Source organism: Pristiophorus japonicus, chromosome 6, assembly GCF_044704955.1.
Source record: "Pristiophorus japonicus isolate sPriJap1 chromosome 6, sPriJap1.hap1, whole genome shotgun sequence".
Lineage (NCBI taxonomy): Eukaryota > Metazoa > Chordata > Chondrichthyes > Pristiophoridae > Pristiophorus > Pristiophorus japonicus.
Window position 1 is genome coordinate 47,678,051 of NC_091982.1, and position 144,179 is coordinate 47,822,229.

At 46.2% G+C, this 144,179-nt stretch overlaps 2 protein-coding genes and 1 long non-coding RNA gene across 5 annotated transcripts in view; 1 reads left to right on the forward strand and 2 right to left on the reverse strand.

Moving 5' to 3' along the window:
- LOC139265137 (uncharacterized) overlaps positions 1–4,746 on the reverse strand; it is a 4,979-nt gene extending 233 nt beyond the window's left edge. Inside the window, exons 1-3 of the long non-coding RNA XR_011593474.1 lie at positions 4,567–4,746; positions 4,121–4,276; positions 1–451 (exon numbers count right to left, since the gene is read on the reverse strand). The exon at positions 1–451 is cut by the window's left edge and continues 233 nt beyond it. This is a non-coding gene — a long non-coding RNA (uncharacterized lncRNA). The remainder of the gene's footprint in view (positions 452–4,120; positions 4,277–4,566) is intronic.
- Positions 4,747–44,846: 40,100 nt separating this feature from the next.
- nkrf (NFKB repressing factor) lies at positions 44,847–72,325 on the forward strand. 3 transcript variants are annotated; one of them, XM_070882837.1, is made up of 5 exons: positions 44,847–45,299; positions 55,951–56,072; positions 59,289–61,156; positions 63,141–63,226; positions 71,052–72,325. In XM_070882837.1, the coding sequence occupies exons 1-4, from the start codon at positions 45,091–45,093 to the stop codon at positions 63,216–63,218; spliced, it is 2,277 nt and encodes a 758-aa protein (XP_070738938.1). In that variant the 5' UTR covers positions 44,847–45,090; the 3' UTR covers positions 63,219–63,226; positions 71,052–72,325. The 3 variants fall into 3 exon arrangements, with proteins under 3 accessions (XP_070738938.1, XP_070738936.1, XP_070738937.1); XM_070882835.1 differs by lacking the exons at positions 63,141–63,226; positions 71,052–72,325 and adding an exon at positions 62,826–63,007; XM_070882836.1 differs by lacking the exons at positions 63,141–63,226; positions 71,052–72,325 and having other exon boundaries at positions 59,289–62,915.
- Positions 72,326–90,622: 18,297 nt separating this feature from the next.
- On the reverse strand, positions 90,623–109,012 carry ube2a (ubiquitin-conjugating enzyme E2A (RAD6 homolog)). Its single transcript, XM_070882831.1, has 6 exons — positions 108,798–109,012; positions 108,487–108,567; positions 107,957–107,982; positions 104,972–105,061; positions 102,908–102,996; positions 90,623–91,754 (listed from the first exon to the last, which is right to left on the reverse strand). The coding sequence occupies exons 1-6, from the start codon at positions 108,839–108,841 to the stop codon at positions 91,626–91,628; spliced, it is 459 nt and encodes a 152-aa protein (XP_070738932.1). The 5' UTR covers positions 108,842–109,012; the 3' UTR covers positions 90,623–91,625.
- Positions 109,013–144,179: the final 35,167 nt, after the last annotated feature.

Below are 144,179 nucleotides of genomic sequence, written 5' to 3' on the forward strand. Positions count from 1 at the left end.
GCATTGATGGTCTGGGTATTCTCCCTCACCACCGCAATCAGCTCCGCCATGTCCTCCGATTGGCGGGCTGCTAAGGCCGCGATGTTTGCGGACAACCCAGCAATGGCCTGGAGGAGCCATGTCCAGGCTCGCATCTGCCTATCTCACAGTGTTCCCACCTTGCCGGAACAGCCGCCGTAGATTCAGCATGGTGGTCGGTGTGTGCCACTGCATGCCGCTTGGTCCCGCTTCCTCCGACCGGAATCCAAGAAAGACGAGGAACCGTTGGCCGCTGGTAGAAAGGACCCTTCAAGTCCCGCCACCCCTCCCTCCTCCTCCACCACAACCATCACAAAGTTTTGAGGAGTGTTTTCCTCTTGCTCCTCAACCATCTCTTCCACCACCGTCTCTTCATTCCTCATTCCCTCCAATGATTCCTCTCTGGGAGGGGCAGGCGGCTCCACCTGTGCAACTGTAAAAACATAACATTTGTCATGTATTCAACCAGCATTGTAACCCATGTATAATCTGACCTAAGTTGTACATTGTGAGAACAATGACCACTAGGTGGTGAACTTGTGGGAGACACTCCTAACCTGGACTTTCAGATATAAAAGGGCAAGCTCCACCCACTTCCATCACTTGGATGCTATGGAATAAAGGACAGGTCACAGACTGACCTTCTCTCAAGCATGGGCCTCGTGTGCATTTATACTGTATAGTAAGGACGTATCAATGGCGACGAGAAACTGGGATTTAAACCACGCGAGCATGGCCACGAGCAGAACAGACGAGAGGTACTGTGTTAAGGAATGGTTGGGATAGAGATTCAACATTGTTAAAGCAGCACACAGTTCTCCAGGCAGACAAGGGCAGTCGGGCATGCCCCAACATGTAGTCGAACCCAGAGGGGGAGTTCGACAGAGACACTGACAAGCTGAACGGCGATTCACACCATTGCAAGGTACAATGCGGCCAGTAATAGGGCCATCAACACCCGTTAATGGCGCACTCAAGGACAGGGGCAGTCAGGGATGATCGACTGGTAAGGGACCTTTTGTTTCAAACAGCAGCTCATTTTGGAGGCGTGGAGGCATACATTCAGCCGGAGTTTGCAGAGATGAGCAAAATACCTGCAGAAATTGCAGAAATGAATGCTAGGGGAAATCGCTGGAAGCTGAAGTTCAGCGAGTTCATGTGGAGCATGTATACAGTTCATACACCAGGACGCCACCGATAATGATGAAAGTGCTCCTCAATAGCATCCCAGTATCAATGGAGCTAGACACAGGGGCCAGCCAGTCCCTGATGGGTATCAAACAGTTCGAAAAGTTGTGGGTGTCCAAGGCCAGGAGGCCAAAATTGTCGCCGATTGCCGCACAGCTACGGACATACACAAAGGATATCATTCCGGTGCTAGGCAGCGCCACGGTAGTCGTGACCCACAAAGATTCGGAGAACAGGTTGCCACTCTGGGTTGTCCCGTGGCATGGTCCCGCACGACTGGGGAGGAGTTGGCTTGCTGTCATGAACTGGAAATGGGGCGATGTCAATGCAATTTCCTCAGTGGAGCGAGTATCATGCTCACAGATCCTTGACAAATTTGACTCATTATTTCAGCCCGGCATTGGCACTTTCATGGGGGCCAAGGTAGTGATTCACATAAACCCGGACGCCAGGCCAGTACACCACAAGGCCAGAGTGGTGCCGTACGTGATGCAGGAAAAGATAGAAGGTGAATTGGACCGCCTGCTGAGGGAAGGCATCATCTCGCCAGTCGTATTCAGTGACTGGGCGAGCCTGATTGTGCCGGTGCTCAAGGCAGATGGGTCGGTCAGGATATGTGGCAATTACAAGGCCACCATCAATCGGGTGTCACTCCAAGACCAGTACCCGCTACCGAGAGCGGAGGACCTCTTTGCGACGGCAAACTTTTTATCCGGTGGCAAACTTTTTTTCAAAATTGGACCTGACCTCAGCTTACATGACACAGGAACTGGCGAGTGAGTCAAAGAAGCTGACCACCATCACGACACACAAGGGGTTGTTTGAGTACAACAGATGTCCGTTCGGGATTCGCTCGGCTGCCGCGATCTTCCAACGGAATATGGAAAGTCTCCTCAAGTCGATTCCAGGGACGGTGGTTTTTCAGGACGACATCCTCATCACGGGTTACGATACTGAAGAACACTTCCACAACCTGGAGGAGGTGCTATGCAGACTGGACCGGGTAGGGCTGCGACTGAAAAAGGCGAAGTGCGTCTTCCTAGCTCCTGAGGTAGAATTCCTGGCGATGAGGGTAGCAGCAGACGGGATCAGCCCTACTGCGTCCAAGACGGAAGCGATCCAGAGAGCACCCAGACCCCGTAACACGACGGAGCTGCGGTCATTCCTGGGGCTCCTGAACTATTTTGGTAACTTTCTTCCCAAATTGAGCACCCTGCTAGAGCCGCTACACGTGCTCCTATGCAAAGGTCGCGAATGGGTCTGGGGGGACAGCCAGGAAAGGGCTTTTAATAGAGCACGCAATTTGTTATGTTCCAATAATCTGTTAACGCTATATGACCCATGTAAGAAACTTGTGTTAACGTGCGATGCGTCATTCTATGGTGTCGGGTGTGTGTTGCAGCATGTCAATGCCAAGGGTCAGTTACAGCTGGTAGCTTATGCCTCCAGAAGTCTGTCCCAGGCAGAAAGGGGCTACGGGATGGTAGAAAAGGAGGCGCTCGCATGTGTATATGCGATAAAGAAAATGCACCAGTACCTGTTTGGCAGGAAATTTGAGCTGGAGACAGATCACAAACCCCTAACGTCCCTTTTGGCCGACAACAAGGCCATAAATGCAAATGCATCGGCCCGCATACAGAGGTGGGCACTCACGCTAGCCGCCTATGGCAGAACGAGCAGTGCAGATAATCAAACAGGGGATGCTCAGAATCCAAGGGGGTTCCCTACAACGCCGCTTATCACGCCTCCTGTTGGCCTACAGATCCCGACCACACTCGCTCACAGGGGTTCCACCCGCAGAGCTGTTAATGAAAAGGACGCTCAAAACCCGGTTATCCCTTATACACCCCACCATGAAAGAAATTGTCGAGAGCAGACGGCAGTCACAATATGACTACCATGACAAGAATGCGAGGGCGCGATGTATTGATGTGAATGACCCTGTTTTTGTCCCCAACTACGCTGCAGGTCCCAAATGGCTCGCAGGCACTGTGGTTGCCAAAGAGGGAAATAGGATTCTGGTAGTTAAACTTACCAATGGACAAATCTGCCGCAAACATGTGGATCAAACAAAAAGGAGGTTCAGCAACCCCATAGAAGAAGCAGAGGAAGAACACGATATAGAGTTCGCTCCTCCACAGGTGACCGAACACCGGAACCAAAGGGAGGAGAGCCCAGTCACTGTGGGCAGTCTAGACAGGCCTGAGGCACCACAAACAGCAGACACTCAAGCCAGCGCCCAACAACCGGAGCCCCAACTCAGGCGCTCTATAAGAGAGTGTAAACCACCAGAGAGACTCAACCTGTGAACCCAATAAGACTTTGGGGGGGGGAGGTGATGTCATGTATTCAACCAGCATTGTAACCCATGTATAATCTGACCTAAGTTGTACACTGTGAGAACAATGACCACTAGGTGGGAGACACTCCTAACCTGGACCTTCAGATATAAAAGGGCAAGCTCCACCCACTTCTATCGCTTGAGTGCTATGGAATAAATGACAGGTCACAGACTGACCTTCTCTCAAGCATGGGCCTCGTGTGCATTTATACTGTATAGTAAGGACCTATCAACATTAATGGTTGATGACAGGGGAGGGGAGGGGAGGGGAGGGATCAGAGGTAACATTAGAGCAATTCACTCTGCGCAGGCTTATGTAGAGAACAAATGTATATTACCGAGAACAATTACATGAAACTATCATAAGCAATGTAGACAGAAACTACATGAAATAACAAAACTTGAGTCCCAAACAGTATGTTGCTTTCCAAGTGGCCAAAGCGTGATCAACCAAAAATTCATGTCAGAACTAACAACATTTTGTGCTCCCACCATTACATTACATTCTACATTATATTGACATAACATTGAATTACATGACCATATTACAATCCAGGGATTATGCAGAATTACCCTTTGCGATAACTGGATCGGCACCAACACACATGGCGGTGCGATCATATGCTCCCCTCAGGGCTGCAGCACGTTCTTCTAGGTCGTTAATTCAAGAGTCTTCAGCGGACTTCCACCCATTTTGTGGAGGTCCGCCCTATTGCCGGCTAATTTTTTCTGAAAAAAAAATGTGTGTAAACTAATTTCACAGCTACTATTACGGAACACACACATACATATATAGGTAGACATCCCCAATTAACCGTCCCCAGTCCTTTCTTCAATGAGTGCACCATTTAAGTTCTGTTAGCACGCAAGTGTTGCATGATGAACACATGAAAATAGAGAAGAGTAACACAATGAGATTGATGATGGGAAATAAAACATAACACCAAGCTTTACAACATAATAAAACATGGCACGACTTAAGAGTAATTTGTTCGTGCATGATAAAAGTTATTACTTACTCTCGCAGACCCAACGATGTCATTCCACCGTTTGCGGCACTGATTCGGCTCCCGCATCACGGGCCCGACAGACGACACCACCTCAGCGATCTCTCGCTATATCCTCTGGTACACGTTTGGTACAGGTTTTCCTCGCCCACCCCGTGTCAATTGCACCCAGCGAGCCTCCACTTTGTGCACCAACGCTTCCTGGGCTTCTTTGCAGAAACGAACAACCCTCCTCCTCCCACCTACCTCCCTCTCCAATTCCATAGCTTGTTTTTGCTTCTTATTTATATTGATTTAAATAATTATTTATTATAATTTTTTTTTTATGTTATACTATTATTATTGTATGTTATATTATTAATTATTAATGAAAATAATGTTCCAAATCATTTTACAAATAGATGTAAATAAGTCTTCTCTCTTTCTCTTCAATCGATCTCCACCTCAGCACTCTCCAAATCACCAACACTTTCTCACTGTTCTCTGCGCATGCGTAGGGTCACTTTTGACTCCGAAATCGCGGGAGAATGCTCGCGCATGTGCAGAGACCCAAAAAAAACCTGCGTTTCTAGGGGGTTGGTATTTTGCCTTTGGTAAGGCAAGCAGATTGCTGACTTTCAGGCACTTCGCCACTCTCCGCTCCAGCCCGCGACCGCTGCACACCGTCACCGCTGAGAATCGACCATCAAAAATCACGGGAGCGTGCAGCAGCAGTATTCCGGCAGTCCAAAAGACGCAACCACTGGAATACCTCTAAGAATCGGGCGGGAGCAATCCCAATGGAAATTCTAGCCCATTTTCTCTAAATAGTACACTTGAGGAGGGATAGGAATATATTGTACTTTCATTATTTAAAAAAAAATGAAATATTAGCGGGTGCTCGTTTAAAAATCAAACAATCTACTTTCACTTGGCAGCGTTTGCTTTTGCCATCGAGGCCGAACTCATTCCTTTAAACTGAGGTCACTTTGAACTTGCACACCCAGCTGAGAATCAGCGTGATTTCCCTTCCGTCTGTTGCAAATAACGTGACTCAAATCCGAGGCCTACCGCAGAGGGGTAATTTGGCTGGCCAGTCATTTGACACCAGCTGCACATAAAACATCATCAGTGAAAAAGAAAGAAAGTCTTGTATTTATATAGCGCCTTTCATGACCACCGGACATCCCAAAAACACTTTACAGCCAATTCAGTACTTTTGGAATGGAGTTAATGTTGTAATGTAGGAAACGCAGCAGCCAATTTGCACACAGCAAGCTCCCATGAACAGATAATCTGTTTTTGTTATGTTAATTGAGGGATAAATATTGGCCAGGACACCGGGGATAACTTCCCTGCTCGCCTTCAAAATAGTGCCATGGGATCTTTAACATCCACCTGAGACACCAGACGGGGCCTCCATTTAACGTCTCATCCGAAAAACAGTGCAACACTCCCTCGTCAGCCTAGATATTTGTGCTCAAGCCCCTGGCGTGGGACTTGAACCAACAACCTTCTGAGTCAGAGGCAAGGGTGCTACCAACTGAGCCACAGCTGACACTAAGAGTGTAGGAATGTGTGCAAACACAGGGATGATCCAAAAGTGATGTTACGTGTCAGCTGTGGCTCAGTGGGCAGTACTCTCACCTCTGAGTGAGAAGGTTGTGGGTTCAAGTCCCACCCAAGAGATTATTGCAGTGTCTCACATTCAAAGACCTGGCGCAGATCAGGAAGATATTTCTCAGCCTCAGATAAATAATCAAGGTAAGACTACCCTATATTTACCTATACAAAGTGGTGGGCAAAGTTTGCACATCAAAGTTTGGATTAGAAATTCGGCGCTACGGGTTTTTCGCCGCTACGACATTTGAAGATTAATTCACTGATCTGAACCGCTCGTGTGACATCATTAAACTTCTTGCGGCACTATATCCAGGTCCTCGGGGCTACACTGCTCACATTGACCGCGACGGCCATCTGATCCCAATGCCTTCTCACAGTTTGTCTGCCAGATCTCGTGGCCTCCTGTGGATAGAAGACCTCTCTTCTCCTCTCAACCTCCCACACAAAGACCTCCAGTGCTGCATCTGAAAATTTGAGAGTTCTCTCCCTGCCACGTTGCGCCAACATTCAGTTTTCTGGCTCCTCGGTCTGTTTTCCAGCCACTTCCACCAACTGCCGAAGCCAGAATGCACCTCCCCTTTAAGAGGTGCAGGCTGCTGTGGTGTATGTAGCACACAAATCACTAACTCCACACGGTCTGGTGTAAATCTAACTGCTGTGACCTTCGTCCTTTATTGTTCAGCTCCAGAGTGCCTCTCAAGTGTGTTGTCCAGCCTTATATAGCCTGTTGCAGGTACTACCAGGTTTCCCACCACAGCGCCCTCTGTGGTGTGGCATAGTGCTTACATTACATTTAAGGTACTGGGATGATACACACATCATTACATAACAGCTGCCTTTAAAAAGTGCTGGCTAGCTTTAACTGGCACCAGCCTTGCTCGAATTTGAGCCCCTGGCTGAGGTGCTAAGCCACTGGACAGCGCATTTAGCGCTTCCTTACTGCTGCAGTCATTTTAATCAGCAGGCAGCATGAAATATCCATGCTTCCTACATCGGACTCAACGGGTGCTTTGGGCCTTATCCAATTTCTAGCCCTTATTTCAACCTGTTATACAGGTTGAGCGTCCAAAATCCGGAGTTCCGAAATTCGGAATGTTCCAGAATCCGGACACTGGGCCGATCCATGGCGGGGTCGTCCGGAAACCGGAAAATGTTCCAAAATCCGGCTTCCCCACCTCGGCGGCCCATCCTCAGCAGCCTGACCTCGCCTCGGCTTGACCTCGTCCCTTTACCACAGCGGCCTGACCGCGCCCCGGCCTGACCTCGTCCCCTTACCATGGCGGCCCAACCTCGCCTCCCCGCCAACCCCACCTACGTCGGCCCAGGCAAAGACGTTCCAAAATCCGGAAATACATGGAATCCGGAACGGCCTTGGTCCCAAGATTTCTGGATTTCGGACGTCACATTGTCTGAGGCCAAATGCAATGCAGTCAGACACCTTTATCACTCTTTCCCAGCTTCAAATGCATGCCTATGTGGCAGCAGGAAAAACCTTCCAGCTGCAACTAACATGCCACTAATGCTTGTATGTGCAACCCCATAAAACAGGTTTCCCACAAATCCCAGCTGCGTGATGTGTGTTTTTTGACTTTCACACACTAGGATATCTTGGGCTTTATAAATAAAGGCACAGAGTACTAAAGGCAGGACGTTGTGCTAAGCTGATATAAAACATTAGTTCAGTCCCAGCTGGAGTATTGTGTCCAATTCTGGGCATCATACTTTAGATAGGACATGTTGGCTTTGGAGAGAGTACAGAAGCGATTTACTAGAATGGTTCCAGGGATGAGGGATTATAGTTACATGGATAGACTGGAGAAGCTGTGGTTGTTCTCCTTAGAGCAAAGAAGGCTAAGAGGAGATTTGAAAGAGGTATTTAAAAACATGAAGAGTTTAGATAGAGTAAATAAAATAAACTGTTTCCAATGGCTGAAGGGTCGATAACCAGAGGGTACAGATTTAAGGTGATTGGCAAAAGAACCAGGGGCAACATGAGGAAAACTTTTTTTATGCAACGAGTGGTTAGGATTTGGAATGCACAGCCTGATAGGGTGGTGGATACAGATGCAATAGCAGCCTTCAAAAGGTAATTAGATAAATACATGAAGGAGAAAAAATTGCGGGGATATGGAGAAAGAGCGGGGGAGTGGGACTAACTATATTGCTTTTCGAAAAGAGCCAGCAAAGATTTGATGGGCCGAATGGCCTCCTTCTGTGCTGTACTATTCTATGATTCTATGATACAGTATGGAACTTGAGTGTTACTATAAATGCTCTTCAAAATTCCAACATCTCAAACTACTTCTCTGCTTCTACACAAAGCAGCACACCACAGGAGAGAGCAAACTTGCACAGGGTAACTGAGGGCATTTCTGTTAAGGACAGAAAAATCTGGAGCTTAAAAACTATTTTGCAGTGCATATAGCGGGCAGCCGATCCAATACTGCCCATCTTGCGCCACCCCCAGACACGAATTTTTGGGTCGTAATCTCTGATATCTTCCGGTTCTGACGAAGGGTCATCGACCTGAAACGTTAACTCTGTTTCTCTCGCCACAGATTCTGTGTTTTCCAGCATTTTCTGTTTTTACTTCATGTTTAACATAGAAACATAGAAACATAGAAACATAGAAAATAGGTGCAGGAGCAGGCCATTCGGCCCTTCGAGCCTGCAACACCATTCAATAAGATCATGGCTGATCATTCACCTCAGTACCCCTTTCCTGCTTTCTCTCCATACCCTTTGATCCCTTTAGCCGTAAGGGCCATATCTAACTCCTTCTTGAATATATCCAATTAATACTAGGAAATACTAGGGGACCGAAGGTCTAGTGAAAAGGAGGAACTGAAGAAAATCCTTATTAGGCATGAACCTGTGTTGGGGAAATTGATGGGATTGAAGGCTGATAAATCCCCGTGGCCTGATAGTCTGCATCCCAGAGTACTTAAGGAAGTTGCCTTAGAAATAGTGGATGCATTGGTGATCATTTTCCAACATTCTATTGAATCTGGATCAGTTCCTATGGACTGGAGGGTAGCTAATGTAACACCACTTTTAAAAAAAGGAGAGAGAGAAAAAACAGGGAATTATAGACCGGTTAGCCTGACATTGGTCATGGGGAAAATGTTGGAATCAATTATTAAAGATGAAATAGCAGCGCATTTGGAAAGCAGTGACAGGATCGGTCCAAGTCAGCATGGATTTATGAAAAGGAAATCATGCTTGACAAATCTTCTAGAATTTTTTGAGGATGTAACTAATAGAGTGGATAATGGAAAACCAGTGGATGTGGTGTATTTGGACTTTCAAAAGGCTTTTGACAAGGTTCCACACAAGAGATTAGTGTGCAAAATTAAAGCACTTGGTATTGGGGGTAATGTATTGACGTGGATAGAGAACTGGTTGGCAGACAGGAAGCAGAGAGTTGGAATAAACGGGTCCTTTTCAGAATATCAGGCAGTGACCAGTGGGGTGCTGCAGGGTTCAGTGCTGGGACCCCAGCTATTTACAATATACATCAATGATTTAGATGAAGGAATTGAATGTAATATCTCCAAGTTTACAGATGACACTAAGCTGGGTGGCGGTGTGAGCTCTGAGGAGGATGCTAAGAGATTGCAGGGTGGCTTGGACAGGTTAGGTGAGTGGGCAAATGCATGGCAGATGCAGTATAATATGGATAAATATGAGGTTTGGTGGCAAAAACAGGAAGACAGTATATTATCTGAATGGTGACAGCTTAGGAAAAGGCGAGGTGCAATGAGACCTGGGTGTCATGGTTCATCAGTCATTGAAGTTTGGCATGCAGGTACAGCAGACGGTGAAGAAGGCAAATGGCATGTTGGTCTTCATAGCTAGGGGATTTGAGTATAGGAGCAGGGAGGTCTTACTGCAGTTGTACAGAGCCTTGGTGAGGCCACACCTGAAATATTGTGTTCAGTTTTGGTTCCCTAATCTGAGGAAGGACGTTCTTGCTATTGAGGGAGTACAGCAAAGGTTCACCAGATTGATCCCCGGGATGGCAGGACTGACATATGAGGAGAGACTGGATCAACTGGGCATGTATCCACTGGAGTTCAGAAGCATGAGAGGCGATCTCATAGAAACGTATAAAATTCTGACTGGATTGGATAGGTTTGAGGCAGGAAGAATGTTGCAGTTGCTGGGGAGTTCCAGACCAGAGGTCAGAGTCTAAGAATAAGGGGTAAGCCATTTAGGACCGAGATGAGGAGTAACTTCTTCACTCAGAGAGTGATTAACCTATGGAGTTCTCTACCACAGAAAGTTGTTGAGGCCAGTTCGTCCGATATATTCAAAAGGGAGTTAGATATGGCCCGTACGGCCAAAGGGGTCAAGGGGTATGGAGAGAAAGAAGGGAAGGGGTACTGAGGTAAATGATCTGCCATGATCTTATTGAATGATGGTGCAGGCTCGAAGGGCTGAATGGCCTGCTCCTGCACCTAATTTCTATGTTTCTATGTTTCTAAACTTCTCTATCGCTCTCTCCTCCTTTAAGACGCTCCTTAAAACCTACCTCTTTGACCACACTTTTGGTAACCTACCCTGATATCTCCTTATGTGGTTTGGTGTCAAATTTTGTTTGATAACGCTGTTATGAAGGGCTATGGAATGTTTTACTGCATTAAAGGGACTATATAAATACAAGTTGTTATTGTTGATGGTGTTGACTCAGAAGTCCCACTCCAGAGACTTGAGCACAAAAATTTAGACTGACACTCCAGTGCATTACTGAGGGAGTGCCACATTGTTGGAAGTGCCATCTTTTGGATGAGACGTTAAACCAAGATCCCGTCTGCCTTCTCTAGGGAGGGGCGAGGGCCTTGGAGGGATTTGAAAGCAAGGATGACAATTTTTAAATCGAGGCGTTGCTTAACTGGGAGCTAATGTAGGTCAGCGAACACACGGTGAATGGGACTTGGTGCGAGTTAGGACACGGGCAGCAGAGACTCAGAAGCGAGAGTGCTATCAACTGAGTCATGGCTGACATGGCTGTTCTTAGATGTCCTAATTTTCTAAAGCATTGGAAGTGCTCTGTCAAATGCTTATAGTATGTCTCAAATGCTTATAGTATGTCCAATGAAGCTTTCATGGGCCTCATTGTATTTGTGTTCACATGCATTTCCTACTGCGATGGATGTAATTTTATGCTATAGACTGGGGTTGTCAACTCTAGTTGGACATATTCCTGGAGCTTTCATCACATGACCTCCTGTCTATATCCATCCCGCCCAGTCAAACAGCCTTCCCCCAATATTCATAGAACTAATAAACAAAAGTGTTCAAAGCAAATGTAAAAAAAAATCCACACAATTGTTTAGAATGCCCTGATGATTTTCTTCCTGGGTTTGCTCACAGCAGTGTCCAAGGGATCAATCTTAAATTCCTGGAGGCTCCAGGACATTCCTGGAGGGTTGGCGACCTTACCATGGACTGAAGTCATATTTCTGGGATACTCTACAAAGACGATAGAGAAGCATGTAGGCTCAGTTGCTAAATGCCTCAGATAGTGTGGAGCTGAACTGTGCAGACCAGAGAGGTCCCCAGGTTCAACCCCCAGCCTGTGCTGTCAGCTAATCTCATCCAGTGGCATGGGTACAAGAACTCGCCTCAGTGCCCCTGCACCAAGGTTTTCCACTTCCAATCCTGTGACTCCCGATGGGAAGCGTGTAAGTGTGACAGTGGCAGCATGACGATAGCATCAAGCTCAGCTGTGACACCCGCCATAGTGGAATAGCCGGCTGACACATTGCCTACTATGCTCAGTAAGAATGGATGCCTGAGAGCGGTAACGGAGAGCAGCTCACGGCCATGGAACCGTACCCCTCTCTCTGAGAAGTCATCCCTTTCGGGAGAGCGAGGCACGTATGAAAATAAATACATAAAAGAGCAACATTAAAAATAAAATACAAGGACAACATTGGAGCACAGTGCAGCCTTGTAAAGATATGTTACCGGAGGAATGGCCAGTGACATAATTAACAACACATTGATTTCAGTGTTACATACTTGCTATGAGATTTCCCTTCTGTTAAGTACAATAATAAACCATTTCAAAAGTTTATTCAGGGGTCTGCTGCATTGCAAACGATATAAGTACATAAGAATTAGGAGCAGCAGTAAGCCATACGGCCCCTCGAGCCTGCTCCGCCATTCAATAAGATCATGGCTGATCTTTGGCCGCAATTCCACTTTCCCGCCTGATCCCCATATCCCTTGATTCCCCTAAAGTTCAAAAAATATATCTCAGTCTTGATTATACTCAACGACCCAGCAAGCACAGCCCATTCAGGTAGAGAATTCCAAAGATTCACAACCTTCTGAGTGAAGATATTCTTCCTCATCTCAGTCTTAAATGGCCAACCCCTTATCCTGAGACTATGTCCCGAGTTCTTGACTCTCCAGCCAGAAAATCAACCTCTCAGCATCTACCCTGTCAAGCCCCCTCACAATCTTATGTTATGTATTTATGCTTGGGGTCACCAGACACCAGGGAGCGCCACTGTTGGAGTTCATCGGGCTGTACACGCGCATGCGCGGTCACTGGTATAGAAGCGTGGGTACCATATCACGCAGGTTACTTTGGGCACGAATAAAGTTGGATCAGGTTTACACCTGAGGCAGTTTACAGTAACAAGTCTTTTGAGTCATTGCATTCATTACATTTGGCGACGAGGTAACTTAAGAACCTTCGCATGTACAATGGGCACTATTGGAATTCTGGAGAGATTTGCGGATGGCGAGGATTGGGCGGATTTTATCGATCACCTGGATCAGTATTTTGTGGCCAACAAAATAGAGGGCGAGATTGACGCAGTTCAGCGCAGGGCGGTTTCCCTCACCGTTTATGGTCCAAAAATTTATGGCCCCATGAAGAATCATCTCTCGCCTTTACGTCCAACGGACAAAGAATATGGGGATTTGTGTGCTTTGGTGCATGACCATCTTAAGCCAATAGAGGGGATCATCATCTCACTCTATCGTTTCTACACGTAGGTTCATGCTGAGGGCCAGGATATGTCTGAATTCGTCGCCGATCTGCGATGTCTTGCTGAGCTGTGTAAGTTTGGGAACGTGTTGGAAGACATGCTGCGAGATTTCTCATGATAGGCATCAACCATGTTGTGATTCTCCGGAAGTTATTGGCTGAAGAGAAGCTGGATTTGAGCAAGGCCATCGCGACTGCCCAGGCATGCATGATGACTGATGATAATTTGAGACAGATATCATCGAAGAGTCGAAGCTCCATGGCAAGTACTGTAAACAAGATTGTGTTGTCATCTGGCAGAGCTGCTTATGGCAGGGCCTACTCGACTGCTTATGTGAAACCTGTAGCTGCTCAAAGTCCGCCAACTGGTACGAATCCGATTTCACCATGTTGGCATTGTGGGGGCAATCATCGGCCTCATCAGTGTCGGTTTAAACAGTACTCCTGTAATGGTTGTTCGAAAGTAGGGCATCTTCAGAGAATGTGCCCACAACTGAGCAAGCGTGCTGCCGCTCATCACATTGCTGATGATGACCAGTCCAGTGCTGGCCCGGATACACAACCCGAGGAGGAATTGTATGGTCTGTATTCGTTCTTGGGAAGGAGCCAGCCAATAACTGTTAATGTGAAGCTGAATGGTGTGCCTGTATCAATGAAGCTTGACACGGGTGCGAGTCAGTCGATAATGAGCCATAGGACATTCAACAAACTATGGGACACCAAGGCTGTGAAGCCTAAGCTGAGTCCAGTCAATACCAAGTCGCGTACTTACACTAAGGAACTCATACCAGTGATTGGCAGTGCAGTAGTCAAGGTGTCATATGATGGTGTGGTTCATGATCTACCATTATGGATCATCCCAGTAATGGTCCAACGCTGTTCAGCAGGAATTGGCTCGAGAAAATCAAGTGGAATTGGAATGATATCAAAGCGTTGTCAACGGTGGATGACACTTCATGTGCTCAAGTGTTGAAGAAGTTTCCTTCTTTGTTTGAACCGGGCATTGGTAATTTTACTGGAGCCAAGGTGCAGATTCACCTGGATTCTGATGCAAGGCCTGTCTATCATAAAGCTCGGTCTGTTCCCTACATGATGGGGGAGAAGGTTTAAATTGAGCTTGACAGACTCCAACAAGAAGGGGTCGAGTTTAACGAGTGGGCCAGTCCTATTGTTCCTGTGTTGAAGAGTGATGGCACTGTCAGGAGTTGTGGAGACTACAAGGTTACGATTAACCGATTTTCGAAACAGGATCAGTACCCGTTACCGAAGGCTGATGACCTGTTTGCCACGCTAGCTGGTGGAAAGTCATTCACTAAACTGGATCTGACGTCAGCCTATATAACGCAGGAGCTTGTCAACACTTTGAAGAAACTCACCTGCATCAACACCCATAAAGGACTGTTTGTCTTCAACAGGTGTCCTTTTGGAATTCATTTGGTTGCAGCCAAATTTCAGAGGAATATCGAGAGTCTACTGAAGTCCGTTTCTCGAACTGTCGTGTTTCAAGATGACATTCTGGTCACAGGTCGCGACACTACTGAATATCTGAACAATCTTGAAGAAGTCCTACCTACATCGGCTGGACAAAGTGGGACTCAGGCTGAAACGTTCGAAGTGTGTCTTCATGACACCTGAAGTTGAATTCCTGGGCGGAAGATTGCTGCTGATGGCATCAGGACTACTGATTTGAAAACCAAGGCCATCAAAAATGCACTCAGGCCTCAGAATGTGACGGAGCTGCATTCATTCCATGGGCTATTCAACTACTTTGGTAATTTCTTACCCAGATTGAGCACTTTGTTAGAGCCACTGCACGTGCTACTCAGAAAAGGCGACAACTGGGTCTGGGGTGTGTCTCAAGGTAGAGCCTTTGAGAATCTTCTCTGTTCAAACAAGTTGCTTTTCATTATGATCCGTGTAAGCGTAATGTATTGGCCTGTGATGCTTCATCATATGGAGTTGGCTGTATACTCCAACAAGCAAATAGGCTCTTTCCGTCTTTGACAAACTTCTCGAAGCATACGCAACAGGGTAAGCTACAACCTGTTGCGTATGCTTCGAGAAGTTTGTGAAAGGTGGAAAGAGCTTATAGCATGGTAGAAAAAGAAGCTTTGGCCAGTGTGTATTGGGTCAAAAAGATGCTTCAGTACTTGCTTGGTCTTCGTTTTGAATTTGAAACAGATCACAAGCCACTCATTTCATTGTTTTCAGAAAACAAAGATATTAATACCAATGCATTGTCCCATATCCAGAGGTGGGTGATGACATTGTCTGCCTATGATTATGTTATTCGTCATAGACCTGGCACTGAGAATTGTGCCGATGCACTGAGTCGTCTGCTGTTGCCCACACCTGAGATGGAGATGCCTCAACCTGCAGATCTACTGTTAGTAATGGAGGCTTTTGAGAGTGAAGGAACTCCTGTCACTGCTCAACAAATTAGGATCTGGACCGGCCATGACCCCATTTTATCGGTTGTGAAACGTTGTGTCCTCAGTGGTGGTTGGTCTGTAATACCTATGGAAATGTGTGATGAGACCAAACCTTACAACCGTCGCAAAGATGAACTGTCCATTCAGTCAGATTATTTACTGTGGGGTAATTGTGTTGTTATGCCTAAGAAATGTGGAGAAAAATTTGTACTTGAACTACATAACACTCATCCTGGTATTGTCATGATGAAAGCCATTGCTAGGGCTCTTGTATGGTGGCCTGGAATTGACTCTGATCTGGAATCATGTGTGCATCAGTGCAATACTTGCATGCAGCTAAGTAAAGTACCAGCGGAATCTCCGCTGAGTCTTTGGTCGTGGCCATCTAAACCATGGTCGAGGATCCACATCGATTTTGCGGGCCCTTTCCTGGGAAAGATATTTTTTGTTGTGGTGGATGCATATTCAAAGTGGATAGAGTGTACTATTATCCATATGTCTATAGCTACTATTGAGAGTCTTCGTGTCATGTTTGCTACTCATGGTTTGCCTGACATTGTTGTGAGCGACAACGGGTCTTGCTTCACAAATCTGGAGTTTCAAGAGTTCATGAAACTCAACGGTATTAAACACGTGAGGTCAGGCCCATTCAAATCTGCTTCTAATGGCCAAGCAGAGCGTGCTGTTCAAACAATCAAGCAGAGTACGAAACGTGTAACTCAGGGTTCACTGCAGATCCGCTTGTCCTGTATACTGCTCAGTTACAGGACCAGACTTCATACGCTTACTGGGGTCTCTCCTGCTGAACTACTGATGAAGAGAAATCTCAAAACCAAGCTCTCTCTTGTTCATCCCAATTTGAATGATCATGTTGAAAACAGACGTCAAAGTCAGCAAGGGTATCATAATAATCGTGCTGCTGTGTCATGTGACATCTCTGTCAACGATCCAGTTTATGTATTGAACTATGGTCAAGGTCCAAAGTGGATCGCCGGTAATGTTACAGCCAAGGAGGATAACAGAGTGTTTATTGTGCTCAGGAATGGGCAAACATGCAGGAAACATGTTGATCAGATAAAACTGCGGCACACGGATGAACTGGAGCCGCTTGAGGAAGATGCAGTCAGTGACCAACCAATCAATGTTCATTCATCAGAGGACTTTGCTGTCATTATTGAAACTGGACCTCCAGTCTCTGATGTGGTCATTACCACTCCCATCAGATCGGTTACTCAGCCTTCAGTCACAACTGACTCAGAACGCTCGCCTAGAACTGAAAATGAACTGAGACGATCAACTCGTGAGCGGAAAGTCGCAGACTTTGCCTTAATTTGTAAAAAGACTGATATTAAAATCTTGAAAGGGGATGTTGTTATGTATTTATGCTTGGTGTCACCAGACACCAGGGGTCACTGGTATATAAGCGCGGGTACCACTCACGCGGGTTACTTTGGGCGCGAATAAAGTTGGATCAGGTTTACACCTGAGGCAGTTTACAGTAACAATTCTTTTGGGTCTTTACATTCATTACATCTTATATGGTTTCAAGAGTGGGCTCCACTGCCAGACAATTCCCAGAAATTAGAATTCTCATCATGCGTGCATGATCCCAATATTTTTGTTATTGTTGCTTTGTAGTGGAGTATTTTTAAACTAATCAGTTGAATATGTTTTCTGACTATAATTGTTGGAGAGAGCAAAACAATGCAGCGGGTTATGATAACAGTCACGCAGTGAGCTGCTTGTACAGTCGTTGCGATCTGTGACATCTCCAATATTGGCTGGCAATCCATCGATTGAATAACCGAAAAATGAAATCATCTACAAATTCTGACATCTCAATAGGGGCTGGGGGATGAAATAAATAAAGTTGACATGAATTTGTACGTTTAATGGGCAGAGATAATCTTATGGAACATGAGATCAATCATATCAGGAAGTTGTGAAAGACAGACAAACTCAATCCGAGTAATCATTGGGCCAGTTATAAAGTTTATAATTTTCTTCCTCAAATTTGAGATTCATGTTTCTTCTTTATTGTAGAGAATGAAATATAAAACAAAACAAAACACAGCTATAATATATATTGGCCTGTGTAATGTGCCCACGTTACAATCAATCGGCCCTTCAAATTTTTTGGGGTGCACGGCCCATTCACAGCCCATTCACATGCACGTTTTCTTTTCCATTTAAAAGCCGGTGAGCTGGCTGCACAGGCGTTCTAGAGCATTGCGCGGTCACACAGCTTAAGGGGAACATTAGTTGCAATGCTTCCCTACTTTATTATCGACATTCATGCTGATGATTTGATGATTGATGCGTTCAGTCCACGCTGACAGCACCGATGAGTGGATTGCAGAGGCGTCGCCCCAGGGGAGGGCCAATGGTGCCTCCGTGGAGGAAGAACCTGCTGGCCTCTCTCAGGATGACAACATTCGTACTTCCACCACCGCCATTCCGTTCGTGCCCTTGCTGTCGCCTGTCAGCCAGCCAGCCCAGACTGCCGCCGCCCATGACGAGGTGGTGCAGTCTACAGCCAGGTCTTTTAGGCCCACAGCTGCTCGAGGTTGTCCTGCAAAGCCATCTGTAATCGACCCCCGCTGAAAGTCAGCAGCCTTCCAACAGCCGTGCTGTAGCCACTGGGGTAGCACCACGTAAGAGCACTAGGAGAGCCAAAGGCACATCAAGACAGGCGCTAAGGGAATGCACAAGGGGAATTAGTTGAAATTGTTATGTAGTGTTGCATTGAATCATTGATAAATGATGTTTGGAATGTTTGTCTTGAGGTGGCTTTCATTTCAGCATTGTGCCCAAGAGGACACTGTGATGTTCCGTGACAGAGGGACGGTAAGGTGGGAAAGTGTTGAGCAACGGGGATCTGAGGTTTCACGCAGCAGAAACCAAGGCTGATGATGTGCTCATGGACAGCCCATCTGGAACGTGGATCTGCAGACTGGCTCCTCCCCTCCTCCTCCTCTTCCTCCTCCTCCTCCTCTTCTTCCTCTTCCTCCTTCTCCTGAGGTGGTTGTGGAACCCATGGTGGCACGGGCCCTCATGATGGCCAAGTTGTGGAGGATGCAGCAGACCATCACGAATTGGGACACCCGCTCCGGTGAGTACTGGAGGCCTCCTCCTGAGCAACCAAAGCAGCGGAACTGTTGCTTGAGCACCCCGATGGCCTGCTTGATGGCATTACTAGTGGCAGCATGACTGTCATTATATGATTGCTGGCCATGAGTGGTGGGGTTGGGGAGGAATGTTAGCAACCAGGTGTGGAGCGGACAGCACTTATCGCCTAGCAGCCACCCTTGGGTTCGATGCAGTGGCTGGAAGATTGCTGGCACAGTGGACTGGCTCAGGATGAAGCCATCATGACTCCTGCCAGGATAGCGGGCATTCACCAGCATGATGCGCTGGGAATGATAGCACACCAACTACACATTGAGTGAGTGGTAGCCTTTGCGGTTATGGAACATCTCACCATTGCAATGTGGCACATAGAAACATAGAAACATAGAAACATAGAAAATAGGTGCAGGAGTAGGACATTCGGCCCTTCGTGCCTGCACCGCCATTTAATGAGTTCATGGCTGAACATGCAACTTCAGTACCCCATTCCTGCTTTCTCGCCATACCCCTTGATCCCCCTAGTAGTAAGGACTTCATCTAACTCCTTTTTGAATATATTTAGTGAATTGGCCTCAACAACTTTATGTGGTAGAGAATTCCACAGGTTCACCACTCTCTGGGTGAAGAAGTTTCTCCTCATCTCGGTCCTAAATGGTTTACCCCTTATCCTTAGACTGTGACCCCTGGTTCTGGACTTCCCCAACATTGGGAACATTCTTCCTGCATCTAACCTGTCTAACCCCGTCAGAATTTTAAACGTTTCTATGAGGTCCCCTCTCATTCTTCTGAACTCCAGTGAATACAAGCCCAGTTGATCCAGTCTTTCTTGATAGGTCAGTCCCACCATCCCGGGAATCAGTCTGGTGAATCTTCGCTGCACTCCCTCAATAGCAAGAATGTCCTTCCTCAAGTTAGGAGACCAAAACTGTACACAATACTCCAGGTGTGGCCTCACCAAGGCCCTGTACAACTGTAACAACACCTCCCTGCCCCTGTACTCAAATCCCCTCGCTATGAAGGCCAACATGCCATTTGCTTTCTTAACCGCCCGCTGTACCTGCATGCCAACCTTCAATGACTGATGTACCATGACACCCAGGTCTCGTTGCACCTTCCCTTTTCCTAATCTGTCACCATTCAGATAATAGTCTGTCTCTCTGTTTTTACCACCAAAGTGGATAACCTCACATTTATCCACATTATACTTCATCTGCCATGCATTTGCCCACTCACCTAACCTATCCAAGTCACTCTGCCACCCAACTTAGTGTCATCTGCAAATTTGGAGATACTACATTTAATCCCCTCGTCTAAATCATTAATGTACAATGTAAACAGCTGGGACCCCAGCACAGAACCTTGCGGTACCCCACTAATCACTGCCTGCCATCCTGAAAAGTACCCATTTACTCCTACTCTTTGCTTCCTGTCTGACAACCAGTTCTCAATCCACGTCAGCACACTACCCCCAATCCCATGTGCTTTAACTTTGCACATTAATCTCTTGTGTGGGACCTTGTCGAAAGCCTTCTGAAAGTCCAAATATACCACATCAACTGGTTCTCCCTTGTCCACTCTACTGGAAACATCCTCAAAAAACTCCAGAAGATTTGTCAAGCATGATTTCCCTGCAAAGCCACCTGCACCTGCACCTGCAAAGCCACGTGTGCTCAGTTGATGGCAGCCCACACGATGGGGAAGCCCGATATCCTGGCAAAGCCACGTGCGTTCTCGTCCTGCTTCTCTCTTTTTAGAGAGAAGACAGTGAAGATCCCTCTCCTAGAGTACAGAGCCTCTGTGACCTCCCAGATGCAGCGATGGAAGGCATATTGCGAGATGTTTGCTATGTTGCCTGTTCCAGCCTGGAAGGATCCGCTGGTGAAAAAAATCATGGCCACGGTCACCTTGAGGGCGACTTGATCTGACGCTGCAGGTCTGGTTCTAAGAGGTGGCAGAGTTCTGTGACCATCTCCTTGGTGAAGCTGAGCCGCTGAACACATTGCTCCTGGCTTAGGTGCAGGTAGCAGAAGTGCTCCCTGTTGGCCCCGGATGGGTACAGCCTTCTGCTGAGATCCCTCCTCCCCCTCCTCCTCCCTCTGCGAGCAGCTTGTCTTCTTTGCTGCCTCTGCTCCATCTCCCTGTTATGCTGCAGCACGAGGGGGGGCTGTAACTAGAGTCCACATGACTGGGAGCAGGTGGTGTAGTCAGAGGCCTTCCAGTAGCAGCCAACACCTTCCCAAAGCCCAGCAGCATTCCCTGCACACTTTAACAACTTTTAAAATCTCTTCCAGTGACCCAGTACTCCCAAAGCAAGTGCTCTACGCGGCGCTCCTTCACGGCAAACGAGCCAAAGGTGGGCAGTGGAAACGTTACAAGATCACCCTCAAAGCCTCTCTGATAAAGTGCGACATCCCCACTGACACCTGGGAGTCCCTGGCCAAAGACCGTCCTAAGTGGAGGAAGTGCATCCAGGAGGGCGCTGAGCACCTCGAGTCTCAACGTCGAGAGCATGCAGAAATCAAGCGCAAGCAGCGGAAAGAGCATGCGGCAAACCAGTCCCACCCACCCCTTCCCTCAACGACTATCTGTCGCACCTGTGGCTCTCATATTGGACTGTACAGCCACCTAAGAACTCACTTCAGGAGTGGAAGCAAGTCTTCCTCGATTCCGAGGGACTGCCTATGATGATGATGATGATGATGACTCACATAAACTCTGCAAGAGCCAGTACAAAAGAAATAATCAACCAACCTGCAAACTGAATTTATGCCTTGAAGTAACGCTGGTGGGTGGGGGGGACCCTTGTGCAGCATGTTCAGCTGTCCGTGTTTGGGAGAGGGTGTTAAATGGAGCAGCGTTAAATCCGCATTACGTGCTGACTGACATCATGATCTGCTTACTCTGCACACTGTCGGCCCACGTTCGTACCGCCCGCGCTGTCGCCCTCACCAAGGTGGCGAACACTGCGGGCCACACTGGAAGTGGGCGGAAGCGAGGCGGGCGCCATTTTCTTTTTTAAACAACCATAACTACCGGCGCTAAGGTGCCGAATTTTGCCGCCTGTAATTTTTAACTTAGATGTCCTGTCATAGTTTAGTCCCACTCCTAATGTCTCTCGACACCTGGAAGAATACCAGATAGGGGGTGGCAGCTTCATTTCTGGTGGATTGTGCCTAACATGTAGCAGACAGGAATCTCCCACTCCATACACCCTTACTGTGTGCATTTCCCGTCTTTCATAAACACCAGTGGCAGATGGCAACAGGAGGAAAGGTAGAGCTGAGGGTCATGATTCATGGAATTCTTCCTCTTGGAGTCTCGAGCATTATGCCATGGAGCTCCCGAGCAAACCAGCGAGAGTTTTGGTCCGTACTCGGAGATACTCCAAGCCAGTGTGCCCAGGGTTCCAGTCGCAGGGCAGGGCGCCATTATTGCTGCCCTGGCTCCACCATGTCACTTTCTCCACCCACTATACCACCAGGATAAACCATCACAGAAATAACTGATTGATCAGAAGATAGAGGTGCTTTTCACCAACCCAAAAGAACATCTGGTGGGGATGGGGTAATAAATCCTTCAAACCATTCTTCCGTTGCAGTAAGTGGTTAACTTCCATCTTTTGTTTTCCATTGTTGTATAAACATTGTTTACTCTTTGTCCAAGTGTCAGCCTTGGCTCAGTGGTAGCATTCTTGCCTCTGTGTCAGAAGGTCAAGGGAGTTGTCCTGGGCAACATTTATCCATCATCCAACGCGAATGTCCTAAGTAGAAGGATATGTCTGCGCACAGTCAAACACTGCAATATTTGTAGTAAGTTGTCAGTGGAAACAAAAAAAATTTAAATAATTTTTTGTCATGCACGGAAAAAATCAGTTACAGTCACTTAGGACACGGATCCGAACTCCAGGCAAATCTAATTCTATTGTCAGAATGGCTTTTCCAACCTGCTCACTATACATGATTGATCAACTTCCACTCAAAGACTTTATTCATCCATTGCTTGTATTTTTGATACATTGTTTTGCTGTGATTCCATCTTCACGATACATCATTACTCTTACTTGTTACTGTAAGTACTAATCTTATTGTTATTATTTTCAAAAATGTTTATTTTAAAATGATTTTTTTTAAATGCTGCTTAGAGTATAATAAGTCACTGTTGTGATTTTTAATACGTAATTATTATAAAAGCATGACTGATTGCCACTGAAGATCCCCCCAGGCAAAAACCATAGCAGCTTACAGTACAGGAACGTGCCTATATCAGCTCTGTGCTAGAGCAATCCAAATTGTATCCCGCTCCCCTGCCCTCTCCCCACAGTTCTGCTTTTTCAAAAGGCATTTGATTATTTAAAAAAATTCAGGCTTATGGGATTGGGGGTAATATACTAGCATGGAATGGATTGGTTAACGGACAGAAAACAGAGAGTAAGATAAACAGACCATTTTCAGGTTGGCAGATGGGGTACCGCAAGGATCGGTGCTTGGGCCCCAGCTATTCACAATCTATATCAATGATTTGGATGAGGGGACCAAATGTAATATATCCAAGTTTGCTGATGACACAAAGCTAGGTGGGAATATAAGTTGTGAGAAGGATGCAAAGAGGCTCCAAAGGGATATAGACAGGCTAAGTGAGTGGGCAAAAACATGGCAAATGGAACATAATGTGGAGAAATGTGAAGTTATCCACTTTGGTAGGAAAAATAAAAAAGCAGAGAATTTTTTAAATGGTGAGAGATTGGGAAATATTGGTGTTCAGACGGACCTGGATGTCCTTATACACAAATCACTGAACGTTAACATGCATGTACAGCAAGCAATTAGGAAAGCGAATGGTATGTTGGCCTTTATTACAAGAGGATTTGAATATAAGAGTAAAGATGTCTTACTGCAATTATATAGGGCCCTGGTGAAACCACACCTGGAGTATTGTGTACAGTTTTAGTCTTCTTAACTAAGGAAGGATATACTTGTCATAGAGGGAGTGCAACAAAGGTTGGGATGGGCGGATTGTCCAATGAGGAGAGATTGAGTAGACTCATTCTGACTGCAAAGGACCAACAAAGGTCCTTTGCAGTCAGAATCAGGTGAATTTCTAAATGGGAACAAAGAAATGGCAGACCAATTGAACAAATACTTTGGATCTGTCTTCACTAAGGAAGACACAAATAACCTTCCGGAAATATTAGGGGTTCGGGGGTCTAGCGAAAAGGAGGAACTGAAGGAAATCCTTATTAATCAGGAAATTGTGTTAGGGAAATTGATGGGATTGAAGGCTGATAAATCCCCAGGGCCTGATAGGCTGCATCCCAGAGTACTTAAGGAAGTGAGCCTAGAATTAGTGGATACATTGGTGATCATTTTCCAACATTTTATTGACTCTGGATCAGTTCCTATGGACTGGAGGGCAGCTAATGTAACACCACTTTTTAAAATAGGAGTGGGAGAGAAAACAGGGAATTATAGACCGGTTAGCCTGACATCGGTGGTGGGGAAAATGTTGGAATCAATTATTAAAGCTGAAATAGCAGCGCAGGATCGGGCCTAGTCAGCATGGATTTATGAAAGAGAAATCATGCTTGACAAATCTCCTAGAATATTTTGAGGATGTAACTAGTAGAGTGGACAAGGGAGAACCAATGGATCTGGTGTATTTGGACTTTCAAAAGGCTTTTGAAAAGGTCCCACATAAGAGATTAGTGTGCAAAATCAAAGTACATGGTATTGGGGGAAATGTACTGACATGGCAGACAGGAAGCAGAGAGTCAGAATAAACAGGTCCTTTTCAGAATGGCAGGCAGTGACCAGTGGGGTGCCGCAGGGTTCAGTGCTGGGACCCCAGCTAGTTACAATACACATCAATGATTTAGATGAAGGAATTGAATGTAATATCTCCAAGTTTGCAGATGACACTAAGCTGGGTGGCAGTGTGAGCTGTGAGGAGGATGCTAAGAGGCTGCAGGGTGACTTGGACAGGTTAGCTGAGTGGGCAAATGCATAGCAGATGCAGAATAATGTGGATAAATGTGAGCTTATTCACTTTGGTGGCAAAACCAGGAAGACAGAATATTATCTGAATGGTGACAGCTTAGGAAAAGGGGAGGTGCAGCGAGACCTGGGTGTCATGGTTCATCAGTCATTGAAGTTTGGCATGCAGGTACAGCAAGCGGTGAAGAAGGCAAATGGCATGTTGGCCTTCATAGCTAGAGGATTTGAGTATAGGAGCAGGGAGGTCTTACTGCCGTTGTACAGAGCCTTGGTGAGGCCACACCTGGAATATTGTGTTAGTTTTGGTCTCCTAATCTGAGGAAGGACGTTCTTGCTATTGAGGGAGTACAGCGAAGGTTCACCAGATTGATTCCTGGGATGGCAGGACTGACATATGAGGAGAGACTGGATCAACTGGGCTTGTATCCACTGGAGTTTAGAAGAATGAGAGGGGATCTCATAGAAACATATAAAATTCTGACGGGATTGGACAGGTTAGAGGCAGGAAGAATGTTCCCATTGCTGGGGAGTTCCAGAACCAGGGGTCACCGTCTAAGAATAAGAGGTAAGCCATTTAGGGCCGAGATGAGGAGAAACTTCTTCACTCAGAGAGTGGTTAACCTGTGGAATTCTCTACCGCAGAAAGTTGTTGAGGCCAGTTCGTTAGATATATTCAAAAGGAAGTTAGATATGGCCCTTACGGCCAAAGGGATCAAGGGGTATGGAGAGAAAGCAGGAAACGGTATTGAGGTTGAATGATCAGCCATGACCTTATTGAATGGCAGTGCAGGCTCAAAGGGCTGAATGGCCTGCTCCTGCACCAAGTTTCTATGTTTCTATGTTTCTATGTTTCATCATCATCATAGGCAGTCCCTCGGAATCGAAGAAGACTTGCTCCCACTCTAAAAATGAGTTCTTAGGTGACTGAACAGTCCAATACGAGAATTACAGTCTCTGTCACAGGTGGGACAGTGGGACAGACAGTTATTGAGGGAAAGGGAGTGTGGGACTGGTTTGCCGCATGCTCCTTCCGCTGCCTGCGCTTGGTTTCTGCATGCTCTCGGCGATGAGACTCGAGGTGCTCAGCACCCTCCCGGGTGCATTTCCTCCACTTAGGGCGATCTTTGGTCAGGTGTCAATGGGGATGTTGCATTTTTATCAAGGAGGCTTTGAGGGTGTCCTTGAGAAATATTTCGTCTGCCCATTTTGGGCTCATTTGCCATGAAGGAGCGCTTGCTTTGGGAGTCTTGTGTCAGGCATGTGAACAATGTGGCCCACCCAGCAGAGCTGGTCAAGTGTGGTCAGTGCTTCAATGCTGGGGATGTTGGTCTAGTCGAGGACGCTAACATTGCTGCGTCTGTCCTCCCAGGGGATTTGCAGGATCTTGCGGAGACATTGTTCGTGATATTTCTCCAGCGATTTGAGGTGTCTACTGTATATGGTCCATATCTCTGAGCCATACAGGAGGGCGGGTATCACTACAGCCCTGTAGACCATGAGCTTGGTGGCAAATTTGAGGGCCACTTTCAATCTTTGAACACTCTTTTCCTCAGGCAGCCGAAGGCTGCACTAGCGCACTGGAGACAGTGTTGAATCTCGTCGTCAATGTCTTCCCTTGTTGATAAGAGGTTTCAAGGTATGGAAAGTGGTCCACGTTGTCCAGGGCCATGCCGTGGATCTTGATGACTATGGGGTAGTGCTGTGTGGCGCAGACATGCTGGTGGAGGACCTTTGTCTTACGGATGTTTAGTGTAAGGCCCATGCTTTCGTATGCCTCAGTGAAGATGTTGCCTTTGACTTGGAGTTTAGCCTCTAAATGTGCGCAGACGCAAGCGCCCTCCGCGTACTGTAGCTCGATGATAGAGGGTGGGATGGTCTTGGATCTGGCCTGGAGATGACGAAGGTTGAACAGGTTCCCACTGGTTCTGTAGTTTAGTTCCACTCCAGCGGGGAGCTTGTTGAGCGTAAGGTGGAGCATGACAGCAAGGAAGATTGAGAAGATGGTTGGCGCGATGACGCAGCCCTGCTTGACCCTGGTCCGGACGTGGCTTGGGTCTGTGATGGATCCGTTGGTAAGGATCATGGTTTGCATGTTGTCGTGGAGCAGGCGGAGGATTGTTACAAACTTTTGGGGCAGCCGAGACGGAGGAGGATGCTCCATAGTCCCTCGCGGTTGACAGTGTCAAAGTACTTTGTAAGGTCGAAGAAGGCCATGTATAAGGGCTGGTGCTGCTCCCTGCATTTTTCTTGCAGCTGTCGCACTGCAAAAACATGTCCGTTGTGCCCTGTAGGGGACGAAATCCGCACAGTGACTCCGGGAGGAGCTCCTCAGCCACGGGGAAAAGATGGTTGAGGAGGATTCTAGTGATGACTTTCCCAATGGCTGTTAACAGGGAGATTCCTCTATGGTTGCCGGAGTCGGACTTGTCCCCTTTTTTAAAGATGGTCACAATTACTGCATCTCTGAGATCTCCCAGCATGATCTCTTCCTTCGAGATGAGCAAGATGAGGTCATGTATTCGTACCAATAGTGCCTCTCCGCCATACTTCAGTGCGTCAGTGGGGATTCCACCCGTTCCCGATGCCTTGTTGTTCTTAAGCTAGCGGATGGCTTTTTCTACCTCGTGCAGAGCTGGGGTGTCACTGAGGTGATGGCGGGTAGCATGCTGCGGGATGGAGTCGAGGACACTCGAGTCAAAGGCAGAGTCTCAGTTGAGGAGATCTTCGAAGTGCTCCTTCCAGCGGGTCCTGACTGCCTCGGTGTCCTTGATGAGTGTCTCCCCATTCTTGGCCAGCAGTGGGGTAGACTAAGCCTATATTCTCTAGAGTTTAGAAGAATGAGAGGTGATCTCATTGAAACATACAAAATTCCTGTAGGGCTTGACAGGGTAGATGCAGGGAGGATGTTTCCTCTGGCTGTGGATCAGAGAACCAGGGTTCACAGTCTCAGAATAAGGGATCGCCCATTTAGGACTGAGATGAGGAGACATTTCTTCACTCAGAGAGTGGGGAATCTTTGGAATTCTCTACCCCCCAGAGGGCTGTGGAGGCTCAGTCATTGAGTGTATTCAAGACAGAGATCGTTAGATTTTTGGATATTAAGGGAATCAAGGGATATGGGGACAGTGCACGAAAGTGAATTTGAGGTAGAAGATCAGCCATGATTTTATTGAATGGCAGAGCAGCCTCGAGGGGCTGCATGGTTTAATCCTGCTCCTATTTCTTTTGTTTCTTATGTTCTTATGTTCAAACATATATCCAATTTCTCCTTAAAATTCCATGATCCAACAATCATCTGTGTAACCAAATTACTCCTAACCTTTCACCTTACTCTCCTTCAACAACTTGTACTTATATGGCACCTTTAATATAATAAAACATCCCAAGGTGCTACACAGGAGCTTTATCAAATAAAATTTGATAAAGGAGATATTAAGACAGGTTTGAACATAAGAACATAAGAAATAGGAGCAGGAGTAAGTCAATTGGCCCCTTGAACCTGCTCCACCATTCAATAAGATCATGGCTGATCTGATCCTGGCTTCAACTCCACTTCCCTGCCTGCTCCCCATAACCCTTCACTCCCTTATCATTCAAAAATCTGTCTATCTCCACCTTAAGTATATTCAATGACCCAGCCTCCACAGCTCTCTGGGGCAGAAAATTCCAAAGATTCATGACCCTCTGAGAGAAGAAATTCCTCTTCATTTCCGTTTTAAATGGGCGACCCCCTTATTCTGAAACCATGCCCCCTAACTCTAGAAACATCCTCTCTGCATCTATCCTATCAAGCCCCCTTTGAATCTTATATCTTTCAATAAGATCAGCTCTCAGTCTTCTAAACTCCAATGAGTATAGGCCCAAGCTGCTCAACCTTTCTTCACATGACAACCCCTCATCTCAAGAATCAACCTTGTGAACCTCCTCTGAACTGCCTCCAATGCAAATATATCCTTTGTTAAATAAGGAGACCAAAACTGTACGCAGTACTCCAGGTGTGGTCTTATCAATATCCTGTACAGATGTAGCAGGACTTCCCTACTTTTATACTCTATCCCCCTTGCAATAAAGGCCAACATTCCATTTGCCTTCCTAATTACTTGCTGTACCTGTATACTAATTTTTTGTAGTTCATGTACAAGATTCCTTTGTACCACAGCATTTTGTAGTATCTCTCCATTTAAATAATAATTTGCTTTTTTATTTTTCCTATCAAAGTGGATAACCTCACATTTTCCCACATTATACTCCATCTGCCAAATTTTTGCCCACTCACTGAGCCTATCTATATCCCTTTGCAGATTATTTGCGTCCTCCTCACAAGTTACTTTCCCACCTATTTTTGTATCATCAGCAAATTTTGCTACATTACACTCGGTCCCTTCATCCAAGTCATTAATATAAATTGTAAATAGTTGACGACTCAGCACTGATCCCTGTGGTACCCCACTAGTTACAGTTTGCCAACCTGAAAATGATCCATTTATCCCGACTCTCTGCTTTCTGGTAGTTAGCCAATCCTCTATCCACGCTAATATATTATTCCCAACCCCGTGAGCTCTTACCTTGTGCAGTAAACTTTTATATGGCAACTTATCGAATGCTACTACTTCCTTAATGATGGACTCCAGCATTTTCCCAATGACAGAGGTTAGGCAAACTGGTCTATAGTTTCTTGCTTTCTGTCTCCCTCCTTTCTTAAATAGGGGCATTGCATTTGCAGTTTTCTAATCCGCTGGGACCTCTCCAGAATCTAGGGAATTTTGGTAGATTACAACCAATGTATCCACTATCTCTGCAGCCACCTCTTTTAAGACTCTAGGATGCAGGTCATCAGGTCCAGGGGACTTGTCCACCTTTAGTCCCATTAATTTGCCTCTTACTTTTTCTCTAGTGATAGTGATTGTTTTAAGTTCCCCCCCCACCCCACCCGCTCACCCACTTCCCCACCCCATAGCCCCTTGATTATCAATTAGTGGGATGCATTTAGTGTCTTCTACCGTGAAGACCAATAGGAAATATTTGTTCAAAGTCTCTGCCATTTCCCTGTTTCCCATTATTATTTCCCTAGTCTCATCCTCTAAAGGACCAACATTTACTTTAGCTACTTGCTTCCTTTTTATATACCTGTAGAAGCTCTTACATTGTTTTTATACTTCTTGCTAGTTTACTCTCATAAACTATCTTCTCTTTCTTTATCATTTTTTTAGTCGTCCTTTGCTGGTTTTTAAAAATTTCCCAAACCTTTGGCCTTCCACTGTTATTCACAACATTGTATGCCTTTGTTTTCAATTTGATACCATCCTCTACTTCCTTAGTTAGCCACAGGTGGTTCATCCTTCTCTTAGAGTCTTTCTTTCTCACTGCAATATATCTTTGCTGAAAGTTATGAACTATCTCCTTAAATGTTTCCCACTGCTTTTCTACAGTGCCACCCTTTAATCTATTTTTCCAGTCCACTTTAACCAACTCTGCCTTCATAATTACCTTTATTTAAGTTCAGGACACTAGCTTGAGACCTAGCTTTCTCACCCTCAAACTGAATTTGAAATTCTACCATGCTATGATCACTCTTCCCAAGAGGATCTTTCACTACGAAATCATTAATTAATCCAGATTTGTAACACATTACCAGATTAAAATCGCCCATGATTATTGCCGTACCTTTCTTACAAGCCTCTATTATTTCTTGATTTATACTCTGTCCTACAATCTGGCTACTGTTTGGGGGCTCACCAGTGACTTCTTACCCTTATTATTTCTTATTTCCACCCAAACTGATTCTACATCTTGATCTTCTGAGCCAATATAATTTCTCACCTCATTACCCTAGGCTCTCCTCATTACCCTAGTTTCTCATTCTTGGATTCTAAAAGTGCTCACAATTTAAGTCTGGCCTAACCAATGTTCTGTAAAAATTTTATTATTTCTTTACTCTTGTATTTTATGCCACTATTTATAAAACCGAAACATGCTGTAAACCTTTTTTATGGCTTTATCTACCACTCGCACTTTCAGAGAATTATGTATTTGAACCCTAGCTTCCTGTATTGATCCACACCCTTCAGCATCTTTCCCTTGCGTATATACTCCCATTTCTTGTTTATCCTCCTGAAATGTATAACGTCACATTGAATTGCATCTTCCACATGCTTCCCTATTCTGCTAGCCTGTATATGTCTTCCTGAAGGATTTTACAGTCTTTCTGGGGGTTGTATGTTAAATGTCAAAATTCCCATCCTTGTTTTCAAATCCCTCCATGGCCTCGACCCTCCCTATCTTTGTAATCTCCTCCAGTCCCACAACCCCCCGAGATATCTGCGTTCCTCTAATTCTGCCCTCTTGAGCATCGCTGATTATAATCGCTCAACTATTGTTGGTCGTGCCTTCTGTTGCCTAGGCCTAAGCTCTGGAATTCCCTCCCTAAACCTCTCCACCTCTCTACCTCTCTTTCCTCCTTTAAGATGCTCCTTAAAACTTACCTCTTTGACCGTTTATTTGTTATCCACCCTAATTTCTCCCGATATGGCTCGGTATTAAATATTTTATCTTACAATACTCCTGTAAAGTGTCTTGGGTCATTTTACTACATTAAAGGCGTTATATAAATACAAGTTGTTGTTGTTGACTTACTTTTGGGCTACCAGCAAATTTAGAGATTGAATTCCCTATGTCCAAGTCCAAATAGTCCATGTACACTAAGAACAGTGGACCCACTACTGACCCTTGGGGTATACTACTTCCAATCTAAGCAACACCCATTTACCATAACACTTTGATTCCTGTTCATCAACCATTTTTCTATCCATGCTACTACATTTTTCTAACAAGCCTCTTATGAGATACCACATCGAACGCCTTCTGAAAATCCATATACAATGACGGGACTTGCATTTATATAGCACTTTAGGATACAACAAAACATCCCAAGGCACTTCGCTGAGATGTAAAACAGAAAGACTTGAATTTATATAGCGCTTGTCATGATGTCTCAAAGCGCTTTACAGTCAATGAACTACTTTTGAAGTGTAGTCACTGTTGTAATGTAGGAACATGGCAGCCAATTTGCACACAGCAAGCTCCCAACAAACAGCAATGTGATGATGACCAGATAATCTGTTTTTTATTATGTTGATAGAATGTAGTCAGACAGAAATGGATGCCTAGCCAAAGAAGAAGACTTTAGGGGAGGTGACCAAAAGCTTGGTAACATAAATAGGTTTTAAGGAAGGATCTAAAAGAGAGAAATGTGGATGTGAAAGAGATTAGGGAGGGAATTCTAGAATGTCATCATCATCATAGGCAGTCCCTCGGAATCGAGAAGGACTTGCTTCCACTCCCAAAGTGAGTTCTTTGATGGCTGAACAGTCCGCTATGAGATCCACAGACCCTGTTACAGGTGGGACAGACATTCGTCGAGGGAAGGGGTTAGTGGGGCTGGTTTGCCGTGCGCTCCTTCCGCTGCCTGCGCTTGGTCTCTTCACGCTCTTTGCGTTGAGACTCAAAGAACTCAACGCCCTCCTGGATGTACTTTCTCCACCTCGGGCGGTCTGCGGCCAGCGTCTCCCAGGTGTCAGTGGTGATGTCACACTTTACCAGGGAGGCTTTGGGGGTGTCCTTATAACGTTTCCGCTGTCATCCTTTGGCTCGGTTACCATGAAGGAGTTCCGCATAAAGCATTTGCTTAGGGTGTCTCGTATCTGGCTTGCGAACTATGTGGCCTGCCCAGCGAAGCTGATCGAGTGCAGTCAGTGCTTCAATACTGGGGATGTTAGCCTCGTCGAGGACACTGATGTTGGTGTGCCTGTCCTCCCAGGGGATTTGCAGGATCTTGCGGAGACATCGTTGGTGATATATCTCCAGCGACTTGAGGTGCCTTCTATACATCGTCCATGCCTCAGATCCATACAGGAGGGCGGGTATTACTACAGCCCTGTAGACCATAATGGTAGGTTTGAGGGCCTGGTCTTCAAACACTCTTTTCCTCAGACGGCCGAAGGCTGCACTGGTGCACTGGAGGTGATGCTGAATCTCCGCATCAATGTCTGCCTTTGTTGATAAGAGGCTTCCGAGATATGGGAAATGGTCCACGTTGTCCAGGGCCGCGCTGTGGATCTTGATGATTGGAGGGCAGTGCTGTGCGGCGGTGACAGGCTGGTGGAGGACCTTTGTCTTATGGATGTTAAGCGTAAGGCCCTAGAATGTGGTGCCTAGATGACTGAAGGGGCAGCTGCCAATAGTGGGGAAGAGCGCAAAAGGCCAGAATCAGAAGAATGGAGAATTCAGGGTGGCTGGGATTTTGTAGGGTTGGAGGAGATTACAGAGTTAGGGACCTTGAAGCGATTTAAGCATAAGAATTTTTAATTGGCGGTGGGACTGAAGTAGGTCAGCAAGGACAGATGTGAAGCGTGAGTGGGTCTGGGTATGTGATAATGTGTGGGCAGCAGAGTTTTGCATCAGCTTAAATTTACAGAGGGTTTAACCCGAGCCATAGGCCCGGGAGGGAGATGAAATCAGTGGCGAGGATATAAAGTTTGTGGCAGAGACTGAAGATGATAGCTACAGCCTTCCCAATCATAGTGTGATGTATATAGCACTCAAATCACTGACTCCACACAGTATGATATTGTAGTAACTGCTGTGACCTTAGTCCTTTATTGTGTAACTCCAGAGTGCCTCTCAGGTGTGGTGGGCAGCCTTTTATACTCTGTCTTGCAGGTACTATCAGGTTTCCCACCAGTGCGCCCCCTGTGGCGCACTATACATTTAATGTACATGGACAATACATAACATCTCACTCCCCCCCCCAGTTCCAAAAGCATATTGGCGGTAACCTCGGCCTTGTTCGTCCTGGTTGATTTGTGAGTGTGAATCCATGACCATCCACTTCCCTCTTCCCCCCCATGTAGAGATTATGCTTGCGATCCGGTGCAAGCATGTGGTATTTGCAGTCCTTACATGGGTGATGAAGTACACAAACATAACCTCCAATAGAAAGCAGGTATACATAGACAGTACATTTGTATGGTCCATATATATGCATTGAAGAGTTATATCAAAAGGTTGCAGGTACACTGAACAATTATTTAATCGCAGCTCCACTGGGTGAGGTATGGTGGCAGCATCTGCCCCTTTTTGCCCAAGGTAATGGGCTGCGCTGAGACAGGGTATCGCAACTAGTGCGTTGCCTCTGTTCTCAGAAAATAGTTGCCTTTGCGGCTCATCTGCAGCCGCTGACCCATTGCATGAATCACAAAATCGGAAATCGCATTAATCCATTAGTCATGTTAGTCACAGATCCATTAACCCTTTTACTTGTGCATGGTGATATTAACTCTTTTGACCAATCATATAAATCATTTTAATCACAGTAATCATTTTAGCATCAAAATATTAACTCTTGTCATAAATCACATCATCATACAAATCACAGTAATCATTTTGACTCGCTCTTGCCCTTACAAAAGTCTCTTTGTGGGGACCGCCAACGGTGTAAGGCCCCTTTAAGACTCCCGGGTACATTTCCCTTTTAAGATGCCACCTTGTTTTTTCCACGAGGTTTCCACTGGGCGCTGCCATTTTAGGTGCTCTGCTGGTCCCTGCCTGCTTCTCTCTGCAGAACTCTGCTGCCACGAGGCTCGCCGTCATCTTGAGCTCGTTGTGCTGAAGCCAGACCCGCGGGACTCTTGGGTGTCCCTGTACTTGATCACGCGCACCTCGGAGATCTGCCCGTACTTGGAGAACGCTTCTTCCAGGCCTGCTCGTCTGTCTTGAAATTGAGACCGCCGATAAACAGCTTTCCTTCTTCGGACCCTTTTGCGTGGTTGGTTTGCTGGGTGTTTTCCCTGCTGGACTCTAGCCTGCTGCTGCCTGACAGTTCGATCTCGATTCTCTGTGGAGATCCAGCACACTCCGACCGCACCCGGGAGCTGCAACGCACCGGCCCCCGCACCACCGCATCCTCCGGAGCACCCCACGCAGCTGACATTTTTGCCCGGGAGCCGCTAAACACACACACATCCTCCGGAGCCGACCTCTGCCTGCAGGCCGACGGTGCCTGCTGGAGCAGCCCATCGAAGCCCTTCCCCTTCTCCAGCTCGGGTCAGCACTGCTGCTTGTGAACAGCGGTCTGTGGAGGAAGAAGTCTTCCCAGCTCCCACGGACCTTCCTCATCCATCTCCTGCCGAGTAGCGTTGGCCCATCGCCTGCAATGATCCACAAAGGTAAACCATGCGTCTCGCCCCCGTGAGATACCTGCACATCCCCTCTGCCAAGAACAAGTATCTGTTCCTTGGTGTAGGTGCGCAGCTTCACCGTGACCGGGACCAGCTTGGGTTATGCAGCTGGGTTGATCCACAGTTTGTCAACAGTTTCCTGACTCATCAGTGACTGACCCAACCCCGTGTCCACTTCCATAATCACTGGGGCGAATCGTCGGTACAAGTATACAGTCGAAACACATCATCTTCTTCTACCTGCTCCTCGCTGGATGGTAGATCATCTACCATCTCCGCAGCCACACGGTGAGTCGTGTTTCTTTTGCACATACGCTGAAGATGACCTTTCGTGTGGCAGGTATTGCACGTATCCTCCGCAAACCTGCACCGGTAAGCCCCATGGCTTCCTCTGCAGCGCCAGCATGGTGCTAATCGATTAGCCCCCCTCGACAGACTCTGAGTTCCAGGACACTGAGGTCCGTGCTCTCTGCCCTGGGCAGAGCCACGTTCTGCAGTTTTGTCCATGCCGGGCGCTATCCTGTGGATAGTACCTGCCGGGTTCGAGACCGTGTGGATCATCTGCTTGGTGCTGCAAGCCGAGGTCATAAATGCTCGGCTGATGTTGATGGCTTGCTGCAGACTGACTGTAGGTTCAGTGGCTAGCAGCTTGTGAAGGAGACCCTCATGGCCAATTCCCATAACAAAAACGTCTCGCAAAACCTCGTCAAGGTGTGTGCCAAAATCGCATGGATTCGTGAGTCTCCGGATGTCCGCAGCATATTTGGTGACATCCTGGCCCTCAGGTCTGCAGTGGTGGTAGAATTTGTGCCTGGCCGTGAGGATGCTCTCCTTCGGTTTCAGTTGGTCATGAATGAGTTCAATCAGCTGCTCATATGACTTGTCCTTGGCGCTCGCAGGTGCTAGCAAATCCCTGACGAGACAGTAAACCACATCGCCACAACTGGACAGCAATATCGCCATACGCTTCTCTCTCGGTGCGTTCGTGTCCCTCGTCAGGTTGTTTGCTATAAAGTAGTACTCGAACCTTTCCGTAAAGGCCTCCCAGTCATTACCCACTGTGAAATCCTTTAGCGAGCCCAGAGTAGCCATGGTTGCGTGAAGCTCGTCCGTGTCCTCGTCGCCAATTTGTGATGTATGTAGCACTCAAATCACTGACTCCACACAGTATGGTGTTATAGTAACTGCTGTGACCTTAGTTCTTTATTGTGTAACTCCAGAGTGCCTCTCAGGTGTGGTGGGCAGCCTTTTATCCTCTGTCTTGTAGGTACTATCGGGTCTCCCACCACAGCGCCCCCTGTGGCGCACTATACATTTAATTTACCTGGACAATACATAACACATAGAATCATAGAAATTTACACCACAGAAGGAGGCCAATTGGCCCATTGTGTCCGTGCCGGCCGACAAAGAGCTATCCAGCCTAATCCCACTTTCCAGCTCTTGGTCCGTAGCCTTGTAGATTACGGCACTTCAAGTGCACATCCAAGTACTTTTTAAATGTGGTGAGGGTTTCTGCCTCCACCACCCTTTCAGGCAGTGAGTTCCAGACGACCACTACCCTCTGGGTGAATATATTTCCCCTAAGTCCTCTCTAAACCTCCTACCAATTACTTTAAATCAATGCCCCCTGGTTATTGATCCGTCTACTGAGGGAAATAGGTCCTTCCTATCCACTCTATGTAGGCCCTCATAATTTTCTACACATCAATAAGGTCTCCCCTCAGCCTCCTCTGTTCCAAAGAAAACAACTCAAGCCTATCCAATCTGTCCTCATAGCTAAAATTCTCCAGTTGTGGCAACATCCTCGTAAATCTCCTTTAAACCCTCTCTAGTTCAATCACATCTTTCCTGTAATGTGGTGACCAGAACTGCATGCAGTACTCTAGCTGTAGCCGAACTAGTGTTTTATACAGTTCAAGCATAACCTCTCTACTCTTATATTCTGTGCCTCAGCTAATAAAGGCAAGTATCCCGTATGCCTTCTTAGTCACCTTATCTAAATGTCCTGCCAACTTCAGGGATCTATGGACCTGCACTCCTTTGCTCCTCTACACTTCTCAGTATCCTATCATTTATTGTGTATTCTCTTGCCTTGTTAGCCCTCCCCAAATGCATTACCTCACACTTCTCCAAATTGAATTCCATTTGCCACTGTTCTGCCAGGGGGCGGGGGGAGTGCTCAGGCATGGTATGTGGGAGGGGGATTTTGGAGCGCGGTGTGGGGGGGGTGGTGGAGTGCGGGGCTCGGTGTCGGAGGGGGAGTGCGGGGTGGGGTGTGGGGGGAGGTGAGTGGGCAGGGGCGGTCTGGGGGGGGGAGTGGGCAGGGGCGGTGTGGGGGAGGGGGGGCTGCAGGGCGTGGTTTGGGGGGGAGTGTGCAGGCGTGGAGTGGTGGGGAGGGGGAGTAGGCAGGCATAGTGTGGGGGGGGAGTGGGCAGGCACGGTGTGGGGGGGGAGTGGGCAGGTGCGATGTGGGGGGGTTAGTGGGGAGTGGGCAGTCACGGTGTGGAGGCGAGGGGGGAGTGGGAGTGGGCAGGCATGGTGTGGGGGGAGGGGGGAGTGGGCAGGCACGATGTGGGGGGGGGAGTGGGCAGGGGCGATGTGGGGGGGCTAGTGGGGAGTGGGCAGTCACGGTGTGGGGGGGAGGGGGGAGTGGGCAGTCACGGTGTGGGGGGGGAGTGGGCAGGGGCGGTGTAGGGGGTGGGTAAGGGGGAGTGGGCAGGCACGGGGTGGGGGAAGGGGAGGGGGAGTGTTTAACAGGAGGAAATTGCAGCTCGTCCACAACTTGATATCGGAAAAGCGGTCTGACAATACAGAGACAGCGGAGGGGTTGGGAGAGGTGGTGGAGAGCCGAGTTTCATCTGCATACATGTGGAAACACACCTCATTTCTACGGATGATGTCGCCAAAGGCTGCATGTAGATGGGAAAGAGAAGCGGCAAGGATAGGTTCTTGGGGGACTCCGGAGGCAACGGTGCGCGACAATAAGAGAGCCCATTTACAGAGATGCGCTGGCTACAACAGGATACGTAAGAATGGAACCAAGTGAGGCCAATTCCACAGCTGGAAAATGGAGGAAAGGCACTGGAAGAGGATGATTTGATCGACTATGTCAAAGGCTACAGAGAGGGCAAGGAAAACAAGTTTGAATAATGCACCACAGTCACAGTTGATGTAATTTGTCACTTTGGTTAGACCCAAGCTACATCACAGTCTATCCCATCTCCGCCAGAGATGGGAATCTGGTTGGAGAGAGCGGAACTGATTCAGGAAGTGACATATTATAAACTACATCCACTGCATTGAATTTATCGATCCAATCATTCATGAAATTTGTCAAACATGACTTGCCTTTAAACAATTCAGAGCTAGCTGTCCTTGATTAACCCATGCATTTCTCAATGTTCACTAATTGTGGATACTCGGGGGTCGAAATTCGGTATCACAGATTTTGAGGCGGTGTCACCGGCTGAGAGGATTTTTAACACCAGGCGTTAGGCACGGCCCAGAAACGCAAAATTCAGTTTTGCCGCCTGAAAAGCAGATGACAGTGTAAAATCATGGCGTTACACACTTACCTGGAGGCGGTAAGCGGCGTTGAGTGGGCCGTTAAGCGAGACCTCAACATCCGGGACTTCGGCAGCATTTGGAGCTGCGCCACAGATATAGTGGCGCCACTTGGATTCCATTGAGGCCTCAACACCTCGTGGTTATATTCGCTTCCTACTCACTCACTCAGATGGTGAGGATGGCAGACCTAGCAGCAGCAGCTTGAAAGCGTGCCCATCGGTTCGTGGACGCCGCCGTGGATGCACTCCTTGATGCCCTGGAGAGGCGGCGGGAGTTGCTCAGGGCAGAGGCTGGGATAAGACACAGCCACCAACTGACAGAGGGCTATGGAGAGAAATCGCAGAACACTCAATGCTGAAAAAAGTGGAACGAGATAATGTAGCTAGTGAGGGTGAGTATCTTAAATTTGAAACATCAACATGCTATGCTCTGAGCCCAGTGTGCACTCTCTGCTCAATGTACTATTTCGGAATCCATACTCTATATGGGTGAGGCAAGAAGCAAGGTTCCCATTTGAAGACTCACCCACTGCAAGGGTCTGCATGCGCTCTTAACCTTGCTATTCGGTTCTGCAGACCCACCCCTCATATTGTTAACTCCTCAGTCTTCATTTACGTCTCAAAGACGGTAGCCTCCCCATTACTGTTAGGTCCTGGCCCCCTAATTCAAGCATTGCCACAGCAAGTCCACACAGCGAATGGAAGTTACATCGAACTGTGAAGACTCTCATACAGTAACATCTACTAATCTATGTAAGGCACTTGGGATACACTGATAGAAGGGCTCTAACTCAGACATTCTTTTTAATCTTACAGGAGAAGCTCGCCCACAACCGCAAGGAACAGATGAGGACTGGAGGTGGGGACTCTGAACTGCAGGACCTGACTCTGTTGGAGGAATGTGTCTTGGCCCTGATGAGCGTTCAACTTGGTGGTTTGGCGGTGGATGAGGCCGACTCCCCTGGGGACAGTGATAGTATGTTGAGTTCCTTTGCAGCATCTGGAAGGCCACTTAGGCCTGACACCACAACCCTTCAGCTCTTTCCATGAGACTGCCATTCTCGAAAGCCTTTGCTGCTCCTGGCCCCCTCCTTTGCAGGTGACTGCTCTTCTCTGGCTTTGTGCTTTCAGATGATGACTCAGGGGCCTGCACATCAACCTTCCACTGCGGGTGACAGTGGAGAGGACAAGGAGACAGAGGACACCTCTCTGGATGAGACAGAGGATCCAGGCTCCTCAGAGAGGGGGGCCAGCAGTTTTTTGTCGGAAGGTGTGGTCGGGGAGATGCAGGTGGCTGATACTCCGGGACCCAGTGGCCTGCAGCAACGACAAGTGGGAAGGGGGGGATCAGGGGGCCAGCTCCCTGGAGGGTGAGTGTGCACCTGAGTGATGCTCAGCAGCACTCTGATGATGAGGCCGAATTAAAGGATCCAGCAAGACAGTCATTGCAGATGCACAGCGATCTACTGGGTGTTTTGTCAAAGCTGCCCGAGAGTGTCGATGTACTTGCTTTGAGTGTTGTGGAGGCTGAATCAACTATTGTATTTGTGTCTCAGCAGCCCATCGATCTCATCCTTGGTAGATACCAATGGATGCTGGATGCTTCGAGTGATCATGGTGTCCTAGACATAGTGGCACAGGCTATGGCTGACGTAGTAGTAGACATTGAGCACCAGGACGACGCTATGATAGGCCTGCAGACTGTCATGTCATCAGTACGTGATGGCATCAATCAGCTCTGTGGTGTGCTGCAGTCGCAGTCTGCCCTGATGCAGAACTAACTTGAATCCACGCAGACACAGACTGCTGCCATCGTGTCTGGGGCCCCATCAGTTGCATGGGGAGCTAACTTTGGTGAAGCACGGCAGCAATCTGTACTCAGCCGGATAGCTCCAGATACTGAGGTCCTGCCCCGAGTGAGTAGCAGTGTGTCGGGGCTGTTGGAACATGATATCCTCTCTCAGGATTATATCATTCCATCCTTGCCCCTGCCACTCTCTGCAACCCATTCACCATGGAGTGCTGCTGCCCAAGCTGAGGTGATGCAATCCGCAGCCGGGCCTTCCAGGGCCCGAGCTGGTGTGGAACGTCCTGCTAGGCCATCAGCTGTGGCAGCAGCGCCAACACAGCAACCTTCTACCAGCCTTACTGCAGTCACTGAGATCCCATTGAGGAGGAGCAGTAGGTCTGGAAGGGAGGAGAAGGGAAGGGGTGGGAAAGCACTGAGGCAGAGACGCTAATTATGTGTGTGCTAATGGCCAGAAATCTTGCTCGAATATGAACTCATGTCAATAGTTCCACTTACATGAGCCATTAAAGAATTGTGTGATGCTGGCCAGAGATGCTGCACTTCTTCCATTATGAAGTAATGTGAATAATTGCACATGGATGTGGGTGATAATGTTTCAAGAGGTCTGTTTTCAATTATTGTTTGCTGTGGATGCTGGCATCCTTTAGTGCTTCTTTACAGCACACTAAGTTTTTTTTTGTAAATAAACATTCTTTTAATTTGTCACAATCTTGTCTTGCCATTTATATGCACGGAGGCTTGGAGGATGGGGCGCGATGTCTTCAGCAGATGGCCAGGTGAAGAAGCTGGCCAGGTGAGGCGGGCCCGCAATGCTACATGGGTACAATCAATTGCCCCCTGAACCATGGGGAAGCCCACTATCCTGGCGAAGCCACTGGAGCACTCGTTCTGGCCCCAGTCATCAAGATCCACGGCACAGCCCTGGACACCGTGGACCACTTCCCATATCTCGGGACCCTCCTATCAACAAGAGCAGGCATCGACAACGAGATCCAACACCGCCTCCAGTGGGCCAGTGCAGTCTTCGGCCGCCTGAGGAAAAGGGTGTTTGAAGACCAGGCCCTCAAAACTACCACCAAGCTCATGGTCTACAGGGCTGTAGTAATCCCTGCCCTCCTGTATGGCTCAGAGACATGGACCATGTACAGTAGACAGCTCAAGTTGCTGGAGAAATATTACCAACGATGTCTCTGCAAGATCCTACAAATCCCCTGGGAGGACAGGCGCACCAACTTCAGTATCCTCATCCAGGCTAACAGCCCCAGCATTGAAGCACTGACCACACTTGATCAGCTCCACTGGGCAGGCCCTGTTGTTCACATGCCAGACACAAGATTCCCAAAGCAAGTGCTCTACTCGGAGCTCCTTCACGGCAAACAAGCCAAAGATGGGTAGTGGAAACACTACAAAGACACCCTCAAAGCCTCCCTGATAAAGTGCGACATCTCCACTGACACCTGGGAGTCCCTGGCCCAAGACCGCCCTAAGTGGAGGAAGTGCATTCGAGAGGGCACTGAGCACCTCGAGTCTCAACGCTGAGAGCATGCAGAAATCAAGAGCAGGCAGTGGAAAGAGCGTGCAGCAAACCAGTCCCACCCACCAGTTACCTGTCCCACCTGTGACAGAGTCTGTGGCTCTTGTATTGGACTGTTCAGCCACCAAAGAACTCACTTCAGGAGTGGAAGCAAGTCTTCCTCGATTCCGAGGGACTGCCTATGATGATGATGATGTTACTCGTCTCTGCAATTCTGAACTACTCTGTCTACCTGGACATGCTGAACTTGATCCATTCGTTGGCTGTAGAGAGCGTCGGTAACCTGGCGAATGCAGCAATGTGCTGCAAACTGCGAGATGTTGCATGTATTGCCTACAAGAGAATGGAAGGAGCCGGTCGGATAGAAGTTGAGGACTGCTGTCACTTGCACTGCCACTGACAGTGAGGTCCTGGTGCCGATGTCAGCTGCCAGGTATGCCTGCAGGAGGTGGCAGAGCTCCGTCACCAGCTCTTTGAGGAACCTCAGTCTTCTTAGACACTGGTCCTCGGACATCTCAAGGTAGCAATAATGTGCACGGTAAACCCTGCGAATGTCTGGCCTCCTGCCCCGCTGTCTGGGGTATCTTCTCTGGCGAGCATCCACATTTGTCTCTGAAGTCCTCGCCGCAGGACGACGTGATGTGCGACCACTGCCCCATAACTTTGCACTGGTAAAAGCGACATGCTAGTTCCAAATGTATCCGATGTTGAAGGCACCAATGTCTCCGAGATGCTAGTACTGAAGCTTAGAAGTCAGTAGCCGTAAGACGCCAGCACCTTCGAACTGTGCGAGCAGCACGGACCGCAAATTCTGTGGGCTAGCTGCAACTCCCTTTAAAAAATGCTCCGGATTCGTTTCCCTACCTTGTGTATGGCAACTTTTTCAGGGGCATTAGCCGGTAAATGAGACGGCCAAAGTGAATTTGGCGACACTGGTGCCAAGGAGACATTGCACGCGAGGTGACGTCATGATTTCCATGGCGTTAGCCGGTGGGACTTTAAATTTTAACACCCTTGAAAAAGGACCATCGAATTTCCCATCAGGTGGCACCCACGCCTAACGCCACCGCACAGCCGTTCACTTCCCGTTGCCTCCTCGCTCAGGCAGTATCAGTTGGCGGTAGCAATCGAATTTCGACCCCTAGGAGTTTGCTCACGTAATGTTTGACTAAGTTGACTAAGCAGCATTCAATTTTGGGGAGCTACTTTTCTAAGACCCTTGGCAACCATACATACCTGCCATATCTCGTGCAAATGTGGCTTGTTTTGGTTTTATAAAACCTGAAACCTATTTTAATGTATCACATAGGATTATATAGGATATACAGCACAGGAACAGGCCATTTGGCCCAACCAGTCCATGCCGGCATTTATGCTCCACTCAGGCCTCCTCCCGTCTTTCTCATCTAACTCTATCAGCATAACCCTCTATTCTCTTCTCCCTCATATGCTTGTCTAGCCTCCCCTTAAATGCATCTATACTATTCGCCTCAACCACTCCCTGTAGTAGCGAGTAAAGAAGTTTCTTCTGAATTTGGTATTTGATTTCTTGGTGAGTTGCATTTATATATCGCCTTTCACATACACTGGATGTCCCAAAGTGCTTTACAGCCAATGAAGTACATTTTAAAGTGTAGACACTATTGCAATGTAGTAAATGCGGCAGCCAATTTGCACACAGCAAGTTCCCACAAAAAGCAATGTGATAATGACCAGATATTCTGTTTTAGTGATGTCGATTGAGGGATAAATATTGGCTGGTACACTGGGGATAATTCCCCTGCTTTTCTTTGAAACAGTTTACATCCACCTGAAAGGGCAGATGGTTTACTGTTTCATCTGAAAGATGGCACCTCTGACAAGGCAGCGCTCCCTCAGCACCGTGCTGGGAGTCTTAGCCTGGATTTAAAACACATCAGTGTCAGTTATGGTTCAGTGGGTAGTATCCTTGCCTCTGAGTCAGAAGGTAGTTGGTTCAAGTCCCACTCCAGAGGCTTGAGCATGGAATGTCAGCTGACACTCCAGTGCAGTACTGACAGGGTGCTGCCCTTCTGATGAGATGTTAAACTGAGTCTGTTCTCTCAGGTGGATGTAAAAAAAATCTCTATTTTGAAGAAGAGCAGGGAATTATTGGCCTGGTGTCCTGGCCAATATTTATCGCTCAATCAACATTAGATAAACAGATTATGGTCATTATCACAGTGCTGTTTGTGGGAGCTTGCTGTGTGTGCAAATTGCCTGCAGCGTTTCCTCCATTACAACAGTGACTACACTCCAAAAAGCACTTCATCGGCTGTAAAGCGCTTTCGGGCGTCTGATGGTCGGGAAAGACGCTGTGTAAAATGCAAGCGGGTCAAATGCAAATTGAGTGATTTTTTTTTGTTGCAATCGGGTGCTCACTCTCACTGCTCAACTTCTGTGCTGCCGCCAGCCGTGATGTAATCGGGGCCCAAGAGAGGCGCGAGTTGGGGCCCAGAAGAGGCGTGGGCCCAGGGCAGCATGGGCCAGCCCACACTGCGATATGTGTGCGCACTAGGTCTGTGCAGCAGAGCAGGTCTCCAGTCGCCTTGGTTAATCTTTGCCACTGGACCAAAGACCGAGCTCTGTCAAGCCCGTGTGGTGGCTGGTGTGCAACGGCCACCACACGTTAAAGAAAATCCATGGGCACAGGCATTTTCCACCCTTCGGGATGTAGTTCGGGATCTGGAATATTAGGTCCTTCATTGAAATATCTGTGAACTCATCCCTTTTTTGGTGTGGAAGCAAGTCATCCTCGATAGGAGGGACCACCTATGATGATGATGATGTTGCAGTTGTCAGGGGTGGGGGGCTGGTGATGCGTTTGTGACAGCAGAGCGGATACATTGTGCGGGGAGTGGGAGGGGGCGGGGCCTCGGCCGAGAGGGCGGGGCCGGGAGCCGCTCACTGGCGCCTCCATACGCCCGACACTAGGGGCGCTGCCGGGTTTTTTTTGCGGGGGGTGCTCTGACGGTTAGAGCGGAGCCGGGGACAGGCGGAAGGCGTCTTTCAGCCGCTGCCCCGCTCAGCACCCGCGGCCTAGTTTGCTCGGCCTCGGCCGCCGCTAATTGTCGGTGCGGGAGGGGATTATTTTTGGTGTGTGTTCTTTTTAAATCGAGTTTGCGGGAGGCCGAGCTTTCCCCCTTACCCCAACCCTCCCTCTCCCCCCGCCCGGGCTGGGCGCACGCCGCCCTCCCCATCGGCTCCTAAGATGGCGGCCGGCGTGGAGTCGCAGGCCGGGCCCAAGCTGCAGCTGGCCGAGTCGGTGGAGCAGTACCGCGGCCTGTCCGAGAGCGACAAGCACTGGCGGATCCGCCGTCAGTTCATCGTCCGCCACCTCCGCAACTACCCGGGCAGCCGGACGGAGCAGCTGCTCGCCCTGTCCATGGTGTGGAGCAACCACGTCTTCCTGGGCTGCAGGTGAGTGAGTGAGTAGGCCCGCGGGCCCCGGCCTCGGCTTTTGTTACACAACCCGACCTCCTCGGGGCACCGTGCGGGCTCCTCGGCCACATGTGCTCGCTGTGTGTGTGTTGCAGCTGCGAGGAGGCCTCGGGCTTTATTTTTTTGTTGTTGCAAGGATTTTAACAGGAAACAGTGCCCCCCCAAACACACACAGACTGGGATGTTGTCTTCCCTCAATGATTGCTGGATTAGCTACACAGCATCTCCCAACTTCCAGCAGCAACTTTGCTCCTGTTCTCAGCACTCTGCATCCCCGCTGCTTACCTGCCCCATGTCTGTGCCACAGGGGCAGTTGTATCTAAAGCCTGTTTTTTGGATGAGACATTAAACCGTCTGCCCTCTCAGGTGGATGTTAAAAGATCTCATGACACTATTTCGAAGAAGAGCAGGGAAGTTATCCCCGGTAACCTGGCCAATATTTATCTTTCACTCAACATCACAAACAGATTATCTGGTCATTATCACATTGTTGTTTGTGGGAACTTGCTGTGTGCGTTTCCTACATTACAACAGTGACTACACTTTAAAAAGTGCTTCGTTGGCTGTAAAGTTCTTTGGGATGTCCGCTGGTCGTAAAAGGTGCTATATAAATGCCAAGATCTTCCACATTTTAATTTTTTTGTGGAGAGGGGGATTCAACAATAACAACTTGCATGTATATTATTGAGAACTCATGAGGATAGTCTCCCTTCTGATGTCGAATTTAGTTTGAAGAGTCAGCAGCCAATGCCTCTGATAAGTGGGGAGGAAGAGGTTTGCAGTTGCTTGTTTACTATTGTATAATATAATTTTGGTCTGAGGAACTAATAGCTTTGCCATGTATGAATGAAATGGAAGTGTTGCTGCATGGTTGAATGTCATTGGTGTTGTCACTAACTGAGAGTCAGGTGTTACTTGCTGAATAAGACTGATTTGTGTCTCCAAAGATCCTGTCTGCTTATTTGCTGCAATTATTGGTTTCCCAGTGCTGCAATTATTGAAATAGAAACCATAAAGTTAGAGGAATAAAGAACTCTGATTCGAGAAGAATATTTAAGATCACAAAGCAATTAAGGTGCTTCTCATGTGGAAGAAGAAGAACTATTGATGTTTTTTTGTTCGCTAGGTGTGTGACATACACATTCAACACCACATTTGAGCCTCCAAACCAAATGACTGAGAAATCCACAGGAGGTGGTGCTTCTGTTATCTGATACAATGTGCACTTACCCAGCCAGCGAGCTCAAGCCTATTTTAATAAGAACCACAGTTTAGGTATCCTCTGAATGTGCAGAGGTACTGCTGGAGTTTAGCCAACTAAAATCTCACAACCTACCAGAATGTGTTCAGCTAGTACTCACGACAGCATCACTGGCTTGCTGGATTATTTGGAGCCAAGTGGGAAGAATTCCAGCACCCAGGAACTGATCGACTATTCTGGTTGCCATTAATCCGTCAAACTCGCTGGTCAATCATTGGCAGGGTGATTCTTTTACTGAATCTTTATTACATGGAGTTTTAGTCTCCCAATGGTTTTGGGGCTGCTATTTTCACCTCTATTTGTAATTAGGCCCACTGTTTTATAGAAACATAGAAAATAGGTGCAGGAGTAGGACATTCGGCCCTTCGAGCCTGCACCACCATTCAATAAGATCATGGCTGATCATTCCTTCAGTACCCCTTTCCTGCTTTCTCTCCATACCCCTTAACCGTAAGGGCCATATCTAACTCCCTCTTGAATATATTCAGTGAACTGGCATCAACAACACTCTGCGGCAGGGAATTCCACAGGTTAACAACTCTCTGAGTAAAAAAGTTTCTCCTCATCTCAGTCCTAAATGGCCTACCCCTTATCCTAAGACTATGTCCCCTGGTTTTGGACTTCCCCAACATCGGGAACATTTTTCCCGCATCTATCCTGTCCAGTCCTGTCAGAATCTTGGACGTTTCTATGAGATCGCCTCTCATCCTTCTAAACTCCAGTGAATAAAGGTCCAGTTGATCCAATATCTCCTCATATGACAGCCCAGCCATCTCTGGAATCAGTCTGGTGAACCTTCGCTGCACTCCGTCAATAGCAAGAACGTCCTTCCTCAGATTAGGAGACCAAAACTGAACACAATATTCCAGGTGAGACCTCACTAAGGCCCTGTACAGCTGCATTAAGACCTCCCTGCTTCTATATTCAAACCCCCAAGCTATGAAGGCCAGCATACAATTTGCTGCCTTCGCCTGCTGTACCTGCATGCCAACTTTCACTGACTGATGAACCATGACACCCAGGTCTTGTTGCACCTCCCCTTTTCCTAATCTGCCGCCATTCAGATAATATTCTGCCTTTGTGTTTTTGCCACCAAAGCGGATAACCTCACATTTATCTACATTATACTGCATCTGCCATGCGTTTGCCCACTCACCTAACCTGTCCAAGACACCTGCAGCCTCTTAGCGTCCTCCTCACAGCTCACACCGCCACCCAGCTTAGTGTCATCTGAAAACTTGGAGATATTACATTCAATTCCTTCATCTAAATCATTAATGTATATTGTAAATAGCTGGGGTCCCAGCACTGAGCCCTGCGGCACCCCACTAGTCACTGCCTACCATTCTGAAAAGGACCCGTTTATCCCGACTGTCTGCTTCCTGTCTGCCAACCAGTTCTCTATCCACGTCAGTACATTACCCCCAATACCATGTGCTTTAATTTTGTACACCAATCTCTTGTGTGGGACCTTGTCAAAAGCCTTTTGAAAGTTTAAATACACCACATCCACTGGTTCTCCCTTGTCCACTCTACTAGTTACATCCTCAAAAAAATTCCAGAAGATTTGTCAAGCATGATATCCCTTTCATAAATCCATGTTGACTTGGACCGATCCTGTCACTGCTTTCCAAATGCGCAGTTATTTCATCTTTAATAATTTCAACATTTTCCCCACTACTGATGTCAGGCTAACCGGTATATAATTACCTGTTTTCTCTCTCCCTCCTTTCTTAAAAAGTGGTGTTACATTAGCTACCCTCCAATCCATAGGAACCGATCCAGAGTCGATAGACTGTTGGAAAATGATCACCAATGCATCCACTATTTCTAGGGCCACTTCCTTAAGTACTCTGGGATGCAGACTATCAGGCCCCGGGGACTTATCGGCCTTGAATCCCATCAATTTCCCCAACACAATTTCCTGCCTAATAAGGATTTCCTTCAGTTCCTCATTCTCACTAGACCCTCGGTCCCCTAATATTTCCGGAAGACAGAACCAAAGTATTTGTATAACTGATCCGCCATTTCTTTGTTCCCCATTATAAATTCACCTGAACCTGACTGCAAGTGACCTACGTTTGTCTTCACTAATCTTTTTCTCTTCACATATCTATAAAAGCTTTTGCAGTCAGTTTTTATGGTCCCAGCAAGCTTCCTCTCATACTCTATTTCCCCCCTCCTAATTAAACCCTATGTCCTCCTCTGCTGAATTATAAAATTCTCCCAGTCCTCGGGTTTGCTGCTTTTTCTGGCCAATTTATCTGCCTCTTCCTTGGATTTAACACTATCCTTAATTTCCCTTAGCCACGGTTGAGCTACCTTCCCCATTTTATTTTTACTCCAGACAGGGATGTACAATTGCTGAAGTTTATCCATGTGACCGTTAAATGTTTGCCATTGCCTATCCAAAGTCAACCCTCTAAGTATCAGTCGCCAGTCTATTCTAGCCAATTCACTTCTCATACCATCGAAGTTACCTTTCCTTAAGTTCAGGACCCTAGTATCTGAATTAACTGTGTCACTCTCCATCTTAATAAAGAATTCTACCATATTATGATCACTCTTCCCCAAGGGGCCTCGCACAACAAGATTGCTAATTCGTGCTTTCTCATTACACATCACCCAGTCTAGGATGGCCAGCCTCTGGTTGGTTCCTCGACATATTGGTCTAGAAAACCATCCCTAATACACTCCAGGAAATCCTCCTCCACTGCATTGCTACCAGTTTGGTTAGCCCAATCAATATGTAGATTAAAGTCGCCCATGATAACTGCTGTACCTTTATTGCACGCATCCCTAATTTCTTGTTTGATGCTGTCCCCAACCTCACTACTACTGTTTGGTGGTCTGTACACAACTCCCACTAGCCTTTTCTGCCCTTTGGTATTCCGTAGTTCCATCCATACAGATTCAACATCATCCAAGCTAATGTCCTTCCTTACTATTGCGTTAATTTCCTCTTTAACCAGCAACGCCACCCCACCTCCTTTTCCTTTCTGTCTATCCTTCCTGAATGTTGAATACACCTGGATGTTGAATTCCCAGCCTTGGTCACCCTGGAGCTATGTCTCCGTGATGCCAATTATATCATATCCGTTAACAGCTATCTGCGCAGTTAATTCGTCCACATTATTACGAATACTCCTCGCATTGAGGCACAGAGCCTTCAGGCTTGTCTTTTTAACACACTTTGCCCCTTTAGAATTTTGCTGCAATGTGGCCCTTTATGCTTTTTGCCTTGAGTTTCTCTGCCCACCATTTTTACTTTTCTTCTTTCTATCTTTTGCTTCTGCCCACATTCTACTTCTCTCTGTCTCCCTGCATAGGTTCCCACCCCCCTGCCATATTAGTTTAACCCCTCCCCAACAGCACTAGCCAACACTCCCCCTAGGACATTGGTTCCGGTCCTGCCCAGGTGCAGACTGTCCGGTTTGTACTGGCCCCACCTCCCACAGAACCAGTTCCAATGTCCCAGGAATTTGAATCCCTCCCTTCTGCACCATTCCTCAAGCCACGTATTCATCTGAGCTATCCTGCGATTCCTACTCTGACTAGCACATGGTACTGGTAGCAATCCTGAGATTACTACTTTTGAGGTCCTACTTTTTAATTTAGCTCCTAGCTCCCTAAATTCATCTTGTAGGACCTCATCCCTTTTTTTACCTATATTGTTGGTACCTATATGCACCATGACAACTGGTTGTTCACCCTCCCCCTTCAAAATGTCCTACAGCCGCTCTGAGACATCCTTAACCCTTGCACCAGGGAGGCAACATACCATCCTGGAGTCTCGATTGCGGCCGCAGAAACGTCTTATCTTTTCCCCTTGCAGGAAAATCCCCTACCACTATAGCTCCCACTCTTTTTACCTGCCCTCCTGTGCAGCAGAGCCACTCACGGTGCCATGAACTTGGCTGCTGCTGCTCTCCTGATGAGTCATCCCCCTCAACAGTACCCAAAGCGGTGTATCTGTTTTGCAGGGGGATGACCGCAGGGGACCCCTGCACTACCTTCAATGCACTGCTCTTTCTGTTGGTCACCCATCCCCTATCTGGCTGTGTACCCTTTACCTGCGGTGTGGCCAACTCACTAAACGTGCTATTTACGACATCCTCAGCATTGCGGATGCTCCAGAGTAAATCCACCCGCAGCTCCAATGCTACAATGCGGTCTGTCAGGTGCTGCAGCCGGATACACTTACCGCGTCCCTGACTTCCCACATAGCGCAGGAGGAGCATGACACGTGTCCGAGCTCTCTTGCGATGACTTAACCCTTAGATTAACTTAATTTGGCAACAACAATGTTAAAGGTTACCTACTGATAACGAAAAAGAAGTCTGAGGAGGCGGAGCGCCAGCATTGGGAGGCCTACATAAGGCCCAACAAGCGTCGGGAGCCAGCAGGAGGTGGAGTGGCAACGTGGAGAGGTCTACATAAGGTCCAACAACTGTCGGGAGGCTGAGCAGCAGCGTGGAGAGGCTTACATAAAGCCCAACATGTGTCTGGAGCCAGCGCGGAGTCGGAGGGGGCGGAGTGGCAGTGTGGGGAGGCCTACATAAGACACAAAAAGCGTCGGGAGTCGGAGGAGGCGGAGTGGCAGCGTGGGGACGCCTACATAAGGCCCAACAGACGTTGGGAGCCAGCGGAGAGTCGGAGGAGGAGGCTAGCCGGTGCAGCTGCAGGGAGAGAAAGCAAAAAAAGTAGAAAGAAATTGAAGGGTGACATCACAGCCAAGGAGGTAAGTGATTGGCTGGTAATTACATTAGTAGGTTTTTAAAGAAGTGTAGATTTGAGTCCTCAGTAGGCGGACATCAGGTAGCAGGAGCTTCTCGCAAGCGCTTTGGTGAGCAGAACAACTTAACTGTAAAATTTGTGTGTGCTTTGCCACTGTTATGACAGCAGCATAGATGCACACCGTATTCCATTGAACGGTGTTCTGCCCTTCACCGCCAACTGGTAGAACCATCATCTGTTTGGTACTTTGCAGGCCAATCAACCATGTCTAACTGAGTCTGTGCCACCAAGTAATTCCTTCCAACAGCTGATGTTTCAAGTGAGAGGTTACTTATAGAAGCATAGAAACAAGGTGCAGGAGTAGGCCATTCGGCCCTTCGAGCCTGCACCACCATTCAATATGAACATGGCTGATCATGCAAGTTCAGTACCCCATTCCTGCTTTCTCTCCATACCCCTTGATTCCTTTAGCCGTAAGGGCCACATCTAACTCCCTTTTGAATATATCTAACGAGCTGGCCTCAACAACTTTCTGTGGTAGAGAATTCCACAGGTTCACAATTCTCTGAGTGAAGAAGTTTCTCCTCATCTCAGTCCTAAATGGCTTACCCCTTATCCTTAGACTGTGACCCCTAGTTCTGGACTTCCCCAACATCAGGAACATTCTTCCTGCATCTAACCTGTCCAATCCCGTCAGAATTTTATATGTTTCTATGAGATCCCCTCTCATTCTTCTAATTTCCAGTGAATATTCATGTTCAGCCATGAACTCATTGAATGGCGGTGCAGGCTCGAAGGGCCGAATGGCCTACTCCTGCACCTATTTTCTATGTTTAATATAAGCCTAGTCGATCCAGTCTTCATATGTCAGTCATGCCATCCCAGGAATCAGTCTGGTGAACCTTCGCTGCACTCCCTCAATAGCAAGATTTGTCAAGCATGATTTCCTTTTCACAAATCCATGCTGACTTGGACCGATCCTGTCACTGCTTTCCAAATGCGCTGCTGTTACATCTTTAATAATTGATTTAGCAGTCTTTCTTGATAGGAACGTCCATCCACCACCATAAACATCCACCGTGGCTGCAGTGTGCACTATCTACAGAATGTGCTGCAGCAACTTGCCAAGACTTCTTTGGCAGCACTTCCTAAACATACAACCTCCATCACCTAAAAGGACAATGCCAGTCGGTGCATGGAAACACCGTCGACCTCCAATTCCCTTCCAGGTCAGATACCAACCTAATTTGGACATGTTTTGCCATTCCTTCGTCATCTCTGAATCAAAATCCTGGAACTCTGTACCAAACGGCATTGTTGGGCGTACCTTCACCACATGGACTGCAGTGGTTCAAGAAGAAGGCCCACCTTCTTGAGTGCTTTTCCTCCTGTGCCTTGCAATTCTCTGTGATCTCAGAGATTCCTCAAAATTGAAATCCAGACTTTTCCCTTTTAATTATTCAAAGGATCTTCAAAGCATCCAGTATGTTTGCTGGGACAACCTGATGAGCCATTAATATTGGCAAGATTCCTCAGTAATAGTTCAGCTCACCAAGAGTTCTCGTGGATAAGAAACCACAACTATAGCTTCTGAAACAACAGAGGTATTTGTGCTTCAAACAATCATGCACCAGCCTAAGATGGGCAACTCCAAGGTGAGTTGGCAGTTTCTGACATTCTCCAAAGCCAATTGTTTTCCTTTCCCGCTGGCGTATAGCAGTTTTTAGGAATAGGGAGCAAGTACCGTCTGCACCTGCAACCAAACCCTTAGCTAGATAATGCAATGTGACGTCCTCTACCTTCTACTAAACAGCTTCATTATGTTTTCTATCTGTGTTTTCCAACCTCCTACGTAGAAGTATTCTTGCCACAGATGCAGACTCCACAGATGCTCCCATGAGGTTTTTGAGCGCACTGGATTTGTATGCTATTGGTCCTAGCCCAGAACAACTCTTGAGCATGATTGACAACAGACTTTAGCCAGCAAGAAAACATGTTTTTGGGTCATTATAAGCCAAAAGTAACGCTCAATGCAAATTTATAAGTAACGTCTTTATGCTTGTCAACAAATGGAATAAGCTGTCAGAGTAATATACCTTGTTGGCTTTGTTGAGCCCATTTGGAAGGGAAAGGGACAGGTTTTAAGTTTAATTATTAAACACAGGGCTTGGTATGGAGTTACAAGTAAATAAACTGGAATGGTCAGTCAAGTGCTTTTGTTTTTCGTGCTTTCTTCCTATACTCTCTGAACATTGCACAGATTTGGTGGTGGAGGGGTGGGTGGAACAGCTTTGGTGCCCAGAATGGTAGGACCTGGTTTCTTGTTGTGGTTTTCCCCACGGTGAGTTCCTGGTTGCATGTGTTCTGTGGGGAGATGTAGAACAGAGACGAGGCACTTCCTTACAGTAATGGAGTGGAAGTCCCAGTCAGTTGCCTTGGCTTCCTCTCTCATTTTTTGGTATTAATTAAGTTAGTGCAGGTCTTGTACCAGGGAATGAGCGGTGGGGGGGGGGGGGGGGGGGGAATTAGGGGATCGCAAAAAGATTGGTTACAAGCAACGGGGAGTGAATTTTTTTGTGTTTTTTTAAAAATCACATCCACACGTTAAAATTAAATCTTGGTCTTCACAGTTGGAAATCATTATAAATTCATAAGACTTGTTGATACTGGGGCTACATATACCCCTTCTGTAAAGTAGAAACTGCTTAGCCCTGTAAATCAAATTTGAGTGAAAATAGAGTTCTGTAGTAAAAGATAAAAACTTATATGCAAGTCCGTTCATGTTTTTTTTAAAACTAAATTGGTCAGTTTGTTTTGATTTTTAATCATCAACTTAGTTACTATGTAAGAAGGTTTTGGGTTCAAGCCACTACAGTTTTGAGCGAACACTCGAGGCTGATAAGTGCAGTACTGCGGGCGTACAACATTGTCAGAGCCGTCTTGTGGACAAGGTGTTAAACCAAACCCCTGACTGCCAGCTCAAATGGACGTAAAAGATCTCATGGCAGTATTACAGATGAACAGCGAGTTCACATGCTATCCTGGATAACATTCCTCACACAACCTAAAAGAGATTATCTAGTCATTCGTTAATTTGCTGTTGTGGGTCTTCGCTGTGCAGAAATTGGTTGCCGTGCTTGCTTATGTAACAACAGTGACTATAATTCAAAAACAATCCATTGGTTGTAATGAGCTTTGGGTTGCCTTGCGGATATAAAAGGCATTGCGTAACTGCAAGATCGTTCTTAGTTGCTTTCATTTATAGTTCCTATTTTCTATGTTTCCATCAAGAGGGAGTTAGATATGGCCCTTACGGCTAAGGGATCAAGGGGTATGGAGAGAAAGCAGGAAAGGGGTACTGAGGTGAGTGATCAGCTATGATATTGAATGGTGGTGCAGGCTCGAAGGGCCGAATGGCCTACTCCTGCACCTATTTTCTATGTTTTCTATGTTTCTAAGCTATGGAGATAACTCTATTAAAACCTACATTTTTTTTCTCAAGATTCCCCAAATTATATCATTTTCAGTGGTAAATATTTAAAGAAAGACTTGCATTCATATAACGCCACCATTCCCCACCTTGAGATGTCCCAAGTGCTTGACAGCCAATTAAATACTGTTGTAATGTAGGAAGCGCAGCAGTCAATTTGCACACAGCAAGGTTCTACAACAGCATTGTGATGACCAAAATGATCAGTTTTAGCACTGTTGATTGTGGGATAAATATTGGCCAGAATGCTGGGGAGAACAGCCCTGCTCTTCTTTGAAATAGTGCCACGGGATCTTCTACATCCACCTGAATGCGCGGACGGGACCTCGGTTTAACGTTTCATCCGAGTGAGTTTAAAAGATGCCCTTCTCGTGTGTTACATAGTTGTAGGACCAAAAACATCTGCAAACAATGCAGCTCAGCATTTTAAGGTGAATGATATAGGAATCAAATAATCATGGGAACTGGATTTATTTTTGTTCCAGCTCTTTTTGCTTTTGTCCAGTAGTTACTTCTACATTTTTATTTAGGAATTCTGTTATCTTTCTTCATACCTTTCATGAGATTTCATTGGGAAGTATAAGTACTTTAGTTATGTGATGAGTTGTGTGATTGACTTTGTCTTGTACTTTGTTCAGATTGTTGATACTTCACTGAAGATTTGCCACCCCCCACCCCCCCCCCCCCCTCCGAATCCCCAACCCAACTCTTTATTGTTTTAATTCATTCTCGGGATATGGATGATGCTGACAAGGCTGATATTTAATGTGCACCCCTAATTGCCCTTGAGAAGGTGGTGATGAGCCGTCAACTTGAACTGCTGCAGTCCCTCAATACTGTTAGGTAGGGTGTTCCCAGATTTTGACCCAGCAGTGATGAAGGGCTGGCAATATATATCACAGTCAGAATCGTGTGTGTAACTTGACTCTCTCAACTTACTGAAACACAAACCATTGGACAACAGCAAAGACTTTGGTTTTAAGAAGGAATGCATCAGTATACCTTGGATGTAATAATTTTAAGTATATTGTAGTTAACTATATTGGTAGTTTAACATTATACTATAATTATCAGACGAGTAATGATAGTGATGATGGTGGGGAAGTGATGCATACAGATGATATATTTGTTTTTACTAATAGATACAGCCCAGATCTTTTAGAAAGGGTCTTTCGAATGGCAGAAGGTATTGATGTTGGTGACATAGGATCATGTGAGTTAGTTCCTGGGAGCGCAAATAACAAAAGATCCAATTCTGACAATGGTAAGTGAAGAATTCTGTCCTATGTTTACATAAAATTATGTTGTATTGCAACTTGGAAACAGGCAGTACATGCCCAACCAATCTGTGATTATCCTCCGCTCAAGCAGTGCAGCCCTAATCCCACGTGCCTGCCTTTTTCCAATATCCCTTTATTTTCCTTTTGTTCATTCACCCATCTAACTTATTCCTAAATGTTGACATGGTCTCTACTTCACTCACTAAGTCTGGTAGACAGATTCTCAATCCTGTTTTTTGAAGTTTCACCTGCTTTCTGTTCTAATCTTATATTTATTGGATGTGTGCCAGTGTTGGGAATTGAATATTCAGTAGCTGTGTGAAGCTTCTCGGGTTGGTTAAGAGCATAGAGCTGCAGAGTTAAAGCTTCATCTGCTCCGCACCAACAGCCTTAATCTCAGAAAAGCAATTAAACCAGTATGATATTTGTTTCCAATAACAGCGATTGTTGTAGTCTTGAGTGAATTTGTCAATTTGTGCCAAATTGTGGGCAGTTTGTTTCATGGGCACACACCCACTAACAACTGGCTGGAAGATGTAATAATTGTATCTGCTGGTCAGTTTACGCTATTTCTATCCAAGAACTGTGGAAAAACGTTATGTAACTTGCACCAGATCCCAGTTCCCATTCTCATTCCTTTTAATTTAATGTACTTATGACAATGGTTCTTGTTGCCATAATGCATTTGATTTTTTTTAATAACTAAAAATGCTGCATTTTTAAATTATTTTTAAACCAAAATTCTCATCCCAAAGTGTAATCTTTTGAATGTAATTGATCCCTCAAATATGTATTCAAGGGGAAGCTTGGTAAACACGAGGGAGAAAGGAATAGAAGAATATGTTAATGGGGTGTGATGAAGTAGGGTAGATGGAGGCTCATGTGGAGCATTAACACCGGCACAGAGCAGTTGGGGCAAATGGCCTCTTTCTGTGCTGTAAATACTGTGAATATGTTTAAAATGTTTTGATATTAACATTTATATTTCTTCCCCAAGTCTCTGATATGGGCTGAATCTTATTCTACAGAATTGTCCATTCTTATCGTAGTGCAAGCTCATTGGAACAATTTATATGTAAAGAATCAGCAACATATTTTGCCAGTAAAATATTAGATGTGTAGGATTTTCGCACAATTTTCAGTTTCCAGGACGTAGTACAGTTAACCTATGGCTAAATCTTGCTAATGATTAAAATAGGGACATCAATGTTTGAGCATCTATTGTGTAATAATGAGTCAACTTACGATATTCTGTGCGTGTATCGATTAGGCATTTGAGAAATGCGAATTCTGTAGATACTGAAGTGATTTTGGGTTTCTATTTACAGTATCTGGCATTCACGAATTTCAGCAAATGTAAATTTAAAAACATCGGAAAGGCCTCCAATGTGCTGTACGGGTTGAGATCTAAACCTGCGTATAATCTAGATAATTGCAATAGTAAGCTGAATGAAGGAAATGTATTTTATGCAGCAAGTAACTTTGCCAGTGTTTGTTTAAGTTTAACAACGAACACCTTAGTGAGGAAGATTATGCTGGAGTTCTTGAAGTTGTAACGAGCAGGATGGATAAGGGGGAACCAGTGGATGTGGTGTATTTGGATTTCTAGAAGGCATTCGATAAGATGCAACATAAAAGGTTACTGCACAAGATAAAAGTTCACGGTGTTGGGGTTAATATATTATCATGGATAGAGGATTGGCTAACTAACAAAACAGTCGGGATAAAAGGGCCATTTTCCGGTTGGCAAACAGTGACTAGTGGGGTGCCGCAGGGATTGGTGTTGGGTCTTCAACTATTTACCGAGTGTAATGTAGCCAAGTTTGCTGATGATACAAAGATGGGTGGGAAAGCAAATTGTGAGGAGGACACACAAAATCGGCAAAGGGATATAGACAGGCTAAGTGAGTGGGCAAAAAATTGTCAGCTGGAATAAAATGTGGGAAAATATGAGGTTACCCATTTTGGCAGAAAAAATAGAAAAGCATATTATAATTTAAATGGAGAAAAATTGTAAAGTGTTGCAGTACAGAGAGACCTGGGGGTCCTTGTGCATGAAACACAAAAAGTTAGTATGCAGGTACAGCAAGTAATCGGAAAGGCAAATGGAATGTTGGCCTTTATTGCAAGGGGGATGGAGTATAAAAGCAGAGAAGTCCAGCTACAGTTGTACAGGGCATTGGTGAGGTCACACCTAGAGTACTGCGTACAGTTTGATCTCCATATTTAAGGAAGGATATACTTGCATTAGAGGCTGTTCAGAGTAGGTTCACTAGGTTGATTCTGGAGATGTGGGGGTTGACTTATGAAGATAAGCTGAGTAGATTGGGCCTGTACTCAGTGGAGTTCAGAAGAATGAGTGATGATATCAAAGCATATAAGATAATGAGGGGGCTCGACAAGGTGGATGCAGAGAGGATATTTCCACTCATAGGAGCCATAGTCTCAGAATAAGGGGCCACCCATTTAAAACTGAGAAGTGGAGGAATTTCTTCTGAGGGTTGCAAATCTGTGGAAATCTCTGCCCCAGAGAGCTGTGGAGGCTGGGTCATTGAATATATTGAAGGCGGAAATGGACACATTTTTGAGCGATAAGGGAATAAAGGGTTAGGGGGAACGGGCAGGGAAGTGGAGCTGAGTCCATGATATGATCAGCCATGATCTTATTGAATGGCGGAGCAGGCTCGAGAGGCTAGGTGGCCGGCTCCTGCTCCTATTTCTTACGTTCTTATGTTCGAAGAGATTAACTTGAACTGTAGAGCTATCAACATAAGTGTTTGTTATGGTAGTCTGTAATTGAGATGTTGCTCCTTATGGACGTATCTCATTGCATTTCCATAGTTCATAAAAACAGCTAGGAGTTTTATCCTAAAGACGGTATTGAAATGGGCACATGCAATTTGACTGCAGAAAAAGGATCTTAGAAAGAGACCCCAACAGCACTGACCTAATAGATTGTTTCTTCACCCCCAGCTGTTGAGTTGGGTACTAGTTTAAGTTCTGGACATTTTACCTACCATTGTATGAATATTGGCAGATCAAAAAGACAAAAAATATTTAGGGGCACATTTTGCTGAAGTTTTCAAATTCGATTTAATTAATAAATTAAATAAATAAATAAAAGCAATAATATGTTAATGCAAGGTAGACAATGTTTTGAAAATACTATCTTAACTGTCTGTCTCTGTCCACCCTCTTAGGTGAAAATCCAACGGCAAAGCGGAAACCTCCTTTATTCCGCCCTAGATTTCGGTTTGAGCCGGTAGCATTTGTTAGTAGCTCCACCACGGATGAGGATGAATTGAAGAAAAGGATAAACCAATCAGACAAGCCACGAAGGTGGGCAGATTTGGACGAAGATGGTGTCTCATCAAACTCTCTGATTAAAACTGAGGAGAACGCGGTGAAAACAGAATCTTGCCCCGCCGCAAAAGTGAATAAATCTAGCAAAAGTTCAAATGGTCCACTGCTTCCTGCCTCTTCTCAGAATTCTTCTTCATTTGATTATGACTCCTTGTACAAAAGCATCTTCACGGAGGCAGATGAAGCCAAAATTGGAAACCGTGTTAAAGGGATAAGCTGTTTAAGCACTTACATGTCTAAAATACAACAGAACTATTCTGCAAAATATGAGGCATATCATTCCAATCCGTCAGATCTTTATCCAACTATGAGGGGGCCTGATTTTTCTAAGACCCCAGTCGCCAATAAACAGGGCTACAAAGGCCTGGGCTTCACACAGACCAAGCGGTCAAAGGGTAGAAAATCGTCTAAGAAAAATGCCAGTAAGTCAGTACTTCCTGAACCTCTGCAGCCTTTGACAGGCAAGGCGGCGGCAGCTGGTGGGTTTTCTCCATCTGCGGTAAAGAGCCGACAGAATTTCTTTAATATGCTCCAGATATCTGTGTCAAGGAAGCTTAGTGCTATTGGAGGCTTCAGTAACCAGCTGAACCACAGTGATGTGCTAAGCAGCTGTATTCAGACGTGTAAAACAAACCCTCAGTATTTCTACGTCTCGCTGAAGGAGATACCTCCAGCTGATGTACCAAAAAACAAGAAAGTCTTGACCGATGGCTATGCTTGTGAGTTGAGGTGTCAAGGTGTTTACTTGTCTACAGGCTATGCTGGCAGCAAAATTGGAGCTCGAGATAGGGCCTCTGAGCAAGCCTTAAAATTGTTCCTTAAAGATGTGGTGGTTCAGGTTGTGAAGCGCAAGTGTAAAAGCAATTGCATCGACGACTTAATATTGTGTGAAGAAAACACGCCTCGAAATGACATTCCTCCTGCTCTCAAAAAGCCAGATGAGAAAATACCAAGCAAAGATACTGCCAATAAAGGAAATGAAACCAATAAACAGAGCAATCGACTTCCAAAGGAGCTGAAAAAGAAGGACTGGGTGGAATTTGTCATTTTGGAGACTGCAAAGAATGCTGTGTGCATCCTGAACAATTCGGCTCAATTCAACAGGATGACCGTGGATTACAAGTTTAAGCTGACACCCAGTCAGGTTTGGCAGTGCTGTGTTTTTGTAGAAGACCATTTTATTGCTGAGGCTTACGGAACCAAGAAGTTGGTGAAGCACACGGCGGCAGAGAAAGCTTTGGATATACTGAGGCAAACGCAGCCAGTTGTGAAATCAAGCAAACCAGGCAACACTGATGCAGCCATCTCTCGAAGTGCAATTCTTGGACGATCGGCAGAGGAAGCTCTTAAACAAAAGATCACCGAAGACAACATTGGCAATCAACTTTTACGAAAAATGGGTTGGAAGGGGGGTGGTTTAGGGAAAGAGGGTGAGGGTATTGCAGAGCCAATCATGGTAAAAGAACAGTTCAAGAGGGAGGGCCTGGGCTTAGAGATGAACAAGAGTGGTTCTAAATTAAACAAACGAGATATAGAAGATCTTATCAAAAATTATGCCCGCTCAGACAAGCAGGATGAGCTGACCTTTTCTAAAGAGCTGACCAACGACGAACGAATGCAAATCCACCAGATGGCTGCCAAGTATGGCCTCAAAAGTAAATCCTACGGGAAAGGAAAGGAGCGCTATTTGGTTGTGAGCAGAAAAGTACGTATAGATGATATTATGAACCAGCTTGCACAGGAAGGACAGGTTGGCCGATTTGAATTGGTAGTGCCGGGTTGTTCAAATTGATGCAGAACTCCACCCAATTTTTCCTTTATATTTATGTGCAGTTTTCTTCTGAAGCAATACTTTTTGCCCAGTAATCTGAGTTCAGTTATTGTAAATGGTTTCTCAATTGCAATAGAAGTTTATTTGCATCTTATTATTTACAAGTTTTGAGATTGTCATCAGTGAGGTAGATGTTCAAAACAAGGTATCCAAAATGAACTGTCTCAGTATTTCTGCATCACCTTTTTCCTTGTACAAAAATAACTGTTATTTACAAAAAATGGTAATAAACTGCCACTGTTGAAATTACTAGTGAACTAACAACTGTTTTAATGTGGTTCATCTCAATTAAGGGGAAAGGGTGAAATCCATTAAATATGACGGTTGATCTTGAATGCTAGTGTATATTTTTTAATATTTGTTTTAGATGGGGTGGGGGGGGTGGTCTCTGATGTACATGTCGCACTAGTTTTTAGATTCTCCTCATCACCTCCCTTACTGAATGAAATATGTAGTCGAGACCCAAGCTTTCTTCATCCACACTAGTCCCTAATCACTAGAATGTTGGACTAACAGAAAATTGTTTGCAAAATGAATGCCATTTGTATGTTTCCATTTTGATAGTGCAATATTTAAACTGTAAATAATTTAACTATCTTTACAGCAACTGTCGCTTAACAGCCTGTATCCTGTTTGGTATTCAGAGCACATTTGTTATCTCCTCCTCCTCCTCCTTGCTGGAATTCGATTTTCATGGATGTTGGGTGCCCTTGGTACCTTGCTGACCTGCTCATTCTTAATGTGAGCCTCGGTGGCAGTCTGCACTTTGAATACAGTGGAGATTGCAGCCAGCCCAATACTGTCCTTGCCTGATATATACATAAACACACTTTACAGCAGGGACTGCAGCAAAGCGATCAGGAATTGGAGCCTTTCTTCTTCCCCCCCCCCCCCCCGTCCCCCACCCGCCAAAGTCCGCTCCTTAACCCCAGGATGCTGAGGCTAATTTTAGTGCCTTATTGCAGCCCTTAATGAGGTCAACCAACCTTGGCATTGACAAGGATTTGGAACCTCGATCGTTTGTGGCCAGTGTGGTGCAAATGCACGATGCCTGAGGTGGAATTATCACTTTATTTTAAGGACTACAGTGTGTGTTGGGATTAGCTGGTGTTGAAGGATTAGATTCTGACCTGTTAATCATAATGAGCTTCATTTAGTTCTGTACTAGGATGCTCTGCTGAGATTATATAAGTAACACTGGTGTGGCCAAATATATCTCTTCCCTGGAGGCTCCATCAGCTGCCATCAGAGAAAAAGCAGCATTACACTATAAGGTGTGCAGAATGTCAGTCTGCTTGCTTGGGTGACTTTGGCTTTGAGGGAACAACAAGGTGTAAATTCAGTGAAGGGATTTAAATTCTAGTTGTTGCATTTTTTGGTGTCTTAAAATGGGAGTGAAGCAAATCCTGTTTTTTTTTTAAACTGAATAAAATATTTTTTAATAAATCTGTTACTCGGAAATAGTGGACTAACTTTGCATTTCTCCTTGTGTATCAAACAGTAACTGTTAGCCAATGTTAATGAACTCTCTCAATTCATTCAGTGTGGAATCGGACTGAGAAGGAAGAATGTGACTGGAGGGATTGTTTTGTTTCTCGTCACCCAAGCAACACGAACACACGATGCGTGCTTTTGGAAATTTTAAGAATATTGAGTTTATTTCAAACTACTTTGAAAAATAAACGGATAGATATAAATGATATAAATTGTTTTTCCTCTGCTATACATCTCGGAAATATGTAACATGTTTAAATTTTTGTTTAAAAAAAAAATCATATCAAACTGAACTGGTGCTGTTTGAGATATTCATGCTGAGTATGTACTGTTTTCTCTCCCCTGTTCTCTCCCTTCTTTCCAGATGGCGCTTAAGGTGTTTATTCTTGGGATCCATAGGTACCAGCAGACCTTTGGCACCTTGTCCAGCCATTCTGTATGAGCCGAACGGTGAGTATCAGTAGCCTATATGACTGTCAACGCCACGACTGCCGAGCCCAATCTTCTTTGTTGACGTCGCCACTTGTGCAATTTCCAACGAAGTGAGCAAGTGACTCCCCCCCCCCCCCCCTGCTCCCTGTACCATCTGGGCTGAGGTTATCTGTAGTGATCCAACTACTGCTCTGCTAGGATTGGCTAACTTGACACCATCCAGTAATTGAATCTGAAACCTTAAGTACTTCAGTGGGTGTTGCTTTATCCATCATGTTAATAAAACTATGATTATGTGGGTATAGTTCCACAGATGCCAGCAGCCCTCCCTTAACATACGTCATGTATAATGCTACACCATGTGGCCAGCAGACTTTGATATTGAAGGACATTACAGCTGAGAAAGTTAGCAATGGGAACCAGGACTCATTTCCCCTCTCCCAGAGGTGCTGTGGTCAATTGTTGCACTACTACTAATGCCCCATTTGTGATCAGTTATACTGTTTTTATTTCAAAAGGAACATTTGCTTTTTCTTGATGCGGAAAGGGGAATAAAGATTGCTTTCCAGACTTTGTACCTAGCCCAGGTTAATGAGGTGAACGATTTCTGCTGGCTAAAAGGGTCTAATGAAAAAATAAATTTGGGTTGTCTTAATCCAGTGATGTGCAATTTGGCCCAAATCTATCCATCATTCTTACTGAATTCTCTGCCTAATTCAGTGAGGTCTTGTAGTTTAAAATTATCACCCTTGTATTTAAATTCCTCTGGCTTTGCCCCTCCCTATCTCTGTAACCTCCTCCAACCCTTGAACCCACTGAGAACTCTGGACTGGTTTATAGTGATTAAGTTAAATTCTGTTTTTGCTGGCATTTCGAATTCTGGAACACCTTTATCATCATTACCTTTTTTTAAAAAAATTTTTAAATTCTACCTTCCACTCCTTTCTTAGCGTGATATGTTTGGTGGTATCCTTGGTTGATCCAGAACCTCCTGTATGCATGTTTACAGTTACAGCTTTGTTTTTTGCAATTCTTTAATGGAGATCTCCAGGTTAGGACAAATGGGTCATGCAAGCTCACTATGTAGATCAGCAGAACTTTGTTTACCATGTAACTTAAAATGAAAGCAGGCTCTACAAAAACTACTTACCAAACTTGTTATCCATCTCCTATAGAAATAATTCTCCAGGAGGTTGGACTGAAGCTGCAGTTGATTTGTGACTTTGATCTGCTCTTGATTTGATCTCTCTATACTTGCCTGTTATATCCATGCCTCTGCCGAGCCCATAGTGGTGAATATATTTATTTCAAAATTGAGGTGAGGAGAGTGGACAGTATAATAGGTTGGGCCTTTCAGTAGTGGGGGAAATAGTTTCCTCTCATAGCTGTAATGACTCTACCTGAAATTAGTCCTGTCACCAAAAATTGATAATTCACATAGGATATAGTAATGCACACTCATAAGTAACACGAGGGAAAAGCTGAGGGTGGATTTACTCTGGAGCATCCACGATGCTGAGAATGACGTGAGTAGCACATGTAGCGAGTTGGTCTTGCCGCAGGTGAAGGTTCCACAGCCAGTTAGGGAATGGAAGACCAGCAGGAAGAGCAGTGCAAGGAAGGTAGTGCAGGGGTCCCTTGCGGTCATCCCCCTGCAAAACAGATACACCGCTTTGAGTACTGTTGAGGGGGATGACTCATCAGGGGAGGGCAGCAGCAGCCAAGTTCATGGCATCGTGGCTGGCTCTGCTGCACAGGAGGGCAGGAAAAAGAGTGGGAGAGCGATAGTGATAGGGGATTCAATTGTAAGGGGAATAGATAGGCGTTTTTGCGGCCGCAACTGAGACTCCAGGATGGTATGTTGCCTCCCTGGTGCAAGGGTCAAGGATGTCTCGAAGCGGGTGCAGGACATTCTGAAAAGGGAGGGTGAACAGCCAGTTGTCGTGGTGCACATTTGGTACCAACGATATAGGTAAAAAAACGGGATGAGGTCCGACGAGACGAATTTAAGGAGCGAGGAGCTAAATTAAAACGTAGGACCTCAAAAGTAGTAATCTCGGGATTGCTACCAGTGCCATGTGCTAGTCAGTGTGGAATCGCAGGATAGCTCAGATGAATACGTGGCTTGAGCAGTGGTGCAGCAGGGAGGGATTCAAATTCCTGGGGCATTGGAACCGGTTTTGGGGGAGGTGGGACCAGTACAAACCAGACGGTCTGCACCTGGGCAGGACCGGAACCAATGTCCTAGGGGCAGTGTTTGCTAGTGCTGTTGGGGAGGAGTTAAACTAATATGGCAGGGGGATGGGAACCAATGCAGGGAGACAGAGGGAAACAAAATGGAGACACAAGCAAAAGACAGAAAGGAGATGAGTAAAAGTGGAGGGCAGAGAAACCCAAGGCAAAAAACAAAAAGGGCCACTGTACAGCAAAATTCTAAAGGGTCAAAGTGTAATAAAAAGGCAAGCATGAAAGCTCGGTGTCTCAATGCAAGGAGTATTCGGAACCCAGGAGAGAGCTCTGAGCTAGTTAGAGTGGGTGAGAGCTCAGATGAACAGGACCCCAAGAAAGAATGCAAAAGGCAGGAGGCAACAGAGCAAAGTAGCACTGGGGTAAGTGTAAACCACAAGGTGATAGGAAGGGACAATATGTATGAATATAAAGGGGCTGCAGGAGGGGTCAAAACTAAAAATCATAGTTTAAAAACTAGTATTAAAACACTCGACCTAAACGCACGCAGCATTCGAAATAAAGTAAATGAGTTGACGGCACAAATCATTGCAAATGGGTATGATTTGGTGGCCATTACAGAAACGTGGTTGCAGGGTGGCTGAGACTGGGAATTAAACATACAGGGGTATCTGACAATTCGGAAAGATAGACAAGAAGGGAAAGGAGATGGGGTAGCTCTGTTAATAAAGGATGATAGGGCAGTTGTGAGAGATGAAATTGGCTCTAATGAACAAAATGTTGAATCATTGTGGGTGGACATTAGAGATAGTAAGGGGAAAAAGTCACTGGTGGGCGTAGTTTATAGTCCCCCAAATAATAACTTCACGGGGCGGGCAATAATCAAGGAAATAATGGAGGCATGTGAAAAAGGGGCGGCAGTAATCATGGGGGATTTTAACCCACATATCGATTGATCAAATCGCACGGGGTAGTCTTGAGGAATTCACAGAATGCATACGGGATTGTTCTTAGAACAGTATGTTACAGAACCTACAAGGGAGTAAGCTATCTTAGATCTGGTCCTGTGAAATGAGACAGGAATAATAAACGATCTCCCAGTAAAAGATCCTCTCGGAATGATTGATCAGAGTATGGTTGAATTTGTAATACAGATTGAGGGTGAGGAAGTAGTGTCTCAAACGAGCGTACTATGCTTAAATAAAGGGTACTACAGTGGGATGAGGGCAGAGTTGGCTAAAGTAGACTGGAAACACAGACTAAACGGTGGCACAATTGAGGAACAGTGGAGGACTTTTAAGGAGCTCTTTCATAGTGCTCAACAAAAATATATTCCAGTGAAAAAGAAGAGCGGTAAGAGAAGGGATAACCAGTCGTGGATAACCAAGGAAATAAAGGAGAGTATCAAATTAAAAACCAATGCGTATAAGATGGCCAAGGTTAGTGGGAAACTAGAAGATTGGGAAAATTTTAAATGACAGCAAAGAATGACTAAGAAAGCAATAAAGAAGGGAAAGATAGATTACGAAAGTAAACTTGCACAAAACATAAAAACAGATAGTGAAAGCTTTTACCAATACATAAAACGGAAAAGAGTGACTAAAGTAAATGTTGGTCCCTTAGAAGATGAGAAGGGGGATTTAATAATGGGAAATGTGGAAATGGCTGAGACCTTAAACAATTATTTTGCTTCGGTCTTCACAGTGGAAGACACAAAAACCATGCCAAAAATTGCTGGTCACAGGAATGTGGGATGGGAGGACCTTGAGATAATCACTATCACTAGGGGGGTAGTGCTGGATAGGCTAATGGGACTCAAGGTAGACAAGTGCCCAGGTCCGGATGAAATGTATCCCAGGGTATTAAAAGAGATGGCGGAAGTTATAGCAGATGCATTTGTTATAATCTATCAAATTTCTCTGGACTCTGGGGAGGTACCAGCGGATTGGAAAGCAGCTAATGTAACGCCTCTGTTTAAAAAAAGGGGGCAGACAAAAGGCAGGTAACTATAGGCCGGTTAGTTTAACATCTGTAGTGGGGAAAATGCTTGAAGCTATCATTAAGGAAGAAATAGCAGGACATCTCGATAGGAATAGTGCAATCAAGCAGACACAACATGGATTCATGAAGGGGAAATCATGTTTAACTAATTTACTGGAATTCTTTGAGGATATAACGAGCATGGTGGATAGAGGTGTACCGATGGATTTGGTGTATTTAGATTTCCAAAAGGCATTCGATAAGGTGCCACACAAAAGGTTACTGCAGAAGATAAAGGGACGCGGAGTCAGAGGAAATATATTCGCATGGATAGAGAATTGGCTGGCTAACCGAAAGCAGAGAGTCGGGATAAATGGGTCCTTTTTCGGGTTGGAAATCGGTGGTTAGTGGTGTGCCACAGGGATCGGTGCTGGGACCACAACTGTTTACAATATACATAGATGACTTGGAAGAGGGGACAGAGTGCAGTGTAACAAAATTTGCAGATGACACAAAGATTAGTGGGAAAGCGGGTTGTGTAGAGGACACAGAGGCTGCAAAGAGATTTAGATAGGTTAAGCAAATGGGCTAAGGTTTGGCAGATGGAATACAATGCCGGAAAATGTGAGGTCATCCACTTTGGGGGGGGAAAAAAACAGTAAAAAGGAATATTATTTGAATGGGGAGAAATTACAACATGCTGCGGTGCAGAGGGACCTGGGGGTCCTTGTGCATGAATCCCAAAAAGTTAGTTTGCAGGTGCAGCAGGTAATCAGGAAGGCGAATGGAATGTTGGTCTTCATTACGAGAGGGATGGAGTACAAAAGCAGGGAGGTCCTGCTGCAACTATATAGGGTATTGGTGAGGCCGCACCTGGAGTACTGCGTGCAGTTTTGGTCACCTTACTTAAGGAAGGATATACTAGCTTTGGAGGGGGTACAGAGACGATTCACTAGGCTGATTCCGGAGATGAGGGGGTTACCTTATGATGATAGATTGAGTAGACTGGGTCTTTACTTGTTGGAGTTCAGAAGGATGAGGGGTGATCTTGTAGAAACATTTAAAATAATAAAGGGATAGACAAGATAGAGGCAGAGAGGTTGTTTCCACTGGTCGGAGAGACTAGAACTAGGGGCACAGCCTCAAAATACGGGGGAGCCAATTTAAAACTGAGTTGAGAAGGAATTTCTTCTCCCAGAGGGTTGTGAATCTGTGGAATTCTCTGCCCAAGGAAGCAGTTGAGGCCAGCTCATTGAATGTATTCAAATCACAGATAGATAGATTTTTAACTAATAAGGGAATTAAGGGTTACGGGGAGCGGGCGGGTAAATGGAGCTGAGTCCACGGCCAGATCAGCCATGATCTTGCTGAATGGTGGAGCAGGCTTGAGGGGCTAGATGGCTTACTCCTGATCCTAATTCTTATGCTCAAAGAAATACTAGAGACACAGTCTCCTGCTCTCCTCAAGCTCACTGTTCTTCCCAACCAGTAATTTCTTAAATAATAAGATTCTGCCAAGGAACAGAAGTAGCTAGCCTCTCGAGCTGTTTTCTGCCATTCAATTAGATTATCTGTACCTCAACTCCATTTGCCTGCCGTTGCTCCATATCCCTTGATATCCATACCCCACAAAAATCTGTATAAATCTCAGTCTTGAAAATTTCAATTCACCCAGTATCTGCAGCCTTTTGGAGGAGCGGGTTCCAGATTACAGAGGATATGCGGCACAGAAACAGGCCATTCGGCCCAACCAATCCATGCTGGCGTTTATGCTCCACTCGAGCCTCCTCCCATCTTTTCTCATCTAAATCTATCCGCATAACCCTCTATTCCCTTCTCACTCATGCTTATCTAACCACTCCTTAAATGCATGCATACTATTCGCTTCAACCCCTCCCTGTGATAGCGAGCTCCACTTTCTCACCACTCTTTGGGTAAAGAAGTTTCTTCTGAATTCCCCATTGGATTTCTTGGTGACTATCTTATATTGATGGCCTCTAGTTTTGCTCTTCCCCACAAGTGGAAACATTCTCTCTCTCTGCACTCTTATCAAAACTTTTCAGAATTTTAAAGATCTCTATTAGGTCACCCCTCAGTCTTTTTTCAAGAGCAAAGAGACCCAGCCTGTTCATCATTTTCTGATTTGTATACCCTCGCATTTCTGGTATCATCCTTGTAAATCTTCTCTGCACCCTCTCCAGTGCCTCTCTATCATTTTTATAAATGGCGACCAGAACTGTATGCAGTGCTCTTAATTGTGGTCTAACCACATAACTATCATGTCCTTTGCGTGAAACAATGCTTCCTGGTTTCACTTCTAAATAGCCTTGATCTAATTTTAAGATTGTTCTGGATTCCCCCACTTGCAAGTGTTCAATTTAAACAGAAGGATCAATTTATGCTTTCCAAATGATTTTTAGTTCTATAAATGCTGCCATATTATACCAGCCATTGCATATAACTTGCAAATCACATTAAGAGGTGGGAACTCAAACTCAATTTGATCAACCCTCAGCCATCTAAATTAAAGGAATACAAGCCAAATTTATGCATCCTGTCCTCATAATTTAACCTTTTACACCCATTCCAATAGTTTCTCTGTTTCTACCCTACTGAATCTCTTCATTTTTAAATGCATTTCCCACCAATTAAAATGTCCACATTTAAAACGGGCAGTTTATATAGGTCAAAAAGCGATAACCATTAGTCAATTGCATTAAAATTAATTTCAAAGATGCTTGTTATGATGTCTTGGGTGCTGTTTATTTTGGGTTGTTTGCTTACTCACTTTTTCATGTTAAATTTAAAAAGGATCAATTTCTATTTCCAAACAGGCTCTTATTTATTGGGTTATTTTTGTGGCAATATCTTAATGAGTCGGGCTGCTCTTTTTGAGAAGATTATTTACCAGCTGAATTCCACTGTATAGTGCAGGGACCTGGTTGCAGAATTGCCGAACCTGCACACCCGCGTTGAGCTTGGGTGATGAGACCCATTTGATCCGATGGGTGACTTTCCAGACCTTCATTTTCCTGAGTCTATTTGCCCTCTGTTCTCTGCAGGTTGTTTGATTATTCACTCTGCATTTGTATGTGGAGCAAACCAGCGTGTGCGCTCTGGGCTACGGTCCTTTGTCAAAGATATCCATTCCATGGCTCAAAGTATTAGTATACAATGCCTACTGTGCCACTGGGTAGTTTCCAAAAAATGTATGGCATTGCAACTGAAATTTTTCATTTTATTAACCCTGCCATGTTTTACTGGCCATTGCGCATAGCCTATAAATCGCATTCACAGGAATGTGCCCACGATAAGCAGTGGGAACTGTATCTCAATTAGATTGCCCCTCCACCATTTAAATTCAAAGGAATACAAGCCAAGTTTATGCAACCTGTCCTTGTAATTTAACATTTTAAGCACTGGTGAATATGTACTACACCCATTGCGAAGCCAAATATATCTTTCCTGAGGATCGGTTCCCAAAATTGAACGTAGTACTTCAGTTGGGGTCTGACCAAAGCTCTGTACAACTTGAAGCATTACTTCAATTTTGAATTCCAACCTCCTTGTGATAAAGGCCAACGTTCCATTAGCCTTTTTGATCACTTTTGTATCTGTGCACTACTTTTAAGTGATTCATGTATATGTACACCTAATTCCCTTTGCTCCTCCACAGCTCCCTAGTCTCTCATTAAGAAAATATTTCTCGGATCCAAAGTGGATGACCTCACAGTTTCCCCACATTGAACTCCAGGTGCTTTAATTTTTCCCCGCTCCCTTTGTCTATGCTGCATTCTAACTTCCAGCTTCCAGCCACACAATTTACTGTGCCTTCTAACTTAGTGTCATCCGCAACCCTATATATCTAACTCTCTATTCCTTCATGCAAGTCATTAATATGTATGTTGAAAAGCTGATCATCTGGATACAAATTATCTGGCAAAGAAATTGAATTTTCACAACAGTTGGAAATTGGGTAATCTATTTGAATTACGTATTCCAGAGCCAACTGAATCAGACAAGAAAGAACAAACTTACATTTGTATGATGTATTTCATATTCCAAAGCATTTTACAACTCATGCTGTATTTTTGAAGTATCACTGTTGTAATGAAATCAGATAAAGAATAATTTCACCTATTGGAAGTTTTTATAATTGGACATGGGGAATACTCATTATCTCCCTCTTGTGGAAGGAATGCCTACACTGCAAAGTGTCAACAGCGCTTTATATATATCAATGGCAATTCTATACCAAGGTCAAAAAAAGAGCAAACTTGGATTTAGCAGTTTACTATCTCTTGGACATCCCAAAATTGCTTTACAACCAGTGGATTACTTTTGAAATGCAGTCACTGTTAATGTAGATAAAGGTGGTGGCCATATTGTGTACATCAAAGTTCCAAAACAGCAACTGAACAGATGAAGGGTCATCTGTTTTTGGTGTCGTTGGTTGAGAGGGGAATGTTGGCTGGGCATGAGAAGAACTCCCTGCTCTTCTACAGATAGTGCCAAAGGATCTTTTACATCCACTTGAACAGGTAATCTGAATTTAATCAGTTTATTTAATAACTGTTTAAATATTGAGATATTTAAAAGGTGGGTTTAAAATAAATTAATGGGAAATAAAATAAAATAATCATTAGTCACTAAGAGATGGATTGGAGTCCGTCTTCCTGCAATACATAATGCTTTAAGCACAACTCTGGCAGTATGAAGGATAGTAGATATCGACTAAGTAGCAGTATGAAAGATAGAAAATATCGACCAGCTTGACAAATTGTTTACTTGATTTTTAAAATGCAATTTAGTTATTAAAGATGGGATTTCAGTAATAAATTGCCAAAGTTCCAATTTAGCTTTTGTCAGTTGAGCGTTCAGTATTCGGTGGCCATATCATCTTTCTCACCAATTTCTTTTTCTTTGTGGTTTGGTTTTAAGTAGAAACCAAAAAAAGAATGGACACTTTGAATTTCTGAACAGGTCTTCCTTTCGGATTTGTAATGGTCTGTTGTCTTGGATCTCTAAATTATTCGAAGTTGCAGAAGATCTTGTTGTTTAATTGTTTAATCTAAGTGTGCACACAAGCTCTACTTGAATATCTTCTTTAGTGACTGGCTTATCTGAAGCACAGAAATTGATCAGTGTCCAGCATTGGGCAAATGTTCACGTGGTCTGGGGATTCTGTGGTTAGGTTAATGGTATGCATGGTTACACTGTGTGGATGGAGGGGGCTAGATAGTCTTTTTAGCCTTTTTCATATTTTGCATAAGAAATAGGAACAGGAGTAGGCCATACAGCCCCTCGAGCCTGCTCCGCCATGCAATAAGATCATGGCTGATCTGATCATGGACTCCGCTCCACTTCCCTGCCCGCTCCCCATAACCCCTTATCCCCTTATCGTTTAAGAAACTGTCTATTTCTGTCTTAAATTTATTCAGTGTCCCAGCTTCCAAAGCTCTCTGAGGCAGCGAATTCCACAGATTTGCAACCCTCAGAAGAAATTTCTCAACTCAGTTTTAAATGGGCGGCCCCTTATTCTAAGATCATGCCCACTTGTTCTGGTCTCCCTCATCAGTGGAAACATCCTCTCTGCATCCACCTCATAATCTTACACGTTTCGATAAGATCACCTCATTCTTCTGAATTCCAATGAGTAGAGGCCCAACCTATTCAACCTTTCCTCATAAGTCAACCCCATCATCTCCGGAATCAACCTAGTGAACCTTCTCTGAACTGCCTCCAAAGCAAGTATATCCTTTCGTAAATATGGAAACCAGAACTGTACGCAGTACTCCAGGTGTGGCCTCACCAATACCCTCTACAGTTGTAGCTGGACTTCTCTGCTTTTATACTCTTCCCCTTGCAATGAAGGCCAACATTCCAGTTGCCTTCCTGATTACTTGCCGTACCTGCATGCTAATATTTTGTGTTTCATGCATAAGGACCCCCAGGTCCCTCGACCTGCAGCACTTTACACATTTTCTCTATTTAAATTATAATTTGCATTTCTATTTTTTTTCTGCCAAAGTGGATAACCTCACATTTTCCCACATTGTACTCCATCTGCCAAATTTTTGCCCACTCACTTAGCCAGTCTATATCCCTTTGCAGATTTTTTGTGTCCTCACAATTTGCTTTCCCACCCATGTTTATATCATCAGCAAACTTGGCTACATTACACTCGTTTCCTTCGTCCAAGTCATTAAAATAGTTTGTAAATAGTTGAGGACCCAGCACCGATCCCTGCAACACCTCACTATTAACTGTTTGCCAACTGGAAAATGATCCATTTATCCTGACTCTGTTTTCTGTTAGTTAGCCAATCCTCTATCCAGCTAATATATTACCCCCAACTCTGAGCTTTTATCTTGCGCAGTAACCTCTTGTGTGGCACTTTATCGAATGCCTTTTGGAAATCCAAATACATCCACTGGTTTCCCGTTATCCATCCTGCTCATTACATCCTCAAAAAAAACTCCAGCAAATTTGTCATTTCCCTTTCATAAAACTATGCTGACTCTGCTTGATTGAATCATGCTTTTCCAAATATCCCGCTACTGCTTCCTTAATAATGGACTCCAGCATTTTCCCAACGACAAGATGTTAGGCTAACTGGTCTATGGTTTCCTGCTTTCTGTATGCCTTTTTTAAATAGGGGCGTTACATTTGTGGTTTTCCAATTCGCTGGGACCGTCCCAGAATCCAGGGAATTTTGGTAAATTACAACCAATGCATCCACTATCTCTGCAGCCACTTCTCTTAAGACCCTAGGATGTAAGCCATCAAGTCCATGGGGACTTGTCAGCCTTTAGTCCCATTATTTTACCGAGTACTATTTCATTAGTGATAGTGATTGTATTAAGTTCCTCCCTCCCTGTAGCCCCTTGATTATCCACTATTGGGATGTTTTTAGTGTCTTCTACCGTGAAGACCGATACAAAATATTTGTTCACTGTCTCTACCTTTTCCCTGTTCTCCATTATTAATTACCCAGTCTCATTCTCCAGGGAACCAACATTTACTTTAGCCACTCTTTTCCTTTTTATGTACCTGTAGAAACTCTTATGTTTTTATATTACGTGCTAGTTTTCTTTCATAATCTGTCTTCCCTCTCAATCATTTTTTTTAGTTGTCTGCTGGCTTTTAAAAATGTCCCAATCCTCTGGCCTCCCAATAGTCTTGGCCACATTGTATGCCTTTGTTTTCAATTTGATACCTCCCCTTATTTTTTTAGTTAGCCACGGATGGTTATCCCTTCTCTTAGTCTTGTCTTCTATTTTTGCGAGTTATGAAATATCTCCATAAATGTCTGCCACTGCTCATCAACCGTCCCATACTTTAGTCTATTTTCTCAGTCCACTTTAGCCAACTCTGCCCTTATACCTTTGTCGTCGTAGATATGTGTAGAAATACTGGAGAGTCTTTGTAAAACATGAGACGCCAAATGTTTGTGTGTACACAGCATGAGCACTAAGTGGAAATTTGCAGCCAAGCCTGTTATAATGAAGGACTGATATCAACAGAACGCAATTTTCCAATTTCTGTTGAGAGCATTCACTAGTATTCTTGTCAGGCATCTGAATTAAATTCAGATTCTGATGGAGTCATGACCTGAAACGTGAACTCTGTTTCTCCACAGATGCTGCCTAACCTGCTGAGTATTTCCAGCATTTTCTGTTTTTAAATTTCAGATTTCCAGTATCTGCAATATTTTGCTTTTGTATCTGAATTAAATTGGTTTATTCTGAATTTTAGGGCCAATTGTGTAACAAATGAGGATAAAGATCTACCAAACTGAAAAGTGTAACTTGTTCCAATTCAGTATCTTTTATATTCCTGCAGTAATTGAGTTATATAACTGGGACGATAAAGGAGATAAGAAAATCTGTAAGGTTAATGATAAACTCAGACGTTTATATGATATTAACGATTCTATGTAATCTGATTACATAGAAGTGATGGTTTCAATGAATTTGTAATTTTAAAACATGTAACCATTCATTAAAAAGCAACTGCCTATTGAGTTTGGTTCAGCTCATACCAATATCCACATGTAAAACTTTAAAAACCCGATGATCAATCTCATTCTATTTTGATGACTGGGTAGGAGATGGGGATGAACATTCTCATCTTCCCTTAATTTTTAGTCGATACTGTGGTGTGAAATGGGGTACATTTCTTTTAGAAAAACATTGAACCAATAAAGAAAAATACACCAAGCACAGCTTAAGGAAGTCAATCAGGACCAGAATTGTCTTAATCCTGCTGCATATGTATTCCCCCCGACTCAATCCTGTTCAAATCAATATTCGAAGAAAGGCTTGCATTTATATAGCGCATTTCACAGCCACTGGAAGTCCCAAAGTGCTTTACAGCCAATGGAGGACTTTTGGAATGTAGTTACTGTTGTAATGTGGGAAATGCGGCAGCTAATTTGCGTACAGCAATGTAATAATGACCAGATAATCTGTTTTTGTTCTGTTGATTGAGGGATAAATGTTGCCCAGGACACCAGGGATAACTCTCTTGCTCCTCTTCAGAATAGTGTTATGGGATCTTTTACGTCCACCTGAGAAAGCAAGACGGGATCTCGGTTAAACGTCTTATCCCTCAGTACAGCACTGTCAGCCTAGATTTATGTGCTCAAGTCCCTGGAGTGGGACTTGAACCTACAACCCTCCTGACTTAGAGCACGAGTGTGCTACCCACTGATGTGATCTGCTCGAGCTAAAAATCAGTTCAGCTCCCCTTTGAAGGTGTGCAGAGAGTCAGAAAACACTGCACAAGTCGGCAACACATTCAAGATGCTCACTATTCCATTGGACACATGGACACTCATTCTATACTCCACAAACATCTGAACAATTAGTCAATGCAATGCGTAAGTTGCTTGTCTATTCCCAGGATCTTTGAATAGCCAATCAGTGTGCTGTATGAGATGCCCCTCCACTCCTTGGCCCCTGAAAAACAGATTAGTATACTGACCCCTCCATCGTTTCTTAACTTGTCAAACTGCTTGTCCAACATCCAGTACTGGATGAGCAGAAATGTTCTCCAATTAAATACTGGGAATACCGAAGCCATTATCTTTGGTCCCCGCCACAAACTGCGTCCTTAGCCATCGACTCCATCCCTCTCCCTAGTATCTGACTGAGGCTGAACCAGACTGTTCGCAACCTAGATGTCTTTTTGACCCTGAAGCGAGCTTCCAGCCACATATCCACAGCATAACTAAAACCGCCTATTTCCACCTCCGTTACATTGCCTGTCTCTGCCCTTGCCTCAGCTCATCTGCAGTTGAAACCCCCATCCATGCCTTTGTTACCTCTAGACTTGACTACTTCAACACACTCCTAGCTGGCCTCCCACATTCTACCCTACGTAAACTTGAGGTCATCCAAAACTCGGCAGCCCGTATTCTAACTCGCACCAAGACTCGTTCACCTGCTGACCTACATTGGCTCCCGGTAAAGCAACACCTCGATTTCATAATTCTCATATCCTTGTTTACAAATCTCTCTATGGCCTCGCCCCTCCCTATCTCTAATCTCCTTAAGCCTCACAAACCCCTCTCTTTCCGCCCCCCCCCCCCCCCCCGGAGATGTCTGCGCTCCTCAAAATTGGTGGCTGTGCCTTCAGCTGCCTGGGCCCTAAGCTCTGGAACTCCCTCTCTAAACCTCTCTGCCTCTCTTTCCTCCTCTAAGATGCTCCTTAAAACCTACCTCTTTGACCAGGCTTTTGGTCATCTGCCATAATTTCTTTGTGGCTCGGTGTCAAATTTATTTGTTTTGTCTTATAACACTGCTGTGAAGCAACGTGGTATGTTTTACTAAGTTAAAGGCACTATATAAATACAAGTTGTTGTACAAGATGCTCATCTATTATTCAATCTGTAAAGAGCTGAATCTCTGCACTTTTGAGTTGCTCTTCAGCTCTGCAGCCCTGGACAGCTGCTCGGTGCCCTGTATAAGTTGTTCCTCTGCTCGTCAAACCCATAAACAACTGATCAGTGCACTGCCAGCAAGATGGAAAAGATAAATTAGAACTGCATAAAGCTCCTACATCTAGAGATCCCCTACAACAGCAGAATTCACTGCCCTGTTTTCCTCTGCAGGAAGGATACCCTGGAGTGCTAGTCTAGTGGTTCTCAATAGAGCAGATTTAGTAAAGGCTTGAGCCAGGTCAGCACCCCGCACTCCGGGTTCAGATTACGGCACAATACATGTAAAGATTTGGAAGCAGAGAAAAATAACGTAATTTAAAGAACCATTTGAGGAAGGTTTGCTATTAGTAGGTTAAGGTACTACAGTTGAGGTTTTAAAAAAAAATCTTTGCCTGGATAAAGTTCGGACTGATACCCAGTCAGGCTCTGGAGCATGGCGGCGTACCACTTCAGGGAGCCGCAAGAGCTGGTGCAGGAGGGCAACGGCAGCGAAAAGTGATGTCAGCAAGGTCCAGGTCGGTAATTGGAGCGTGGGCAGATACAGCAGGAGCGGTGAGATCGGGGCGAAGGAGCTGTGAGAGACTGGAGGGATGTGATTGGGGTTCAGGGGCAACACGGGCCAGCCCACACTGCGATATGTGTGCTCACTAGGTCTCCAGTTGTCTTGGGTAATCCTTGCCACTGGACCAAGACTTAGCTCTATCAAGCCGGCCATCAGACATTAAAAAAATCCATGCACAGGCATCTTCCACCCTTGAGGATGCAGTTCTGGTTCTTCATTCGAAATACCTGTGAACTTGTCCCTTTTTTGGCGTGGAAGCAAGTCACCCTCATTTCGAGGGACTGCCTATGATGATGAGCCTTTGGGTGCGGTTGCTATGAAACAGCTGCAAACATTGTAGGCTCTCTTGTCTTTCATTTTGCAAAGCTGATGGTCTGTTTTGTCATGCTACACAGTGCATTTCTATTTTAAGGATACATCCTATTTAAGGTAATTGGGAGAAGATCCAAAGGCGACATGAGGAAATACTTGTTTACGCAGCGAGTGGTTAGGATCTGAAATGCACTGCCAGAAAGGGTGGTAGAGACAGATTCAATCATGGATTTCAAAAGGGAATTGGATAAGTACCTGAAGGAAAAAAAATTTCAGGGCTACAGGGGAAAGGGAGTGGGACTGGCTGAAGTGCTCTTGCAGAGAGGCAGCATAGAGTCGATGGGCCGAATGGCCGCCTGTGCTGTAACCATTCTATGATCTTATGAATAGACTCTTCTGCATCTCGGAAGCATTATTTGCATACCTGGCTGCCAATTGCAGTTTTTTGCTTGTATGGCTCAGAGACATGGACCATGTACAGTAGGCACCAAGTCGCTGGAGAAATATCAGCAACGATGTCTCCGCAAGATCCTACAAATACCCTGGGAGGACAGGCACACCAACGTTAGCGTCCTCGACTAGGCCAACATCCCCAGCATTGAAGCACTGACCACAGTTGACCAGCTCCACTGGGCAGGCCACATCGTTCGCATGCCAGACACGAGGCTCCCAAAGCAAGCGCTCTACTCTGAACTCCTTCACAGCAAGCAAGCCAAAGGTGGGCAGAGGAAACATTACAAGGACACCCTCAAAGTCTCCCTGATAAAGTGCAACATCCCCACTGGCACCTGGGAGTCCCTGGCCAAAGACCGTCCTAAGTGGAGAAAGTGCATCCGGAAGGGCACAGAGCACCTCGAGTCTCATCGCCGAGAGCACGCAGAAATCAAGCGCAGGCAGCGGAAAGAGCGTGCGGCAAAATAGTCCGATCCACCCTTTCCCTCAATGACTGTCCCACCTGTGACAGGGACTATGGTTCTCGTATTGGACTGTTCAGCCACTTAAGGACTCATTTTTGGAGTGGAAGCAAGTCTTCCTCGATTCCGAGGGACTGCCTATGATGATGATGATGATTTGCCTGCCCACCATTTGGAAACTCCTACAAACTGCAATTTGCAAGACTAGTTTTGTAGATATTTTTTGGATAATTTATAAACTTTTGAAGTGGTTGCCATAAAATATTGTTGCTGCTGGTGCTTTCGGCAAACAATTAGGTATTTGTACCAATGCGATAAATCAGACGGTAGATCTAGTGAAGCTCCACCAGGAAAGCAGACTAGCTGGTGGTAGAAATTGTGTGATGCCTAATTCCAGGGGGCTAGAATGAGGCTACCCTATAGACAAGTGCAAACCTTAATAACATTGTGTATTTAGTAAAATTATAAGTCCCACGCCAGATTTCACAACCTCAGCCATGCCTAGAGTACTGCGTACTGTTTTGGTCTCCATATTTAAGGAAGAATATACTTGCATTGCAGACTGTTCAGAGAAGGTTCATTAGGTTGATTCTGGAGATGAGGGGGTTGACATGAAGATAGGTTGAGTACGTTTGGTCTATACTCATTGGAGTTCAGAAGAATGAGAGGTGATCTTATTGAAACATAAGATAATGAGGGGGCTCGACGAGGTGGATGCAGAAAGGATATTTCCACTCAGGGAAACTAAAACTAGGGGGGACATAGTCTCAGAGTAAGGGGTTGCCCATTTAAAATTGAGATGAGGAGGAATTTCTTCTCTGAGGGTTGTGGGTCTATGGAATTCTCTGCCCCAGAGAACTGTGGAGGCAGGGTCATTGAATATATTTAAGGCGGAAATAGACAGATATTTGAGCTATAAGGGAGTAAAGGGTTATGGGGAGCTGGCAGGGAAGTGGAACTGAATGCATGATCAGATCAGCCATGATCTTATTGGATGGCCTAATCCTGCTCCTATTTCTTATGTTCTTAAGCCAAGATCTACCCAACAAGGGCCACCTCACCCACAGTAGACCGGTGCATCAGGAAACTTGGGGCCAAGCTTGGTTATGTAGGCTTATAAAAGCTTGTGTTATTCGAGTTGATGTTAATTCTTTGTCGATATTTGCAATTATACTTTACTGAATTTTGGTCCCTGCAGGGCATTTTTCTTTTTTTTTCTACCAATATGTCTCATTATTCAGAGTTTTACAGCCATTTTAAATTGCACCATACAAAGTTTTGAGGGTTGGAACTCCTTAGGGGTTCCTATCGGACACTGGATTTAGATGGGAAAGGTATGTTCATTTGTGGGTACAACTACACCTGAAGCATTTATCTGCACCATATACATCCTATAAAGCATTCCACGTGTACCTGAGCATAACGGAGGAGACCTGTTGTTGCTGCCTCTACTTCACAAAATAAGCTGTCAGTTATACTATCTGCTGCAAAATGACCAGCAGATTACATCTGGAACAGTGATTGTTTTGTCATTGACACTTTTGTCATTCTCCCTGTGGAGGCATCAGTGGAACAGGGCTCAGGTGATGGGACTTCCTTGAAAGCAGGCCATTACAGGTGGTGCCCATGTGGGCATTAGGGCTTCCCATAACCACTCCGTAGCTTACATGAATAAAGGGTTTGCACTCAATGTTCAGGTGCGATCTAAGCACAGGAACATCATTATATGCTTAAATGGACATTATGCAGGAGCAGCTAAATACAAGGAACTTATGTAACTACATTAACTCTGTTGGAGACCTCACCCTATTCAGCTTCATCTATGCTTTTACTGGACGGTTGCCTTTGGCACCACACATAGCCATCCTCCTTTAGTGCACCTCCTACAACAGGACCTCAACGCATCAGCAATAGAAACATAGAAAATAGGTGCAGGAGTAGGCCCTTCGAGCCTGCACCACCATTCAATAAGATCATGGCTGATCATTCACCTCAGTACCCCTTTCCTGCTTCCTCTCCATACCCCTTGATCCCTTTAGCCATAAGGGCCACATCTTAACTCCCTCTTGAATATATCCAACGAACTGGCATCAACAACTCTCTGCGGTAGGGAATTCCACAGGTTAACTCTGAGTGAAGAAGTTTCTCCTCATCTCAGTCCTAAATGGCTTACCCCTTATCCTTAGACTGTGTCCCCTGGTTCTGGACTTCCCCAACATCGGTAACATTCTTCTTGCATCTAATCTGTCCAGTCCCGTCAGAATTTTATATGTTTCTATGAGATCCCCTCTGATCCTTCTAAACTCCAGTGAATAATGGCCGAGTCGTTCCAGTCTCTCCTCATATGTCAGTCCAGCCATCCCGGGAATCAGTCTGGTGAACCTTCTCTGCACTCCCTCAATAGCAAGAATGTCCTTCCTCAGATTAGGAGACCAAAACTGAACACAATATTCCAGGTGAGGCCTCACCAAGACCCTGTACAATTGCAGTAAGACCTCCCTGCTCCTATACTCAAATCCCCTAGCTATGAAGGCCAACATACCGTTTGCCTTCTTCACCACCTGCTGTACCTGCATGCCAACGTTCAATGACTGATGTACCATGACATCCAGGTCCCGTTGCACCTCCCCTTTTCCTAATCTGCTGCCATTCAGATAATATTCTGCCTTCGTGTTATTGCCACCGAAGTGGATAACCTCACATTTATCCACATTATACTGCATCTGCCATGCATTTGCCCACTCACCTAACCTGTCCAAGTCACCCTGCAGCCTCTTAGTGTCCTCCTCACAGCTCACACCGTCACCCAGTTTAGTGTCATCTGCAAACTTGGAGATATTACACTCAATTCCTTCATTTAAATCATTAATGTATATTGTAAATAGCTGGGGTCCCTGCACTGAGCCCTGCGGCACCGAACTAGTCACTGCCTGCCATTCTGAAAAGGATCCATTTATCCCGACTCTCTGCTTCCTGTCTGCCAACCAGTTCTCTATCCACGTCAGTACATTACCCCCAATACCATGTGCCTTAATTTTGCACACCAATCTCTTGTGTGAGACCTTGTCAAAAGCCTTTTGAAAGTTCAAATACATCACATCCACTGGTTCTGCCTTGTCCACTCTACTAGTTACATCCTCAAAAAATTCCAGAAGATTTGTCAAGCATGATTTCCCTTTCATAAATCCATGTTGACTTGGATCGATCCTGTCACTGCTTTCTAAATGCAGTTATTTCATCTTTAATAATTGATTCCAACATTTTCCCCACTACTGATGTCCGGCTAACCGGTCTATAATTCCGTTTTCTCTCTCCCTTTTTTAAAAAGTAGTGTTACATTAACTACCCTTCAGTGCATAGGAACTGACACAGAGTCGATAGACTGTTGGAAAATGATCACTAATGCAACCACTATTTCTAGGGCCACTTCCTTAAGTACTCTGAGATGCAGACTATCAGGCCCCGAGGATTTATTGGCCTTCAATCCCATCAATTTCCCTTACACAATTTCCCGCTTAATAAGGATGTCCTTCAGTTCTTCCTTCTCACTAGACCCCCAGTCCCTAGTACTTCCGGAAGGTTATTTGTGTATTCCTTCGTGAAGACAGAACCAAAGTATTTGTTCAACTGGTCTGTCATTTCTTTGTTCCTCATTATAAATTCAGCTGAATCTGACTGCAAGGGACCTACGTTTGTCTTCACTAATCTTTTTCTCTTCACATATCTATGGAAGCTTTTGCAGTCAGTTTTTATGTTCCTGCCAGGCTTCCTCTCATACTCTATTTCCCCCCTCCTAATTAAACCCTTTGTCCTCCTCTGCTGAATTCTGAATTTCTCCCAGTCCTCAGGTTTGCTGCTTTTTCTGGCCAATTTATATGCCTCTTCCTTGGATTTAACACTATTCTTAATTTCCCTTGTTAGCCACGGTTGAGCCACCTTCCCCATTTTATTTTTACTCCAGACAGGGATGTACAATTGTTGAAGTTCATCCATGTGATATTTAAATGTTTGCCATTGCCTATCCACCGTCAACATTCATTTGCCAGTCTATTCTAGCCAATTACGTCTCATACCATCAAAGTTACCTTTCCTTAAGTTCAGGACCCTAGTCTCTGAATTGACTGTGTCACTCTCCATCTTAAGGAATTCTACCATATTATGGTCGCTCTTTCCCAAGGGACCTTGCACAAGATTGCTAATTAGTCCTTTCTCATTAGACATCACCCAGTCTAGGATGGCCAGCCCTCTAGTTGGTTCCTTGCCATATTGTTCCAGAAAACCATCCCGAATACACTCCAGGAAATCCTCCTCCATCGTATTGCTACCAGTTTGGTTAGCCCAATCTATATGTAGATTAAAGTCATCCATGATAACTGCTGTACCTTTATTGCATACATCCCTAATTTCTTGTTTGATGCTGTCCCCAACCTCACTACTACTGTTTGGTGGTCTGTACACAACTCCCACTAGCGTTTTCTGCCCTTTAGTATTCCGCAGCTCCACCCATACAGATTCCACATCATCCAAGCTAATATCCTTCCTTACTATTGCATTGATTTCCTCTTTAACAAGCAATGCTACCCCACCTCCTTTTCCTTTCTATCTCTCCTTGAATCTTGAATATCCCTGGATGTTGAGTTCCCAGCCTTGGTCACCCTGGAGCCATGTCTCACTGATGCCAATTATATCATATTCATTAATTGCTGCCTGTGCAGTTAATTCGTCTACCTTATTACAAATATACCTCGCATTGAGGCACAGAGTCTTCAGGCTTGTCTTTTTACACACTTTGCCCTTTTATAATTTTGCTGCAATGTGGCCCTTTTTGATTTTTCCCTTGGGTTTCTCTGCCCTCCACATTTACTTTTCTTCTTTCTATCTTTTGCTTCTGCCCCTATTTTACTTCTCTCTGTCTCCCTGCATAGGTTCCCAGCCCCCTGCCATATTAGTTTAACCCTTCCCCAACAGCATTAGAAAACACTCCCCCTATGACATTGGTTCCGGTCCTGCCCAGGTGCAGACTGTCCGGTTTGTACTGGTCCCACTTCCCCCAGAACCGGTTCCAAGGTCCCAGGAATTTGAATCCCTCCCTTCTGCACCACTCCTCAAGCCACGTATTCATCTGAGCTATCCTGCGATTCCTACTCTGACTAGCATGTGGCACTGGTAGCAATCCTGAGATTACTACTTTTGAGGTCTTACTTTTTAAATTAACTCCTAGCTCCCTAAATTCATCTTGTAGGGCCTCATCCCGTTTTTTACCTATATTGTTGGTACCTATATGCACCACGACAACTGGCTGTTCACCCTCCCTTTTCAAAATGTCCTGCACCCGCTCTGAGACATCCTTGACCCTTGCACCAGGAAGGCAACATACCATCCTGGAGTCTCGATTGCGGCCGCAGAAACATCTATCTATTCCCCTTACAATAGAATCCCCTACCACTATAGCTCTCCCAGTCTTTTTCCTCCCCTCCTGTGCAGCAGAGCCACCCATGATGCCATGAACTTGGCTGCTGCTGCTCTCCCCTGATGAGTCATTCCCCTTAACAGTACCCAAAGCGGTGCATCTGTTTTGCAGGGGATGACCGCAGGGGACCCCTGCACTACCTTCCTTCCTCAGCTCTTCCTGTTGGTCACCCATTTACTATTTGGCTGTGGACCCTTTACCTGTGGTGTGGCCAACTCACTAAACGTGCTATTCACGACATCCTCAGCATTGCGGATGCTCCAGAGTAAATCCACCTGTAGCTCCAGTGCCGCAATGTAGTCTTGTCAGGTGCTGCAGGTGGATACACTTCCCGCACATGTAGTCGTCAGGGACTCCCACATAGCACAGGAGGAGCATAACACGTGTCCGAGCTCTCCTGCCATGACTTAACCGCTAGATTAACTTAATTTGGCAACAACAATGTTTGTCCACATGTCTCTACTGTACCGTTGGGAGCAATTAGTTCACTTTCCTGCCATTGCCACAGCTTCCCTTTCCAAATGGTGTGCTGCAGCCCTTTAAGAGCTGTTGCCTCTTTGGATTCAGGCATGGACACGAGCTGAATGTCAGAGGAGAGATGGAAGTAGCTGCTGTCAAAAGCAAGGCAGCATTCAACAGAAGGATGGCAGCGAGGAGCCTTAGCAGAACTGAGGTCAATAATGATTGAGGGTTCCCACTGACCAGAAACGTAACTGAACCAGCCATATCAACAACATAGCTACAATGGCAGAGCAGGGGCTGGGTACTGTGCAACGAGAGGCTCACCTGACCCTTAAAAGCCTCTCCCTGTAGACTCACCTCAAATCAGGAGTGCGATGAAATACTCACCACTCGCCTGCATGGGTGCTGCTGCAACAACACAAGAAAATTAATACCAATACATCATCATCATCATAGGCAGGGACTCCCAGGTGGCAGTGGTGATGTTGCACTTTACCAGGGAGGCTTTGAGGGTGTCCTTGTAACGTTTCCGTTGCCCACCTTTGGCTCGTTTGCCGTGAAGGAGCTCCGCATAAAGCAATTGCTTAGGGAGTCTCTTATCTTGCATGCAAACTATGTGGCCTGCCCAGCGAAGCTGATCGAGTGTGGTCAGTGCTTTAATGCTGGGGATGTTAGCCTGGGCGAGGACACTGATGTTGGTGCGCCTGTCCTCCCAGAGGATTTGCAGGATCTTGCGGAGACATCGTTGGTGATATATCTTCAGTGACTTAAGGTGTCTTCTGTACATCGTCCATGCCTCTGATCCATACAGGAGGGTGGGTATTACTACAGCCCTGTAGACCATGAGGTAGATTTGAGGGCCTGGTCTTCGAACACTCTTTTTCTCAGGTGGCCAAAGGATGCACTGGCGCACTGGAGGCAGTGTTGAATCTCCGCATCGATGTCTACCTTTGTTGATAAAAGGTTCCCGAGGTATGGGCAGTGGACCAACACAAGCATTCTCATGATTGGCACCCCTGCCACTTAACTAAATATCCACCAGCAGCGAGGTCTGACAACAGTATGTACTGCAGCAGCTCACCAAGCTTACTTCGATAGCATCCCTCAGTCTCATGACTGCTACCACCAAGAAGAACAAGAGCCTCAAAGTTGCCTGCTCAAGTTGCATATTATTCTGAATTGGACATACGTTGACATTCCTTCATCAATGACTCTAAACCAGTTTCGGCAATTTTTAACTCTGGTGCAGTGAGCTGATCCTGCCCACAAAACTGGCTACGCCTTCAGCTGGAAATAATGAGTTTCTGACGATTGTGTTCATTTGAGACTCTTTAAATTAAGCTTGTTTTTTTTTAGTCGCAAAAGCACTAGTTGGCACTTTAAAAAAGTATTAAAAAATATTTAATTTTCTAAGAAACTTACTGTGGCCCCACCATGTCACCCATTAGTAGTTAAATGTTGTAAATCGTGACTCCACATCACTATAATTTAAAGTTGGCAGTAGGTGGGTAAAGTTTTCTTCTCTTTCTTTCCTCTTGAAACTGTTGATTCCTTGTTGGGATATAGTTCCACAGGCACAGATCATAGAGATTTACAGCATGGGAGGCGGCCATTTAGGCCCATCGTGTCCGCGCCAGTCAACAAAGAGCTATCCAGCCTAATCCCACTTTCCAGCTCTTGGTCCGTAGCCCTGTAGGTTACAGCACTTCAAGTGCATATCCAAGTACTTTTTAAATGGGATGAGGTTTTCTGCCTCTACCACCCTTTCAGGTAGTGAGTTCCAGACCCCTCTGGATGAAAAAATGTACCCTCAAATCCCCTCTAAGCCTCCTACCAATTACTTTAAATCTATGCCCCTTGGTTGTTGATCCCTCTGCTAAGGGAAATAGGTCGGTCCTATCCACCCTATCTAGACCTCTCACAATTTTACACATCTCAATAAGGTCTCCCCGCAGCCTCCTCTGTTCCAAAGAAAGCAAACCCAGCCTATCCAATATTTCCCCTCTAAAGATCATCCTCTGGTACTTTTAATCAAGTCTCAATACATGAGCCTTGATCTGGAGTGTCAGCAGGCTATTCAACTGCATGATGCATCACAGTGAGATCCTTACTAACGGATAGGGGTCAAGCAGGGCTGCGTCAACCCTCTTAATTTTCCTCGCTGCTATGCTCCACCTCACAGTTGACAAGCTTGAGTGGAACTAAACTACAGAACCAGTGGGAATCTGTTCAACCTTCGTCGTCTCCAGGCCAGGTACAAGACCACCCCAACCTCCATCGTCGAGCTACAGTACGTGGATGATACCCGCGTCTGTGCACACACACAGGCTGAACTCCAGGATATAGTCGACGTATTTACTGAGGCATACAAAAGCATAGGCCTTATGCTAAACATCAGTAAGACAAAGGTCCTCCACCAGCCTGTCCTCGCTGCACAGCACTACCCCCCAGACATCAAGATCCACGGCGCGGCCCTGGACAACGTGGACTATGTCCCTTATCTCGGAAGCCTCTTAAGAGCAGGCATTGATGACGAGATCCAACACACCTCCAGTGCAGCCTTCGGCCGCCTGAGGAAATGTGTGTTTGAAGACCAGCCCCTCAAAACTGTCACCCAGCTCATGGTCTACAGGGCTGTGTAATACCACCCTCCTGTATGGCTCAGACACATGGACCATGTGCAGTAGATACCAAGTCGCTGCAGAAATACCACCAACGATGTCTTCACAAGATCCGACAAATCCCCTGGGAGGACAGACGCATTAACGTTGGCGTCCTCAATCAGGCCAACATCCGCAGCTTTGAAGCACTGACTACACTTGATCAGCTCCGCTGGGTAGGCTATAGTTCGCGTGCCAGACACGAGACTCCCAAAGCAAGCGTTCTACTCAGAACTCGTCCACGGCAAACAAGCCAAAGGCGGACAGTGGAAACGTTACAAGGACACCCTCAAAGCCTCCCTGATAAAGTGCGACATCCCCACTGACACCTGGGAGCCCCTGGCCAAAGGCAGCCCTAAGTGGAGGAAGTGCATCCGGGAGAGTACTGAACTCATCGAGTCTCGTCGCCGAGAGCATGCAGAAATCAAGCGCAGGCAGCGGATGGAGCGTGCGGCAAACCAGGCTCTCCGCCCACCCTTTCCTTCAAATCACTGTCTGTCCCACCTGTGACAGAGACTGTGGTTCTCGTATTGGACTGTACAGCCACCTAAGAACTCATGCCAGAGTGGAAGCAAGTCTTCCTCGATTCCAAGGGACTGCCTATGATGATGATGATGATGCATCATAGTCATGTGATGCCCACCTCCAACATGGGTCATTGGATAGTGATCAGAAATGCAATACATGGCAGAAATAGCTTAGGGGGCCGAATAACAGAAAGCTATTGTAGCTGAGAATTCTATTGCTTCACAAGTTACAAATATATTAATTTTAAAAAGTAAAATCACAAAATGCTGTGTAGCACTCAGATCATCAGGCAGCACCTGCGGAGAAGAGCAGTTAACGATTCAACTGTGACCTTTATGTCATCAACCTGAAATGTTAACTGTTTCTCTCCACAGACGCCCCTCTTCGCCAGACATGAACATTTCCAGCATTTTGGTTTTATTTCAAATTTTCAACACCAATAGTATTTTGTTTGTGTGGTAGTGTTGGCCTACCTTAGCAGGTGTTTTGACATCCTGACAGATTCTGCAAGACTAGCGAGACTGAATTGACCTTTTCAGCAATTTCCTTACACCAGGCTATCCCAGCCACATTCTTCTTCTCCTTTCTGCCACAAGCGGATTTCTTTTGGACCTATACGTGAAACTGACCCTCTACAGAAGAGGGCAATCCCACAAATAAAAGTATTGCTAAATTTATACAAGCATTTGGAACTGGGCGGGTGAATGTATTAGAACGATTTGGTTACAGGGCAGGTAAACATAGACAGGCTTGTTGGGTTGAATGGCCTATTTCTGTGTTGCAGTTTCTATGCCCGATACAGAAGCTATCCAGCTGCATGTAATGCGAGTGCTTTATGTTCTTTCCACATCACAACTATTCTTCCACTTGAACAATATCTTCTTACACTGGCATGAGTGCGTACTAGTCTGGGTCCCAAACAGTACAAGCCCTGCCTCCATTTGAGAGGTAGGCATTCAAAGAATGGGAGGCTACTCCCAAGTTCATACTAAAACCATAATGTGCAAGTCACGTTTTAGTGAGTAGCTGTGCACAGCCACACATGGAACTTAATACCACAAAGAGCATCATACAATATTAATGATATCCTTGGCTCCACCTCACCCTACCTCAAGCTGTTGTATAGTTCCATGGAGACACCACCCTCTTGTACTTCATCTCAATGGCATTTCTACTACATACACAAGCCCAAACAGTGGCTATTTGACAGTGTGGTCCTGTTCTCACCCAATCCCCCACACATGCACTTTTAAGCAAGGGTGTTGGATAGAAGCCGGAATCCCAAGGGATTCTTTCCCCACCGTCACTAATAAGTGACGGAAGCCAATTTTAGCGCTCACCTGCCTGACATAAGCCAACTCAGCAAAACCTATGGGATTATAGCCAGCGTGGTTCAGTACTGTAGTACAGCACAAAACGTTTTAACCACGCCATTTGTGAAATGAATTTCCATACCCCTTAAATCCTCACATTTACCATCATTCTGCAGGCTGCTTTTGCAGCTGCTGTTCAAGTACAAGTCACCAGAATACACTCGAGTGGCCTAAGGATGATAGATTTTCACACCATTGGAACATGGGATTTAGTGGCTCAATGATCTGAAACTCAGACACAACTCTCGGATTACCCAAGTTTATAATTAGATACTAAAAATAAAACAGCGCTTCCGAACCCATTTTCTGCCAGTTACACAAGTCTAGTCCAAATTTCAAAAATTATATAGGCAGCAGTCATTTCCAAACAGCAATGGCCATACCTAGCATGAGGCTTTCAAGTTCCTTCATAATGTATTGACATAATTCATAGAATCATAGAAATTTACAACACAGGAGGCCATTTCGGCCCATCATGTCTGCGCCGGCCGACCAAGAGCTATCCAGCCTAATCCCACTTTCCAGCTCTTGGTCTGTAGCCCTGTAGGTTACGGCACTTTAAGTGCACATCCACATTTTTTTTTTTAAATGTGGTGAGGGTTTCTGCCTCCACCACCACTTTAGGCAGTGAGCTCCAGACACCCCACCACCCTTTGGGTGAAGAAATTTCCTCACATCTCCTCTAAACCTCCCCCCAATTACTTTAAAAAACCCAAGTACTTATTTTACCCAAGTAATAATTGACAGACTTATGAACTAAGCACCAACGTAACCACTCGTAAGCACAACTATAAACTACCCACTAGATCTCAAATAAAACAGGTTAGACCAAGGTACAGGCTGAAATGCAAGCTGTTAGGGACATTTACACTTCGAGAATAACCCTTTGATAACTCTGCAGTTCCAACACCCTCACACCATTCCCAGTTGTTGGATTTTACAATTGTGTTCTTCAATTAGTAAAGTGGAAGTTTGCTGATCGGGTCAGTAAGCTAATGTTTAGTCACTCAAGACACAATATTAAGGTTACAGTTTTATTTACAAGTAGTGAGAAAATGTACAGTTTCTTACATGGGTTACTATAGTGCAAAGTTATACTGTCACTTCAAAAGACTAATGTGCAGAAAAAAGTACTTCAGAACATCAGACAATACAAGGTACAGGGTCTCTTCCCATATCCCACATCACTGCATTAGGCATCTGAATATACAAGTTTGGTTTAACACAACTAATGGGATTATTGATGGCTGTAATTCTTGATAAAGTGAAAAGCACTTCATTTAATTCAGAGGAAAGAAAAACAAAAGCATGCAGCGACAGCTCACACACACACATACACACACACGCACGCACACACACCTACACTCAACAGAACTACAGAGAACTAGAAACACAGTCACAAATGTGACCACCCTGCTAAGCTCCAGTACCCCGGACATTTTTTCAAAAAGTTCAAAAATTGATTTATTTTTTAAATATATAGACTAGCACCTTCTATTAAGAGTTCTTTTGGTCAAGAACTACAGTGCTGGCTTCAGAAAAGAGGCACACATCTGTTGCATAAACAGAAGTGACATTGACCCACTGGTAATTTATAGTTAGACTTGTCACTGTTATGGTGGATTTGGGTCAGGGCAGATCAGTGTCTCCCAACCTAGAAAAATCCACTCACTGGGCTATACACAAAAGCTGCACAAAATATGCAATGCAAATGACACTATGTGTTACAGCGCACCTTTATTATGTGCCTGATACTGCCCAGACAGACTATGAAAGACCATCAGGAAAAGGTGGATGACCGTCGATGACCGTGAAATTAAAAAAATTCCGTGGCAAGTGCCCCAGGTACAGTGCATGCACTTCAACATGTGTTTTGACTCAACATCCAGGGAAAAAGGCTTCAAACGGGTGGCAGCATTGTAGCAGTTTAGCTTGCAAAATAATGCGATGATGCTAGAACGAGAAGGACTCAAATGCTTCATGATTCTCACGGCCCGACAGTGTTCGTAGGCACTAGGCAGGGTCAACAATCCCGCCAGCTCTGTTCCACTATTGCAGATACCCGCTTTTCATATTCCCGTTTGTTCTCCTGGTACAGCTGTGCAGCCTGGCTGTTGGCTGGGCTATTCGGATTTGGCTCATCCAGTAAAGACTATGAAAACAAACAAAACAAACTTAACAGCAACAGCACAATCATTTGTTGCTATATTTTATTGCTATTCCCCTTTAAAAATGAAAACAAGTGGAAGTTTCAGGATTACCTGCCTTTGGGTGTTGTTCCCCCCATTAAGTTCACAATCTCCATATACAAATGAATAGGCAGTCAGCCACAGCAGATAGAAAAACAGCATAAGAGAATCTGGCACCAAACACAGCCATATTGGACACGCGGCGGGTAACATTTCAGCAACACAGGAAACTCAATGGCCCCAAGTTTCCACATGATTTGCTCCTGATTTTTTTTTTTTTTTTAAGAGCAACTGGTGTAGAACGGAGTACCTTAGAAATCGGAATTCTCGTCATTTAGTTTGCTCCAGTTCGAGTCAGTTAGAACAGTTTCACTTTGGAACAAAAAAATTTTTCCCCAAAAGGGGGCGTGTCCGGCCATTACGCCTGTTTTCAAAGTTTCATCAGTGAAACCTTACTCCAAACTAACTTAGAATGGAGTAAGTGAAGATTTTTATACGCTCGAAAAAAAACCTTGTCTAACCTTTAGAAAATCAGGCGTAGGTTACAAATCAGGCGTAGGGAATGGTGGTGGTGGGGGGTTTAAAAGGAAGTTTACAAACATTAAACACTTCAGTTTTACAAATAAAGAGCCATCATCAATAATAAATGATAAATACATCAATAAAATAAAAAAAAACGTACCGACTGCAGCACCGGGAGTCGGAGAAGATTGGGGGGGGGGGGGGAGGAGAAGATTGGGGGGGGGGGAGGGGAGGAGAAGATTGGGGGGGGGAGAAGAAGATTGGGGGGGGGAGAAGAAGATTGGGGGGGGGGGGGGAGAAGATTGGGGGGGGGGGGGGAGAAGATTGGGGGGGGGGGGGAGAAGATTGGGGGGGGGGGAGAAGATTGGGGGGGGGGGGGAGAAGATTGGGGGGGGAGGAGAAGATTGGGGGGGGGAGGAGAAGATTGGGGGGGGGAGGAGAAGATTGGGGGGGGGAGGAGAAGATTGGGGGGGGAGGAGAAGATTGGGGGGGGGAGGAGAAGATTGGGGGGGGGAGGAGAAGATTGGGGGGGGGAGGAGAAGATTGGGGGGGGGAGGAGAAGATTGGGGGGGGGAGGAGAAGATTGGGGGGAGGAGGAGAAGATTGGGGGGGGGAGGAGGAGAAGATTGGGGGGGGGAGGAGGAGAAGATTGGGGGGGGGAGGAGGAGAAGATTGGGGGGGGGGAGGAGGAGAAGATTGGGGGGGGAGGAGGAGAAGATTGGGGGGGGGAGGAGGAGAAGATTGGGGGGGGAGGAGGAGAAGATTGGGGGGGGAGGAGGAGAAGATTGGGGGGGGGAGGAGGAGAAGATTGGGGGGGGGAGGAGGAGAAGATTGGGGGGGGGAGGAGGAGAAGATTGGGGGGGGGGGGGAGAAGATTGGGGGGGGGGGAGGAGAAGATTGGGGGGGGGGAGGAGAAGATTGGGGGGGGGGAGGAGAAGATTGGGGGGGGGGAGGAGAAGATTGGGGGGGGGGAGGAGAAGATTGGGGGGGGGGAGGAGAAGATTGGGGGGGGGGAGGAGAAGATTGGGGGGGGGGGAGGAGAAGATTGGGGGGGGGGAGGAGAAGATTGGGGGGGGGGGAGGAGAAGATTGGGGGGGGGGGAGGAGAAGATTGGGGGGGGGGGAGGAGAAGATTGGGGGGGGGGGAGGAGAAGATTGGGGGGGGGGGAGGAGAAGATTGGGGGGGGGGAGGAGAAGATTGGGGGGGGGGAGGAGAAGATTGGGGGGGGGAGGAGAAGATTGGGGGGGGGAGGAGAAGATTGGGGGGGGGAGGAGAAGATTGGGGGGGGGAGGAGAAGATTGGGGGGGGGAGGAGAAGATTGGGGGGGGGAGGAGAAGATTGGGGGGGGGAGGAGAAGATTGGGGGGGGGAGGAGAAGATTGGGGGGGGAGGAGAAGATTGGGGGGGGGGAGGAGAAGATTGGGGGGGAGGAGAAGATTGGGGGGGGGAGGAGAAGATTGGGGGGGAAGGAGAAGATTGGGGGGGGGGAAGGAGAAGATTGGGGGGGGGGAAGGAGAAGATTGGGGGGGGGGGAAGGAGAAGATTGGGGGGGGGGAAGGAGAAGATTGGGGGGGGGGGGGAAGGAGAAGATTGGGGGGTGGAGGAGAAGATTGGGGGGGGGAGGAGAAGATTGGGGGGGGGAGGAGAAGATTGGGGGGGGGAGGAGAAGATTGGGGGGGGGAGGAGAAGATTGGGGGGGGGAGGAGAAGATTGGGGGGGGGGAGGAGAAGATTGGGGGGGGGGAGGAGAAGATTGGGGGGGGGAGGAGAAGATTGGGGGGGGGAGGAGAAGATTGGGGGGGGGAGGAGAAGATTGGGGGGGGGAGGAGAAGATTGGGGGGGGGAGGAGAAGATTGGGGGGGGAGGAGAAGATTGGGGGGGGAGGAGAAGATTGGGGGGGGGAGGAGAAGATTGGGGGGGGGAGGAGAAGATTGGGGGGGGGAGGAGAGATTGGGGGGGGAGGAGAAGATTGGGGGGGGAGGAGAAGATTGGGGGGGGGAGGAGAAGATTGGGGGGGGGAGGAGAAGATTGGGGGGGGGAGGAGAAGATTGGGGGGGGGAGGAGAAGATTGGGGGGGGGAGAGAAGATTGGGGGGGGGAGGAGAAGATTGGGGGGGGAGAGAAGATTGGGGGGGGGGAGGAGAAGATTGGGGGGGGGAGGAGAAGATTGGGGGGGGAGGAGAAGATTGGGGGGGGGGGGGGGGAGGAGAAGATTGGGGGGGGGGGGGGGAGGAGAAGATTGGGGGGGGAGGAGAAGATTGGGGGGGGGGGAGGAGAAGATTGGGGGGGGGGGAGGAGAAGATTGGGGGGGGGGGGAGGAGAAGATTTGGGGGGGGGGGAGGAGAAGATTGGGGGGGGGGAGGAGAAGATTGGGGGGGGGGAGGAGAAGATTGGGGGGGGGAGGAGAAGATTGGGGGGGGGGAGGAGAAGATTGGGGGGGGGGAGGAGAAGATTGGGGGGGGGGAGGAGAAGATTGGGGGGGGGGAGGAGAAGATTGGGGGGGGGGAGGAGAAGATTGGGGGGGGGAGGAGAGATTGGGGGGGGGGAGGAGAAGATTGGGGGGGGGAGGAGAAGATTGGGGGGGGGAGGAGAAGATTGGGGGGGGGAGGGAGAAGATTGGGGGGGGAGGAGAAGATTGGGGGGGGGAGGAGAAGATTGGGGGGGGGAGGAGAAGATTGGGGGCGGGGGAGGAGAAGATTGGGGGGGGGGAGGAGAAGATTGGGGGGGGGAGATGGGGGGGGAGGAGAAGATTGGGGGGGGAGGAGAAGATTGGGGGGGGGAGGAGAAGATTGGGGGGGGGAGGAGAAGATTGGGGGGGGGAGGAGAAGATTGGGGGGGGGAGGAGAAGATTGGGGGGGGGAGGAGAAGATGGGGGGGGAGGAGAAGATTGGGGGGGGGAGGAGAAGATTGGGGGGGGGAGGAGAAGATTGGGGGGGGGAGGAGAAGATTGGGGGGGGGAGGAGAAGATTGGGGGGGGGAGGAGAAGATTGGGGGGGGGAGGAGAAGATTGGGGGGGGGAGGAGAAGATTGGGGGGGGAGGAGAAGATTGGGGGGGGAGGAGAAGATTGGGGGGGGAGGAGAAGATTGGGGGGGGAGGAGAAGATTGGGGGGGGGAGGAGAAGATTGGGGGGGGGAGGAGAAGATTGGGGGGGGAGGAGAAGATTGGGGGGGGGAGGAGAAGATTGGGGGGGGAGGAGAAGATTGGGGGGGGGAGGAGAGATTGGGGGGGGGAGGAGAAGATTGGGGGGGGGAGGAGAAGATTGGGGGGGGGAGGAGAGATTGGGGGGGGGAGGAGAAGATTGGGGGGGGAGGAGAAGATTGGGGGGGGAGGAGAAGATTGGGGGGGGGAGGAGAAGATTGGGGGGGGGAGGAGAAGATTGGGGGGGGAGGAGAAGATTGGGGGGGGAGGAGAAGATTGGGGGGGGGAGGAGAAGATTGGGGGGGGAGGAGAAGATTGGGGGGGGAGGAGAAGATTGGGGGGGGAGGAGAAGATTGGGGGGGGAGGAGAAGATTGGGGGGGGAGGAGAAGATTGGGGGGGGAGGAGAAGATTGGGGGGGGAGGAGAAGATTGGGGGGGGGAGGAGAAGATTGGGGGGGGGAGGAGAAGATTGGGGGGGGAGGAGAAGATTGGGGGGGGAGGAGAAGATTGGGGGGGGAGGAGAAGATTGGGGGGGGAGGAGAAGATTGGGGGGGGAGGAGAAGATTGGGGGGGGGAGGAGAAGATTGGGGGGGGGAGGAGAAGATTGGGGGGGGGAGGAGAAGATTGGGGGGGGGAGGAGAAGATTGGGGGGGGGAGGAGAAGATTGGGGGGGGGAGGAGAAGATTGGGGGGGGGAGGAGAAGATTGGGGGGGGGAGGAGAAGATTGGGGGGGAGGAGAAGATTGGGGGGGGGGAGGAGAAGATTGGGGGGGGGGAGGAGAAGATTGGGGGGGGAGGAGAAGATTGGGGGGGGAGAAGATTGGGGGGGGGGAGGAGAAGATTGGGGGGGGAGGAGAAGATTGGGGGGGGGGAGGAGAAGATTGGGGGGGGGAGGAGAAGATTGGGGGGGGGAGGAGAAGATTGGGGGGGGGAGGAGAAGATGGGGGGGGGAGGAGAAGATGGGGGGGGGAGGAGAAGATGGGGGGGGAGGAGAAGATGGGGGGGGAGGAGAAGATGGGGGGGGAGGAGAAGATGGTGGGGGGGAGGAGAAGATGGGGGGGGGGAGGAGAAGATGGGGGGGGGGAGGAGAAGATGGGGGGGGGGGAGGAGAAGATGGGGGGGGGGAGGAGAAGATGGGGGGGGGGAGGAGAAGATGGGGGGGGGGGAGGAGAAGATGGGGGGGGGGAGGAGAAGATGGGGGGGGGGAGGAGAAGATGGGGGGGGGGAGGAGAAGATGGGGGGGGGGGAGGAGAAGATGGGGGGGGGGAGGAGAAGATTGGGGGGGGGAGGAGAAGATGGGGGGGGGGGGAGGAGAAGATGGGGGGGGGGGGGAGGAGAAGATGGGGGGGGGGGAGGAGAAGATGGGGGGGGGGGAGGAGATGGGGGGGGGGGAGGAGAAGATTTGGGGGGGGGGGAGGAAAAGATTGGGTCGGGGGGGTGGTGGGAGGGAGGTCGGTTCGGTTCGGGTCGGGGGAGGGAGGGAGGGGCAGGTCGGGTCGGGGGGAGGGAGGGAGAGGCAGGTCAGGTCAGATCCAGTCCGGGGGCCGGGAAGAGCGGGAGGCGGGTCGGGTCCAGTCCGGGGGCGGCAGCCGGGGGGGGGGGGGGGGGGGAGAGAAAGAGCGGGAGTCAGGTCGGTGTCGGGGGAGGGAGGGAGGGAACGGGAGTCGAGTCGAGTCGGGAGGAAGCAGGAGCTGGGCGTGGGAGGAGTCTTATGCACGCAGCCCCAGTGAGCCCATTCAGCCAGGGCTAGGGGCTGCGTGCTTCGGCCCCTCCCACACAGTTTTGGGCACCTGGAGCTACTGCACATGCGCGCCCACTGTAGCGCGCATGTGCAGAGGTCCCGGCACTGTTTTCAGCGCAGGGACCTGGCTCCGCCCCCTACAGCTCCTGCTGTGCTGCGCTGCGCCGAGGGCCAGAGGACCTGCAGGGAGGTGGAAAATCTGGAGGTTTTTTTTAGGCGCACTTTGTGGCGCGAAAAACGGGCATCCAGGATGGGACTGCGCCGTTCTTGGCGCGGCTCGAAATTTGGGCCCAATATACTTATCGACACACAGTTTGTATTTTAGGCTGATGATTTCCAAGCAATACATGTGCTCAATAACTAAGTGGACATCTTGCAGTAATGAACTTCAAGAAAACCATTGGCTCAAACGCACCCAATAAAGCCTGTACTGAACATGAAATATGGGAACCGGTGTTTGCTCCACCATTCATTCAATCAGATCATGGCTGACCCGTATCTCAACTCTACCTAACTGTGTTGGCTCTGTCCACCCTCAATACCCTTGCTTAACAAAAATCTACCAATCTTAGTTTTACATTCTTCAATTGACCCCCAGCCTCAACAGGTTTTTGGGGGAAGAGTTGCAGATTACCATTCGAGCGAAGAAATGCTGCCTGATGTCAGGTTCTAATTTTAAAGTTTATGCAAACCTTGTTCTGAACAGGATTCAAATCCCACATAGACATTACTTCCTGTGCAATGGCTTCGTTTCAGACACCATTCATGAAACTGGTCATTCACAAACATGACAAAGGCCTTTCACAAGACCTGAATCTTTGCGATAAACTTCATCATTACAAGCTGACAATAAGACGGGATAGTAGCGCACTGCACTTCAGGGGATTGTACATTATCCTCCGCTAATATACACACAAACTTTCTGCTCAGCATAAATCTTGTGCTTCACTGCTGACAACTAAGTAACTATAACTGAAGGAGAAATCCTTACATACTTAAGCTGGCCTTGTGCAGAGCCAAACTGTCAAATAGCATCTCAGGCTATATTCCCCAATGACCAAAATAGTTTGGGCCTGAAGTAGGTGAGCCAAACAGGCCAAATGCACACAGGTTCCATCAATGGTCCATGTCGAGTTAGCTGCAACATTTCAACCACTGCCCCACCCGAGATCAGTTAGCCAGTCTTAATGCTTGGGGAGTGAGTTAACGTTCGCCGCAGTCACTGGTTTCTGTCCACTGTCCAGCTGGAAGTAGACTTCCAAGTGAGGACAAATCAAGGAACAGCTTGATGTCTACTGTGTCTGATCAAGTGAAGAATGTCCATTTGAGCAAGCCACCAGGAGGCACCCATGGAACCATAACCCAGAAAGGAGTCAACATAAGTAGTGCACTGCACTTGAGAATTGTACAATATCGTCTGCCAGTATACACACAAACTTTCTGCTCAGGATAAATCAGAGGGAAACATTGGCAGGAGGAAGAAAATAAAGCTCCAAGAAGGACTGTCACATCAGGTCTCCCATTCATACCAAGTTCCAGGTTGACTTCGGGCTCAGAACTTTCAGATTCATAACAGTTGCCTACTTCATTGAACAAACAGGTTAACAGAGCTCATATCTATTGACTAAGGGTGGTTTAATCATCAACAATGACAGCTGGAATTGATACAGCTCCCAGTGACTGGATCTGCATCAGTCCTTTATGTAAAACTAAGCCTAATCACTGTTGGAATGGAGTCACAACATTGACCCAGAAATTGTTGGAGTGATGCATTTCATGGCGAGTGCTGTGAATTGGATTTTTTATTTCTGCGGCAGAAATGCGAACTGATATCGGCGTGGCATCCGGGACTTCCTGAACGTAGGTCCGATTGTCACAATTAAATTTAAGGATAAAGATTCAAAGCAAAGATAGAAAGAAATAGGTGAATTAGTGTCAAATTAGGTATAGAAAGAAAGATTGCAATGAGAGAAAGACAGAAAAGTTAGATTTAAAAAAAATCTTTAAGAACAATTTACTACCTGTGCAGTGAGACTCTACAGTTTCATTGTTCCCTTTCTGGGCCTCCCAAGGTTGAGTGGCATGTCAAGCGCATAAATCAAATTAACAAGGTCATTGCGATATTACCAGCCCTAATGGTTGCAGCACGACTAATCTGAAGCAGTCCTTGTAACTTTGACAAGTAGAGGGGAGAATTCCACAAAATCCATTTGTTTCAACCATCTTCCGGTCTCCCCAATTAAATATTGGGGAGATAGTAACCATTGTTTTCAGTCCCCGCCACTAACTCCGTTCCCTAGCCACTGACTCCATCCCCTCTCCTGAACACCTGTCTGAGACTGAACCTTGGTGTCGTATTTGGCTTTAAAATGAACTTCTGACTACGTATCAGCGGCCTAACTAAGACCACCTATTTCCACCTCTAACATTGCTCGTCTCCACCCCTACCTCACCAAAACTCAGCTGCCCGTATCCTAACTCGCACCAAGTCCCGTTCACCCATCACCCCTGTGCTCGCTGACCTACAATGGCTCCCGGTTAAGAAACGCCTCGATTTCAAAATGCTCATTCTTATTTTCAATTCTCTCCACAGCCTCGTCCCTTCCTACTGGCTCAATTTTCCCCAATTATCTGCACTCCTTTTTTTGGCGTGCATCGTTTTTTTGGTAGTAAATTAAAAGCTCAAAGTTTACCCAAGTTTCTGCGCCAGCGTAATTCCCAAACTCTGGAATTCTCTGCCTAAACCTCTCCGCCTCTCTACCTTCTTTAAGATGCTCCTTAAAAGCTACCTTTTTCACCAAGCTATTGATTACCAGACCTATTTTCTCCTTATCTGGCTCGGTGTCAAGTTTTGTGTCTTATAATATTCCTGTGAAGCGTCTTGGGGAGTTTTACTACAGTAAAGGCGCTATATAAATACAAGTTTTTGTTGTTGACTGGACTACACTTACTGTTGTGGTTAGGTTAGTCTTAGCCACTGGCTAGCCCAGTGGATTAGCCACTGGCCTTTCACCTATTGGGTCTGTGTTCAGCCAAGACCAATGAGATAAAAATCTCCTATTTGTAAAGGATCCACCTGAAATAAGTTTGAGCAGTCTGCGTTCCTAGTGGACATGGCTCGCAACATGAAAACCTGTCCTTAATTCACTGGCAATCTCATTTGGAGGCCTGTCTTGCTGATATGGGGAGTGAAAAATGTCACACTTGTGCAATAATGCTGCTCTTTTGAGGTTGGGGTTGAGATACACGGTTGGGACAGAGCAGAGAGCTTTACTCTGTATCTGGTTGTACTATACTTGACCTGGGATAATGACATAATTACAATTGCCTGAAATGGAATGCGTTCTATTCCTCAGCATAAATATGCCTCAGCTCAGGGGGAAAAAAATCGTTGGGTCATAGAAACTGTAGAGAACGCTATTCAACCGCTTATGCTAATGTTAGTTTTACATTGGAGTAGTCTACTCCTATCCCACTTCCCTAATCTTTCAGTACCCTTCAATAGTGGCAGGACACTGAAGTTGAAGTCTTAGCTCGGCAGCATTCCTGCATCGGAGCCAAACCACAGTGGCTTCAACCCTCACCCCAAGACTTGAGCATACAATCTGGGCAGACATGTCAGTGCAGTTGAGGGAGTGCTGCATTGTTAAAGGGGCAGTCTTTTGGATGAGATGTCAAACTGAGGTCCCATTTTGCCTCCTCAGGTAAAAGTAAAAGATCCCATGGCACCATTCAAAGACAAGCAAGCTTCTTGGATAACCAAGGCAACATTCCTCCCTTAACCGCCACTAACAGTTTAACTGATCATTAATTTAGTTTGCCAACAGTGGGACAAATGTGCACAAGTTGGCTGCCATGTTTGGCTACACTCGAAAAAATAGTGTGTTAGATGTAGTGTTTTGAAACATTCCCGAGACTGTGATAAGGTGCTATATAAATGCAAGGTCTTCCTTTCTGAAGTTAAAGTTTGCATCCTAAACGAGGCCTCACGTGCAGCAAGTTTTGGTGAAGACCATAGAACCAATGTGTCTCCAACATGGCATCAAACTCAATACCAAGGTTCTAGTGGTTTTCAGATCTAGTCAGCCTAGTACTCATGTACATGGAGGTTGAAAGAAAGTGAACTCAAATTTCTCAGTGGCACAAAAACAAACTTGGGAAAATACACAAAGTACTATTTGGGGGTTCTGTGTTCACAAAAAAGACTTGATTTTTTTCAAATGCCTATGGTCAGCAGTTTCAATCCAAACATGACCTTAATGTCAAATTCAACGATTTCTTCGAAAGTAACTTCCTCCTACAAACTGCCTCGACAAAAATTAGCCTTTGACCAAAATGAAAGCAATTTTTCTTTTTTAAAAAAAAAGCCCATTTTATTCTGGAGAGATGTAATTTAAGCAATGTTGAGTGCTTCTAATCCTCAGCTTCAGTGCCAATAAACCACGGGTCTGCCAGTTGGAGAGACGCCAAGCCCAAATACAGCTACTGAAGTGTCCTTCCTCAAGAGATGGAATCTCAGGTATCAGGTGGCAGGCAATGTTCCCTCTAACTGGGTGCGCGGCCCATTCAAAATTTCACGCTTGCGCGGTTTCTTCCCTGTAGAAGTCAGTGGGTGGGACCTCCAGACCACTGCGCGGTCACGTAGCTTAACGGGAACATTTCTGTCGGGTATCTGAATATGGGGAAAGGGCAGAGACATGGAATTGGACTGGATAGCTCCAGTTGAAGACCTAGTGTCAACATAAGCATGAGAAGCCAAAGTCTGCTATGCTGCTGTTATTTCTATAAAACACAGGTCACTTCATCTAATGGCCAGAATGTTGAGAACACATTTACATTTCTTGCTCTCATGGTGAAAGCTACAGGGCACATTTACCGATGGCCTATTGGTAAGGCATCGCCCAGTATGTCATGCACACCAGGAGGTGCCAGGTTTAAACCTCAGCCTGTGCAGAGAAATTGAGGCTGTAGAGTTAAGTGACCATGTCAACATTTAAGAATAGGTCCGATAGGTGGTAGAAGGAAAGAGGGATAAAGGAATATGGAAACAGGGCGAACACATGGGACTACGCCTGCTGCTTATTGGAAGACAAAAACATGGAGTGATTGCGCTGAACGGCCTGTTGTAAATGTTGTGATTGTTATGCAATGTCTGGATGCTCTAGTTTGCCCCAGTTCCTTGGTCCATAGGGTGGAGGAGGAGAGCCAACCAAGATTCTTACAACTGATTTCCGTTAGGTTCACTGCATAGCAATGTTTGGATGTTGGGTGAGGACAGATACACAGTCCTATTCTTTTATCCGCACACCTGAAGAATGGCCACTCGAGTGGGATACTCAATGCCCTTAAAGCCACAGCTCATCGAGTCAGCATCTTTAGCAGTGCAGAGATCGATCATTTTTCAACAGCACTGGGTAACTAATTTCAGGCATGTTGTCCCAATGTTACGGCATGCATTTGTTTCTGTAATTTCACCACACAAGTTCCAGTCTCAACCAGGACAGCGTGTGCTGGCGAGCAGAGGCAGAGACACCCTCACAAGGCAAAGTGCTGCAGGTGAGAGATGGAAGAGATTCTGGTGCATCGAAATGGCCAATTATTGAGAAAAGCTCCGGGAGCAGGTCTCCTCCACAGTGCCTTTATGGTTCGGGAAAGCCAGATCGTATAATGCTAGATAGGGTAAAGGGACAACTTTAAAAATATGCATGGTACCATTACCTGTATAGATGTTAAGATTGAAGACACATCATAAGTTGGACTCCAGCGATTCTGCAGTATATCCAGGCATATACTGCCATCTGCATAGACTACAGAAAGTATAACACGTTAGATAAAGAAATATTCTACGATAATTGATTAACGATATACTTCACCCCTCTAAACTATAGAAACCATTTAGTGTTATTTGAGTGCTTCATAAATTCAAAATTAGAAGCTTCAGAAATTAAAACTACATATTCAAAAACCACCTGTATTTAATAATTCAACAGGGTTGAACTCTGCAACATTTGCTGCCAACACGAGATACAATTTAGACTTGAATCTGGAACGACAACATCCCTTTTATTGCACATTAAAACGCAAAAGATCTATTTTGGCAACAGAACTGAAGACATCCAAATCAATCTGTCGTTCGAAGCAGTCTGGCCACTTGGGTTAGAATTTCATGGGCCGGAAAGGTCAGATCGTTGTTCAGAATACTACTTTTCTCTTGAACCTGACCTCTAGGTCCAGCAACATCCCAAGAATCTGGCACAAGTGAAATTATGATGAATATCGGGTCACAATAGGGATCAAGCGAGATTACTGCTGTTTCAATTTTAGGAGTACACAAAACTGCTGATATGGTGACAGGTTATCAATCATCACAAATATGCAAAAAGACACTGCATCCCTTTAAAAGCATATTCTTAAAAATATATCCTAAATAACATTTTTGGTTGCATTCTTAATTTGTGCGTTTGTCTCGAACAAAGACCATTTAGTACTGATGGAACTAATACAGGTCAATAAAATGAGTTGGACATAATTTCCAATACAGGGGCTGGGGTCATTACTGCACTGGAGGTTTATTTTGCAGTTAGGACTTTTTCTATTGTCATCTTAGTAAATTTGCGAGACTGGTTTGTTTCTTCCAGCTCTTCATTCCAGACAGTACTTTGTTGCTCAGATCTCTCAGCTGGTGGCAAGTAGCCCAGGTGTGTGTTACTCCATGTTGCCGTTTCCTTACACCTTCCAGGTGCTGTGTGAACTAGAAGAGATGGGCTGCAAAAAAAAAAAAAAGCCTCCTCAAGACCAGGCTTGTCGGTTTCAAAAGTGCTAATTTCCAGACATACTGGAGGAGCAGGGGGCTTAAGCCAATGACCTTTCAACTTTTTTAGGACCTGGGTGCAAATCGAGTCTACATTCCAAGGACAAAATCTCTCCTCCGTCTGCTGTTAGTGGGGCACTTTTGTGCCGTCTCATTCGAGCCAGTGGACACAGGTCCACAGCACAAAACCATCCCTCATCCCAAAGGAGGGCCAGTGTGGAAAACGGGAAGATTGTCTCACCGGTGCAATTGGGGGAGGTGGACTCTGTTCCTAACCGCACCATACCTGATGGAGCAACTTAAGAGGCTGTTTTATTCTACATTTAAACCAGGGGGTACTTGATAGAGTGCGTGAAAATAGATGTTCCATTCTCACCCCGATTTAAGTCAAAATTCAAGTTTAAAAAAACGTGGCTATTTTACCACAATACATGTTCATTACTGGAACATACTCACAGCAACACTGAGGTTATGATAATTAATGCTCAGCTCTGTTGGGCTGGACACGTTAGGATGGACGATGCATTGTTGCTGAAGCAGGTGCTTGTTGGAGAATGAGTGGCTGGCAGAAGAAAACAGAGCAGACAACAAAGGCGCTGCAAGGATGCACTAAAGATTCACCTGAATGTGATCGCTGGCACTCAGGAGACCTTGACTAAAGCAAGAGGAGGGAAGAGCTTTGTGCTACGTCATGCCAGTGTGGAGACAAGACACCTGACGCAAAACGACCAGCAACATGAAGGATCAACGGGAAAATCCCCCCCACCCCCAAGAACACGGTTACGTGAGGCTTGTAGTAGACAATGCCATGCATCAGCCCGCATCTGTCTCCCATGAGCTTCCTTCATTATTGGCAACAGCATCCTCAAGTGCATACACTACAGCTTTAATTTTCTCTATCGCCAGATCATTTATTACAGAGAAGCTGAAATAAATTAATTCCAATAAACGGCAGCAATTCAGTCACGTACCATTTGGGTGAAACATTTTTGAAACAAATCTAACTGTGGGTGGCTTGTTTGGGTATTCTTCTGTGAATTCTATTGTGAGTTTAAAAGTACCTGGAACGAGAAAAAAAAAAAGTGTTTTAAACAGATACGAGTTCAATTACTCATTGAGTAAAAGCTGTTCACTACTGTGCATACACTTTTGGCTGATCGACAACTTTTTAAAAAAATCCTGTAGTCTAGTTGGAAGATGTGAAGTGCAGTGATGCAACAAGCTTCCTGATCTCAAAACATGCCAAACATATTCCCACATGGAGAAGAACAATTCATTAAGGTGGGGGGCACCTGCATGTGCAAGGGACAAGCCTACCGCCTCCACTTTATTAGTGAATTGATCTACATTCAGGAGAAAACGGTAAGAGAAAAAGAAACCCCTTCACGATGACATCTAACATCATGAAACACTGGTAAATATTTATATGGGAAATGAATAGAAATTAGAACAATTCTAGCAGTTGGTCAGTGCGCCAGTTTTAATAGTCAGCACTATCCTTCCTTGATTCAGCCGACAAACTAACATGGAGAGGCAGCTCACAAAATTAAAACTAACTTCCCCCATGGTCCTGGAATGCAAGTCCACGGTTTGAGCCCCAAATCAGGGTAGCATTCCTAACATTACTTCCGAGCTTTTGACTAGGGAGATGAGGGGGGGGCACAAATAAAATGCCAACATGAAAAAATACCCCTCCTAATATCTGCTTAGTGACCATGTGAAAAGTGTGACTGTGGCTGTTGAGGTTTGGAATCTGACTCAGCGGTAGTGCCTTATTCAAGTGGTTTGCCAACATTCACTACTTTGGGTCATATACAAAAAGGAATGGTTCTGCCAATGTACCAAAGACTGCCAACACCCTGTAAAAATCTGCCTTCAGAGGAGAAAAAAATCCTGCCTCTCATCTAGTGATACTCATAGAATCACTCAGTCCTGAAGGCAGCCATTTGGTCCGCCAGCTCTTTGAAAGAATTATTTACAATTTGGGTCTCACACATTACTTAAAAACAGCGACGCAGGTTAATAAGACCACAAAAAAAACAAACCAAGCATTAAAGAACTGAAAAGCAGGGAAGTCATGTTAAACTTTTATAGAACCTTAGTTAGATCACACTTGGAGTACTGGGCAGAGTTATGGTCTTGTATCATAAAAAGGATATAAAGGTATTGGAAAAGGTGCAAAAAAGATTCACAAGGATGATACTAGACTGAGAGGTTATAACTATCGGGAAAGACTGAAAAGGCTGAGGCTTTCTCCAGAAAAGGGAAGACTGAGGTGTGATCTGGTAGAGGTCTTTAAGACAATGAAAGGATTTGATCGGGTAGATGTGGAGAAAATGTTTCCACTTGTGGGGCAGAACAGAACTAGAGATTGTAAAATAGCTAGAGGTTGTAAGATAGCTGGTGTGGAGCATAAACACCAGCACAGACCAATTGGGGCAAATGGGCTGTTTCTGTGCTGTATCAGTCATCTGAGAATTCATATTATTGTGGAAGCAAGTCATCCTCTACTCAGAGGGACTGCCTAAGAAGAAAAGAGACTCAATATAATTAGTCCTGCTCCCCTGCTCTTTGCTCATAGCCTTGCAAATTTTTCCTTTTCAAGTAATTATCCAATTATATAAAATGGCCGAGGAGCCAACTGCAGTAACGTTCTCTTTGAACCCCATTCCCAGCTCTCAGTAGGGTTCGTTGCCCAGTCCCCTGCAGAAAATAGTGAGTGCTGTTAACCCTCATATTTTTGTTCAGCTCACAAAAAGGAGGCAAGTGAATGCCACAATGAAGTGCGGCTCTCAGATTCCATGCAGCATGTGAAAATGACCAAGAGTCAAATAATGCCGACCCAAAGATATTACTGTAAATAAAATAGTTTCACACCCTTTCCAGCTACCCTCACTTGATCAGCTAGTAACACTAGCTTAAAAGAAACATTTACACTGACAAATTCTTACCTGTACTCAAATTGGTGAATATTCAGTTGCTCTTCAATCGTATCCTTATACACATTGTAAGCACAGCAACACACAAACTGCATTGCCAAATTTACTGTGTTCTGCATAACAGCACATATCTCAATATCATATTACATTTACAGAATGATGGAGTAACAAAAACAGGATTATACTCTACCGACATCACTGCCCAGATCATCACTTTAATCTGCTTTGGCCAAGATTAGTTACATATCCTGAATCACAATCGTCAAAAATAAACGTTTGTATTTTCCCTTAAGTGCCACACTACTATATGACTCTCTGCTCCAGACCTCTGTCACCCTTGATTTACTAGGAGGTACAAGAGAGTAATTAGGTGCCACCAACTCTCTTCTCCTCACGTACCCCCCTCCCCAACACCTTTTTCTAAATGGCATGAGAAAAGTAAAACCCCCCCACCTTATATTCAGTATTGCCCAACTGAGGTACCTTGGAGGATCGTAGCCATAGCCCAAAGTTTGCACACACAGTGCTACACTCAAAGTAGGGTAACTTTTTTACAAAGCACCTGTCCTTTGAAAGTGAAACAATTTCTCGCCACATTTCATCTAAACCAGGAAGCTGCTCCATACAATCCAAAAGTCAGTGCTTTGCACTGGCTTAATTTGGAAAGATGGGAGAGATTTGCCTTTGAATTGAGGCAAGGAATTTAACAGAAGACATCAGTCCTAAAAACAGGAAGCTTAGCTGTTTTTAAAAAAAAAATCCACCTTTGGTTTAATATACATTTATTGTCACTGTACAAACTTTCTTCTCTCTTTAAACACCTTCCTGCGTTGTATTTTCTTCACCTGTCATTCGCATCAGATCACAAGCAACAGTTCATCTTTTTAAGAACCACCCCCCAACCCCAAGCACATAGACCAAAAAAGGTATTTTTTTAAAAACTGGACTGGACTTCAAGATAATATTGTATTCGCCAAGCATCTTTTGACTTTCATTCTCTTCAGGACGCTGACTTACCATCTTCAAAAGGGGTTCCCTCTGGCCTGTACAAGGAGGGGGGAGGAGAGAAAAATGGAAAAGAAAGCAGGAGTCATATAAATATATAGCAATCTCTCACATCTCTATTTAAAAGGTCAAATCAATGCACTGGGATGCACCAGACTAACAGGTAGAGCACTTCAAACAGAGCCAGTCACTGTACATTACACTATATCCTGAGCCACCCAGTTTTAGAAATATGCAGTGAATATATAATAAATAAATAAATCCAATGAAAGGTCATCGATTTGAAATGTTAAAATTCGGGTTGTCCCTCACCACAGATGCTGGGCATTTTCTCTTTAAAAATTTTTTTTTATAAAGTAAATAAATAAATTGTTTTATAAAGTAATAAATAAAGTATTCTAAAACACCACTGCAAAAACATACTATAAACCACCTTAGCTGCTCGCCCGGGGAAATGAAGCAGGTGGCACACATTGGAAATGTTGGCTAACAGGGAAGGAGAGGGGACAAAAACTATGCACAGGCCTCAAGCCCTCGCTCACCCGAATATGACTGCATTCCACACCATGATGTTGTTTTCCGAGGGCGCTCCGCTCACGCCGGCTGGAGGATCCTCCTGCAGCCTGAAATGGAGGTTGGAGGGAAAGAGAGCGAAGAGGATTAAAACCACACACACCAAAGTGACACCTTCGCCCCCTGATCGCCCCGCTGTTCGTTTCCAGATTTTAAAAAAGAGTCGCCATGTTGGGAAGAGAGAGAGAGAAAATAATTTCCCTCTCCCTCTCTTCCCCTTCCCCTTCCCCCTCTCTCTCTCACTCTCTACCCCCTCCCCTCAGCCTTTCGCCCTCCCTACCGTTTAAAGTCCCTCATCAGACGCCTCCGTGCTGGTGTGGACATCTCTTGCGGTGCCTGCGGGTTAATAGAAGGACATACAGAGCTCAGCGAACGTAGAGACTTTGCAACAGTCGCTGGCCGCACGTATCAAAGAATATTGTTACTGAGCGTTCGATCGGCGCAGCCCGACTGGCCCAGGATTCCATGGACCATTCCACTCCGCGGGCGGGGGGGGGGGGGTGGACAAATTGCAGTGACATTTACATCAAACCCCGTCTCCAAAAAAAAACACGTGCGCCTGTATCAGTGGCTACTTATTTTCTTCACGTTGTTGGTGGAGGCAAGTCGCTGGCGGCTTTTGATTGTTACGAGACATTGTCCTCACTCCTCCCCCCGCGCGCGCACACACACACACAGGCGGGTTGGTGGAATCGCCGTTTCAGCTGGGCTAATTGTCACGTGAGCGAATGATGAGCCTGGACAAATAGATTCGTCATCTCACCTGCCACGGGGCCTTTTTTTCCCCCCCTCGATAAAAACACACACCCTTACACTGAAAAGCTGCTCTTTTTCACATCCAAATGTTAACCAAACCTCGCTCGGTGGTCTTAGAAGGTGCAAGTTAGACGTGTGCTGGATTTGCAAAGTATAAAAAGAGGCCATTGATTCTGTTTCTTGCCATCCAGATACTGCTTCCTGTTTTTAACCTGTTTGTCAAGAGCCCACTCCCATGTTTCAAAATCTGAAAGCAGGAGAGCTTGGACACTCCACACCAAACCTTCCCAATAAAATAATGCACAATTAAGCATCATTTTATTGGGAACATAATGCGCAGCTCCAGAAGACTTTTCTGTTTTTAGAAAAACCAGAATGAGACAGGAAATACTGGAAATACACAAGTCACTCAGCTTCTGTAAAAGGGAAATAAAAGCTATGACATTTGTGAAACTTGCAATAGGATGTAACTACCAAAAAGAGAATACACAGTTCAGCTGCTTTATTTCATCAAATGCTTATCTGTTCCTCTTAAAACTACATCCTCTTAAAATTACTAATACCAGCCTTGATCTCCCTGGGCAGCCCATTCCAAACAGTAGCCATCAGTTGTATGAAATACTACAAATCCATTCAGCTTTCCTCTCTCAGTTTCATCCATGACCCCTTGTTTACAGGGCTGTCCTAAAGAGTTTATACTCTATACCTGCGTAAGATCTCAGTCTTATCTTCCCGGCTGTAAATAAGTTCTTTAGACGCTCCTTGTAGCTCAGGTGTCTGACGTCAAAACCATACCATAATTGTCCTTGCTGTAATGTGGTGATAAGATAGCAATGAATCAATATCCCATAAAAATAAATTGCATATATATAAAGCATGTATAACACATTTTATATTATTTGGTTGTCCCAAAGCAGTTCACCACCAATTACAACAACAACTTGTATTTATATCGTGTCTTTAACATAGTGAAAAATCCCGAGGTGCACATAAGGAGAAATTAGGGCAGGTTACCAAAGCTTGGCCAAAGAGGTAAGTTTTAAGGAACATTTTAAAGGAGGATAAAGAGGTTTAGGGAGGGAGTTCCAGAGCTTAGGGCCACCAATGGTTGAGCAGTTATAATCAGGGATGCTCAAGAGGGCAGAATTTGAGGAGTGCAGACATCTCAGGGGGTTGTGAGGCTGAAGGAGATTATAGAGACAGGGAGGGGCAAGACCATGGAGGGATTTGAAAACAAGGATGAGAATTTTGAAATCAAGGCGTTGCTTAACTGGAAGCCAATGTAGGTTAGCAAGCACAGGGATGATGGGTGAACATAAAGAACATAAGAAATCGGAACAGGAGTAGGCCATACGGCCCCTCAAGCCTGCTCTGCCATTCAATAAGATCATGGCTGATCTGATCATGGACTCAGCTCCACTTCCCTGCCCACTCCCCATAGCCCCTTATCCCCTTATCGTTTAAGAAACAATCTATTCCTGTCTTAAATTTATTCAATGTCCCAGCTTCCACAGCTCTCTGAATTCCATAGATTTACAACCTTCTGAGAGAAGAAATTTCTCCTCATCTCTGTTTTAAATGGGTGACCCCTTATTCTAAGATCATACTCTCTAGTTCTAGTCTCCCCCATCAGTGGAAACAACCTCTCTGCATCCACCTTGTCAAGCCCCCTCATAATCTTATACGTTTCGATAAGATCACCTCTCATTCTTCTGAATTCCAATGAGTAGAGGCCCAACCTACTCAACCTTTCCTCATAAGTCAACCCCCTCATCTCCGGAATCAACCCAGTGAACCGTCTCTGAACTGTCTCCAAAGCAAGTTTATCCTTTCGTAAATATGGAAATCAAAACTGCACGCAGTATTCCAGGTGTGGTCTCACCAATACCTTGTATAGCTGTCGCAAGACTTCCCTGCTTTTATACTCCATCCCCTTTGCAATAAGGGCCAAGATACCATTGGTCTTCCTGATCACTTGCTGTACCTGCATACTATCCTTTTGTGTTTTATGCACAAGTACCCCCAGGTCCCGATGTACTGCGGCACTTTGCAATCTTTCTCCATTTAAATAATAACTTGCTCTTTGATTTTTTTCGGCCAAAGTGCATGACCTCACACTTTCCAACATTATACTTCATCTGCCAAATTTTTGCCCACTCACTTAGCCTGTCTACGTCCTTTTGCAGATTTTTTGTGTCCTCCTCACACATTGCTTTTCCTCCCATCTTTGTATCGTCAGTAAACTTGGCTACGTTACACTCTGTCCCTTCTCCCAAGTCGTTAATATAGATTATAAATAGTTGGGGTCCCAGCACTGATCCCTGCGGCACCCCACTAGTTACTGATTGCCAACCCGAGACTGAACCATTTATCCCAACTTTCTGTTCTCTGTTAGTTAGCCAATCCTCTATCCATGCTATAATAATAAAGAAGGGAATCACCCGACCGGGGCTCCCGATGTCAGCAGCCATCCCACAGGCTGTGTGTGTGTGTTTGTGAGTTGCACCGAAGATACAACAAAGGATACCCGGCCTCATTCTAACACTCCAGCACCGAGGCTCTGACAGAAAATAAAACAGGCGGAATTCACCAACTCACCGACTGGTCTTCAGTCTCCAATCAGATTGGCAGTCTCCACTGTCCAATGTCTTGTGGGTACACAGTGCGGGAAACCTTTCCGAGAACTGAGTGCGAGTTAGGACACAGGCAGCTGAGTTTTGTTCATCTGCCATAATTTCTCGGTGTCAAATTTATTTGTTTTGTCTTATAACATTGCTGTGAAGCGCCTTGGGACATTTCACTACGTTAAAGGCGCTATATAAATAAAAGTTGTTGTTGTTATCAGGTGACTTTGATGAGAATCGTTTCGGTACTGTGGCAGGCGCGGAAACCGGATTGGAGGGATTCAAACATGGAATTGTGGGAAAGATGGGCACAGATTTGGGAGGCGACCACACGTTCAAGGACCTCGGAGAGAAAAGGAAGGTTGGAGATGGGGTGGTAGTTTGCAAGGATGCAGGGGTCGAGGGTTGGTTTTTTGGTGAGAGGTATGATGACAGCAGATTTGAGGGAGAGGGGAACAGTACTTGAGGAGAACCGTTAACAATGTCAGCTAACATAGGAGACAGAAAAGGAAGTTGGATGGTCAGCTGTTTGGTGGGAATAGGGTGAAGGGAGCAGGAAGTGAGTCTGTCTCATGGACAGGATGAGCTCGGAAAAGACATGAGGGGAGATCGGAGAGAAACTGGAGAAAGATGTGAGGTCAGGGCTAGGGCAGGAGGGATTTTTGAGGAAGCTTGGCTCGGTGGGCTAGAGGAAGGAAGGGAAGAGGCAAAGGCCGCCATTGTGTATGAAATAATCTCACGAGGCCGAGTACGGTAAGCTGAAACTAGTTTGACCTTGGTCTCTTTATTATAACTCCAGAGTGTCCAAACAACAGGATAGCAAGCCTTTTATACCAGCACAGCATGAGGTGTGGGTGACCCGTAGGATTCCTGCAGTCACGCCCTCTGGTGGCAAATATATATAGCTACATACATAACAGCCGCCGAACGGAAGGTCTCAATCTTAGAGACAAAGAAGTCCATGAGCTCTTCACACTTATTGTCGGAGGTGAGGGTGGAAACATAGAAACATAGAAAATAGGTGCAGGAATAGGCCATTCGGCCCTTCGAGCCTGCACCACCATTCAATATGATCATGGCTGATCATGCAACTTCAGTACCCCATTCCTGCTTTCTCTCCATACCCCTTGATCCCTTTAGCCGTAAGGGCTACATCTAACTCCCTTTTGAATATATCTAACGAACTGGCCTCAACAGCTTTCTGTGGTAGAGAATTCCACAGGTTCACAATTCTCTGAGTGAAGAAGTTTCTCCTCATCTCGGTCCTAAATGGCTCACCCCTTATCCTTAGACTGTGACTCCTGGTTCTGGACTTTCCCAACATCGGGAATATTCTTCCTGCCTCTAACCTGTCCAATCCCATCAGAATTTTATATGTTTCTATGAGATCCCCTCTCATTCTTCTAAACTCCAGTGAATATAAGCCTAGTCGATCCAGTCTCTCCTCATATGTCAGTCCTGCCATCCCGGGAATCAGTCTGGTGAACCTTCGCTGCACTCCCTCAATAGCAAGAATGTCCTTCCTCAGATTAGGAGACCAAAACTGCACACAATACTGAAGGTGTGGTCTCACCAAGGTCCTGTACAACTGCAATGAGACCTCCCTGCTCCTATACTCAAATCCCCTAGCTATGAAGGCCAGCATGCCATTTGCTTTCTTTACTGCCTGCTGTACCTGTATGCCTACCTTCAATGACTGATGTACCATGACACCCAGCTCTCGTTGCACTTTCCCTTTTACTAATCTGTCACCATTCAGATAATAATCTGCCTTCCTGTTTTTGCCACTAAAGTGGATAACCTCACACTTATCCACATTATACTACATCTGCCATACATTTGCCCATTCACCTAACTAGTTCAAGTCCCCCTGCAGCCTCCTAGCATCTTCCTCGCAGCTCGCACTGACACCCAGCTTAGTGTCATCTGCAAACTTGGAGATATTACATTCAATTCCTTCGTCTAAATCATTAATGTATATTGTAAATAGCTGGGGTCCCAGTACTGAACCCTGCGGCACCCCAGTAGTCACTGCTTGCCATTCTGAAAAGGACCCGTTTATCCCACTCTTTGCTTCCTGTCTGCAAACCACGTCAATACATTACCCCCAATACCATGTGCCTTAATTTTGCACACTAATCTCTTGTGTGGGACCTTATCAAAAGCCTTTTGAAAGTCCAAATACACCACATCCACTGGTTCTCCCTTGTCCATTCTACTAGTTACATCCTCAAAAAACTCTACAAGAGATGTCAAGCATGATTGCCTTTTCATAAATCCATGCTGACTTGGACTGATCCTGTCATTGCTTTCCAAATGCGTTGCTATTACATCTTTAATAATTGATTCGAGCATTTTCCCCACCACCGATGTCAGGCTAACCGGTCTATAATTCTCTGTTTGCTCTCCCCCTCCTTTTTTTAAAAAATGGGGTTACATTAGTTATCCTCCAATCCATAGGAACTGAACCAGAGTCCATGGAATGTTGGAAAATGACCACCAATGCATCTACTATTTCTAGGGCCACTTCCTTTAATACATTATCATCATAGGCAGTCTCTCGGAATCGAGGAAGACTTGCTTCCACTCCCTAAGTGAGTTTTTTGATGACTGAACAGTTCGATACGAGAGCCACAGACCCTGTCACAGGTGGGACAGACATTCGTCGAGGGAAGAGATCGGTGGGGCTGGTTTGCCACGCGCTCCTTTCACTCTTCACGCTCTTTGCGTTGAGACTCGAAGAGTTCAACGCCCTCCCGGATGCACTTTCTCCACCTCGGACGGCCTTCGGCCAGGGTCTCCCAGGTATCAGTGGTGATGTCGCACTTTACCAAGGAAGCTTTGCGGGTGTCCTTATAATGTTTTTGCTGTCCTCCTTTGGCTCGTTTACCAAGAAGGAGCCCCGCATAAAGCATTTGCTTAGTGAGTCTCGTTCTGGCATGCGAACTATGTGGCCTGCCTGGCAAAGCTGATTGAGTGCAGTCAGTGCTTCAATACTGGGGATGTTAGCCTGGTCGAGGACACTGATGTTGGTCCACCTGTCCTCCCAGGGAATTTGCAGGATCTTGTGGCGACATCGTTGGTGATATATCTCCAGCGACTTGAGGTGCCTTCTATACATCGTCTATGCCTCAGATCCATACAGGAGGGTAGGTATTCCTATAGACTATGAGCTTGGTGGTAGATTTGAGGGCCTGGTCTTCAAACACTCTTTTCCTCAGACGGCCGAAGGCTGCACTGGCACACTGGAGGCGATGTTGAATCTCCACGTCAATGTCTGCCTTTGTTGATAAGAGGCTCCTGAGATATGGGAAATTGTCCACGTTGTCAAGGGCCGCGCATGAATCTTGATGATTGGAGGGAAGTGCTGTGCGGTGGTGACAGGCTGGTGGAGGACCTTTCTCTTACGGATGTTAAGAGTACGGCCCATGCTTTCATATGCCTCAGTGAATACATTGACTATATCCTCAGAATGTGCGCAGACGCAGGCGTCATCTGCATACTGCAGCTCAACGACAGAGGTTGGGGTGATCTTGGACCTGGCCTGGAGGCGGCGTAGATTAAACAGCTTCGCACTGGTTCTGTAGTTTAGTTCCACTCCAGCGGGGAGCTTGTTGGTTGTGAGGTGGAGCATGGTAGCGAGGAAGATTGAGAAGAGGGTTGGAGCAATGATGCAGCCCTGTTTGACGCCTATCCGGACGTGGATTGGGTCTGTAATGGATCCGTTGGTAAGGATCACGGCCTGCATGTCATCGTGAAGCAGGCGAAGGATGTTGACAAACTTTTGGGGGCATCTGAAATGGAGGAGGACGCTCCATAGACCCTCACGGTTGACAGTGTCAAAGGTCTTTGTAAGATCGAAAAAGGCCATGTATAGGGGCTGGCGCTGCTCCCTGTTTTTTTCCTGCAGCTGTCGTGCTGCAAAGATCATTCTGTTGTGTCCCGTAGGGGACGAAATCCGCAATGTGATTCCGGGAGGAGCTCCTCGGCCACAGGGAGAAGACGATTGAGGAGAACTCTCACGACAACTTTCCCAGTGGCTGATAGCAGGGAGATTCCCCTGTAATTGCTGCAGTCGGACTTGTCCCCTTTTTAAAAAATGGTCACAATCACTGCGTCTCTGAGATCTCCCGGCATGCTCTCCTCCCTCCAGATGAGAGAGATGAAGTCATGTATCTGCGCCAACAGCGTCTCTCCGCCATACTTTAGCGCCTCAGCAGGGATTCCATCTGCACCCATAGCCTTATTATTCTTCAGCTGTTTTATGACTTTGCTTACCTCGTGTAACGTTGGAGTTTCACTGAGTTGGTGGCGGGTCGCATGCTGCGGGATGGAGTCGAGAACACTCGAGTCAAAGGCAGAGTTTCGATTGAGGTGATTTTCAAAGTACTCCTTCCATCGGGTCCTGACAGCCTTGGTGTCCTTGATGAGTGTTTCCCTGTTCTTGGCCAGGAGTGGGGTGGGGCCTTGGGAGTTTGGACCGTAGGTGGCCTTGACTGCAGCGAAGAATCCTCATATATCGTGGCTATCGGCCAGTTGTTGTATCTCCTGTGCTTTCTCCATCCACCACCTGTTCTTTAGGTCCCAGGTTTTTTGTTGGGCCTGAGCCTTGATCCATCTGTAATATGGTTTTGCAGCTCCCGAATTGGGTTGTTGCTTGAGGCTCAGAAATGCTTTGCGCTTGCGATCTATTAGTTCTTTGATCTCCTGATCATTTTCATCAAACCAGTCCTGATGTTTTCTGACCAAGTGTCTCTTCACAGGCACTGGTTATAGAGGCCTGGAGGGCAAACCAAGCGCTGTGGTCATTCAGCATCTCAGGGTCATCAAGGCACGCCAGATTGGCTGTGAGGCGCTGGCTGTATAGGGCTCTCTTAGCTGGGTCTCTAAGTGCTCCGACATTAACTTTTTTGCAGAACTGCTTCTGCTGTCTCCTCTGCTTTGGGGCAATGTTAATGTTGGTGATGGATCGGATTAGGCGGTGGTCCATCTAGCAGTCGTCAGCTCCTGTCATGATGCGGGTGATGCGCACATCCTTGCGATCCCTGGCTCGGATAATGACATAGTCAAGCAGGTACCAGTGTTTGGAGCGAGGGTGTTGCCATGATGCCTTGTATTTGTCCCTCTGGCGGAACAGGGTGTTGGTGATGAGGAGTTCATGTTCGAGATGTTTTGTCAAGAGTAGGGTACCACTGGAGTTGGCTGTCCCTACCCCCTCTCTGCCAATCACGCCTCCCCAGAGGGCTGTGTCTTTGATGACCCTGGCATTAAAATCACCCAGGAGGATCAATTTGTCACCCGTGGGGACGCGGGACAAGGATGTCTCGAGGTTGGAATAAAAGCCCTCTTTAGCCTCATCCATTGCATCGAGTGTAGGGGCGTACGCACTAATGACTGTGGCGCATTGGTTCCGAGATAGAGTAATACGAAGAGTCATAAGGTGTTTGTTAACCCCACAGGGGGAGTCTTTGAGGCGGCCGACCAGCTCATTCTTGATGGCAAAGCCGACTCCATGAAGGCGGCGTTCTGCCTCTGGTTTCCCTTTCCAGAAGAAGGTGTAACCTCCACCTTGTTCCTTCAACTGGCCTTCCCCTGCCCGCCGAGTCTCGCTTAGGGCGGCGATGTCAATGTCAAAACGTCTGAGTTCCTGGGCAACTATCGCGGTGCGGTGTTCCGGCCTGTTGCTGTTGGGATTGTCCATGAGGGTCCTGACGTTCCAGGTCCCGAATTTCATACTGACGAAATGGAAAATGCCTGTGCGTGAGTGCTTTTAGCATGGGGTGGCCGCTGCACACCAGCAATCACACAGGCTTAGCTGAACAAGGTCTTGGTCCAGTGGCAAGGGGGTCCAAGACAACTGGAGACCAGGCATAGCTCTATAAGCCTAATTGCCTACGGCGAAGTATTGGCCGCAAGCTCAGTGCCGAGTAGCGCGATTGATGGTAGATGGCCCGAGGCTTGGTTGGGGGGCAGGCATTAAGTACTCTGGGATGCAGACTATCAGGCCCTGGGGAGTTATTGGCCTTCAGTCCCTTCAATTTCCCTAACACCATTTTCTGACTAATAAAGATTTCCCTCAGTTCCCCCTTCTCATTAAACCTTCGGTCCCCTAGTATTTTTGGGAGACTGGGGAGAGGGGTTTAAAAAGATGGTTAATAGAAGCCAGAGTTTATCTTTACATTCCAGAATGATTCTGGGATAGTGAGCCATATTAGCAGATGAGAGCAGGACCCGATAATACTTTATATGGTCCAGCCAGATCTGGCGGTGAATGGCTAAACCAGTTGTCCGCCATACCCTTTCAAGTTTGCGTCTCTTGGACTTAAGGGAGTGAAGATCAGGGCTGTACCAGGGGGATTGGCAAGGGTGAGAGAGAGTAATAGTTTTAACAGGGACTGGGTCATCAGAGGTGTGATTGAGCAGATCGGTAGCTGCAGTAATGTCTTGATGAATGGAGGGCCAAAGGCTGGACAGTTGGGAGTTGATAAGTGCAGTTGTGAAAGAGTCGGGAGAGAGTTTTTTACAGGGGTGGACACAGAAGGAGGTAGGGTTGGGGGGGTGGTTGGAAGGGGGATGTGTGTGGAGAGCGATACAAGGAAATGGTCATATCTGCGATTGACACAATGGGAGTAGCATGGCCACGAGAGCTGGCAAGGTTGAGGGTTGAGGCCCTTAATATTGATTGGGGAGTTTATATGGAGGGAGAGATTAAGGCAGGATAGGAGGCTAGGAGAGAGAGAATGATGAATTGAGATGGAGGTTGAATCACCGAGGATGACAAGTCGCTCGGTGCAGGGGGAGGAAAGTAGTGAAGAAATATCGGTAATAACATTTTTATGGTACTTGGGTGGGCGGGAGAGAACAAGAACTTTAAATGAGAGGTAAAAGGGGTGGAATAGGGTGCAATGCTCAAAGGAGGAGAGACTGTCGGAGGAGTAGGGGGACAGACCAAGGTGTGATTTGGTGATGAGAGCCACACCACCACCACGGCGGTCTGAGCGGGGCAAGTGGTGGAAGGTATAAGGTATAGCCAGACGGGGAGGCTTCGTTTAAGGGTAAGGTGTCATCGCCCCTCAACCAAGTTTCTGTCAGGACCATCATCTACGATAAGCTCATGGATGGCAAGGGCCTTGTTCACAGGCAAACGGACATTCTGGAGGGAGATGCGGAGAGGGTCGGTGATAGTTGCCCCACTGACAGTGTCCACAGGGTCAGCGTTGGGGGTGGGTGAGTGAGTGAGTTGGACGGGGAGGAGATTGGCAAGATTAGCCCCCAGTGGGCGCAGGAAGGTCGGCGAGAGAGTAGGATGGGACTGTTGGGGTTGCTGCTCGTAAGGAGGCAGCGACGAGGGCCACGATGGGCCCTTCATAGGATGCCAAGAGAGGCACAGAGGGAAGCTGTAGGCTATTTAGGAGGGAGTCAAGCCTAGGATGGTGGCAGGAGACGAGAAAGATTGAAGAATAATGAAGGATTGGGGTAGGGATATGAGAGGGCAGCGTATCCGAGTGAGAGAGATGAAAGGAGGCATGACGGCTGGAGAGAGCAGTCAGGGAGGGATAAAGAGAAAAGGAAAGAAGGGGAAAGAGGAGCGGTAGCCAGTGCGCACGTGAATGGCCAGGGGAAATGCTCAGGTTACATAGGCCTGCTTGAATGTAATAGTTAATAGGATACAATAGTAGGGAGACCAGGGTCAAAGTCAGAGATCCCATGGAAGGACAAAGGCGACATGAACAGGATGGGCCAGCATGGAGCATCGACGAACCGCTGTCCAAAGCAGGTGAGGGAAGCCCAGAAGCTGTTTGAAGTGTGAAGAGTTTGAGGATGTGCTGTAGGAAGGAGAGTCAGAGTATGATGGCGATGTTGAGACAAGTTTGTGGATCACGGTAGATCGCCGTAAAACCACAGCCAGCGACCAGCTAAGTTGAAAACCAGTAGAAGGAGTGAACCAGCAGCTGCGAGCACGAAGCCAGCAGAGCTGAAAAACCGGTAGAACTAGTTCAGCAGACACAGCCGCTGTTAAAGGAAAAATAAACCTTAGCAGCAGAGCTGGAGAAGGTAGTCTTACAGTATAATCCAGTGTAGTCCAGTACAGAAACGTAGCAGTGTAATCCAATGCAGTACAAAGCAGAAACATAGTTGAGCGATGTCCACTGAAGTCCAGGAGATCAGAAACCAATATGACAAAATAATTCAGATCAAAGACTTGAAGCGATTGAAAGCAGAGCAAAGCCACAGCCGATGAGTCAAACAGTGTAGTCCGTAGAGCAATGAAGTCCTGTTCACGAGTGAAGGAAATCAAGTTTCATCAGAGATCCAGCCGTTGCAAAGCTCAGTGAGGCAAAGAACAAGGCATGCTGGGAGATGGGCAAAGGGCTCGGCAAGCTTTGAATTTGTAGCTTGTAGCTTTAAACTTGCAGGTTGAACTTGTAGTTTGGGCTGAAATGCTTTCACTATCAGAGGCAGGATACCTAAAGCAGCGGTAGAAAGGAGATTTGGAGAAGAAGGGCAAAGGATGGCCATGGAGTCCTTGGATACAGTTATGCCGGTCAGCTTCCACCCAGGAGCCATCTTGAATCCAAAAAAATTACTTATGAAGTGTATCGCCTGACATCCTGTGATTTGTGTTCTATTCCACAGAGCCCAAGATTCTATTTGCCGTATCTACTGCTGTGCCGTACTGGCAGCTGGTCTGTCCACCAATAACCCAAATCCTTTCCTTGTGCTGTATCCTGTAGATGAACATCACTTATGAACAGGTGGTGGATGGAGAAAGCACAGGAGATACAACAACCGGCCGACAGCCACGATATGTAAGGATTCTTCATTGCAGTCAAGGCCACCTACGGTCCAAACTCCCAAAGCCCCAACCCACTCCTGGCCAAGAACGGGGAAACACTCATCAAGGACACCGAGGCTGTCAGGGCCCGCTGGAAGGAGCACTTTGAAGATCTCCTCAATCGTGACTCTGCCTTTGACTCGAGTGTTCTCAACTCCATCCCACTGCATGCGACCCGCCACCACCTCAGTGAAACCCCAAAGCTGCACGAAGTAGGCAAAGCCATAAAACAGTTCAAGAATAATAAGGCTACGGGTGCGGATGGAATCCCTGCTGAGGCGCTAAAGTATGGCAGAGAGGCGCTGTTGGCGTGAATACATGACCTCATCTCTCTCATTTGGAGGGAGGAGAGCATGCCGGGAGATCTCAGAGATGCAGTGAGCGTCACCATCTTTAAAAAAGGGGACAAGTCCGACTGCAGCAACTACAGGGGAATCTCCCTGCTATCAGCCACTGGGAAGGTTGTCGCTAGAGTTCTCCTCAACCGTCTTCTCCCTGTGGCCGAGGAGCTCCTCCCGGAATCACAGTGCAGATTTCGTCCCCTACGGTGCACAACGGACATGATCTTTGCAGCGTGACGGCTGCAGGAAAAATGCAGGGAGCAGTGCCAGCCCTTATACATGGCCTTTTTCGATCTTACAAAGGCCTTTGACACTGTCAACCGTGAGGGCTTATGGAGTGTCCTCCTCTGTTTTGGATGCCTCCAAAAGTTTGTCAACATCCTTCGCCCACTCCACGATGATATGCAGGGCGTGATCCTTACCAGCGATTCCATTACAGAGCCTATCCATATCCAGACCAGGGTCAAACAGGGCTGCGTCATTGCTCCAACCCTCTTCCCAATATTCCTCGCTGCCATGCTCCACCTCACAGTCAACAAGCTCCCCGCTGGAGTGGAACTAAACTACAGAACCAGTGGGAAGCTGTTTAACTTACGTCGCCTCCAGGCCAGGTCCAAGATCACCCCAACCTCTGTCGTTGAGCTGCAGTACGCTGATTGAGCCTGCGTCTGCGCACATTCTGAGGCTGAACTCCAGGATATAGTCGATGTATTCACCGAGGCATATGAAAGCATGGGCCTTACGCTTAACATCCGTAAGACAAAGGTTCTCCACCAGCCTGTCCTCGCTGCACAGCACTGCCCCCCAGTCAACAAGATTCGCTGCGCGGCCCTCGACAACATGGACCACTTCCCATACCTCGGGAGACTTTTATCAACAAAGGCAGACATTGACGCGGAGATTCAACATCGCCTCCAGTGCGCCAGTGCAGCCTTTGGCCGCCTGAGGAAAAGAGTGTTCGAAGACCAAGCCCTCAAATCTACCACCAAGCTCATGGTCTACAGGGCTGTAGTAATACTCGCTCTCCTGTATGGATCAGAGGCATGGACGACGTACAGAAGACACCTCAAATCGCTGAAGATATATCACCAACGATGTCTCTGCAGGATCTTGCAAATCCCCTGGAAGGACAGACGCACCAACATCAGTGTCCTCGCTCAGGCTAACATCCCCAGCATTGAAGCACTGATCACACTCGATTAGCTTCGCTGGGCAGGTCACATAGTTCGCATGCCAGACATGAGGCTCCCTAAGCAATTGCTCTATGCGGAACTCCTTCATGGCAAACAAGCCAAAGGTGGGCAGAGGAAACGTTACAAGGACACCCTCAAAGCCTCTCTCGTAAAGTGCGACATCACCGAAGACCGCCCGAGGTGGAAAAAGTGCATCCGGGAGGGCGTTGAGCTCTTTGAATCTCAATGCCGCGAGCGTGAAGAGGTCAGGTGCAGGCTGCGGAAAGAACGTTCGGTAAATCAGACTACCCCCCTCTTCCCCCGACGAATGTCTGTCCCACCTGTGACAGGGTCTGTGGCTCTGGCATTGGACTGTTCAGAAACCAAAGGACTCACTTTAGGAGTGGAAGCAAGTCTTCCTAGATTCCGAGGGACTACCTATGATGATGAAGATGATGAGTTTATAGTTCCCATGTTTATTCTTCCCTAATCACATCACTTTGCAGATCATTTAATGTTATTTGCCATTTCTCAGGCTAACTTCCCAATCTATTTAGCTCTCTGCACCAGATCACCTTCCCTTCAACATCATTATAATCAGCAATTTTTTGAGTCTAGAATCATAGAATGGTTACAGCACAGAAGGAGGCCATTCAGCCCATTGAGCCCATGCCGGTTCTCTGCAAGAGCACCTCAGCTAGTCCCACTCCCCCGCCCTTTCCCCGTAGCCCTGCAATTTCTTTTCTTTCAGGTACTTATCCAATTCCCTTTTGAATGCCACAATTGAATCTGATTCCACCACCCTTTCAGCCAGTGCATTCCAGATCCTAACCACTCGCTGCATAAAAATGTTTTTCTTACGTCGCCTTTGGTTCTTTTGCCAATCACCTTAAGTCTGTGTCCTCTGGTTCTCGACCATTCTGCCAATGGGAACAGTTTCTCTCCATCTACTCTGTCCAGACCCCTCATGATTTTGAACACCTTTATCAAATACCCTTTCAATCTTCTCTGCTCCAAGGAGAACAACCCCAGCTTCTCCAGTCTATCCACGTAACTGAAGTCCCTCATCCCTGGAATCATTCTCGTAAATCTTTTCTGCACCTTCACATCCTTCTGAAAGTGCGGTGCCCAGAATTGGACATACTACTCCAGTTGAGGCCGAACCAGTGTTTTATACAGGTTCATCATAATTTCCATGTTTTTGTACTCTATACCTCTATTCATGAAGCCCAGGATCCCGGAAGCTTTTTTAACTGCATTCTCTACTTGCCCTGCTACCTTCAATGTTTGACGCACATGGTCTTGCTAGTCATGTATCTCATTTAGGATTGTACCCTTTAATTTATATTTCTTCTCCTCATCCTTTCTACCAAAATGTATCATTTCATACTTTTCTACATTAAATTTCACCTGCCACGTGTCTGCCCATTCCACCAGCCTGCCTGTTATGTCTTGAATAAAGAATATGGCCAGATACTGTAAGCTCAAAGTAATGTGTGACCGTAGTCCTTTATTACAGGTCTCCAGAGTGCATCTCTAGCCTGTGAGGCCTCCTTATATACAGGTGCTCCCAAGGGATTGTGGGATCCCTTGGGACTCCAAGGGATGAGCCCTCTAGTGGTTAACCATGTTATTTACAGGTTTACATACATAACACTGTCTATGTCCTCTTGAAGTATATCACTATTCTCCTTACTGGTCACTATACTTCCAAGTTTTGTGTCATCTGCAAATTTTGAAATTGTGCCCTGTATGCCCACATGCAAGTCATTAATATATATCAAGAAAAGCAGTGGTCCTAGAAACGACCCCTGGGGATCCCTTGCTCCAGTCCGAAAAACAACCGTTCACCGCGACTCACTGTTTCCTGTTACTTAGCTAATCTCTTATCCATTCTGCCACTGTCCCTTTTATTACATGGGCTTCAACTTTGCTGGCAAGCCTATTATATGGCACTTTGTCAAATGCCTTTTAGAAATCCATGTACACCACGTCAACCGCAATGCCCTCATCAACCCTCTATGTCACCTCATCAAATAACTCGATCAAGTTGGTTAAACACGATTTGCCTTTAACAAATCTGTGCTGGCTTTCCTTAATTAATCCACACTTGTCCAAGTCACGGTTAATTTTGTCCCTGATTATTGTTTCTAAAAGCTTCCCCACTACCGAGGTTAAACTGACCGACCTGCAGTTGTTGGATTTATCTTTACACCATTTTTTGAACAAGGGTGTAACATTTGCAATTCTCCATTCCTCTGGCACCACCCTCGTTTCTAAGGAGGATTGGAAGATTACGGTCAGTACCTCCGTAATTTCTTTCTTCACTTCCCTCAGCATCCTAGGATGCATCCCATCCGGTCCCGGTGACTTATGAACTTTAAGTACAGCCAGCCTTTCTAGTACCTTGTCTTTATCAATTCTTATCCCATCCAGTATCTCCTCTACCTCCTCCTTTACTATGTCTATGGCAGCATCTTTTTCCTTGGTAGATAGATGCAAAGTATTCATTTAGTACCTCAGCCATACCCTCCGCTTCCATGTATAGGTCTCCTTTTTGGTCCCTAATTGGCCCCACCCCTCCACTTACTATTTATTTGCCTATTGAAGACTTTTGGATTAACTTTTATGTCAGCTGCCATTCTACTCTCATACCCTCTCTTTGCGCTTCTTATTTTCTTTTTCGCTTCTTCTCTGAACTTTCTATATTCAGCCTGATTCTCAGATGTATTCTCAGCCTGACATCTGTCATATGTGCTTTTTTTTATTGCTTCATCTTACTCCCTATCTCTTTCATCATCCAGGGAGCTCTGACTTTAATTGCCCTACCTTTCCCCTTAGTGGCAATGTACCTCGACTGTACCTGAACTATTTCCTCTTTATATGCAGCCCATTGTTCCACTAAAGTATTGGCTGCCAATCTCTGATTCTAGTTTACCCGTGCCAGATCCATCCCACTGAAATTTGCCTTCCTCCAATTAAGTATTTAGATTTCTACTTGTCTTTTTCCATAGATAATCTAAACCTTATGATACTATGATCACTGTTCCCTCAATGTTCATTTACTGATACTTGCTCCACTTGACCCACCTCATTCCCCAGAACCAAATCCAGCAATGTCTCCTTCTTCGATGGGTCAGAAACATACTGATCAAGAAAGTTCTCCTGAACACACTTCAGAAATTCTTCCCCATTTTTGCCCTTTACATGATTACTATCCCAGTCTACATTAGGTTGTTGGGGGTCAAAATTGCCCTCAGCGGGAAATTGGGAAGGGCACTTCGATTTATCCGTAAATTTGCCGCCTTGCGGGAGTCAGTGGGAAGAACCGTAAAATTCGGTTGACACTGCCTCCCACCGCTTTGGGGCAGTTTTTGTCGCTGTATAGGGGCGGGTTGAGGTCAGTGTCCATCACCGCCACGCAGACCATATCAGCATGGTGGTGATGATGTCAGCACGACGCAGACACTTAAAGAGGAGGGATGCTGCGAGGCTGATGTAGAGCCCACTGGACCACCAGGGAGGGGTTCAACCAGGCCAGTAGCCCGGCACCCAAGTGAGGGTGCCGGGCCTGTTGGTGTTCCGGCCGAACAAACAGCCGTCATAGTCAGGCTGACTCAGGAGTCGACCGACAATTAAAACAAAACGCCAGCCACTGCAGTGCACGCCTCCTTTAAGGGCGGCCGCATCACCCAGCCATCGGCAGATTCCCGCCTCGGGGACACCGACTGGCATTGGCCACTCTCCTGCGGGGCAATTTCTCCCACGGGGCAGAAAAGGGGCGCAGTGGAAACCCGTTCCCGTCGCCCCCGACCCGGGGGCAATTGCAGATGGGTCGGCGGTAACGGGCCTTAAAAAAGGGGGCAATTTCCCCCCCTTGAAGTCCCCCGTTACCACCACTCTATAGTTCTTACAACTCTCTGTAACTTCTCTGTAAATTTGCTCCTCCATATTTTTCCCACTGGTTGGTGGCCTACAAAATACACCTAGTAGTGTAATGGCATCTTTACGATTTATTAACTCTAGCCATAAATCTGTCCTTGACCCCTCCAGGACATCCACTCTCTCCAGCACTAACACTCAATCAACTTCACTAAAACAGATTAACTGGTCATTATCACATTGCTGTTTGTGGGAGCTTGCTGTGTGCAAATTGGTTGCCACGTTTCCTACATTACAACAGTGACTACACTCCAAAAGTACTTCATTGGCTGTAAAGTGCTTTGGGACATCCGGTGGTCATGAAAGGCGCTATATAAATGCGAGTCTTTCTTTCTTTCAGTTCAGTTTCAATAACTGCTTCCGCATCGCACTAAAGTCTGGCTTCCTAAAATTAAAAGTTCTACATACTCTCCTTATCCATTGGGAATCTGATGCCAAACTCAAGTTATGTTATCGTCATTGTTTCCAAGGTACTCCCTAGCCTTAAGTTATTCAATCATCTCTGGTTTGTTACATAAAACCAGTTCCACAATCACCTCCCTCCTCCTGTGCCCCCTAACCATGCATGTCTATATGTTCAGGAAGTAAATCTCTTTGTACCTACTCCCACTGTAGTCCTCCCAGTTAATTACCAGTAGATTAAAATCCTTCATGACAATTACATTCATGTTCAAACATACCTCCCTAATCTGTTTGCGCAGCTCAGGGTCCATAGTCTCACTCTAACTTCATGACCTTCAACAGAATCCAACAATGAGCTTCTTCCTTTTATTATCTCATATCTAAATCCATAACATCTCTACCATGTCTGTACTAAATCCAGTGTTAATTATTCCCATTTTATATCCTATTTTACATAGTAAGCAGCGTCCTATCCTCTCCAAACTTATGCATCATAGAAACCTAGAAATTAGGTGCAGGAGCAGGCCATTCGGCCCTTCGAGTCTGCACCGCCATTCAATAAGATCATGGCTGATCATTCAACCTCAGTACCCTTTTCCTGCTTTCTCTCCACACCCCTTGATCCCTTTGGCCGTAAGGGCCATATCTAACTCCCTTTTGAATATATCCATCAAATTGGCCTCAATAACTTTCTGCGGTAGGGAATTCCACAGGTTAACCACTCTCTGAGTGAAGAAGTTTCTCCTCATCTCGGTCCTAAATGGCTTACCCCTTATTCTTAGTTCCTGGTTCTGGAACTCCCCAGCAACGGGAACATTCTTCCTGCCTCTAACCTGTCCAATCCCGTCAGAATTTTATATATTTCTATGAGATCCTCTCTCATTCTTCTAAACTCCAGTGGACACAAGCCCATTTGATCCAGTCTCTCCTCATATGTCAGTCCTGCCATCCCGGGAATCAGTCTGGTGAACCTTCGCTGTACTCCCTCAATAGCAAGAACGTCCTTCCTCAGATTAGGAGACCAAAACTGAACACAAGATTCTAGGTGTGGCCTCACCAAGGCTCTGTACAACTGCAGTGAGACCTCCCTGCACCTATACTCAAATCCTCTAACTATGAAGGCCAACATGCCATTTGCCTTCTTCACCGCCTGCTGTACCTGCATGTCAACTTTCAATGACTGATGTACCATGACACCCAGGTCTCGTTGCACCTCCCCTTTTACTAATCTGTCACTATTCAGATAATAATCCGCCTTCCTGTTTTTGCCACCAAAGTGGATAACCTCACATTTATCTATATTATACTGCATCTGCCATGCATTTGCCCACTCACCTAACCTGTCCAAGTCACCCTGGAGCCTCTTAGCATCCTCCTCACAGCTGACACTGCCACCCAGTTTAATATCATCTGCAAACTTGGAGATATTACATTCAATTCCTTCATCTAAATCATTGATGTATATTGTAAATAGCTGGGGTCCCAGCACTGAACCCTGCGGCACCCCACTGGTCACTGCCTGCCATTCTGAAAAGGACCCGTTTATCCCGACTCTCTGCTTCCTATCTGCCAGTTTTCTATCCACGTCAGTACATTACCCCCCAATACCATGTGCCTTAATTTTGCACACTAATTTATATTCTTTTAGATGTATTGTTATATCACTCTGCTTTAAACTTCAGTGGTTTCTTAACCTGAGGAGTAATGGGGAAGAAATGCATAACAGTACTTCATAGAATCCGAATCATAGAAATTTACAGCACAGAAGGAGGCCATTTCGGCCCATCGTGTCCGTGCCAGCCGACAAAGAGCTATCCAGCCTAATCCCACTTCCCAGCTCTTGATCCGTAGCCTTGTAGGTTACGGGCACTTCAAGTGCGTAACCAAGTACTTTTTAGATGCTACTTACCCCCTGCCTGATTTCGAACAAGACAATCGGATTTTTCAGGGAGCTCTCCCAGTGATTTAACATTGTAAACCAGCCATGAAGGGGGAATTTTTACCCCCAAAAATAGGTGGGTTGGGGTCGGATGGGAAGTAATAATTGTAGGAATTTGAAGCATGGCCTCAACCCGCCTCCAACGGAGGTGCGTTTGGCTGGGTGTGAGTAAGCTGCTCGCCGGAGGAAGCGCGATCATTAGGACAGCCATTTACATCATTAGCACATGGTAATGAGCCAATTTTGAATTGAATTAAAGAGAGACTTGGATTTATATAGCGCCGTTCAAGACTGGAATGTATTTGCTTCATGGGCTCTTTGCTTAAGAAATCATAGGAACACATTGCTCCTTGGAACTAGTTGGTTTATTAGCAAAAGGTTTAACAATCACACTACACATTACCAGTTCATCCACCAGGCTCACTGTCACCTGAACCCAACTGGCTGGGGTTTTATGGAGTCTTGTGAACATCACATGACTGGCTAAGCCATTCCCACTCAACAGCTCTATAACTCTAAAATAACTTTAAATCAAGTGCCCCCTTTTGGTAAGGGCACTAAAACCCCCAAATTAAAAAATTAACTGGGGAACTTTGCCAAATTAAATTAAAATTCTGTTCCCGGGGGTGATGATGCACTCCAGTCCCTCCAGCACCCACCTCTCGCGGAAAGCCGCGAGCATACCGGTGGACACAGCGTGCTCCATCTCCAGGGACACCCTGGCGCGAATGTAGCCACGGAGGAGAGGCAGGCAGTCGGGCTGAATGACCCCCTCGACCGCCCTCTGCCTGGGCTGGTTAATGGTCACCTTAGTCAAGCCCAGGAACAATCCTACAAGGAGGCCTTCCAACCTGCCCGCTCCCCTCCGCACAGGGTGCCCAAAGATCAGGAGCGTGGGACTGAAGTGCAGCCAAAGATTGTGGAGCAGCCCCTTCAAATAATGGAAGATAGGCTGGAACTTCACACACTGAACATACATGTGGAACACGGACTCCTCCAGACCGCAGAAATTGCAGGCAGCCTGGAAGTCCACAGGTGCATACATTACAACGAACACCGGATGTCTCAAAGTGTTTTACAGCCAATGAAGTACTTTTTTGGAGTGCAGTCACTGTTGTAATGTGGAGGTAGCAACGTGCAGCGGCATATCACTGCAGGGAGCAGCGCGTGCTGCTGCAGGAGGGCGACAGCTATGAAGCCAGGTCGCTGATTGCAGTGCGGACAGGCACAGCAGGAGGGGCGAAGGAGTGGCAAGAGTCCATAGAGGGAGGTGACCGGGTCCCAGGAGAGGCGTGAATCTGGATCCCAGAAGAGGCGAGGGCCCAGGGGCAGCACGGGCCAGCCCACACTGCGATATGTGTGCATGCTCGGTCTGTGCAGCAGAGCTGGTCTCCAGTTAGTCCTGGGTAATCCTTGCTACTGGACCAAGACCAAGCTCTGTCAAGCCCGTGTGGTGGCTGGTGTGCAACTGCCACCACACGTTAAAAAAATCCAAGCACAGGCATCTTCCACCCTTCACGATGTAGTTCGGGATCAGGAATATTAGGTCTTTCATTGAAACACCTGTGAACTCAAGGGGTCACAGACTCACAGGCAATGTTCCCGCCAGGCTGTGCAGTAATGGGAATAGTCCCGCCCAGGCCTTTCACCGGCCTTTACATTGTAAAAGCTACACGTGCGCAGAAATTTAAAGGGACCACGCATTAAAAGAAACAGGTCCCGCAGAACAAAGCGCAGCTTACAGGGAGCATTGGTCACAGGTTTAAACTGGTAAAAGGTAAACGAAGAGCTAATATCAGGCAGTATTTCTTCACACAAAGGGATCAAAATATGAAATGGATGCCCAGATAGAGCAGTGGAGGCAAAATTCCTGGAATTACTTAAGAACCAATTGGATGCTGTAATGGGGGGGGCAGATTTTAGGGTGGACAGAAGAGCTAAATATTCCAGGCTACAAGATCTTTAGAAAGGACAGGGAAATTAGGAAAGGAGGTGGAGGAGCAATATTGATAAAAAGGCATATTTACAGCAGTGGAAACAATTACTGTAAGGGTGAACAGGCAGTTGAACCAGTATGGGTAAAACGAAAGGATGCAAGACACTGGCAGGAATTGTCGACAGACCTCCTGATGGTAGTGATGAAGTGAGGGGAATCTATAAATACAGAGATCTGGGAAGCACATAGCAAAAACAATGTGGTTATAAACGGAGTTTTAATTTTCACATAGACTGGGAGAAGCAAAATAGCTCAAGTAGCAAAGGCAATAAATTTCTGGAATGTATTCGGGACAGCTTTTATGGAACCAACAAGGGACAAGGCCATTCTAGATTTAGTGCTGAGTGATGAACCAGAATTAGTGAACAATCTGACTGTAAGGGAGCACCTTGCAAATAGTGACCATAATTTGATTGAATTTGATATTGGGTTTGAGAGGAAGAAACGGGAGAGTCACAAATCAAGGTTCGAAATTTAACTGACAAACTTCTAAGGGTTGAGAAATGAATTGACGACAGTAGGTGAACTGGATTGTTAATGGCTAAACCTACAGCCAAACTGTGAGAAGGAGTATCCAACACACTCCTGGCTGGCTTCACACATTCTACCCTATGGAAATTCGAGGTTGCCCATATCCTAAGTCGCACCAAGTCCAGCTCACCCATCACCCCTGTGCTCGCTGACCTACATTGGCTCCCGGTTAAGCAACACATCGATTTCAAAATTCTCATCCTTGTTTTCAAATCCCTCCATGGCCTCGCCCTTCCCTATCTCTGTAATCTCCTCCAGCCCCAGAATCCCCTGAGATGTCTGCATTCCTCTTATAATTGCTCAACCATTGGTGGCCGTGACTTCTGTTGCCTAGGCCTCAAGCTCTGGAAATCCCTGCCTAAACCTCTCCACCTCTCTACCTCTCTTTCCTACTTCAAGACGCTCCATAAAACCGACGTCTTTGACCAAGTTTTTGGTCACCTGCCCTAATTTCTCCTTATCCGGCTCGGTGTCAAACTTTTTAATCGTTAAAGGCACTATATAAATACAAGTTGTTGTTGTTATTCAAAGAAGTATTTGATACAATACAAAGCCAGTACATACCCCTAAAAGGCAAAGGCTTCACCTGTGCATTTAAGCAACCACGGTCTACAAACAGGGTAAGAGGGAGTATTAAGCTAAAAGAGACTTACACAAATGCAGACTGGGATAACTATAAACACAACAGAAGAATTATAGAATCATGGGGCCCGAAATTGATGGCCTTACTGCCACCTGCCATCTACCACTGCCGTCCACTGCCACCGACATTCCTCTTGAAGTTGTGCCCAGTGTCACTTTCCATTTGGTGTGGAATGGGCGGAAGGGGAGAACCACCGTGAACCGCCCGCTGATGTTGGCGGATGGCCAAGTGGCACAACTGACCTCCCGCCCGCCGAGATGCCATATTGATGTGGGCGGGAGTCGGTGCCAGAACGGTGAAGGACCGCTGGCTGGAGGCTGTTCTATCCCAGATGGTGAGTATGAAGAGCTGAAAAAAAGGTTAGTAAACATTTTTGAAATTATTTCTTTACAGCGACTTACCTGGATGGGGTCCCCTGAAGGTCTTCAGATGGCTTTTTTTTAATGATTTTCCTTGTCAGGTCTTTGACCCTCCATGGGCCCGACTCCATCCTTGGCAGCAATTGGGCTTCAAGAGCCTTTGCCGCCGAGATTGGGAGTTCCCGCCGGCTGCTGTCCAGATTGGCAGCTTAAGTCCCTCTTTTGCTGCCTGCCGCCCTTTCAAGGACCTTTCAGGTACCTCGGCGGCCATCGGCGGTCCTTTGGGCAGCACTTGGACGGGCGGGGGCCTTCACCAATTTCGGCCCCATAGAAGCATAGAAGTTTATAGCACAAAAGGAGGCCATTTTGGACCATCGTGTCCATGCCAGCCAACAAGAGGCTATCTAGCCTATTCCCACTTTCCAAGCCCTAGGCCCGTAACCCTGCAGCTTACGGCACTTCAAGTGCACATCCAAGTACTTTTTAAATGTGGTGAGGGTTTCTGCCTCTACCATCCTTTCAGACAATGAATTCCAGACTCCCACAACCCTCTGCGTGAAGAAATTTCCCCTCAAATCCCCTCTAAACCTTCTATCAATCACTTTAAATTTATGCCCCCTGGTTGTTGACCCCTCTGCTAAGGGAAATAGGCCCTTTCTATCCACTATATCTAGACCCCTCATAATTTTATACACCTCAATGAGGTCTCCTCTCAACCTCCTCTGTTCCAAGGAAAACAAACCCATCCTATCCAATCTGTCCTCATAACTAAGATTCTCCACTCCCTGCAACATCTTCATAAATCTCCTCTGTACCCTCTCCAGTGCAATCACATCCTTCCTGTAATGCGGTGACCAGAACTGCACGCAGTATTCCAGCTGTGGCCTAACCAGTGTATTATACAATTTAAGCATAACCCACCCTGCTCTTATATTCTATGCCTCGGCCAATAAAGGCAAGGATTCCGTATGCCTTCTTAACCACCTTATCCATCTGGCCTGCTACCTTCAGGGATCTATGGACATGCACTCTAAGGTCCCTTTGTTCCTCTACACTTCTCAGTGTCCTGCCATTTAATGTATATTCCCTTTCCTTGTTAGCCCTCCCCAAATGTATTACCTCACACTTCTTCGGATTAAATTCCATTTGCCACTGTTCTGCCCACCTGATCAGTTGATATCTTCCTGCAGTCCGCAGCTTTCTTCATTATCATTATCAACCACACAGCCGATTTTAGTATCGTTATGTATACAACCCTATGTAACCAGCATTCTACCGCCACCAGAGGGCGTATCTGTTGGAGTCCCAAGGGATCTCAGAATCCCTTAGGAGCACTGTATATAAGCAGGCCTCCCATGCTGTACCAACACTCTGGAGTTAGAATCAAGATACTAAGGTCACACTCACTCACGTCTACAGTACTCAATCACATTAGTTTATTCTGGACATAACAAGTATCATGCCCCCTTTATTCAAGTCTAGATCATTGATACATACCACAAAAAGCAAGGGACCTAGATTGAGCCCTGCGGAACCCCACTGGAAATAGCCTTCCAGTCACAAAAACATCCATGAACCTTTACCCTTTGCTTCCTGCCTCTGAGCCAATTTTGGATCCAACTTGCCCTGGATCCCATGGGCTTTTACTTTCGTGACCAGTCTGCCATGTGGGACTTTATCAAAGCTTTGCTAAAATCCCTACACTCTACAGGATACAAAGAAAGTAAGAAGAACTACAAAAAGGGAATATGAACAAAATAATGTCCTGCACCTTCTCAATTGCAACCTCTCATTCAATTTGGTCTCAGGGAAAAGCAGTATACTTGCAACATTCTCGGCCTTCGATACGTTAGCCTTTATTACAAAGGGATTGGAGTATAAGAGTAAAGAAGTCTTGCTGCAATTATACAGGGCATTGGTTTGACCACACCTGGAGTACTGTGCACAGTTTTGGTCTCCTTACCCAAGGAAGGATATAGAGAGACTGCAACGAAGGTTCACCAGACTGATTCCTGAGATGGGAGGATTGTCCTGTGAGGAGAGATTAAGTAGATTATGCCTATATTCCCTAATGTTTAGAAGAATGAGAGGTGAACTAATTGAAACATATACAATTCTTACAGGGCTTGACAGGGTGACAGTCTAGAACTAAAGGTCACATTCTCAGAATAAAGGGTCGGCCATTTAGGACTGAGATGAGGAGAAATTTCTTCACTGAAAGGGTTCTGAATGTTTGGAATTCTCTACACCAGAGGACTGTGGATGCTCAGTCAAGAGTGTTTTCAAGACAGAGATTGATAGATTTTTGGATACTAAGGGAATCAAGGGATATGGAGATAAGGGGAAAAGTGGAATTGAGTTAGAAGAGTGACCATGATGTTATCGAATGAGGGAGCAGGCTCGAAAGGCCACATTACCTATTTCTGCTCCTATTTCTTATGTTCTTATATACAAGGTATATCAAAACTAACAATAAAAGTTAAAAAAAATATATTAAAAGACAGTGGTAAGGGGGAATATGGGGCCATTAAAAACAGATGTGGCGATACTATAATGGATAACAAAGCAATGACAGATTTGTTGAATGAATATTTTGCATTTGTTTTTGTAAATGTTACTCCATTATTTAAGAGAGCGAAGGAGAAACCAGGAAACTACAGACCTGTCAGTTGTGGGGAAGTTAATGGAATTTATCGTCAGGGAAAGTGTGAGTTAGCACTTGAACAATATGATCTGACCAAAGAGAGTCAGCATGGATGTTAAGGGTAGGTCATGTCTGACTAATCTAGGCAAATGTTTTGATGAGACCACTATCATGTGGATAGGGGAGTGACTATCAATGTTATCTGTCATGTATTTAACCATCTTGCAATGACATAGTCATGTAACTGTAACTCATGTACACTGTACCTGTACCCTAGAAATGCACACCCTGACCACAGGGGGTGAACTTGCGGGAGACACTCCTCACCTGGGTTTCCAGGTATAAAAGGGGAGGTCCCACCCAGGGTCAGCACTCCTTGGTCCTGGCAATAAAGGTGAAGGTCCGTGTCTGATATATCTATGCCTCATGTGAGTTTGTAGTAAGGTGCAGGGACACTACATTATCTATATGGACTTCCGGAGGGCATTTTATAAGGTGGATTGAACTGGAGGTAACTGTCATGTATGTATGCTTGGGGTTACTAGCCACCAGGTGGCGCCACTGTCAGAGGTCATTGGGCTGTACACACATGTGTGCGGCCCAGGTATAAAAGGCAAGCCATCATGTAATGTAATCACTTTGGGCCCTAATAAAGCAGAGTCAGGTTTGTACCTGTGTTAGTTTACAGTATTCAGTCTATCGAGTTATTACATACATAACATTTAGCAACGAGGTAACTTAAGAACCTTTACATGCAAAAATGAGCACAATTGGAATTCTGGGGAGATTCGTGGAGGGAGAGGACTGGGCAGATTTTGTAGCTCGCCTGGACCAGTACTTCGTGGCCACCAAAATGGAGGAACCCACTGATGCAGTTAGGCACAGGGAGGTCTTCCTCACGGTTTGCCGTCCAAAAATCTATGGACTCATAAAGAATCTTCTCTCGCCTGCAAGTCCAATGGACAAGGACTATGAGGAATTGTGTGCTCTGGTACGTGACCATCAAAAACCAGAAGAAGGCATCATCATCTCACGATATCGATTCTAAAAGCACATTCGTTCTGAGGCCAGGATATGTCGGATTTCGCTGCCGACCTAAGACGTCTAGCTGGACCGTGTAAGTTCGAAAATGCGTTGGAAGACATGCTATGGGACTTCTTTGTAATTGGCATCAACCACGAGGTGATCCTATGTAAGCTACCGGCGGCGGAGACGTTGGATTTGAGCAAGGCCATCACGATTGCCCAGGCATGCATGACGACGAACAAAAACTTAAAGCAGATACCATCAAAAAATCGGAACTCGGCAAGTACTGTAAAGATTGTATTGTCGTTTGGCAGAGCTGCATATGGCAAGGCCTACTCGACTACGTATGCGAAACCTGTGGCTGGCCAAAGTCCGTCAAGGGGAATGAATCCGATTTCACCATGTTGGCGTTGTGGGGGCAATCATCTGCCTCATCAGTGTCAGTTTAAACAGTACATTTGTAAAGGCTGTTCGAGACTGGGACATCTCCAGCGCATGTGTCCACAACTGAGCAAGCGTGCGGCGACACACCACGTGGAGGATGATGACCAGTATAGTGCGGATCCGGATATGCAATCGAGATACCAGAGGAGGAAGTATATGGACTGTATTCATTCCTAACAAAGATTCAACCAATAATGATTAATGTGAAACTTAACGGTGTGCCGGTACCGTTGGAATTGGACACGGGTGCGAGTCCATCAATAATGAGCCAGAGGACATTCGACAAGCTGTGGGATGCTAAGGCTGTGAGGCCTAAGCTGAGTTCAGTCAATGCCAAGTTGTGTACGTACACTAAAGAACTAATAACAGTGATTGGCAGTGCAGTAGTCAAGGTGTCGTATGATGATGCGGTTCATGATTTACCGTTATGGATTGTTCCAGGCAATGGTCCAACGCTGTTCGGCAGGAATTGGCTAGAAAAAATAAAATGGAATTGGAACGATATCAAAGCGTTGTTGTCAGAGGATGGTACTCCATGTGCTCAAGTGCTGAGCAAGTTCCCCTCGCTGTTTGAACCAGACATCAGCAATTTCATGGGAGCCAAGGTGCAGATCCACGTGGACTCGGATGCAAGACCCGTCCAGTATAAAGCTCGGGCGGTTCCGTACATGATGAGGGAGAAGGTCGAAATCGAATTGGACAGACTCCAGCATGAAGGGATCATATCACCGGTCGAATTTAACGAATGGGCCAGCTCCATTGTTCCTGTGTTGAAGAGTGATGGCACTGTCAGGATTTGTGGAGACTACAAGGTTACGGTCAACTGAGTTTAGAAACAGGATCAATACCTATGACCGAAGGCTGATGACCACTGTTTGCAACACTAGCCGGGGGCAGTCGTTCACTAAACTGGATCTGACGTCAGCCTACTTGACACAGGAACTGGTTGAGACGTCGAAGAAACTTACGTGCATCAACACTCATAAAGGACTGTTTACCTACAACAGGTGTCCTTTCGGAATTCGCTCGGCTGCAGCCATATTTCCAAGGAACATGGAGAGTCTACGAAGTCCGTCCCTAGAACCATCGTGTTCCAAGATGATATCACAGTATGGTTAAATTTGTAATACAGATTGAGGGTGAGGAAGTAGTGTCTCAAACGAGCGTACTATGCTTAAACATAGAAACATAGAAACATAGAAACATAGAAAATAGGTGCAGGAGTAGGCCATTCAGCCCTTCTAGCCTGCACCGCCATTCAATGAGTTCATGGCTGAACATGAAACTTCAGTACCCCCTTCCTGCTTTCTCGCCATAACCCTTGATCCCCCGAGTAGTAAGGACTTCATCTAACTCCCTTTTGAATATATTTAGTGAATTGGCCTCAACTACTTTCTGTGGTAGAGAATTCCACAGGTTCACCACTCTCTGGGTGAAGAAGTTTCTCCTCATCTCGGTCCTAAATGGCTTACCCCTTATCCTCAGACTGTGACCCCTGGTTCTGGACTTCCCCAACATTGGGAACATTCTTTCTGCATCTAACCTGTCTAAACCCGTCAGAATTTTAAACGTTTCTATGAGATCCCCTCTCATTCTTCTGAACTCCAGTGAATACAAGCCCAGTTGATCCAATCTTTCTTGATAGGTCAGTCCCGCCATCCCGGGAATCAGTCTGGTGAACCTTCGCTGCACTCCCTCAATAGCAAGAATGTCCTTCCTCAAGTTAGGAGACCAAAACTGTACACAATACTCCAGGTGTGGCCTCACCAAGGCCCTGTACAACTGTAGCAACACTTCCCTGCCCCTATACTCAAATCCCCTCGCTATGAAGGCCAACATGCCATTTGCTTTCTTAACCGCCTGCTGTACCTGCATGCCAACCTTCAATGACTGATGTACCATGACACCCAGGTCTCGTTGCACCTTCCCTTTTCCTAATCTGTCACCATTCAGATAATAGTCTGTCTCTCTGTTTTTACCACCAAAGTGGATAACCTCACATTTATCCACATTATACTTCATCTGCCATGCATTTGCCCACTCACCTAACCTATCCAAGTCACTCTGCAGCCTAATAGCATCCTCCTCGCAGCTCACACTGCCACCCAACTTAGTATCATCTGCAAATTTGGAGATACTGCATTTAATCCCCTCGTCTAAATCATTAATGTACAATGTAAACAGCTGGGGCCCCAGCACAGAACCTTGCGGCACTCCACTAGTCACTGCCTGCCATTCTGAAAAGTACCCGTTTACTCCTACTCTTTGCTTCCTGTCTGACAACCAGTTCTCAATCCACATCAGCACACTACCCCCAATCCCATGTGCTTTAACTTTGCACATTAATCTCTTGTGTGGGACCTTGTCGAAAGCCTTCTGAAAGTCCAAATATACCACATCAACTGGTTCTCCTTTGTCCACTTTACTGGAAACATCCTCAAAAAATTCCAGAAGATTTGTCAAGCATGATTTCCCTTTCACAAATCCATGCTGACTTGGACCTATCATGTCACCATTTTCCAGATGCACTGCTATGACATCCTTAATAATTGATTCCATCATTTTACCCACTACTGAGGTCAGGCTGACCGGTCTATAATTCCCTGTTTTCTCTCTCCCTCCTTTTTTAAAAAGTGGGGTTACATTGGCTACCCTCCACTCCATAGGAACTGATCCAGAGTCAATGGAATGTTGGAAAATGACTGTCAATGCATCCGCTATTTCCAAGGCCACCTCCTTAAGTACTCTAGGATGCAATCCATCAGGCCCTGGGGATTTATCGGCCTTCAATCCCATCAATTTCCCCAACACAATTTCCCGACTAATAAAGATTTCCCTCAGTTCCCCCTCCTTACTAGACCCTCTGACTCCTTTTATATCCGGAAGGTTGTTTGTATCCTCCTTAGTGAATACCGAACCAAAGTACTTGTTCAATTGGTCCGCCATTTCTTTGTTCCCCGTTATGACTTCCCCTGATTCTGACTGCAGTGGACCTACGTTTGTCTTCACCAACCTTTTTCTCTTTACATACCTATAGAAACTTTTGCAATCCGCCTTAATGTTCCCTGCAAGCTTCTTCTCGTACTCCATTTTCCCTGTCCTAATCAAACCCTTTGTCCTCCTCTGCTGAGTTCTAAATTTCTCCCAGTCCCCAGGTTCGCTGCTATTTCTGGCCAATTTGTATGCCACTTCCTTGGCTTTAATACTATCCCTGATTTCCCTAGATAGCCACGGTTGAGCCACCTTCCCCTTTTTATTTTTACGCCAGACAGGAATGTACAATTGTTGTACTTCATCCATGCGGTCTCTAAATGTCTGCCATTGCCCATCCACAGTCAACCCCCTAAGTATCATTCGCCAATCTATCCTAGCCAATTCACGCCTCATACCTTCAAAGTTACCCTTCTTTAAGTTCTGGACCATGGTCTCTGAAATTACTGTTTCATTCTCCATCCTAATGCAGAATTCCACCATATTATGGTCACTCTTCCCCAAGGGGCCTCGCACAATGAGATTGCTAATTAATCCTCTCTCATTACACAACACCCAGTCTAAGATGGCCTCCCCCCTAGTTGGTTCCTCAACATATTGGTCTAGAAAACCATCGCTTATGCACTCCAGGAAATCCTCCTCCACCGTATTGCTTCCAGTTTGGCTAGCCCAATCTATGTGCATATTAAAGTCACCCATTATAACTGCTACACCTTTATTGCATGCACCCCTAATTTCCTGTTTAATGCCCTCCCCAACATCCCTATTACTGTTTGGAGGTCTGTACACAACTCCTACTAACGTTTTTTGCCCTTTGGTATTCTGCAGCTCTACCCATATAGATTCCACATCATCCAAGCTAATGTCTTTCCTAACTATTGCATTAATCTCCTCTTTAACCAGCAATGCTACCCCACCTCCTTTTCCTTTTATTCTATCTTTCCTGAATGTTGAATACCCCTGAATGTTGAGTTCCCAGCCCTGATCATCCTGGAGCCACGTCTCCGTAATCCCAATCACATCATATTTGTTAACATCTATTTGCACAATTAATTCATCCACCTTATTGCGGATACTCCTTGCATTAAGACACAAAGCCTTCAGGCTTGTTTTATTAACACCCTTTGTCCTTTTAGAATTTTGCTGTACAGTGGCCCTTTTTGTTTTTTGCCTTGGGTTTCTCTGCCCTCCACTTTTCCTCATCTCCTTTCTGTCTTTTGCTTTTGTCTCCTTTTTGTTTCCCTCTGTCTCCCTGCATTGGTTCCCATCCCCCTGCCATATTAGTTTAAATCCTCCCCAACAGCACTAGCAAACACTCCCCCTAGGACATTGGTTCCAGTCCTGCCCAGGTGCAGACCGTCCGGTTTGTACTGGTCCCACCTCCCCCAGAACCGGTCCCAATGCCCCAGGAATTTGAATCCCTCCCTGCTGCACCACTGCTCAAGCCACGTATTCATCTGCGCTATCCTGCGATTCCTACTCTGACTATCACGTGGCACTGGTAGCAATCCCGAGATTACTACTTTTGAGGTCCTACTTTTTAATTTAGCTCCTAGCTCCTTAAATTCGTTTCGTAGGACCTCATCCCTTTTTTTGCCTATGTCGTTGGTACCAACGTGCACCACGACAACTGGCTGTTCTCCCTCCCATTTCAGAATGTCCTGCACAAAGGAGACTACAGTGGGATGAGGGCAGAGTTGGCTAAAGTAGATTGGAAACACAGACTAAACGGTGACACAATTGAGGAACAGTGGAGGACTTTTAAGGAGCTCTTTCATAGTGCTCAACAAAAATATATTCCAGTGAAAAAGAAGGGCGGTAAGAGAAGAGATAACCAGCCGTGGATAACCAAGGAAATAAAGGAGAGTATCAAATTAAAAACCAATGCGTATAAGGTGGCCAAGGTTAGTGGGAAACTAGAAGATTGGGAAAGTTTTAAACGACAGCAAAAAATGACTAAGAAAGCAATAAAGAAAGGAAAGATCGATTACGAAAGTAAACTTGCGCAAAACATAAAAACAGATAGTAAAAGCTTTTACCGATATATAAAATGGAAAAGAGTGACTAAAGCAAATGTTGGTCCATTAGAAGATGAGAAGGGGGATTTAAAAATGGGAAATGTGGAAATGGCTGAGACCTTAAACAGTTATTTTGCTTCGGTCTTCACAGTGGAAGACACAAAAACCATGCCAAAAATTGCTGGTCACGGGAATGTGGGAAGGGAGGACCTTGAGATAATCACTATCACTAGGGGGGTAGTGCTGGACAGACTAATGGGACTCAAGGTGGACAAGTCCCCTGGTCCTGATGAAATGCATCCCAGGGTATTAAAAGAGATGGCAGAAGTTATAGCAGATGCATGCATTATAATCTACCAAAATTCTCTGGACTCTGGGGAGGTACCAGCGGATTGGAAAGCAGCTAATGTAACGCCTCTGTTTAAAAAAGGGGGCAGACAAAAGGCAGGTAACTATAGGTCGGTTAGTTTAACATCTGTAGTGGGGAAAATGCTTGAAGCTATCATTAAGGAAGAAATAGCGGGACATCTAGATAGGAATAGTGCAATCAAGCAGACGCAACATGGATTCATGAAGGGGAAATCATGTTTAACTAATTTACTGGAATTCTTTGAGGATATAACGAGCATGGTGGATAGAGGTGTACCGATGGATGTGGTGTATTTAGATTTCCAAAAGGCATTCGATAAGGTGCCACACAAAAGATTACTGCAGAAGATAAAGGTACGCGGAGTCAGAGGAAATGTATTAGCATGGATAGAGAATTGGCTGGCTAACAGAAAGCAGAGAGTCGGGATAAATGGGTCCTTTTCAGGTTGGAAATCGGTGGTTAGTGGTGTGCCACAGGGATTGGTGCTGGGACCACAACTGTTTACAATATACATAGATGACCTGGAAGAGGGGACAGAGTGTAGTGTAACAAAATTTGCAGATGACACAAAGATTAGTGGGAAAGCGGGTTGTGTAGAGGACACAGAGAGGCTGCAAAGAGATTTAGATAGGTTAAGCGAATGGGCTAATGTTTGGCAGATGGAATACAATGTTGGAAAATGTGAGGTCATTAACCTTGGGAAAAAACACAGTAAAGGGGAATATTATTTGAATGGGGAGAAATTACAACATGCTGTGGTGCAGAGGGACCTGGGGGTCCTTGTGCATGAATCCCAAAAAGTTAGTTTGCAGGTGCAGCAGGTAATCAGGAAGGTGAATGGAATGTTGGCCTTCATTGCAAGAGGGATGGAGTACAAAAACAGGGAGGTCCTGCTGCAACTGTACAGGGTATTGGTGAGGCTGCACCTGGAGTATTGTGTGCCGTTTTGGTCACCTTACTTAAGGAAGGATATACTAGCTTTGGAGGGGGTACAGAGGCGATTCACTAGGCTGATACCGGAGATGAGGGGGTTACCTTATGATGATAGATTGAGTAGACTGGGTCTTTACTCGTTGGAGTTCAGAAGGATGAGGGGTGATCTTATAGAAACATTTAAAATAATGAAAGGGATAGACAAAATAGAGGCAGAGAGTTTGTTTCCACTGGACGGTGAGACTAGAACTAGGGGACACAGCCTCAAAATATGGGGGAGCCAATTTAAAACTGAGTTGAGAAGGAATTTCTTCTCCCAGAGGGTTGTGTATCTGTGGAATTCTCTGCCCAGGGAAGCAGTTGAGGCCGGCTCATTGAATGTATTCAAATCACAGATAGATAGATTTTTGACCAATAAGGGAATTAGGGCTTATGGGGAGCGGGCGGGTAAGTGGAGCTGAGTCCACAGCCAGATTAGCCATGATCTTGTTGAATGGCGGAGCAGGCTCGAGGGGCTAGATGGCCTACTCCTGTTCCTAATTCTTATGTTCTTATGTTCTTATATCCTGGTCGCAGGTCGTGACACCGCCGAACATCTGAACAACCTGGAAGAGGTTCTATATCGTCTGGACAAAGTGGGACTCAGACTGAAACGTTCGAAGTGCGTCTTCATGTCACCGGAACTCGAATTCCTGGGGAAGAAAATTGCTGCTGACAGCATCAGGCCTACGGACTCGAAAACCAAGGCCATCAAAAATGCACCCAAGCCTCAGAATGTGATGGAGCTGTGTTCGTTCCTTGGTCTACTCAACTACTTCGGTAATTTCCTACCAAGATTGAGCACTTCATTAGAGCCACTGCACATGCTGCTAAGAAAAGGCGACAACTGGTTTTGGAGTACGTCTCAAGATAGAGCTTTAGAGAAAGCTACTAATCTGCTTTGCTCTAACAAGCTGCTGGTACATTATGATCCGTGTAAGCGTCTAGTATTGGCCTGTGATGCTTCGTCATATGGAGTTGGTTGCGTACTCCAACAAGCTAATGAGTCGGTTAAACTACAACCATTTGCGTATGCTTCTAAAAGTTTGTCAAAGGCGGAAAGAGCCTACAGCATGGTAGAAAAAGAAACATTAGCCTGTGTGTATGGGGTTAAAAAGATGCATCAGTACCTGTTTGGTCTTCGGTTTGATCAGATCATGAGCCACTCATTTCATTGTTTTCGGAAAACAAAGGTATCAATACCAATGCATCCAGAGGTGGGCGCTGACATTATCGGCCTATGATTATGTCATTTGCCATAGACCTGGCACTGAGAATTGTGCCGATGCACTGATCCGTCTGCTGTTGCCCACACCGGAGGTGGAGACGCCACAACCTGCAGACCTACTGTTAGTTATGGATGCTTTTGAAAGTGAAGGAACCCCTGTCACGGCTCAACAAGTTAAGACCTGGACCAGCCAGTACTTGGTAGTTTCGGTTGTGAAACATTGTGTCCTTAGTGGCGATTGGTCAGGGTGATGAGACCAAAGCTTACAACTGTCGCAAAGACGACCTATCCATTCAGTCAGATTGTTTACTGTGGGCTAATCGCGTTGTTATGCCTAAGAAAGGCAGAGAGAAATTTGTACATGATCTATATAGCACTCATCCCGGTATTGTCATGATGAAAGCCATTGCCAGGTCTCATGTATGGTG

What these genes read in the sequence shown, in the direction of transcription:
- nkrf (XM_070882835.1), top strand. Translation starts at nt 45,091, where the DNA reads ATGGCGGCCGGCGTGGAGTCGCAGGCCGGGCCCAAGCTGCAGCTGGCC. An exon ending in AAGATCCAATTCTGACAATG is followed by an intron (nt 56,073 to 59,288) that starts GTAAGTGAAGAA and finishes CCACCCTCTTAG; the next exon opens with GTGAAAATCCAACGGCAAAG. An exon ending in ATTTGGTTGTGAGCAGAAAA is followed by an intron (nt 61,157 to 62,825) that starts GTACGTATAGAT and finishes CAATTCATTCAG; the next exon opens with TGTGGAATCGGACTGAGAAG.
- ube2a (XM_070882831.1), bottom strand. Translation starts at nt 108,841, where the DNA reads ATGTCCACACCAGCACGGAGGCGTCTGATGAGGGACTTTAAACG. An exon ending in AAAAATGTTTCACCCAAATG is followed by an intron (nt 102,997 to 104,971) that starts GTACGTGACTGA and finishes TACTTTCTGTAG; the next exon opens with TCTATGCAGATGGCAGTATA. An exon ending in CAATCTTAACATCTATACAG is followed by an intron (nt 91,755 to 102,907) that starts GTAATGGTACCA and finishes TTGTTTTCATAG; the next exon opens with TCTTTACTGGATGAGCCAAA.